We start from the raw sequence: 144,179 nt of genomic DNA on the forward strand, positions 1-144,179 counted from the left end.
CTATCATAAATACGTTAAAAATGTGAAATTCAGAATCCTACATCAGGTAACTAAACTCCTTATATAATGCACAAGGGAATTGGGTGCTTTGGAGTGGGATCCAAAACAGTAACCAGTACTTAAATATAACAACTGAAAAATGGCCCAGGTCAGGGGGTCAGCAATGTTTCCAAATGGTGGGTCCGAGACAGGCCAATACTAGGATCCAACTGCCTCCACTGCTTCTCCCTACGGCCTGACTGTGTCACAGTGACATAGAGGCAGAATGCCTCAGCTGCCCTCCCGATCACCTGGTTGGGGCACAATGCAGGCCAAACCCCCTGCCACCAAAGGCACAGCTTGATAAGCTAGTTTCAAAGGCTTGACAGGCTAGATCCAGCCCACAGGCCATAGGTTGCTGACCCCTGGCCTAGGTGACTCATCTATGCACATCTGGTTACTTGGGTACCACAAGTCACTTCCTTGAAAGCAGGCATTTTTCCAAACAAGTGACATATGCCTATCCCACGAGAACTTAAGCGAGTCAAATTAAATGCTCTAGGCCACAATTCTGCAACCACTTGTAGACAGCTGATATCACAGACTTTTCGTAGAAATGCATGAGCCCGGTTACAGATATAGGCACAGGATCAGGGCTTAACATCTTTAGAGTCTACAAAGATAAAGGGCATTAGGGAGAAGAGACACAATGTGTAGACAAGCCTGGCAGCGATGGGCCTTGCAATTTCCTCTACTGGGACAGTACATGGGTAAGATAGGTGGGACTTTGGAAGGGGTTAGCCTTTTGCTTTTCCTGTTGTTGCTTGCCTTTGCCTCCCACTTCCTATTTCTCTCCCCAGGGTGCTGCTCTGGAAAACTCCATGACCCTTGTGCCTCAGAAAAGAAACAAGCCTTCGTGTATGCCAAGCTGTATCATAAAACTTTAGAGTAAATCTATGTGACAGACTGTAGTGTACTTTTGCCCTTAGTTTTAGTAAGTTTGCCCTTAAGTTAACTCATACAAATTTTCCCAAAACACCTGCTTGGTGCTGATCATTTCAGCATTGCTCAGGGTGTTGCGATGCAGTGCATACACTGCAGTTCCCAAGGGCTTGACTTCACTGCACCTAAAGTCAGTAGCAAAGCTCCCCAATGATTTTAGTAATAATACAGGATCAATACCACATTCCTTATACTATTGGTAATGAACACACAAGGGCATATAACAAAATAGTCCCACCTATCTTACCCATGTATAGAGCATGCAGATGCATGTACAAACCAGCAACCTGAGCAGACAGCTGCTTCTTTTTGAAGTTACCTATGTCTTCACATGCTCAGTCAGTTCTGTGATCAAATATTAAATTATTATGTAAATAAATAGCGCCTACACAAGTTTGATTTCACTTTTACATTAGTAAACAGAAGAAGGGCTGGATTACTTTAAAAATGTCAAGGGAATCCATGAAATAATGTAATTGCAGGAAATGTTCAAAAATTGTCCATCTGGAACATACAAAATATTTTCAAATGCTAGGACTAAGAGCATGTGTCCTATCTGCATAATTTTATTTGCTCAAATAACTAGAAAGTTTACTTCATTTAGAGTCATAAATATGTTAACACCAGAACACATGACATATCTGCACCACTCTGATTTTCATTGTCTTGATAAACCAATATAAAGCGCACAGGCAAGACACTCTTCTGGGGACAGCTATTCACAGTAGACACTTACAATGCCTTGCCACTAGATGGCAAGAAAGCAGGTAATAATCTATTTGCCTATAGCAAACAGCTACCCAAGATAGTTCTGGGTATATGACATGTCGGTTATGTACATACATTAGGGGGAAGCTAGATCGGACCTAACTTAGATCACCCAGATGTGGACCTTGCACTCAGATCCCTAGTTAGGTAGATCTAAGTGCGACCTCTACAGAAGTTCAGGAAGGTTAGATTGATCTAAAAGTGGCTGACCTGACCTAAACTACCTACCTCGTAGGTAGTCTAACTTAAATAAGGTCCAACAAGTCCAATCTAACAACTTCTGTATAGTTCCCAGCACAGCTCTGAGGCTGGGAAAGGCCAGCCGCTGGCCCTAGCCTCAGAGCTGAACTTTTCCTAGCTCCAGTCCCAGCACTGGCAATATATTTAATATGCCTCCAAAATAGAAAGGGAAGTCCTACTTAACAAAAATGAACAGAACTTGTAGATTTTTTCCATGTAATCACACAACCTGAATCAAGTTCTGCAGCTTTGCAAAGCTGAGACATATACTCTATGTCTCAATGGGATAAATTAACAGGGACTGAATTCTGTGGTGTATAGTAAAACTGGTTACTTTAAACTACCTAGCTTGTATATAATGAAATCCCAGAAGGAAACCACAGCATTGACATTCCCTTAGAGCATCTGATGAAATGAGTTGTGGCTCACAAAAGCTTATGCATCTAATATGATTTAAGCTGGTCCAGGAGTGATTATCCTACAGCCTGCAGGTCAGATCCTGCCTGCAAAGTCATGTCATACAACCTGTGAGACCCTCTATGGGGTCATACCCTGAATTTGGCAGTCAGGGTATGGAGGCACAATAATAATTGCTCCAGCAGATCCTAGAGCTGGGGTAATTAGCACTGCCATCACTCCTCCACCACCAAATCTCTGGACCAGTGGGGAGCCTCATGGGCCAGATGACATGGTCCTGCATGATGGATTATGCAGGACCATGGACCAACTCTACACTGAATCAGGCACATGAACCAACTCACTGCTGGATCAAGCCCACAGACCAACCCTGAGTGTGGGATGTGGTCCACCAAACAGTCCTCTGCCACTCACTTGGCCTTGGCTGGATAGGTTGAGCACCAGAGTTAATCTAAGGTGCACTTCTGCCTTTCCTTCTATCTTAGGAGAGGACAGAGTCCACTTGTTTTTTTTCTCAACAGCACATTGTTCTTCTCAGAAGGAACTCAACACAAGTTATCTTGGTCATGTGGGAATATACTGGACCTTCCAACATGCAAATTTACATTAGTATCCTAGGGCTAGGTAGGAAAATAGAAACTAGCCCAAACTTTGAAAGTTGAAGCACGAGTTCTTTTAACTTTCCCTTACATTTCTTTGCATGCCCCTGCACGTCCCAGTAGAAATACTACATAAGAAAAATGCTGATTGATTAGGATTTCTGAACTTGAAGAAATCAAGAAGTATTAGAACCATCAAGAAATATTGTTTTTCTAATTCTCCAGCCTAATTCTAAAATGAGGATGCAAATAGCAATGTTAGTGCTAGTTTTAACTGATTTGTCTCAGATCCTTCTCCACACACTTCCAAGAGCTTGGAGGTATGTTGCAGGTGAAAATTAAGGAAAGATTGTCTTCTGTTAATTGTATGGAGAGGAACTGGGGAAGGATTGCCTCACAAATAGCTGGAGGGAACAAGAACAGGATTGGCTTGTCTCATTTAATATATTGGGGCAGAGGAACTGGCGAGGGATGCTGGATTATTTGTATTAGCATAGTGTCTAGGAACAGGGCTTCCATTTCTTTAGAGAAAGTTAGAATCCAAATTTTGAGTAAGAAACCCTTTGATTCCTTCCCCACATACTGTTTCACTTATTTATTGATTCATATATTAATATTGGTTCTTAACTTGATGCACATCAATTTTAAGTTCTTTTCTGTGGCATATCTATTTTATACTAATTCACCAGCCAGTAGTATTAAACAAACAAATAAAAATAAAGTACAAAAATCATAATCTACCATCATGTAAAATGATGAAAGCTACCTTGACAGCATTCTTGTTAATTATTTAATACGTAGAAATGATCATAGCTTGAGGATATCTCCTGTATTTACATTAGTTTGTGCAAAGAATTTGTTGCTCATGAGAGAGAGAGAGAAGCAGCAGTAAGATGTGTTAAAGTAAAAATAGAGGTATCTCTATTCTATTTTGTTCTTGCAAACAAAAGAAATGGTACTTGATCTATGGTGGCTCTGTAGGGGGGGGAAAGCAGCATACTGAGTGGAGCTTTAGTGTTGTATGGTCAATAAAAACAGCACAACTTGGTCTTCATGCATTAAATTGCTAATGTATCCTGTATGGCCAAATGTTTGGGGCCTAAGGGAGCTACTGGCCAGGAAATGACAATACCATTCATTTCTAGTTGTTAGTAGATGTACTTTGATGTGACTGTTAGATCTGAACTTTATAACAATTGAATAGCCTATGTTAAGCCCTCAAAGGGCTACTTATGCATCATGACTTTTTTAATAGTAATAGCCAAAAAATTTAAAATATATTCTGAGGAGCAGGAGGAAAAAAAGAAAAATCAAAGCTTTCATTTATACTGGAGATATATCATACATCCTCTGAACTTTAGCAGGGTTTAAAATCTGCAGGCCTTCTCAATGTAAGCATGACTTTGTTCCTTTATTTGCCTTTATAGATGTGATATAAAAGGATCCAACACATATATAAGCTGTGTTTGAAGCAGTGAAATTTAAGAGGTTCAAAGCCCTTAAAATTACCAAGATAGGATACTTCTCTGCTGTACACAGCCAGGAAGCAGTGCAGCAATGGTTACATCTGGTTACCAAAATAGATAGGAAACAGCAGACAAACATATTATGTTGCTGAACCTGAAGAAACCTGTACGGAAGCAGATGACAGATATTGTGGTTTCAGTGAGGGCTAATCTGAATTACTCTATAGTCACCTACTACCTGCAACTCATATGCTGCAAGTCTCTGTGGATCTAGGATAGCTGCAGTCTAACCAAGATCTAGTGTCACATGTTGCACAAAATCTATATTGCTATAATTTCTGAGGACTGCCCCCCCCTCCGAAGCTACTACTATACAGCTGCTTTGGGGTACATGACTCCAATAAAACCCCTCCTTCTGTGCTTTCCATCCATGTTTTCTTCCAAATTTCAAGAGACTTTGGAGAAAGTGTCTTGAAGGACTCTGGAATGGTCATTTAAATCTTTGGATTCTTTATGTAAGTGTAATTTTTGGAGGAAGTTAAGCATGGATTTTTTTCTAAGTATACCCCACCAGCAAGCATTCTCTCTCACTATGTATGTCAAGTGCTTGATTGTGCAGAGAAACGGAAATGAGACTACCAAGTGTGACAGACCATAGAAGTTACACACATCAGAAGAGTTGGAAGAGAGGGGGAAAAAATCAAAAGCAAGCTCTGGAAAAGTGTTCTGTCATCTTACCATTTTATGGGAGTGGTGAAACGCTTGACTGTCCTGGTCAAGAACGCAAGGAGAGGAAATATCCCAGCTGTCAAACATCTTCTCTTTGTGGGCAGAACTGGTAGAGGGGTATGGCTTTGACCAGGAAGCAAGCAAGTCCCTGAAAGATGAGGTATATGCATATATGAAAATACTTTTATTTTGTTTAGTCTGTACTTTTCTTGATGCCTGACATATGGACAGTTGAGTGCTTCCTACTAACTGCATATATGTGCCTCCCACGATCATTATCACGGAACAGGAAAATTGGAACTTAAAAAGGATTTTGTTAATAAGCCTTTTCAAAATGACACTTTTACAGTCCACCTCTCAAAGGAATACAGTGCCAACTTTGTTGTGAGGCAGATGGCGGTGAAAAAGGTGGATGCGACTCTGATCATTTAGCAGGCAAATTAATTTATGTGACACTAACCAGCCTCCAAATTGGGTTTATTGACTCATTACAGTTTCTCTAAAATGCCAAAGCTTTATGTTTTAAAGAAGCTGAAGGTTATTTTCACAGGTTAAAAAAAAAATAAAACAAAACCCCAGAATGATCCTAGAACTGCAGGATGTCTGCATTAAAACTAGTTGACAACTAAGTCTTAACTGATGATCAAAGCCACTTTTAAAAAAATGCAAATATTATTAGTTTATTAATATTACTACCCCAAGATGCATTCCATTCACACAGAAATGTTACATAGGGGAACCAGCAGGAAACACCACAATCTCTCGCACAAGAATTTGATTACTTAAGAATTTGCTCCATTTAAAACAAGCAAACAAACTGATAAATCATGAGAAGAATTCTGCTTCTAGATTCGGTTTACAGAAGACTGGAAATTCAGGCAAGAAACTGGGCAGATGGATAAAAGTTCACTGGTTACTTTTCAAAGTTTGCCAAATACTGTATCATATAAAAAGCTAAATGAATGCCTGCCTGTGCAGAACCATGCACCTTGAAACAAAGGACTGCTAGATAAAATTTGAATTTTATTTTCAGATTCCTATTTGGGAACAGCTTGACCAAATAAACCTCTTTCTATTGCTACTTTATCCTTCTCCGGTTGCTTTTGTCTTGTCTAAATTATAACATGTGAGCTCACTAGGACAGGAATTGACTTTGTGTTACTTGTTGGCATATTGCTCGCTACATTGGTGCCTCACTCCTGGTTAGAGGGCCTTAATTGTTGTTTTGAAAGCGATGGCACTAATATCAATCCTACTGCTTTCGGTTTATTTCTCACCGGTCTTCTTATTTGAATTAAAGTGTTTCTGTGTGGTGCTATAAATTGGAAAGCATTTCATATATTTCTCATGCAGAAACAAGAATCTGTACAATGACAGTAGTAAGAGCTATTATGCTGTAATACACGGGTACCTTAAACTTTGATCTGCATTTAGAGAAGTTTTTGTGACTTTTCATAAAAATAAGAATATACCCAGCAGTTGCTCCAACTGCTCCCTAATAGAAAGCCGTTTTACTGGTGCCAAGATGCATTTGTTATTTTTTAAGTCCATTTCTTTCATCTGCATTTACCACCAGATCATTTCTCTCAGCAGTAGAAAACCTGTATCCAATAGATTCCAAAGAGTAAAGAGTATTTTAAATTGTCTATTTTAATACAGACAGTAAATGTATTTTTTTTTAACCTCACAGCATGGAGACTTTAGCTTAAGAAAAATGTTAATCGCATCAATCCAAACATGCTAGCAGCTTTTCAAACCTCCAAAAGTTATCTTGGTGTTGGATTTTGATCCTTTCTCTATCCATGCTGTTCTAGAACCCTGCTGACTGGTCTTTATCATGTAGTCTTTGCACCAACAGGCCTCACATATGGTGCTAATAAAGATGATGGAAGATTCCTCACAGCTGGTGGGGTCTGGGGCTTACCGTTCATGAGCCTCAGCTGTAGTAATCAACAAGCTGCCCATAGTTGCTCTTGCCACTGGGAAAGAGACTGCACAAATTGGCTGCCTTATTTCCATTTTGCAGATGATCTGCTCCTCCCTAGTGAAAAATCAAACTTCGTCTTAAAAAGCCCAAGCTGCCAAACACCTGGACTTGCAGATTGGGGTGGGGAGGTGTCAAAACAAATGCTTTGTGAATGATCACTTTTGGTTTCTAACAAGAGGAAAAGAGTTGATGTTTGGGAAAAGAGGAACCTCTCTCACTACTGCTTGGGGATTTATGCCATTATATTCCATTCCTCCTCTGCATTACCCCCAACACATAGCTCATTTTCTCTTGAGCAAACTGCCCATGATTAGCTGAAGAGTTTGATTTGAATAATGCCTAGTTGATTCTTTGGGCTATATCCAAAAAATGGGCTTAGGTGCTACAATTCAGTCAAAGTCCAAAATTGCAGTACATAAACCCCTGCTTACCTGCTGCCTTGTCCTGGAGGCCCCTGAACTTGCTATGCTGTTTCTGCTTCTGCTTGTGTCCTGAATTACTTGGTTTCAGCAGCTTAGCACCTACCTCCTGCCTAAGCCCGATCAGGAACCAGAAACTATTTTTCTGCATAAATCCTATGAAAGGCCCAGTCCCAGAAGTGGGTGTGCTTATGATTGGGCATGTCTACATGTGCTTTTACACATGCCTAAACTTAATGTCCATTAGCCTAATGCACATTAATTCAATTTAGGTGTGTGTCTACATGTGCATACGCTAAGGCACATTAACCTGGGTGTATGGACTGACTTGGGACTAACTTTAGTCCCAAGTCAATGGGCATACACTGTGTTAATGTGCAGTAGTGTGTCTACATGTTCACTAATGCAACTTAGATATTCACACAAATTTGATTCCTGCTTTATGCTAGTATCAAATTTAGCCTAAAATCACCATTTTGTAGCACATTAAGGGCGTGCATGTGTAGACGTGTATTTAATGCATCTTAAATTGGGCTAATACAGATTAAATGTGCATGTGTAGACATGCCCACTATATCATACCGATGTTCAATACCAATAGATGCAAGGTACTCCACCGGAGGGGAAGAAACCCCACACCATGCTTATAGGCTCGGCAGTGCTATGCTTGCTAGCACCATGACTGAAAGAGACTTGGGGGTCATGGTTGACCACAAGATGAACATAAGCCACCAATGCAGTGTTGCAACTGGTAAAGCAAACCAAACTCTGGCTTGCATCCATAGATGCTTCTCAAGCATACCTCAGGATGTCATCCTCCTGCTGTATTCGGCCTTGGTGAGGCTGCATCCAATTCCAGGCTCCACAATTCAAGAAGAATGTCAAGAAGCTGGAGAAAGTCCAGAGGAGAGTTATGTGCATGATCAGAGGGCAAGAGAATAGGTCTCATGAATAAAGGCTGAGAGCCACTGGACTCTTCAGCCTGGAGAAGTGCAGGCTTAGGGGGGGACCTGATGGCTGCCTATAAGTACATAAGGGGTGCGCATCAGGATCTGGGGCAATGTCTGTTCACCAGAGCACCACAAGGGATAACAAGGACTAATGGTCCTGTTATTTCTCCAAGACTGTCTTAGACTGGACATAAGGAAAAATTTCTTCACTGTCCAAGCCCCCAAGGCCTGGAATAAACTCCTTCTGTAAGTAGTGGAGGCACTTACTCTGAACTCATTCAAGAAATGTTTGGATGCTCATCTTGCTAGGATCCTTTGATCCTAGCTAACTTCATGCTCCTGAGGCAGGGGGCTGGACTTGATGCTCTTCAAGGTCTCTTCCAGCCCTAATGTCTATGAATCTATGAATCATAAATAGTTCTGGGAGTAAGGAGCAGGGACCAGAAGTGAGGACTTCCTTTTGCCATATTAATGATATAGGTATGAGGCCTGAGTCAAGCTCCCTTTTCTACTCTTTCTGGCTCAATTAATACCAAAATTTTTTCTGGTCAGTTGCCCAGCTTTAACAAGAGATGCCTCCCTGACCCAGAACAGTCTGGCTAGGGATAGGAATTACATGTAAACTGTAAGTGATCAGAAACCAGTTCAAATCTGTAACACAGCAGAAGCTCAGTGTACTTAAACCACTTTCAAAATGGCCAAAAACAGTTTAAAATAAACCTGGATGGATGCAGCATCAGACTTAACTGTTTTATGTTGAATTGATTTATTGAACTTCTGTCCCAGATCCCCTCCTGATTTAAGTTAACTTACAGTCCTCAGCATCCCATGATGCTCTGAACCTCCCCTGCAAACTCCCCAAGGTGGGCAGCTAGTCTTGGCCCTGAGCTATCTGCTCCAGCTGAGCATGGCAGTGTGCTTTAGCACCCCCTGGCTTCTGGCCTGCGCCACTACAGGCATGTGGCTGCATTCCCAGAATCAAAAGTAAATGCCTGTTCACTTGCTTGTCTGTTCAATCTCTGCAGCTTAGATTAACCTGCAAAGACTGAATCAATTCAGCCTCAGGCTTTTTGATGTCTATACTTAGTCTCTGTGACCTGGTGGTTAGGCACTCTCCTGAAAAGTAGGAGATGTGGCATTAAATCCTCCTCAACCTGATCATAGCTAATATCAGGTAATATCATAGCTTGGTATCTGTGATACCAAAAGGTTGTCAACATTTATTCCAACTATCTAGTTGGTCCAATAAAAGATATCACCCACAAAAACTGTTTCCTCTCGCATTTTGAGTGTCCTATTGGCAAGAGCTACACTACAACCAAGTGATATCTTTCATAAGAGTGTACAGAGTCCAGGTCAGTTTTATAATTAGTTATTTCCAGTTTAAGTTCTGCTTTAATGGCATGCTGATATAAATTGCATTGTAAAGGCATTGCTAACATGAATATTTCTACTTTTGACAAACTTCTAGATTGAAAATGCTATCAATATTTTACATTTATTATAACCTCATCCTGTCTTTTACTTCTCAACAAGATATGCTTATCAGTTTCTATACAAGAGAAAGATAAAAGGCAGCTCTGCTCCAGAAAGGCACCTCCTTTTCCACCATCAACATTTCTGCTTGGTGTATTTATTCAGTCTCATATCTGATTGCTTCAGTCAAAAATATGTTTCCTCACTTTTCTCTGTTAATACTGCAAAGCCTATACAGCAATGGGGAAGTGAACCGGATGTCATATCAGCTAGACAACTAAATAAGGTCCTAGAATTGTACCTTGCTTTGCACTAGTGCATGGATCTGCCCTCATGGGAGACGGTGAGGATTAAGGCCTAAATTTCAAAAGCTAAGCTCTGCCTTCATTTACTTTAGTGCAGGCTCAAAGGCATTGTTCTTTCCCTGTTCAAAGAATTAAATTTCTGACAAGAAATAGCAGAGCTGTGAACATTTGAAAGCTAACTAAAGGCAAAGGTATCACATCTGGGCTATGGTTAAATGGAGTAAAGGAAAGCATGGGCTCAGTATCAGAGATCCTATACCAGTAAGCTCTATTAGATGGTAGACTAGTTTCCCAAGGGAATCTGTGAAAGCCCAATGATTAATCTAAAAAATGTTCTGGACAAAGTTTGCAAAAGTGTATTGTAGGGTTGAATTAGCATTGGCAGGGAGATGAAGATGAATGAATGGCATTTTTAACAAAATCAATACCTTTAGGCATATCATAGCCAGCACCACATAGAGAGCAGGGTATGCTGGTTTCATGGTTTCCCACATAGCATTAAATCCATGGGTATTATAAATGAGTTACTCCTGGTCTGCCAAACGTCAGAGTAGAATCACACATTGGGGTGGAGATTCTCTTTCAACAGTTCTTTTAGAAAAAAAAAGTAGTGGGAGTGGGGCAGAGTGTCTTTTTGATGCAATGAAATTAAGCACTAACAGCTGCAGTGAGCTCAGATTTTTCTGTCAGTGGAAAAGTGGGATACCAGGTACAACGGGGGAGAAAAAAACAAGTTTATTTCAGGAGAGCACAGAGTGCCACCCACTGCAAGCTGGGTCTAATTATCTAGAGCAGAGCTGTCTAGATATATGCACAAAACATTCCATGTTGTTTTTAAGAGTTCACAAAAACCCCCATACATATACAGTACTGTCTCTTTGCATGGTAGATTTCCTTTCTTTTCCCTACCTGCAGCCTGTGGTTGAAGACCCTGTAGCCCTGCATGGGGCCACTTGCGACTGGCACAGCATCAGCCAGTTCCATCTGCTGCTGGTGAAAATGAATGTCTTGCTCCTGTCCTTCCTGGACCATTCCTGCAGCCAGGATCACCAGCTACAAAGGTGTCCCAGATTTCCTCTCCCTCTTCCAAATAGTTCTAGCCCAAGGTGGAACTGCTAGGCAGCAGAAGCCTGACTCCAGGGGCAGGCAGGATCATGTGGTGGACTTAAGACTGGGGGCTCAAGGGAGCACTTGGTAGAGACATATGCAAAGGCAGTGGTCACAAACCAGTGGATCTCAATTCACGGGTAGATCTCGGAACCTCTTGGGGTCGATCTGAGGCTGGGGTGGGAGGCTGAGTGCCCATGTGCATGCAAACACATGCCCTAGCCCAGCAGGTCAGTCCATGGGGGAGGGTAGAGTCAGGGGCTAGATCAAGGCGGATGTGGTGAGGGATGGTGCCACAGAGGCAGGAGCAGGTGTAAGTTGAGTAGAGCCCCAGCCGGGTGGGACTTACCTGCTGGGGAGGTGCGCCCCCAAATCATTTTTTTCTCTCTCTGCCTTGATCCTCACCCCCTCCCGGCCCTACAGACTGCTGGGTGGTGGGAAGCATGGGGTGGCAGCATACAGTATATCTTGTTTGCTTTTAAATACCAAAGGTGATCTCCTCCTTAAAAACACTGTGCTAGACAACCTTAAGCCCACCCCATCATCCTTTTACAGTGCAGCCTGAACGCTACTGCCCGTGGGAGGGATACCCAGCGGGCTGTGATGCCCCAGCTGCAGGACTGATGCCCTTCCCCCACTGTTCCAGGGAAAGATGCACTCACCATAAGGAAGTTGTATCTGGACCAGCAAGAGAGGTTTGTTGCCAGCTCCGTTCTGCCATCTCCCTGTAGTATGTTTCCTGAAAGCTCATGGCCCAGTGACTTGCAGGGCTGGGGGAAGTGACAGTCCCCTCATGGAGAGATGCTAGGAGAGGTGAGGGGCCTCTTTACTTTTCACCCTTCTTGGATGACTGTACAAATGCCCCCCCTGACAGTCCTTCTGTGCTATTTCTCAACATGTTCCCTTTCCCACCATGCCTGCCTGAGTGATGGTGACCCTTTATCTCTAGACCTTGACTGTCTTTCTATGCCCCATAGACCTAAGGGTCTAGACTATTCTCATCTGTTGTTGCCTCGTCCTCCTCCCTAGCTAACTCCTCCTTTGGTTTGTCTGTATCCAGCCCATCAGGCAGAGCAATTCCATATTCTACAGCTGTTTTGTGCAGCACACAATGCACTAGTATATATATAAAAATCCTATTGACCTTTTCAGGGCTGTACTATAATATGTTACAAGAAGGATGCAGGTGTTGCCATTTCAAGCAGACAGTGTCCTTCTTTGCAGCTGGCCTTTTGAGCACAGTTGCATCCCATTTAAAAGCAAAGGAGGGAATAGCTTTGATTAGCTGTACGAAGACAAAAAGAAGCGGCTACAAGAGCAGGCCTGAGTTACCCAGTTGGAGTGTCTAGAGGCCTGGTTCCTGCTACAGACAATTCAAACAAACACTCCAGCAGCTCATGCAGGTTAGCTCCAGGGGCCAGGAGGCATGACAGGGTGAACTCCTTACTTAGAAGTCACCTAGGTATAAATTCGCTATGACGGGATTTTGAGAAAAGGATTAACTAGATCCATATGGAGGAGTTGTGGTGAGCTCAACATGGGTGCTGTGTACCAGCATCATGTTCATAGTATATTAGCAGTGCCTGTTCAAGAACTTGTTAGAGTCATGCCTAGATCTCTATATGTTGATGTGTAAGCCATCCATAGCACCCAGGGTTCAGGACACATTGGCAATTTGGAGTAAGTCGTGCAAGGGGTATCTCTTTGTGCTGGGGTCTGCAGGGAAGACAGTGAAGAATGTGCAGGACAAGGGCCTCCTAGGGTCCTAGACAGCTCCTTTAGTCATTGACTGCCTGATGCCTGAGGAATCAACCATTGTTTTATAAAGCATTGACTTCAGTGACTGCATTTGTTCTTCAAAGCAAAGTTCCCTGATCCATATTAGCCAAGGGAGTAAGGGACCTTGAATCCTTTCTTAGTTTTCTTACTCTGAAATTTTTATATGCCTAACAGTCAAGTAGGGATGTGAATGATTGTTTCTTACAAACACCAAGGCCAAGGTCATTCAACTCTTTAGAGCACATTCTGTCATTGAAGAACCTTAAGTTGCCCAAGGCCATGTATTGAAGGAGAGCGAGACAGTTTTTCACAAGTCTGTTGTATTGGTATTAATAGAAAACAGCCAGATGGTGCAGTCATCAATAATCTAAAAATATCCCTGGTGCATAGTCAAAAGCAAAGTAGCATGAAAATTAAAGGAAAAAAATTGCACTTGCAAATAATGTCCTAAAAACCTTTATGTAGGCTCATCCTGCATTCACTGAAAGGTCAATGCATGGATATGGTAAGAGCTTTATTCATAAGTGCAGCTTTTAAGTTAATAAGACTTAACTGCCTATAATATTATGTTCTTATGCAATCAGATGGGAATTGATAGGTGCCATAGCCTTAAAAATACACAAACCCAGAAGTATGAAGTCCATTGAATTTAGTGAGAGAATATTTTTGATGAATAGGTGACTTAAAGTACTGCATATAACAAACCTGATTCTCCACTGCTTTGTAGCTTGTGTAGTCACTTATACGCCTGTGCAGAGAGCTGGCAAGCTATCATTTTAGCTGGTGGATCCATACATGCACCTTTCACAGGTGCCAATGGCTGCCTAAGGTGTGATGAAGAGTTCAACCTGGTCCATTACAAGCTACATCTTAAATAGTGATAAAAAAGCAGTGGTATACTAAACAACTGACCTATTTGAGACGCCTGTGGAGCACTGAGCCGAGACTCACCAGAAAATACCAAGCACCTGGAAATAGTTCACTACTGCTAATTCATTATTTATTTTGCACTTACACTAACCTTTCAGTCTCAGCCCTTCAGTGTATAATTCTGTTGGCTTAAAAGGAAAGAGGAATGAATAAGCGATACTCTTTTATGTCACACCTAAGCAGTAGATATACAAATTCAGAGTGTACAAGGAATTATCAACAAATAATGAACAGGTAAGGTCAAACCATTAGAGATAAGTCTCTGGATGTTTTCAGACCTTCTGACAGGCAGTGTGTGAACTTGTCAGTAGCACAGTTGGTTTAGCTGTTAGTTTAAAACAATATCAAATGTGTGCAACCTTGAAATTCATAGAAAGCAACAGAAACTGAAAGAAAATCTGTAGCTATAAAGTACTTTGACCTTTCTGTTCCCCAGAGAAAATCTGAACTTCTTTTGTATGTTTCGTTCTAATTGCAAAAGCATATTTTCCAGCCAATAGTAACACATTTTTCAAAAAAGAAGATTCTCTGTTATCTGAGTTTCTTGTGGCACAAAACACAAAACAAGTTCTCTCATTTAGATACCATTCCAAGGAACCTGAAGATTGGATTTTCAAGGCACCAAACTTTCATCTTTTGTAAAAAACCAGAAGTCCATAAGCACTTTTATTTGGAAGAAACATGGCACATATGCCTGGGGCATATATGTTCTTACAAGTATGTTGCTTCTTTCTGCTGCCCTTGAGGTCTCTGGGATTTTCAGTCCAGAATTACAGCAACAGGACTCTGCAGGGTTGCTCATAACTTCCTCTTCCCACTTCCAGGTGCCTCTGAGATTTGTAGTATACAGCTGCAACCTGCCATAAATTTGAGGAGGGGAAGGGGTATTTAATCCCCCTCCCTGGCCCCAGACCCCTCCCCCCTGCAGACTGGGCTGCATTCCCAGCGGGGCTTGCCCCACCCCATCTTTTTGTCAGCCAACTGCTCCAAGTAGAGAGCAGAGGGGAGGAGCCATGCCTGTTCTCTGGAGCAGACAGCACAGCCCAGTCCAGCCCAGTGCTGCAAAATGCTGGGATGCTAGGGGACTGTGATTTAACTTGAACCATGAAGGGGTCTGGGATAGGTGTTTCATAAACTGGTTTGACCCAAATCAGTTAAGTCTGATACTACATTCGACCAGGTTTATCTTAAACCAGTTTCAGCCATTTTGCAACTGCTTTATGTGCACTGACCTTATGTTTTGTTACAGGTTTAAACCAATTTCTGATCACTTAAACCGGTGTATGTGTAACTTCTGTCCCTAGCCTGTTTGAGTGAGATTTTGTCAATAACACTGGTGTCAGTAGAGTTGTTTTGGATTTTTAGTATTGTGGAGGATATTAATATCTGGCCAAAATATATCCAGTATGATCACACCTTTTCCCCATGAGCTATGCCCTTCAGTTTTAATTCTCATTTGTGCCTTCAAAGAATTAATTAATTTTTTAATCATTTCAAACTATTCATTCATAGATTCATATATTCATAGATTGTAAGGCTAGAAGGGACCTGGATCATTGGGTCCAGCCCCCTGCACCAAACAGGAAAGATAACCGGGTCAGGTGACCCCAGCAAGGTGACTGTCTAGTCTCCTCTTAAAGATTTCCAGGGTAGGTGATCACACCACCTCTGGAGGGAGCTTATTCCACAGGCTGGACACTCTAACTGTTAAGAAGTTTTTTCTAATGTTGAGCCTGAATTGATCTTCAAGGAGTTTGTGGCCGTTACTCCTGGTTTTCCCTTCAGGGGCCATAGTGAACAGTTGCTCACTGAGCCCTTGATGTACTCCCCTAGCGTTGCGGTAAGTTGTTATCAAGGCCTCTCTCAGCCTTCTTTTATTCAGGCTGAAGAGTCCCAGATCCCCCAGTCTTTCCTTGTATGGCTTGCCTTTTAAGACTCTGATCATACAGGTGGCCCTTCTTTGGACTTTCTCAACCTTGTCCATGTCCCTGTTAAAGTGTGGTACCCAGAACTGGATGCAGTACTCCAGCTGCGGTGTCACCAGTGCTGAGTAGAGTGGAAGAATCACCTCCTTGGCTTTGCTGGAGATGCATCGATTAATGCATGCCAGAGTATTATTTGCCCTACTGGCTACAGCATCACACTGCCGGCTCATATTCATATTGTAGTCTATTATTACCCCCAAGTCCCTTTCATTTGTGGTGCTAGTCAGTTTGGTGCAACAAAATTGGTGTATTGGGGGTTGCTTATCCCGAGGTGGAGCACTTTACAGTTCATGACTTTGAACTTCATCAGGTTCTAATCCGCCCAACTTGTCAGCCTGTCTAGGACCATCTGTAACTGTAGCCTATCTTCAAGTGTGACCACACTTCCCCATAATTTGGTGTTGTCTGCAAACTTGAGCCAGTGAGCTCTTCACCCCCACATCCAAATTGTTAATAAAAATGTTAAAAAGTATTGGACCAAGCACCGACCCCTGCGGGACACCCAAACTATATAGGATCAGGTCCATAAACTTCCCTACTGAAAGTACAGAACCTTTTTTGGAATAAGGGGAAAAAGTGTTGTTTTAATTTTCTTTTTTCTGTTTAAAAAATCTTTCTAACATCTGTCTTCTGTAATAGACATAATATTCCAGTTATTGGAACATTCCATACTTTCAATAAAAGTAGCTTTCACAGTTATTAATCACCTGTGACTAGCATCGAATCACTAGAAAAACTGTTTAATGGCTCAGATAACTCTGCCTTCATTAATATGACCTAATAAACCATTTAGACTATCAGTTTGTGAAATAAGGACAGAAGTTGTTGGTTTTTATACTCTAGGGCTGCAAGAGAGAGACAAAACTGCTGACTTATTTTTAAAGAAAACTAACGTCCAATGAAGTCCAAAGTATTTTAAAGGATGTGAAGGCAGGAAACCAAATACCTTCACATTGCTTGGGCTGATGTCACTTCATCTTTTTTTTCCCTTCACTGTCTTTCTCTATGGTAGATGGTCAGACAGGCCAGATTGGTGGTAACACCTTTACTTATGCTGAATACTTTATACTATGAGATTATAAAATTAGATAATTGTATATTAGACACAACAGATTTTATAGTATTATAATATATATGACATAAAACACATGTTGTGTTATATTTTATTACATTATAAGTGGGACTACTTGTAAAGTAAGAGACTATTCAGTCTGAGTACAGGTATCACAGCCTAGCTCTACTAGAATATTGGTTCCAAAAGCACTATCTTTAAACATCTGATTTCCATTTTAAGAGTAAGGGTAAATTTTTCAAGAGTGCCAAAACTGACCAAGGCACTTGGCTACCTAATGCTCTTTGGCAAGTAGCAATCCTGATAGCTATACTTTTTAATGGTTTAAAGTGTTTTGTGGTTTAGCAGAGTGACATTTAACCCCCTGCAGTCTGCTGCCTTGAGGAAGTTCCAGCCGTGTGCTGCAAAGGTTCCCTGCAAGATAGTAAAGGTTTGGAGAAATGGGCTTTCAGAAGTCAGCTAGTAGAGCAGGGAGCTATTTAAATAAACCAGGAATGAATGTCAAGCAAAGGAGCAGGGAGAAAAAACGGGACTTAAGAAATTTACCCTCTGCCCCTCGCTTGATAGGACAGAGAAAATATCCTCCCTCTGCCATCATCTGTGAGCCTTCTAGCAGATGTATGAAGAGGCTGGTCAGCTACTTAGCATATACCCTAAAAGCCAAAGCTTTCTTTCACACACGCATTGAATAACCTCACTTGTGCTTCTTAATTCTGTGTCCCTAGCTGTGTGTATGTGGGGACTTCCTTCAACCAAATGGGTAGTTTGCATCTGGCCCTCCTGCAGAGTCTAAAAGGTATCAGGTCTGAGGCATGCTCAGGGCACTTCCTTGGGTACAGACTTCACTGGCAAGGTTGTTCCCCTGCCTAGATTAAAAGTCCCTACTTCGGGGTCTACAGAGCTTCAGTTTAAACCAGGTCTCTGAACAGCTTATTAACTATAGGGTGGCAGCAGGACACAGGCCTCTGACAGAAACTTAGGTGCTGAGGGTATTTGGACATTTAACAAGATTAGTCAGCACCTGCCTCATGGCTTGGAAAAATGTCAGTGGGTGCACCTGCATGTTCTATTAAGGCGATAAAATAAACTTTGGTGCAATTCAGGTGGGAGTCAGCTGCCCCAGGGTGCATCACTTCGTGTGCCCAGGACCACATCACTTTAACCCAAGGTGGAGCAGCCCTGACAGTACTATCTTATGATAGAGTTAATTTATTTACTACATCCTAATACCAGCACACTTGTAGATGGTGATGCTTTACTATGGAGCTAATTAGTCAACTCCACAGTAAAGTGAATGTATAGATGCACCTACTGTTGCCTATCTGGTGTCTGTTTAGGTACCCAAATCCCTTTCTATCTTAAGTGAAAACAGGACTTTAAGCTCCCAAATCAATTAAGTCCAGATATTCAAAGACCTTTACAAATGTAGCCCTGAAGTACTACTTGAAATTTTGGTCCCAAGATTTATTTTTGCCCTATTATAATTTTTAGAAGAATTGTTTGTGACTATAGAACCCATCTATATTTCTCATATTATTACAACTATCAGCAGATCAGATTTGCTTCTAACAACAAGGGAATGATAATTTCTGAGTTAGTTATTGACCTAGGAGCAGCTGTGTTGTTCTGAGCTGTCCTATGATATAACATTCCTTCTTTATCTTACAGTTTGCTTTTAAGTCCTGCCACCTATTGGCAAACCAGTGCAATCACCTTTATGCGATGGATTGTTTTTTCTGAATCCACCAAGAAGGAAATATATTTAAGAAATTATCTTTCCTTTCCCAATATTGCAAAATTTCAGAAAACCCCAACCACGGAGAAGCCCCAAAAACAGTTAAGTTATAAGACCATTTCCTAATTGCCATATAATTTTTTAGGGCTTACAAGCACACACCTGCCTTAGGCTACTATCAAAAACATAAGAAAAGATTAAAATATCATATTCTTTGCAGTTCATAAAAGTTCATTTCTTATTCAAGAGCTCCATGGACTTCAAAACATTATTCACAAGATGGTATATATATGTTTACTGCTACAAAATATAGTGAAAAATACATGTATGCCTACTTTGTATTTACTTCCAAAAACCCACAACAGCACATAATCAACTGATGTCTTAACAGCAAACAAATCAATCATGCCATTTTGATTCATAAATATTCTTCTATCCTACCAACATATTGAGAATTATTTATAAAACTCACATAGCTTCATGTCCCTTGGCATCATATTTCTTTCAAAAGCTTTACAACATGTTTTTTTTTTTAAATATACAATATCAACAATATATGTCCAACAACTTGTTTCCGTTACAGATGAGGAAATACTAAGTTATGCTATGTGGGCAGTTGGGAAGTAACCGGGACATTTCCAATCATTTCTGAACTTTCTAATATTGCACTTTAAAAATCTGTATAATACAAGTGAATATTTTTATGGAGGAATGTTAATCAGACTCATCTGAAACTCAGTGAAGTCTTTTTAATGAAATTTTGTTGTTAGCTGTATGGTCACTGTGTTAATTCTTTGTTAGTTATAACAGTAACAACATCTAATCTCCCTCCCCTCTCCCCTTTTGGTAGTCCCTGATATCTTCCAGAAATAGAAGACAATAACAACTAGGATTTTGTAGACCACACTCATATATGCGTGACCTTTCCTCTTAACTCAAAACTGGAGAGCTCTCTACTTTTGTCCCACTCCCCAACCTCCTGGCTAGAATAAAACAGCAGTGTTTTATTTGCGCTGACTGAGAATTCATGTGCAGAGGAAGCAATGATCATCTTGTAGCAGCTGCAACATGGGTTATATAAAAGAAAGTGTTGCTGTCAACATAACTTGCCCTGACAACTCTAGCAAGTTATGTTTTGATTATTCATACAGAGGGGGTCTGTGAGGATAAGACAAATATTTTAACAAAGGCTTGAAAAAATATCACCAACAAGTAACTTCCAATCTGTTAATGGTTCTTTAAATATTGGAAAAAATGGAACTACTTAATTCAGAAGCCTTGCTGTCTTCTGTTCATTATTTTGTGTACCCAAAAGAATTCACTAAAGAGCACTCAACACGATGACAGTATGACAAGGGCCAATTTGTGAATAACTTGTCAACAGCTTGAATGAAACTCTAGAAATCCATAACAGGTGCTCGATAGCTATAATCGAGTGACAGATGGATTAGATACATGAAACCACAACAAACTGACTGAATGGGAGAGGGAGAGAGAATGAGGGTGAGAGTGGGGGGAGGTTCATTAACTATGGAAGAGAGCAAAAAGACATGAATTATTAAAGAAGCAGCATGAGCCAATTTATGTGTAAGCTTCCTGCTCATCTTCAATATGACTGCAAAGAGGCTCTGCTATGCCAGCGACACATGTGCAGGAAACCACATGCACTGGCCCTGTTCTGCTATCCAAAGAGAGCGCTAGCTTCATAGGAGCCCAGGCAAAAGGCAAGGTGTGGGTCTCTCCTTCTTCCCACCTGCACATTTAATAAACTTAGCCTAGTAGGGCCTACCATGGCCTAGGTCCCGCAGGAATTGCCCTGGCTGCTTGTCTGTAAAACTGGCTCTGTTGATACATTAATGATAGAGATAGGCACCAAATCATAGCATAGGCTTTGATTACAAAAATCAAAGCTTTATTTTAGTACATTTTTAGGAGAGGATTGTGCATATGTCCAGCATAAACATGAGGGTACTCTTAGTGAAGTCAGTGGGGCAACCCAGAATTAGACATATGCATATGCTTAGAACTTTGCTGATTTCTGGTCATTTACTGGGGTTTTTAAAAGTTAGAAGACAAATTCTCATTTAGTGTTAATTGTGGCAGGATCGTTGAAGTCACTAGGTCTATATAACAGCCTCTAAAATACGAATGCAAGATAAACAAAGCACACAACATAACTAAACTGGTGAGGTGCTAACTCCACCAAAGCCAAGAGGACCTAGGTTTGGTGCTTTTGTAAATTCCACCAGGCACCTCATTGTATCTATAAGCACTTGCTGCTTAAGCACTTCTGTATGTTTGCCTGGTTCTTAGGTCCTTTGAAAGTTTTTCTCCAGATCTAGTAACATTAACCCTCTTTCTTTTTCCCTGCCAGCATTTTCCAGTTTTTTTTTCTTTTTTAGCTATCCTGTTATTCCATCAAAATAGATTACTTGTCTGCAGATTCCTTTTTAGAGAAGAAAACACAAAGCTAAACAGCTGTTAAATGTGTCATTTTATTTTACCTTTTAAAGTGATCTAACAGTGTTTCTTGCGTAAAATTGGCTATGCTTTACATCTTTCCAAAGAGTTGATTCTATCAAACTTTAAGTCCTGTTTAGGAAATGAATAAAAGATGTTGGCCAACTAATTATTTTGAGTGCAAGACCAGGACTTGTTATTGTTAAACTCAGTATTTGCATGATTTCTGTTCTTTTCACCACACACTGTACTTTTTCTCCCATAAAGCAAGGCACAACTTTCAGGTCTATATATCAGAGTTAGTTGTTAAATAATTATTGATTCCTGCTGGATCAGAAATTCACGATCACACAAGATAGCATCATTAAAAGAAACAGTGGGATTTTAACTCAGACACAGCTTTATTTCCTCATCTATTAGTATTACACAATAAGCCAATCAGCCTACTCCAATAAGTCTGTTTGAGACACCATAAAGAAGTCCTACATATATTTTAGTAGAAATAGTGATGCAAATACATAGAAGCCAAAGTAACTGTATGTACTTCTCATTTTCCTATGATACAAATGACCCAGGTCTTCATTGATACAAGATATGCAGACCAAAAGATGTGTTTGGTCTGTTTGTATCTCTCTCTTGATGCACTGTAAAGAATTTTCCTCACAGATGCTGCAGGATGAATCTTTAGAAACTGTTGCTGTGTTTATGACTTAATGCAGAAAACCCAGGAATGTCCACTACATGACAGAACCCAGAAGACAGTAGGCCCAATGCAAATGATGACAGCAAAGGATATCTGGCTATAGAGGGACTCACCTAGTTCTTATTCTTATAGTATTACAGTTCCTACTGAATAGCAATGGGACAGGTTGCCCTCAATGGCATGTAGCTAGCTCAATGGCATGTGGCATACCACGCAATGAAATTACCTTTTAGAAATGAACAAGATTTACACTCATTTTTTAGTTTTCTCTTCTAAGTTTATTTCATCTAAGTGATTCCATCTTTCTCTATCCCATATCATAAACTTGTTTGCCTACCTGCTGCCTCTGGAAGTCAAAAAACCTTGTGATAACAATATCATAGCTCAAAACCAATACCTTGTTTCAAATCTAGGGAGCCTGATCTTTTCATGCCTGGAATGACCATCAGCTCCTAACAACGAAGTAAAAAAGTTCATATGCAAAGAAAGAGTCAATTTTAGTTAGATGAAATACTTGAAGGACCAACACATGAGATTACAAAAGCAGCTAGGTTTTACATTGGCTTTCAGCTGGGATAGATACCTTATCGCTGGCTCTTCCACTGGAGTAACATGCGGACGAGTGATAGACAAATTATGATTTGCATAGAGTTTAATGAAGCTTGAGAGCCTGGCAAACTTAAACTTAGAAAGTTTTCTTGCTCGGTGGGTGAATTTCCTAAAATTTGCTCAGATGTGATTAACTGTTCTTTTATTTTGGCTGAGAAACTCATTTTATATATATTAGCCCTGGATCTGGCAGAGCTGCCCGGTTCCAGATAAAGTAAAAAACATATGCTGATTGCATGCTTTTGTGACTATGCCTCCTTTCTAAAGCACACTGTAATTATCACCATGTAGAGAATTTTTGCCTGTACACTCCACAGCTGCTTGTGGGTGAAACAGCAACTCTACGTGAGTACACAGATGTTCATCTATTTAACTACTTCTTTGCAATACAGGCCTGAGATCATCATTTGGATGTCAGTGATCTTCAGACATCTAATTCAATGCTGACTTCCTCATGTTTAGGAAAGCAATCACATTTTGGGCTGGCCTATTTTATTAAATAGAAACCATTAAACTGATCTGGTCCACCTGTGGCAAACAAGAGAGGCTGATAGTCATGTTAGTTTAAAGCTCTAAAGAGTTCATGTATTTTTAGACATTTATCTTCCCCTAATCTTTACTAGGAATGTCAGTAACAGAAGTGGTCTTCAGAAGAGTAGACATGTGAAGTGGATAGATCAATTTTATAGGAACAACATAAGTAACTTTATATACCACGTATGAGGACTATGTATGAGTGGTAGGTGAATTGAGGTGCTTGCATGTAATTGTACCTCCTTGAAAATATCTCAGAGTGCTTTCCAGACAGCAGCAAGGCCTACCGGCGTTGGTAAAGTGTGGAAATACCATCACCTCCATGTTATAGGGAAGAAACTGAGGCACAGAAAAGATAAAAGTTCAATTTCCAGTTGCCCTTCTACCAGTGTTCCTCCTACGTAGCTGGTGCAAACACCTGAAACTGTCTTTTTCAAATGGGTGAACACAAGCATGCATATGCAGATTTGTACCTCACAAGCAGCAGGCTATTTGACATGTAAATGCAAGTGTATACTTACTTTTGTATGTTTACCCATATGTTTTTAGCTCCTTGCTGGTCTCCATTTCCTCCTCCAGTAGGGCTAATCTCAACTAAAAGAGAGAAGTTAGAGCCAAGACAAGAAAATAAGGCTCTTGACGCCCAGTACAGCAAGTTAAGCACAAGATTACCATCTTTTTTCTGGCATTAGGGGATGATTTTTAAGGGAATGGTACATTTTGGAAGTTCTTAATTTATACTCTTTGATCTGCGATGTCTTAAATTATAGCAGTCCTGCAGAACTATCAAAATAGGTTCCAAGTCATTAATCCCAGAATAGCCCACAGGAACAACTCAAGGAATTTAGAGAAACAAATGCTTTTCCTTTTTCCCCCCTAAGTGACATTGTAATTGCCTGTGATGTTCACTGGAATGCTTTGCCATTTTGGCTGCTCGGACACAGCTGTCTCCTTTCGGGTCAACAGCTTGTCTTCCTAAAAGTGTCCCCAGGGGTTCTTACCTGCCATGTCTTTGTTGGTATGCATTATTGTTGGGAGGAAATTCACTAATCCAGCTACTCCTGGGTTTCTATTCGGTCACGGACTCAGATGTTCATATCAGGGCTCCACCTCCCGTATAGCCCGCCTTGTGCCAACCAGTGATGATGTTAGTCCTTGGTTGAGGCTAAAGCAAAGTCAACCTGCCATGGCGGGGGCTTTGGCCCTTATCTGATCTTAGTGCCAATTTGGACAATGTACCGTCCTTTTGTAGGCCTCGTGTTGGCCTAACTCGTTATGGCATTCACCCTGGGTTATCTTCCCACAGGGTACTCTATCTCCCCCCTCCAGCGGCTACTCACAGCTTCTATATCTTTCTTCTTTTTTTCTGTCTATAGGCTCACTGCTGTCCCAGTCTCTCTCAGTGTTGTCTATGGTCTTGAGAGAGGTATGTATTCTGGCTCCTCCAAGCCAGCCTTAGCAGGGCATCCCACTTCTCGGTGTTGCCACCGGTTCCCCTGCTGAGGTATTCATTCGTCTCATGCTTCCCTGGGCTCTCCAGACTTACTTTTGTTCCTCCCTGAATGTGGATCATTGGGGTTTTTATCCCCTGCTCCAAGGACCAGCTGACAAACCGGCATTGGCACGCAGCCACAAAACATGCCCACACCAGTTCTGGAGTGTGTGCCTGATCTCCAGTGGCAGATTGCTGTTGCCACTTTCCTCCTCCCTCCTGCAGTGGCTTGGCTTGTCTGCCATTGACGGCATTGCCGCCGCTGTGTCTTTGATCTTTGCAGCAGTCTGCGGCTGCCGCTTTTCTTTTCATCCTGGTGTCGGAGGTAACTTTTGTTTCATGGCGGCGTCTCTGCCAGACATTGTCTCTTAGCTGAACTGTATTTGGGGCTTGGATTTTACCTCTGTATTCAATTTATTTGAGTGCTTTTTAACTTGATACAGATATCAGGTAAAACATTTCCCATACAACTTGTGCCAGAGTTTATTGCTGCTCATTATTTGCACATGTAGACACACCCGTAGGGTCCATTTACGGGTCTGCTGCCAAGCACACTATGGAGCCCCCCCTGCTCCTGTGGGACACTCCATGCACCCCAGCATCGCAGTGTTCATGAGCTGCCTGCTACCTAGAAGTATGTGAAAAAACATTTAAAGCCTATGTCTGAATCACTGAATCTTTTCAAATCGATTTGGAGTGTTCCTATTTAATTCAGAGAGATTAAAGGGTCCTCTGATTTGATTCAGATTTGGAGATTTGGCCACTGAACTGGGCCAAATCTCTTCCCAATCGAATGAGGGACTGAAGCTTTCCACAGCCCTAATATACAACCCACACAGGTGATGTCTTCTGTGTAGGACAATTAAAAGGACTAGAAAAGCTGCTTATCCATGCTCCCAAAAGATTCCCTGCAATAGACTATCCTTGTATAAGATTATCAGGAATCATTAGGCAAAATATATGATTTGTTCTAAAAGATCTGAACAAGATATTGAGAATTTCTTAAAAGTGTTTTAAAGACCACTAAGGCCAAATAGTTTAAGGAGAATCAAACTGTATGAATGTATTAAAGCAGGGATTAAAGGTTAACTTGCCCCTATACAAAAATACATACATAAATATTACTTCCCATTTTGTAGTCTTGGAGCCGTAGGTGACACATGTCTCCTGAGGCTGCGGGGGGCACGGTGACCACCTGTAGGTGGTGGCAGCAGCGGTGGCATAGATGTCAGCAGTGTTGGTGATGGCACTGTGGTGGCGGTGAGTGGGGATTGCCTGCAGGTGGCAATGCAGGCATTGGCAGTGAGGGCGGGCTGTGTGGGGACTGTCCGCAGATGGCTGTGGCAGTGTTTGCAGCCAGGGGAGGTCCCCCCGCAGCCAGATGCCAAGCCTGAAAATGCCAGTGGCACTTCTCAGGGGTGAGGGGGCACCAGAGCTCTGCCTGCCACCCCCGTCCATTTTTGCAGGAAAAAAATCTTTATTTGTAATCTTTTGGGTGCACGCATCCTTCCTCAGGCATAGGAGCATGCAAAGATTGTAAACTTTCCCCTAGGTGGAAAAGAAAATTCATATTTCACAGGAGAATGGAAGGTGTTATAAGGTTTTCTGGTTGGAATAATTCATTGTGTGCAAATTAGGCTCAGATAAAAGTTTGAATAGTATATTTACTTCACTGTTGTCTGGTGTCAAGTAGGATGTTGAATTATATTTCCTTCTGGTTATCATTTTTCTTATTTCTCAGGAGGATGATGTGATGGATGCTCTCCTGGGCAGGAAATTATCTTGTTTTGAGGCACTTTGAGCTCTGTGAACATGGAGATTGCACTGGAACAATAGGCAGGAGCCAGGGTGTCAGCTTTCAGGTTGTTCCAAGGTGGTGAATTTGCTTCCTTCATGTAAAATTATGAAGTTTTCATTTTAAAAAACAGCTAAAATTCAATATTTCATGTTTCAGAGACACAGGTTGTAGTCGTATTGGTCTATAGGCAAAAGAAATCAGAATTCATGGCAGAGGTGATATCTTTAATTAAACCAATTATATTTGCAAAAAAAAATCTTCATTTGCAATCTTTTGGGCACATACACCCTTCATCAGGTATAGAGGAGAATGCAGAGGTTGTAAAATTTCTTCTAGGTGGTAATGAAAAATCATATTTCACAGGAGAGCTGGAGGTGTTATAAGGTCTCTTGGTTGGACTCCACACTTACTGATAGCTTTGAAAGCCAATCAAATTGCATTGCTTGCATGCAGACAAAATCTCAATAACAAAAGCTGAGTAAGGGTTCTAGTGATTGGCACAACGAGAAAATAAAAAAAAAGTATTGAAATGCTAGAAGCTATGTAGGCTTGCCTCCAATTAATGCTGTACATTCTGTAAAAGGTTGGCATACTCTAACCACTCTCCCCTTTTGAAAATCATCATCTTTAAGAAGCCATTTTCCAGCAATACTTCTTTAACATACATCCTCTCATTTATCCCATGTATATTTCAGTTTGCCATCCGATAATTGGAATGGTGAGTGGTAGCAGCCAGTACCATCTGGCTTGTTAATAAGTACAGGATAAAAACGTCTAATGCTTTGATCTACATAAATATAAGAATTACCTCCCCAAATAAGCAATTTCTTAAAACCCCCAACTTACTAGAACGCAAGAAAATAGCAGGGATGTATATTATTCATGAAAAGTATTGGGAAGAAGGGGGAAAAAAAGAGAAAAGAGAGGAATAGAAGCAGATTTTCTTCTCTGAAGTTCAGTGAAAAAAAAACATATGGGAAAAATAATGCAAAATTAAATTTATAATGCAGTCTTCACACCATAGCACATCAGGCCACTGTACAAATGATGTAATTAAAACTGCTGCTTCCATGTGCCAAAAACTAAGCTGAGTAAGTACTGTACAATTAAAGTTTTGATTTAAAACCAGTGACAGATTTATCATAATGAACCTCAGAATTGAGATAATATGTCTTGGGGGCATCACAGCTAAACTATATAAAGCCACATGTCCTGAAATGTTTGGTAAGAATTGGAAGACTGACATTAGCAGATTTTAGGGCACAGAAAAGCTTACCAGTTCATTTACATATGAATAGCCAAGACCATGCAAAATCTCACATGTAAACAGGGCAGTTTTGTAATCAATACTTTAATTAAAAGGAAGCCAGTGTAAAGCTGTCTGCATTGGGGAAATAAACTCTGATCCTTTAGTCTGGATGAGAAGCCATGCTGTCGTATTTGGAACCTGCTGGAACTTGTACAGCTCCTTATCAGAAATGCCTGCATACACATCATTACAATGTACTATAATCTGGTGGCATCATGGACTACGACTCCTAAATCAGCATCAGGCTGAAACAATGATGGCTACAGTCACGCAGTGCTCTAAAGACAGCAAAAGAAGATTTAACTGTGTTGTGGGAAGACGGAAGTGTGACAGTAGTTTTTCCAGTTTTTCATTCATTCATAGAAATAATAGTTAGGATTAAAAGAACCAAACAATCTGGAAGGGATATTTGTCTTAATGCTTCCAGGCATAAACAAACTGCCAGCTGATGGAGATTTATGAAGTAAGTTTCCTGGTATACAGGTTTATGTTATATATGCCTGTTGCATGGTTTTTGCACCTTCCTTCAAAATGAAGTAGCCATTCCTGGGGCTGGGATATAAAACTTGTTACAACACTGGAGTGATGCAGTGGGGCAGCTGCCTTTTCCCCATAGTTAGAATCATCACCGAGGATGTGATGAAACTGTCATAGAGTTCCAGTCTCATTTCTCTGTAAGGGACCTTCAGAGGTCACCTAGTCCAACCTCCTGCCTGAGGTAGGATCATCGCTATCCAAACTTTCCCATACAATCCATAATTTAAACATTACATAAAACTACCATCAAACCTGATGCAACATAGACCTAACACCCTAACCTGCCATAAGTAAAACAGGGGAACTATGGTAGCCAATGTCCTGCTTCTATAAAATATTGTCATGAGGTCCTGGGTAGAGGGCCATTCTCCACTGTAAAGGAAGTCCCCAACAGACGACTTATGGACAATGGGTTTAAACACTCCCATGGTGGGACAGACAACTGACAACATGTCTGCTATGCCCAGAAGTGCAGCAAGCTCTTTCAGTGCCAGGGCAGAAGGGGCATAGGGGGAGGGGATGCAGGACTATACCAGGGCAGATGAGTAGGGGGTGCACACAGGTGCACATGCACTCCCTGAGCGTGGCGGTGCACCCCCTGTAAAGTGCTGGCAATGCCTGCGGGCAGTTGCCACTCACCACCCTGCTGCTAACACTGCTGGTGGCATCTGTGGGTGGTCCACAATCGCCGCCGGCTGCCACTGCCACTGCTGGTGGTGCCTGTGGGTGGTTGCTGACCCCTGGTTGGCGCTCGCCACCCACCCCGCCTGTCGCTGACAGAGCCAGCAGCATTTGCGGGAGCTCTGTGCTTACCGCTGCCGGGCTCCCGCTGCTGCTGCCACCAATTTGGTGGCTGGATCTCTAAATCCAAATTGAATCAGGGGACCCTTTAATCTCTCCAAATCGAATCAGAACCCTCCAAATCGATCTACAGAGATTCAGAAAGATTCAGCGATTCAAACATAGAGACAGCTTTAAATGTTTTTTCTTCATATTTCTAGGTAGCAGGGCTCATGAATGCTGCAATGCTGGGGTGGATGGAGTGTCCCACAGGAATGTGGGCACTCCCCAGTACACTCGGCAGTAGACCCAGAAGTGGACCAGAAGCACTTCCAGTTCGCTTCCGGGTCCTCTGGGGAGCACATGGGGATCCCCCCATCCCCGCCCAGCTCGATGACTAGTGCCTCTTGGGTCTCCCTGCAGCTCATCACTGAGCCAGGAAGGCACAGGGGGCAAGGGCAGCATGCTCCCTAGCAGACCTGGAAGGGGACTGGAAGTACTTCTGGTCCACTTCCGAGTTTGCTGCTGAGCATGTGGAGACCTCCCCAGACTCATGTGGGATGCTCCATGCGCCCCAGCATTGCAGCGATTATGCAAGGTATATAGAAAAAACTTTTAAAGCTGTGTCTATGTCTGAATCCATGATTCTCTGAATCAGCATCTAATCGTCAAATTTGGATTTGGCCGAATTGAATCAGGGACGGTGATCCAAATCAACAAATCAAATCACTGCCCCTAATTCAGGCTGAATCCGAATCTGAATCAAATAGGGCCTGCTTTGCACACCCCTACTAACTTCTGCATAACAGCATTTTACGAAGGAGATCATTTTCATTATTCCAGTTTTAGAGATGTGGAAACTGAGGCATAAAAAGATGAAGAGGATTTGGTGACTGGCCATCTAAGTGATCTTGAACAAAGTACTAAATGACTGTACAGTAACTGGAGTTACTACACAGTAGCATCCATGAATGGCTTTTTGGTGATGCTGACTGCAGAGTAGCTCATTACTACTGTGCAGAAGCTCAGTACTACTGTACAGTAGCCTCACATCATAGTCCATGCTGCGTGATGCTACTGCGCAGTTGTAATGAGTTACTGCAGAGTCAGCATCTCTTGTAGATGTGACTACTGTGAATAGAACCATGTTTCCTGAACTGAAGTCCACTGGTGTATCCAATAGGCACCACTGCCTACCTATCAGAGACTGTGAACAGGACTGTTCACAACACTGAACTCTTTCCTTAGTAGTCTGATATTTAGTGCTGATATAGGTGAACCCCTAGCATGTAAATTCTTTGAAGCACGCACTGTGTTTTCCTCTAAGGAATTTTTGGCATACTTAAGGTAGGAAAGAGAAAGCCAGAATGTAACCCATTATCTGACCACAACACTTGCCTCCTCTTTGGAAGTTTTTCAGCCGAGCTGCTCCTCCTCTCTCTACTTCTAGGCTGTCATAGAAAAAGGATCTAAATCCGCTCATGATCCTATTAAATAATACATTTGAAGCTCTTTTGAGATCAGGCTTTCTGTTGTCTTTAAGTCCAAATTGTGCACTGTAAGAAGCTCCTTGCTTCAGGAACAAGCAGGAGAGCACTGTATACTGCAGTACGTGAGACTACAGTTAAAGGAGACCAGGGCTTTATCATTAGTGACAAATGTAGAATTGCTCCTGTAGCAGAGAGAACTTCTCCTTTAACTGAATTGATCAAATCATCAATTAATAAATCATCTGGGGCTAATTCTTTGCATTGCTGTTCCTTTTTTGTTCATTACCAGTAAAAAGGTAGCTGAAGTTTAGTGAGGACATGGCTTTACATTTGGAACACTAAATTAGATTTTTTTTCTTCCACAGCATCTAGCTTAACAAGGCCCAGTCCTTACTGGGGCTCTCAATTAAATTTTGATATACATAAAAATAATAAAAATCACTGCACTGCACTCCCCCATGGTTCCAGGGTAGTGGAAGGATATTACAAAGCTAAACAAGAAACAAACAAACCAACCAAAAACCCAGTAACCTTAAGCATGCTGACAGGGGAATGAGTCATCCTACTTGTTCAAAAAGTTGAGCTCTTATGGATGGCATGGTTCACTCCAAAGTTTTTCTCTTGGTATGGAAGCAGTACTAGCTTGGCCATTTTCAGTTTTTCATGCTTTGTATAGGTGCTTGCACATGCTAAGAACACAGATGATGACAAAAGTATGAATAGCAACAATCATAACAACAACAACTACAATAGGTAAATTTTCCAAAAAGTAAATAGTGATTTTGGGTGTCTTTTGAAAGACATTTCACGTTACAGAAGCACATGACCCCCTCTCCCCTAAAATCAGATGTATTACAGTTCACTGGCTGATTTTGAAAATTTGGTTTACTAGTATTTATAAGGCAATCTAATAGTACAGAAATAGTTTTAATACATGAAACATTGGACAGTGTCTCCATTACCATTAACTAACACTGAATGCATTTGAACAAGAAATTTGTACCACTAAGTCAGACAAGATTTCAGGCTAATCCTTAATGAAATCATGTGTAAGCTTGGCTGACTGAGTCACCAGTGCAAAAGACAGATAAAAGCCCGCAGACCAAACCTAGATATTGAAAGGTAATGAAACTAGGTCACTGGCCTACATAAAATAAAGATACATGCAACTGCATCACCCAAGCCCTATTCCATGTCAGATGAACAAAGACAACTGTCTGGTTCAAATGTCCCTGACAAAGTATGAGTAATGCTGCTACATGAATTATTGGGCAAACTTCAGCATAGCAGAAGTCCTGAAGCAATCAGAACGTACACCACTGAATAATATTTTAAGGAATAAAGACTTCTACTGCTTCAAGCTTACCAGTTCATATCATTAGAGGCAAAATGACTGACTGGAAGAAGCACATCTAGAAAAAGTGTGCATAATATATTAAGGAGATGAAGGTCAAGAGTATTACTGGAAATATTCATGTTTTAATTAGACAGATGGGCTAACATAGCATAGAAGAAAAGGTGATTTATTCATGGTTAATTGCCAAATATAAGTATAATTGCGGTAGCAAATAGAATCAGATTGCTACACAATAGACTTGATAACCTTAGTCACAGCCATTTAAGAGGCCAATTTGCTTTCATGCATTAATGAAACAAAAGACTTAAGCTGTTCTTGTTCCCTTTTCTTCTCTCTCATTTGGAACTGAGATTCAGGAAAGCACTTAAGCTCAGGAACAAGCAAGACTATACTGTATTTTGGAGCATATGAGATTCAAAATAAAGAAAACCAGTTACCCCTAACTTTGAGCCACAGCTCCATTTAGCAACACCAAGTTTAAACCCCATGGATAATAACTGAGATAATGGGACTTAAGTATTTTGTTATGTCAGGATCTGTGAAAGAGTAAGTTGCTTATCTATATCTATATATTGATATTCTGTTTCATTTTGCCTCAGAATGATTTAGTATGTGTTTTAACAGTAGCAGAAGGTTATTTTGGACACCAGTCTTTTTGTGTTAGATCAAAAATGACTTAGTTTAAACTAAGTTTTCACTTATTAAACATTTCAATCATATCACACAGGATTAAATAAGATTAATTTTTTTTATCAAAAGAAAATGAAAAAAGTCATGTTAGAATCATAGAGAAGTAGGGCTGGAAGGGGCCATGAGAAGTCATCTAGTTCATCCCCCTACCTGAGTCAGGATTATTCCTGTCCAAGCCATCCTATACAAATCCATTGTGTAACCTCTTACAAGAATTACAGTCAACCCTGCAACAACATATTTATTAGCTTCAGCAAACCACAACCCCCTGGGACCAGTTGTGTGTTTTCTCACGTGGGGACAGTATTAGAAGTGTCCTAGGATACTTCATATAAGTTTTATATAAATCTTTATGTACAGCATATAAAAGACTACTGGCATAGTTTGTCTATAGTGGGTCAAAAGGGAAGCTGCAGGTTCTCTACAGCTCTGAAAGTCAAGTCTCTTTAACTCTGTAATCTAAATGTAGATTTTAGTGACTAACTGGTCCCCCGCTACTTGTTTTGCATTAAGACTCGTCACTAATGGAACAGTCATCTACCTCCTGTTTCTGCGCTTCCTGCTTGGCCTGTGTCATGCAGGAAGCTGGAATGGATCATCATAACAATCCCTTCTGACCATAGGATTTATGAATTCAAAAAAATAAGAATCCTTTTTAAAGTGGCCTTGACAAATAGCTTTATTAATTAAGCACCAGATTGTGCTTGGCTAAAACCAGAGGGACAGAGAAGTCTGAACTCTCACTTAGCAAGAGTTTTCTCTGACAAGTTTGCTCTTATCACAAAACTAACTAGGGCTTTACCTCCCGAACGTGAAGGATGCAACCAGAACTGGACGTTGGGAGACTTGGAGACACAATCAAAGGAGAAGCTTAAGATTTCAAACTGTGAAGTTAGAAGATTCCTAGGCTGTAAATAAACGATGTTAGTACATATTAAAAGAGGTATGTCTTCTCTAAACTGAACATGCAAAATATGCTAGTACGAGTTAATTAGCACACTCTAAGAACAGACCTTTAATTCTTGTTTACACAAGCCCTGAGTAAACTAATGGGAATATAAGATGGGGTCATTTATATCTTCTTTCAGACCCGACTATATAAGTTTCTATAGTTTAATGCTCAGGTTTCAAGTTTCACTTACAAAAATCTGCCTTTCGTTTGCTTAGGCCATTCAGAAGGGTAATTTAGATCTATAGTAAGGCCCCTTCACATCTCCAGGGTGAATGAAATAGATCAAGGCCTCCGACTTGTTTCGATTCATATCAGTTGCATGCGTATCTTAGGCTGCTACACATTACATTTACATTTGAATTCTGTCCACTGTCCTGAATGAATGGAAACCTAGGCTAGAGTTATTTTTACACCAAAGGTGTGGGGAAATGGTGATGTAGGATGAAAGCAAATAACAGGAGGAGACAGACTTGAACCAAATCTCTCAATCTGAACATTACTGGATTTGGAGAAGGGCTGGATCATTTTTTTTCAAAAGGCCCCTCCATTCAGTATCCAAACCCTAGCTCTAAGTGCCAGCAGACCTTCATATACCCAACACTCATAACTGGAGTCAAAAGTTGCAATGTATACTGTACTCGTAATTCTGGACATGATTTCTTTTAAATTCATTTTAACTGTAGGATGATGCCCATCTATATAAATAATGTTCAGGCACCTTATCTAGTTTTAACCTCCTAGTTTAACATCCTAGTTGGACATTTCTTTTAGTGAAAAGCCAGCCTGATAATGTTGGAGGTGACAAGAATTGACCATCATTACATCTATTAACATACTGTCTACTAACAAAACTGAACTAAATTGCCCTTTGTTGTCAAATTCAGCTGATAGTGGAAAACAAGATCAATTTGACACTGGAAATATTTTCTTTCTAAAACCAGCAGATTCTTTATTTGTGCAGTGTCTAAACACTGCAAATCTCAGCAGAAAATTGCACTGAAACAGTGGGCGGTTCCATTCTGTTGGAAACTTTACAATGGCTTTTATGTTTAAATATCATTTAGCAGCTGTTAAAGGTCAGCACAAATCCTCTTCTTTGCTAGTATAGATAGTGTCTAAACCTGCCAAGAAAAGAACGCATTAAATTATGTAGTAATTATTTTCTTGATTTTTCCCCTTAGAAATGAACAGGAACTCTTAAGCGTATCCAATTTTTTTTCTGATTTCAAACTGACAAAGTAACACACTAATTAAATTATTTGTACTAGAAATTTACTTACAGGGATGACACATTTTGTACACAAAGCAAGCAAAACATCTGACACATTGTACAGTGCCAGGTGCAGTTAAGAATGTGTAATGCAGATTTGTCATCAGAAGGCTCAAAAAAAAAAAAAAAGAAAAGAAAAAAAAAGGAGCCCACCAAAGAAACTTGCAGCCATGTTTCATTATCAATTTTATTTCCTACCATACACCAAATGTACAGCACAGAACACAATTTTGTTGTTTTGATGTAAGAAATATTAATTGTATGAAGAAACAGTATACAAACTACTTCAAATTAAAAAATGCATACATCATTGCCTTTTACAAAAGGTCTAATTTACAGTATATCTCATTGATGCAATTTAACACAAAAAAAAGAAAAAAGAAAAAAATCAGTGCACATTACAAAACACATCAAGTACAAAGGAGGCAAATAAATACAAACATACTCCACAAAACATCCTGAGCAAACAATCCAAACACAGATAAATTAACCTGAAGCCATAGTAAATCATAGTAATAAATAGATAGATAGTAAGAGAATTTTTTTTACTTAAATTAAATAAAATATATAACAAATTTGTTAAAATATTTAGTAAATTAAATTTCAGTCTTTGTAATGAGTGAATTCATTTTGTATGCATTTAACAAGTATAGCAAATGTTTGCCTTTTTTTTTAGCGAGTACAATAACTTTAATAGCAAATTTTTGTTTGGTGTCCTCCTATTTATATTAGACAGCACGTATGGTAGCTTTTGAAAAATCAATTAAAAAATAAACACAGCTCCTAAGAACATACATCTTCTCCTGTCTAAACTAGGATTAGAGGGTCAAGCCAACCCTCCAATAAAAAGCAAGCCCCACCTAATGTAGAACAGTGACCACAGTGCATGAGAGTTGAATCACCTTTGAATAGTACTTTTTGTGCAGAAACAGTAATAATATAATTGTATATGTCAAGCTTGTGAATGCCATCATATTCAATCTAAATATAAATGAGGCTAATAAAAATAAACACTTTCATTGTAGCACAGAAAAATTAAACACACGCTAGATCCATGTATACATTTACACTGAGGCACATATGCACATGAGCTGTGTGTGCATACCAAAAAGGCAGTTTAGCTGGTTGTTTATACCTTTTGTTAAAAAAAATAAATATAAAAAAAATTTGAAACAATGCTTAATTACTTACAATCCCTGAAATAGACATTGCCTCTGTTATAGCAACTACTAAACTCTGATTGATTCAGAAATTCAAAACCCAGGCTAACTGAATTACAGAGGCACATACAGGTACCTTTGTACATGCGTGTGTCTGTGTGTGTCATTATGTACTGTAGCACTTGGTATCCTACTGAAAGACTGGTAACAAATTCAATATCAAAGTAGTCTTAGTGTTTAAAGAGGGGAAAACCAATCAGTGTGTTGCTAGAATGGTTGCTTTTCTCTTAGCACCCATAGTTACACTGGAGTATTACTTTCTTCCAGGTTGTGGCCTTCTCAGCTTTCCTCAATTCAACTATATGCCATTTCAAGGGAGATTTGTTGGATAACTTAGTATGTACAAAATCTTCAGCTTGGGATGTGCTTGAATTTTTCAAATACAAATTCACATTGATATAGGTCCCTTGTCTAATGTAACAACATACCGTACTAAAAAATACCAGTCATACCGAATCAGCTTTCTTGTTTAGGGATACGTCCTTTGTCTCTCGGAACTAACTTGAAAAGAACCTGCGTTGTTAAAAGAATTTGGAAATTCTTTTAAAACACTTGAAATAATTATCTGAGTAGGCTAAAACACACAGCCAAGTCAAATGCTTTGCTGATTGCTATATTTCATTATTGCTAACAAATCCTTTGACACACTTGCTTTCCAGCATACTGTGCTTTAAGAGCCCAGGTTCCCCACTAGTGGGCACCATTTATCTTTTCATTCCTTGCTGCTTCACTTCTCATGTTACTGCAAACCCCTTTTTGATACAAAGCCATTATAAAAAAGCAGGATGTGATGAAAATAAAACTAGAACCACAGTTCAGTCATTTGTTACTTTCATAGTTTTTTTTTCTTCCTGTACAAACCCAGCAAGATATTTAATTTACAGAATAACTTTCAATCTATTTAAAATCCCATTGGAAAATAAATTAATAAACACATTTGTAAAAATATGGCAGGCCGCAAAAATGCTGTTAAAAGATAAAAAAAACACAACTCTTTGATTAGAAATAAATAAAAAATATAAAAAATAGTTGCACACACTTTTTACATTCACTTTACAAAAACTGAGTGCAAAAGAAGAAAAACAAAAGAATTGTACTGAAATAAATACAATATACTAACAGAGTGCATTGCTGTTAATACAAATAGTCTGTTGTGTTTTCCTTCCTTTTTTATGTCAGCTGGGAAAAAAATAGTGCAATGTTGCAATTGTAAATGCAGCACGGCAACCTACACCCCTTAGCAGTACATGAACTCCTAACAGATCCATCTGGAGTTTACTGCTGTTAAGTAATTTCTGTTGCCCGGCAGCTTTCACATCCTACACATGGATGCCCTTCACTGCCTGTTTGATACTTTCCAGCAGAGCTTTGCATTCCGGGGAATAGTCCCGTTCCAGATTGCTGTACATGTCTGTGAGTGTATTTACATATGCTTCGAAGTTCTGCTCACTGATTGGCCCCTAAATGAAGACAAAACATATTATACTAATTGCAGGAGCCAAAATTAAGGTAAAAAAAAAGAACGACTATGCAAAAGGAGGTTGCTAAGTGGTAATATGGCAAACCTGTCTGCAAGCAAGAAGGGAAATCTGAGGTGATAGGCACAGCAGACATTCAACCTACTGATGAGATTGTTGGAGGTGAAGGCATTTTAACGTGTTGAGAACCACATACTCTTCCACAAAAGAGACGTTTTGCCTTTAGTATGCCCTGTTTTTTAATTCTGGTCAAATTCTGCTTGCAAACATCAAGGAGGTGTTCTCACTGAGGTCATCAATAAGTGAACAGGATTTGCATCTTCATGGAACAATGCTGTTGTTGGCTCGAGAATAAAGCACAGCACTTGTACATTGGATAAAAGAATCTAGGTCTTTTAGGGGCAAATGGAAAATAAGAATCCTATGCAAATTTCTATACAATTGGTAAGGCTAATTTCTACATGGGTGGACATAAGGCTATGAAGACACAGAGGGTAAGTCAACACTACACAAAGCAGTGTCTGAGCTAGCAATCTAGTACACGTATCCCAAAGTAGCATAGCCACATCAGCATGGATTTGTGAGTGGGTTAATTTTTTCTGTTTCTTAGCAAATTAAATTAGCCTGGGTGGAACACCATCTATGTAGAGGTAGTTCTGGTATCATTACATGTCCTGCTTTATACCATGCAAACATACCCAGGAACAGGAAGTAAAAGAATACACATACATATGTAGGGACCTACTTAATTCATGGCCAGACAAAGGGATTTTCATGGCTTGGTTGCAGCACAAAGAGCTAATTTTGTAGGCATTTCCTGGTGGCTGTACCCTTCACTGCTGATTGGCGGAGAGGACCCTGAGAGGGAGGAGGGATGAGTGGGTGGCCACCATCTTGGCTGCTGGCTGTCCTTTGTGCCGCCATGCCAGCCAGCACCTTCCTGTCCTGGACAGGCTACATAGCAGCGAGGACCACTCATTCCCACTGCAGAGCCAGGATTTTATTTTTATTAAGTTTTTTTAAGTTGCTTTCATGGACAATTGAGAATTTTGTGGTTTCCGCAAAATCGCAAATCAAGTAGGTCCCTGTTATGGAGCTCTTAAGACCCTAATTCAGCAAGGTAATACAAGCCTGTCCCTAACTTCAAACAAGTTCATACTTCCACTGACATGCTTTATGTTGGGTAGCGGCTGTAGCACCTTCTTGATGTAAGTTGCCAGAGTTCAAATTTTTGTTAACTTCAGAGAAGAGATTTTTTCCATTCTTAGACAAGGTAAAGAGCAGAAACTGATCTCCTAGCCTGTTTGTAACTGCATGATTGCACTCTGAAGTGTAGGACCTGATGAGCAGGGATTCCTGGTTTTGTCCATTTAAAAATAGCAAATTCCCTGATAAACCCCCCAAATCCATGTTTTTACAAGATTAAAATGAAAGGCCATATGTGTGTGTGTGTGTATGTATGTATGTATGTATCAGTTGAACACAATATTTTATTGATATATTTACAATTTTAAAGCAATTTGGAAGTCTACCAGTGCCTCAATTTCTGTAACAAAATACTTTCTAGATACCTATACATTTTTGGCATTTCGTTTTGGGTTTTTTATCTTGGAAAATCAGAGTTCTCCCTGCCCCCTTAGCTCAGCAGCACGTAGATCCAGCTGTGGTTGTCCTCCCCCACCCACTGCTTTGTGGTGCTGCGCAACCCTGATATGCTGGTGCGCTGCCCATGCCATTGCCCCTTATTTCCAACTCACAGCCCCCTGGCCTTGCTGGTGCCCCTCACTCCTAACCCTCAACCCCCAGCCCTAACAGTGCCCCTCACTCCCAACCCAGCCCCCTCATCACCTTGTGTAGAGGCACTCCTGCAGCACCAGACAACCTCACAGAATCACAGAAAATTAGGGTTGGAAGGGACCTCAGGAGGTCATCTAGTCCTTTTCAAAGTAGGACCATTCCCAACTAGATCATCCCAGCCAAAGCATTGTCTAGCCAGGACTTAAAAACCTCCAAGGATGGAGAGTCCACCACTTCTCTGGGTAACCTGTTCCAGTGTTTTATTACCCTCCAAGTGAGAAAATTCTTCCCAATATCTAACCTAAGCTTCCCTGGCTGAAACTTGAGACCACTGCTCCTTGTTCTGTCACCACTGAGCAGTCTAGCTCCGTCCTCTTTCAAACCAACCTTTAGGTAGTTAAAGGCTGCTATTAAACCCCCTTTCAGCATATCTACTCTCCTCCGCCCCCAGATTGGCATCATCTGCAAACTTGCTGAGGGTCTGTGTCATCTTCCAGGTTGTTGATGAAGACAGTGAACAAAACTTGCCCCAGGGCTGACCCCTTCAGGCACTCCACTTGATACCAGTTGCCAACTGGACATTGAGCTATTGATTATTACCCTCTGAGCCTGATGCTCCAGCCACCTTACAGTCCATTCATCTAACCTGTACTTCCTTAACTTGCCAGAGAGGATGTTATGGGAGACCGTATTAAAAGCCTAGATAAAATCCACTGGTCTCTCTGCATCCACACAACAGTCATCTTCTCCTAGAAGGTAATTAGGTTAGTCAGGCATGACTTGCCCTTGGTGAATCCATGTTGACTGTTCCTAATCACCTTCTCTTCCAAGTGCTTAGAAATGGAGTCCTTGAGGATCTGCTCCATGATTTTTCCAGGGACTGAGGTGAGGCTGATTGGTCTGTAGTTCCCTGGATCCTCTTTTTTCCCTTTCTTAAATACAGGCACTATGTTTGCCTCTTTTGCAATCATCCAGGACCTCTCCTGATAGCCATGAGTTTTCAAAGATGATGGCCAGTGGCTCAGCCAACTCCCTTAGCACCTTTGGGTGCATCCCATCTGGCCCCGTGGACTTGTATATATCCAGCTTTTCTAAACAGTCCCACTGTTGACTGCTCACTGCCTCCCCAGACTGTGCTGCCTGGTGCAGTTGTCTGGGAACTGACCTTGCCTGTGAAGACAGGCAAAAAAGACACTGAGTACTTCAGCCTTTTCTGCATCCTCTGTCACTAGGTTGCCTCTCCTGTTCAGTAAGGGACCCACACTTCCCTGATCCTCTTCTTGCTACTGACATACTTGTAGCAACCCTTGTTACCCTTCACATCTGTTGTTAGCTGCAACTCCAACTGCACTTTGGCCTTTCTGACTTCATCCCTGCCTGCCCAAGCAGTGCTCTTATACTCCTCCCTAGTTATTCATCCAAGTTTCCACTTCTTATAAGCTTCCTTTTTATGATTGAGTTTACTGAAGAGTTTCTGCTAAGCCAAGTTGGTTTTCTGCCATATTTGTTAATCTTCCTGCACATCAGTATCATTTGTTCCTGCACTCTCAGTAAGTCTTCTTTAAAGTACAGCCAGCAATTCTGGACTCCTCTCCCCCTCAGTCTGGCATCCCAGGGATCCTGCCCACGAGTTCCCTGAGTCAAAGTCTGCTTTTCTGACATCCAGGGTCCTTACTCTGCTGCTCTCTATTCTGCCCTTCCTCAAGATCCTGCGCTCAATCATCCCGTGGTCACTGCTGCCAAAGTTGCTATCCACTACTATATTCCCCAGCAAGTCTTCCCTGTTTGTGAACACCAGGTCAAGAAGAGCATGGCCGTTAGTTGGCCGCTCCAGCACTTACACCAGGAAGTTGATCCCAACACTCTCCAAAAACTTCCTGGATTGCCTGCATACTGCTTTATTGCCCTCCCTGCAGATATCAGGGTGATTGAAGTCTCCCATGAGAACCTGGTACCTGGTGCTGAAAGGAGAGGATAGGAAAACCTGGTTAAGTCACTTTTCTCTTTCCTCGATTCTTGGACAGGGGTCAGCCAGTCCTGAAATAGCTTAAGGCAATATCAGGGCTGTTAAAAGCTATATAAACCATAACACCCTGTAGGGTCTACTTCACAAAGCAGGAATTCATAAGCAATATACACTACACTGTGACTCTAGACTGTCCAGGAACACTATGCCTTGAGTTGGAAGCATATGCATTCTGCCTTGTATCAGGAAAAAACCTGGCTGACTAAACAGGGAAGTTTGTTCATTGACCATTGGAACAAGACAGTCAGACTGACTGTACACAGCACGTGGAACAGTCAGCTGAGTTGGATCCTTCTTCATAAGCCAGACATGCAAGATTTTACATCCCCAGTTCTGAACATCAGAGGCATGCAGTATTGCTTGATTTTAGCTATCCCTTATTGTTCATGTAGGGATACAGGGAAGAGGAAGGAATATAAAGTATGGCCACTGCATTAATATGATCCCTCAATTGCCTACTGCTTTGGCATGGTTCAGGTATTAATGAAAATGCACAAGTTGTATTGAGGGAAAGTAGGTCAATTTTTGATGCTTTTATGTTGCCCCATGTTACAGTGCCTTGAAGTGAAAGGGCCTCCAGGGGAGAACACTTTGCCACATCTATATTTAGCTTTACCCTTAAGGATAGAGGACTACACCTTCTCCTTGGGAATAGTAAAAATCCAAACACTGCCTTTGAATGGAATTCCACAGGACAAATTAAGCTCTGGAGTAAGAGAATGCATCTTCTTTGTGACCTCCTCCCACTAGCCTGAATCCTGCTCTTTCCACCATTCAGATTCAGTGCTGATAATATTCCAAATCCTACGCGCTTATGGTATCTTACTGTTCACTTGCACAGAGCGCAAGGAAGTGAAGTGCAGGGAAACTGATTAAAACCCTGGAGGGCTGCCCTCTGCCTGATGGCAAGGCACGCAGAGTCAGCCCTGGCCAAAAATACAGACAAAATCTTAAAGAGGCCACAAAGTTTCTGGCTACGGACTCACCATTTGTGGAAGCTGAATGTCGGCAAGGCTGGAAATGAGGGCTTGGCTTAGGCCAGCTAACTCCTTCAACAGGCTCTCATTATTCTGCTCTATAAGTTTGTTCTCTTCTTCTATTGTTTTCAAATTGCTCTCCATAGATGTGATCTAAAATCACACACACAAAAACCTTGACATAATTATAAGTGAAGTCTGAACACAAAACAAAAGGTTCCTTTAGGAAGGGACCATATAATGCTGTAAAAGATCTGAACCTCAGGTGCCTTCCTAAAACACATGGCTAATGTTGCCACAAGATACCAATGGTACAAGGTAAGTCATAGGGTTTTTGGTTTTAACTGTGTTGGTCTAAGGACATAAGCAGGCAAGATTCTTTGGGTAGATGCAATATCTTTTATTAAATATTAGATTACACTCAGTTGGTCTAACAAAAGATATCACATCTACCCAAAGAACCCTGCCTGCCCAGATAAGTCACATTCATTTGAACCAGTGGACTCTGCTGTTGTTTTAAAAGAAAAATGAAGCTCTCATCTGTGGTCCTGCTGAGTGAGGAGGGCATTGTGTGGGGAAGATGAGTTTGGAAATGGATTAAAGACCCCAGGCCTCAATCTGCTGGGGAGGGGGAAGGGTTGAGAATGGGGAATGTGGCCTCAGGGCTGGGGGAAAGAAGGCTAATGTTTACATTGAGCTCCTGTTGTTACAGCATCCCTGCTGGTTCACTATAATAGCAGCAACACTGGTATTAGCTCTTGTGCTACTTTCTTGCCCTCCTTCCCAATGGAAGTTAGAACTCTGAATTGATTAGAGTTAGAAATAGGGCAGGGGAGGGAAACAACATGACAAAATACACTGGGTAGGAAACAGAAGCTGTGTGTACAGCAAACACAACCATGCAGACAAGCAATGGGCAAGAAAATGGAAACACTTATTTTTAAGGACCAACTGAAAAGCATCTCTGTTAGAAAAATGGTATCTTTTTCTGGAGAGAAAAGCAATGAGAATGATGAGGACTGTCATGTAGTTATTTATGCAAGTTCATATGTCAAAAGCTGTGCTGAGAAACTGAAGTCAAAGATATCTGGGCCTGATTCTCTATCACCTGCTTTCTTGTACGTTAATTTACATGTGTAAGGCATGGATGTAAGATAGTACCCCCAGCATGAGAGGAGAATTTTGAATTGCTAACAATTCAACAGCTGCAAAAGGCTGCAGAACAGAACAATGAAGAATTAGGCCCACTGACTGTATGCACCGCTCAGAAGAGGACTGCATTGACTCTGTGCACTGTATTGATTTCTGCCTGCTCTGCAATCTTTCTGGCGGCAGCCAGATTAGCTCTTTTGGGTATGCTATCATTTTTACGGCTAGGTAAAAAAATTGCTGACACATGACATAAGCTCCTATACTACTACAATCTAATATAGAGTTACTGCAGGAAAGAAAACAGGAAACATACACTAGTGTAAGTATTGTATGTCTCCAGTTATCTCAGGGTAATGGTTTGCTCAATGCAAAGAGGCCATGACATGCTTCCTTGTCTCCTCATGGCAAGGTACTATAACACCACCCAATGTAGCAGCTACCTTGTGATAACTGGTAATCTGTCCACTGTACACTCAATGTAGTTTACATTGCAATGCAAAGTTGATGTAAATTATGTTAGTAGTAATATGTCATGTGTCCAGGCTTGGATGAAGCAACATTAAAGGTCATTGTTCAATCCTCACTGTTGGCCAGGGGAACTTAAGAGGGTTGGGGAAAAACATCCAAGTGATTTGCTGATTCAGTAATTTTCTAATTCAGGCTCTCACAGACCCTTAATTAGATATTATAGTTACCTTGAAGAAACCCTGGGATAAGACATGCCAGCTAATCTGCGTGCTTATACAGGTCTGGAGAATCAGTACCTGTTAGAACAGACCTGAGTTGAAATGGGAACCATGTCTGAGGGGACAGAGAGGCTGGCTACAGACCTGGATGCAGATGGCTATTGCTACTAACCCCACAGATTTCCTGCATAATGCCAGTTCACTCAGCTGTATCATAGGTAATATAACTTTCATTAATAATGAATACCACACAAGCATAAATTAAGTTACTATAAAAATAGCACCCAATCTATCATTGTACACAGTTGAATGCCTACCGTAAATTTAGAAGGGAGAGATAAATTGAGTTTGTCCTGGTTTAGTTTGGAGTCATTCTTATTTTTGGGGTCTGTTACTTTTTTAAGAATTTCTCCGTAAAATCTTAATCTTAATTTTTTGAAACAAGTCTCTAATTTCACTTAATTTACTGGGTGAATGAGAAGCGCAGGCCTGGTTCCACTGTATGTATACATACTCAGCTCACCTTTAAATATGGAGCTGCAATCAGCATCTCAAGGATAAATTTACTCACACACATACTGAAACAATGCAAAAGATGATAAGAAGTCTACCTTTCCAATATCTCCTAACAGATTTAATACACTCAACAGATTAGCAAAATGCACCTGTTGTCCGATAAGTATTATATAGTTTACAAAATAGAAAGTATTTAAATAACTGGTTGTAGTGAACAGAACTAGGAAGAAACTGTTAAAATAACAACAGAAACAGCACTAAAAATTAAGATTCCCTTGCCATAGTAGTTAAGGTTCTTAATAAGAAATTGAAGTCTCATGGCCTAATGGCTTTATTACCGTATTATAAAGCTTCTCTTTATGGGTTCTTAAAACACTTGCAGATTATTGTGTGAAGGAGCATAATCAGAAATGTAATCAAGAAAATGAAGTGCACATTTTATATGGTCAATGTGATTTCCTTGTTTGCTAAGATTAGTTCCTGTTATTCATGCTGCAGATCTTTTATATCAGTACTAGTGTACTCGTCATTTCTTTAAAGTGGAAGGACTTGATAAAAAATGGTATAGATGATAAAGCATTGATCATAAAGGGTAGGTACGGGTATTGTATTTAGATTGACATAACTAGGATTAGGCCCATCTAAATACCCATCTATGGGCCGGTACATGTTTGGAACGCAGCCCTAGGGCTGGGAGAGCTCACCCACTTGCCCCAACCCCAGGGCTGTGCTCTTCCTACTCCTCCAACTTTGACTGGGTTATTTTTAACCCCCTGAGTCCCACAAACCCTGACAGACAACCTCCCCACCCCACAGACCTGCTAGCCCCACCAGCCCCATCAACACCCCCAATATCCCTCTTGCCCCTTTCCCTCCCCGCACCCTGAGTTACTTACTCTCATTTCTCTGTGCATCTCCCAGGACTGCTGAATGGCTGTATATACTGCTCTTGAACAATGTTTATGCAGCTTAAAGTAAGCCACATGAACGCAGACCAGGAATGCCAAGTACAAAAAACGCCCCAAAATGTACATGCATGTACAGCCATATACATAACTATAACACATACATACATTAAAACTGATCATACTGTTTGCTTGGTTGTTATACCTGGGTCTGAAGTTTCATCATGTCGGCTTCAATTTTAAGATTGGATTCATTCAGTTCTTTTATTTCCTCATCCAGGTGTCTGATTTCCTCATCACTCTCTACACCTGCAAAGAGTTGAATGGATCAAATCATGCTTAAAATGTACATATATGAAAACATGGACAAGTAATAACCCATGGATACCTGTGTACTGAACTACACAAGAGAAAAGAAATAAGCTTTTAGATTAAAACAGTGATCTTGAAATTCTTTTCACCAATGTTTTACTGTCAAAGCTGCCACCTACATGTAAAAATACACAAACAGGAAGCTGATCGAGAAACAAACGGTATTTTGAGTTTTGGAATTACTGTATTTCTCAATGGAAAGGAGAATTTTTTATTCAGTTAATCAAGCAACTATAGCTAACAGAGCAGGGAAAGGATTAGGGGTTGTCAGAAGTATTTTATTGAAAAAGGAAAATATAAAACACAACATTAAAAATATGTGCTTTATATTAAATTCTTAGTGAAGGTTTTTTTAAATTAAAAAAAGAAAAATAGCAGTTCACCCCATTTACCCCCATTGTCTTTAATAAGTTATGACACCAGCTGGTAATCTACCAAACCCCTGGGTCACAGTCTTGGTTTAGTGTGATAAACAGTGACATAGACCAGAAAACTATTGTAAAGGGGAAATTGTTGAGAAGACAAATAAGGCATCACAGAGAAAAAATAGGAGTGAAAAGCGCTCTCTATGCCCTCCAATCAAGTGACAGACAACCCCCGATATCGTCAATAAGAGCATTACCCTTAGAGGTACTGAGCGTCTACTGTTTCCAGTGATAATTCTTTTTCCTGCCATTTCTGCTTACAGGTAATTATTATTGTAACACCTAGAGGTATGTTCATTGCTTTGTTGCAGACATGCTATAATGGGGGTGGGGATCTTAGTTCGAAAGAGCTCACAGTCTAAACAGATAACAGGGATGGAGGATCTGGCAGGCAGAACTGCCCAAATATGCCTGTGGTTAAGTGATAGGCTAGTGCAGAAGAATTAGGGAAAAAAATCCAAGTGTCCTGAGTGTTAGTCACGCCCTACTCCCTAAATCATGCTACCAAAGGCAGCAGAAACATGTCTCTAAGTTTATCTGATAGATGGTCATTTACTTTTAAAGGGTGTGTGTTGAGGGGGATTGCCAAAATACCTACAGAGACGGAGCAATGTTAGATTACAATGGGCATATCTACGTGTACTATTAATACGACTGAATAAACTCCAATGCAGTTCACACAAGAGTTTATTGATTCTCAGTGCCACATTTACATGTGCACCTGGGACTGCAGTATGTTGAGCCAGGGTGGAGCAGCTCTGGCTAGCATGGGGCCTAGGGGGTCAGTCTGCCAGCCTGAGGCTGCTCTAATTCAGCTCAATGTGCTGTGGAGCAGCTGGCTGGGGCATGAGGGTGCTCCAGTGCAGGGCTAGCCAGTAGGCAGTCCCTGCACTGAAGCACTCTTATGCCCCAGCCAGCCATGTCAGCATCTACATGTGCACTGCTGCACACTAAATAATGCTGTCATAGGTTAGTACTTGTGTTGACAAGTAATAACCTATGGAGGCCTTTATTAGTTCGCTGCAGCCTAATACACATCTGGCACTCAGACTTCACTGCAGAACTAATTAGTAGGGGTGTGTGAAATGGGCCATATTCAATTCATTGATTTGGATCACTGTCCCTGATTCGATTTGGCCAGATCCGAATCTGAAGATTCAATGCTGATTCAGAGAATCAGTGATTGATTCAACCATAGACAGAGATTTAAATGTTTTTTCTACATACCTTGTGGTACCAGGCATGGCTCATGAATGCTATAAGGCCAGGGCAGATTGAGTATCCCATAGGAGCGCAGGGCCCCCACCCCCCCACATGCTGAGCAGCGAACCCGGAAGTGGACTGGAAGTACTTCTGGTCCACTTCTGGGTCCACCGCTGAGTGCATGATGGGGGAGGGAGTCCCCCATACCCCTGCTGGCTCAGCAATTGGCCATGGGGGGACCCTGGGTGCTGCCCTATACCCAGGAGGCACCAGTCACCAAGCCGGTGGTGGCGGGCAGTGTGCTCTCTGGTGGACCCAGAAGTGGACTGGAAGTGCTCTGGTCCACTTCCGGGTCTGCTATTGAGTGTGCTGGGGAGCCCACCACGCTTCTGTGGGATGCTCCATCCGCCCCAGCATCTTGGTGTTCACAAGGCGTCTGGTACCAAGGTATGTAGAAAAAACATTTAAAGCTGTATCTATAACCGAATCACCAAATCTTTCCAAATCAATTTGGAGGATTCCAATTCAGTTCAGAGATTAAAGGGTATCCTAATTTGATCCAGATTCGGAGATTTGGCTACTGAATCAGGCCGAATCTCTGCTGAATTGAATCAGGGACCGAAGCTTTGCACAGTCCTACTAATTAAGCAGTAAACTTCTTGTGTAAATGCACCCAGTTAGTGTGAATGAGACCACTAAATTCTGCTTTCAGTGTGCATCCCCTCCCCTTCTTTTTTTACTTCTGTTTAACTGAGACAGGTCCTCACAGTCTATAAATAATAGATTAAAAACAAAAGCCTTGTAAAACTTGAATCAGAATGTAACCATTAGACCTGGTTGTTGTATTTGCTGCGAGGAAATGGGGTATATTTTATGTTTTAAAGGAAAAAGCTAAAGAGCAGTTGAGTTCCAGTTTTAACCATTCTGAAGCTCCTTTACACTGAGAGTGGCGTAAAGGGGCTAAATGTAAATGAGAATCAGGGCTCTCAGAACTATATAGATGTAATCATCCCTTGCATATCTCCTTACCACCACTTGCTTTAAGCTTGATAGTCATTAGTTCTTCAGAGATTTTGCCCTTTTTTATGGCTTGTGCATTCAGAGGACACCCTGACAAGCTGAAAAAGATATGGAAAAAACATTATCACCCATTTGATAATGGCAGCAATCCTTTTAGGGCAATATTATAGTGCTGTTGGTCAGACCTTTGTTCCTAAGGTTATGTGAGCCTATCCATTATAACCTAGCTTCAAGAGTAAAACAACTCACTAAGAGCTATTTTAACAGTATTTTCTGCCATGAAAATTGGCACAGAAGACTCAACCTAAATAACCAACTATTCTTAAACACATTTTAAACTAATCAGAGTAGCAGTGGGAGCTATTCTTAACTTGTGAATGTAATAGTCACAGAAATCTTGAGGTCATCAATCTTTAAGCAAAACTCCCTACTGTTTTCACTGAGGGTTTGAGCTTCAAAACAAAGGGCATGGAAAAGTCCCTACAAATAGTGAGCTTATCAACCTTTAAAGAAAAAAAAAGAAGTGCTTATGTGCAGATTTTCATTGTGCATAACTATGGTGTCATTTTGATGATGCATAATAATGATCAATATGATGATAACTCTGGATTTATGCCATGGATTGTAATAGCTTTCTTGAAAGGGTATATTATATAGTCAGTTTACTTTTTAACCACTATTCATATTAAATTACATTTTGCTATTTCAAAGCTTACAATTTCATCAACTGGTAATTATCTGAGGCAATTTTTATGGCAGACAGACTAAAGGGCTAAGATTGACTACACTGCCTTAGGACTATCTTTAGAAATAAAAAATAGAGAAATACCCTTATGTTGCAGAAATTACTGAGGGGTTCAGATAAGTAGTCAGGTGAGGAGTGAAGGAAAATGATGCATACTGGGGAAACTACTCAAATTCATGGTTTGGCCTTATGAAAAATAAAGGCTCAAACTGAGGGATGTTTTCAAAACAACGTTTTTCATTAAGGGCCAGAGCTCATGAACTTTTTCACATGAAATAACGGAGGGTGGGGATTTACAGTGCATCAGATATGCAGTGGTCACTCTCCATGTGCACACTCAGGGTGGAGAGGAGGCAATTTTAGTTCTGAAGAATTTTCACAGTACATAAAAGCTAGTGCAAAGCTGCTTAGCTCTCTTCTGTTGTTTAATTAAAAGCTGTAGGTAAAAATTACAGCTTCAAAGACTGAGAGTACAGCCATTTTTTCTTTGTCTTGAACTAATGACTGGTATGAAGGATAACCTCAGACCACAGATCACCAAACACCTGGGATATTTTTAGGCTTTGCCTGCCATGGAAAGATGCATCATGTTACAAATCATATGTAGCTAGCACATTTTAACTAATGTAATGTTAAACATGGCTTTATCCTTAACAGGAATGAATGTCATCCACAGGATTAACCCTAAGTAGCTAACACATTTTAAAGATTATTTGTTTCTGCCTATGCCAGGTGCTAAATTGGGTTTGTCATCATGCTAATTATATGGCCAAATTACCCTTTATGACTATTTTCCAGTCACATAAATGGCATTTTTGGTACTTATGCACAGTTTGCATAAGTGCCCATATGGCGTCTAAGCATGTTCAATAGGCAATGCACTGGCCAAGCAATGATTTACATGCATATTTGGGTGTAAGTCTTGAAAAAATGAGGAGGAGTGGTTCTCCCATGTTTTAGCACCATAAAGCTGAGTGGTTATGAAATTCCTTCAGGAAGCTGGAGACCCAGATTTTAGGCCCCCTCACTGAGAATGGATTTAGAGCTATGCCTCTCTGACTTCCAGCATCATGTTCTAACAACCAGCCCATAGGTTAGGTGTTATATAGCTCCCTTTCCAGCCCTCCTTTTGAAGATGAACCACTGAACCACGACTTTAATATCCACTGTATAAAATGGATGGAGAAGTGAGGAAGTCACAGCCCAAGTGGGAGCAAGGGTTAAGTACAGAACCTACGGCTTTGTTCCTTCTAGACCAACATTCATCTTAGTGAGTCACGCAGTCTGTAGCTTGTTCTTGTCCTTCTGACTCTTACACTCCTATCTTGGCTCCCCCATGGGGCAACTTCAAAAGGAGGGCTGAAGATGTGACTAGGTAATGCCTAACCGTGGTCTGGTGGGAAAAGCACTGTGTTGGGAAGTCAAAAAGATACATGTTCATACCCCTTCTATTTGAGAGCATAGACCTAGGTCTCCCATCTCCTAGGCAAGTGCCCTAACACTCCTAGATGAGGGCTAAAACATGGAAGGTCCCTCCTCCAACATCCAATATTTTGGGATTTAATTTCAGGTATGTTCATATGAAACATATAGCTGCCCATGTAGTGTGTAGCCTACTATGTACACTCAGTAGCCACTTGGACACTTATACATCCACCATACACAGATGACAGAATCACATACTATATAAAAGTCCCAAACATGACACTTACATGACTAAAAACTTTACCATTTGGGAACATAAAGAGTAATAGTACTTCGGCCATAATATGATAATATACATATTTTCTAACATGACCTATTTTTCCTAGTACAGAGATATAAATAAAGGAGAAATCTGATCTAGTAAAGCTCGGGAAGATCCACTACTTCTATCAGCTTCTTTTCGATTCTTCCATGGTTTACTGTATCTAAACACCTCACACTTTTTTAACTTGGACAAAGAATGTCTTGTCTAACTTTACATCAGCTACGTAGTTGGTCCAATAAAGAATACTGCCCTAAGAAATCCTTGCCTCTTGCAATGGATTTAATTTCACAGCATCGACAGGAGGGAGATAAGTACTACTCTCATTTTACAGGTAGGGAACTGATGGTTACAAAGAAATTGAGTGACTTACCCAAGGTCATATAAGAAAATTGTGGCAGAGTAAGGAATTAGGGACTTGAAAACAGGCCTCCCAAGTCCTAGACTAATATCCTAAAAATTGGACTATCTTTCCTCTCAGGGTTAGTGAAATTGCTAATTTTTCTGCCATCTTTATAATTTCTCCAGGGCTGGATCTACAATGCTCGGACCTTGGGTAGGGATGGCTGGAATTAATCTTCTGGTTACATTTCAATTGCATTTTGAATCATCTGTTAAAGATATGCACAAAAAACCCCTGGTAATTTCACATGTGTCTAGTTAGGAAACTTATCAGTTGATAAATTGTATCAAAACCTTTGCACCAGGTTCCCAGGAAATCTACAAAGTCTTGTGAAACTCATAGAACAGGAGCAATGTTAAAAAGGGTTCAAAACTTATTCAGACTCTGGTTATTCTGTTTTCTACTACCACAATTGCGATGTGAACATTTTTATAGGACTTGAACATGATTTACTTAGTGTGCAACTCTACTTCCCCCCACCCTTTTTTGCCAAAAGAACATTGAATTATTAAAAAAGAGAGAGAGAAAAAAACCAGAAAATTGTACCTTCTGTGGGTGACAAAAACATTATTAACGTGTCCCAGCCCATTGCAGCCTGGCAAAGGACAGTGTGGCAACTCTTGTTTGTTCAGTTTCCAAGACAGTGAGGACCCATTGAGTGGACTCTCCTTCTGTCTCTTGGCAGCCAAAGGACAACCAGAAGCTGTGCGATGAGATGTGTATTTACCTGATATATGACCTTGGCCATCACAGCCAATTACTGGACACCTACAAACAAAAAAAAGACTGTGCATCATCCACTAAGAAAGAAGTCTAACTGGCTACACTGTTTATGCTATTGTTTTAAAGCTTGACCCTGAGAGATACTGTGCACCTGAATCTTCCACTGAGGTCAATGATTGGTATGTGCATTTATCAAAACTCAAGATTATGTATTTGTACTAAAAGCTAAAGTGCAGGCATTGTCTAGACCTAAGCTAAAAAGAAAGTACCATTATTCTTACTGGAGTAAAAAAGGGAGGGAATCACATTTTGACAAATTTGTAAAGAGGCAACATTAGTTTTTCTCTATTTACATCTTTGATAAAAAAAACAGAAGGTGGTTTTCTGCAGGCAGAAAGCTGTTATAGCTGTTATTTTCATATGCAAATCCTTGCCAGGGTGATACCTCATAATTTTGCAAAGCTCTAACAACATTAGCTAGAATGTGCATGGGCCTTTTTCACATGCCTCTGTCACCAGACTTTTAAAATCAGCATTGACACATATTAATAGCTGAACTTAGCTTCTGTTGTAGATGAACTGGTCAGATGTGTGTCAGAACACATCCAATGTATGGACATTGCTTGGAATTTTTTCTTTAGTTTAAAAGAGGATACCTTCAAGCCAGGAATAAAGTTTGTGTGGAATAACTGATTTTCACCTTGGGAGGAATTTCACTCTAGATGAAGAGAGCTGTCACAAGACCTATGTACCACTCAAGTCCCAATAGGAAACATATTGATACTCATGAGCCTTATGCCAGCTCTCTAAATTAACTCTTGGGTCTTCAGGTGTGAAACATGATTTTAGCGATTGTCTGCAAGAATTTGTTATTTGGACCCAGGATTACATTTAATTTCTGATTATGATGAATGCACCAGATAAAGGTAAACAGACAGAGATTTGCCACTTTTAAAAACTGTGAATTTTCATACATTTTGCCACATTTCCAATAAATTTTGGGTCTTACTATTTTACAAAACGCGGGAGAAAACAAACCTGTCCTGTGACCAAGACCAAGGTAAATGTTCCCTCACTTTCACTAGCACTACAAATACTTCTTTTATCTGAAGTCAGATAATATGAAGCCAGACCTTCATATGTATAAATTTAATTAGCAAAATTCTTAGGATTGACCCAAACACAGCTGCCTCCACCAAACTGTAATCCCTTGTGACTGATAAGACTCGGCACTTACTTAAGTTCTGGGTCTTCTTTTTCTTCCTTGGTAGGAGTCACTTTTACACCACCTTTCCTGGCCCGAGGGCAACCAGACAAGCTGAAAGAATTATACAGAGTAAAGTCCCTTTTTTTTCAACTGACACTCACCATGACTTACTCTCAGCTGGACTCTGAAAAAACTGAACAATTCTTACCTTCTGTGTGAAGCATAATTTCCAGTGACGTGACCAGAGCCATCACAACCAGGTGTTGGGCACCTGTAATATAATATAATAAAATATAATATAATATAATAGACAGCAAGTATATTGTACCAGACGAATTTGTAATGCATAAGAAGGAATAGCAATAGAGATGGGTTTTCTTGTTCTTTGAACAAACAAAACTATCTCTTGCTGCATCTAATAGGTAAGTTGCTTTCCTGTGTTCCTGTTCCAATTGAATTTTGTTAGTCTGGAACCTGAAATGTACTGCATAGTGCAGCATTGTGGTTTTATACAGATTATGTTAAAGTTTTCTTTGCAAAATACATCTTTGGCATTAAAAGAGAAACATTTAAATAAAAATCAACACACAGCTTTATCAATTTGTCTATGAAGAGCTGTCATTGGAGTATATGGGACCTGATATTTACTTACAGAAACTGGTATATTTTAAGTGTTATCTCTGTGTTACAGAAATGGAAATTGAGACAGAGCAGTTGTGCTTCTTAAGGCCATAGAATCAATGTGATAGCTAGATTTTGGAAACAATATCTCTTTCTAATTAATCCTTTAAAACTGGGGTGCAAATGTATAGCCTGCAGGCCAAATTCAGCCCATGGAACCGTGTTGTTTGATCCCCACAGCTCCTAGAGGGACCAGGAACTCAGAAGGGTGAGAAGAGGTGGGGCCTGTTGCTGAAATCCAAGGGCTGGAGCCCCACTGGGGCATGCTGGTGTTAGGGGCAAGCAGCATCTCCAGTAATGCCCCGCACCACCACTTGCCCCTTTGCCACTTGCCCCACCATTGCTGCTGTATCTAGATTTGGCCTCCAAGAAGGGTTGAGTTTGACACCCTTGCTATAGAATAACATAACTTGATTTAAAAAAGGAGTGTTTATTTGAAATGTAGTTGGGAGAAACACTCCCCCAGTCAGTGTTTACAGGGTGATACCCTTCAGGAAAGATTTTATCCATCACCTTTTCCTTTTTCGTAATTGTTACTGAGCAGGTTTTGATTTCTGCTATTTTGCTAAGTGCTTTATGCAACATATTTCTGGCTGTGAGTTGCTCATGAACTTTGACTTTCACAGCTCACTTGTTATTCATAGTGAGTGGTTTGTCACTTACGTCATGTGTTGTTGCTTTCCTTTTCTTAATGCACAACTGAAACTTCAGAAGCTTTAGTGGGAAAACAGCCATATTGGAATGCTAATGACAATGCCGATATGTGACTATGGGGGAGGCTACATGAAAAACAGCCTTTAAAAATATTTGCGTGAACACCCATTCAGGTGTGTGCTTCTGGCAAGCAAACAAAAGCAGGGACTAAGACAGCAGAATCAGCAATTGCTTTAGAATTTGACAAAATTTTCATACTCTTTGCACAGCTCTGTTCAAAACAAACTGAGTCATTGTGTCACTGTGCCAACACCACAGCAAAACCTCTGTTCTGGGAACTGCTCTGAACATGTCCTAACATGACCGGCCCTTTCTTGCCACCTTTGCTTCATACCCAGAGTGTGGGTTTTCCTTTACTACCATCACACACCATATTGTTTACAACATGGGACAGCATGACTGGATGCATCATCATTTTATTTTGGGAAAGTAGTAATGCTTGTGACTAACCCCTGAACTGAAAAAAATGGACTTCTCTGGATTTGGCTACCCATACTTTTTAACACCATTAATGCAGTGTAAACATTATATGTGGAATTTACTGTTCTTTATCTGAAATGGCAATCCCTCTAAAGAGGGATAGAATGGACAGTCATGTAACTCTTCACAATAATTTTCCAAGCTATATATTGCAGGACCCCATTTACTGGGTGCAGAGAGAAAATAGGGTTGGGAAACAGCCATCAAAAAGTCTCAACCATTCTGTTAGTACAAAACCACTAACTAGGTGATTGGCTGCTTATCCTTCTTTTGACTCCAGATTATACATATACAGCTGCCTAATGCACAGTGACTGGCAAAATCCTTTTTGCAAGTGACATGTTATGGTAAGAAATATGCAACATCAAATTATATGATGTGATGCTTGTCTCACTAACGTTAAGCTGAGCATATCTGGTAGTGAAAGATGAAGGCTAAAGATCTGGAAATTTGGTTTGGTTTTCAAATGTCTTTATACTTATCCTAGCCTCTTTGATCTAGAAATCAAATGGGGTATTTTGTCAAATCAGACTTCTTGCAAGATTTTGGTACATTCTGTCTGCAGCTGGCTCAGGAATATCATCAATACAGTTTCTCATACTGTCTCAGGTCCTGGATAATACATGGAAATGAAGAGGTGCAAACGATGCAAAATGACAACAACAACAACAAGAAGTGATTCCTATGTTAGCTAAAGGTTTTGGACTCTACCCACTTAAATGTTTGTACAAGGCTCTTCATTTATACCAAACAATTTACCCATCCCAAATAAATGACTGCATTCATTTGGGAAACCTGCTGATAGGAGATAAATAACATGTTTTCTATTGTCTTTTTTTTGTGTTATTAATACTTACTTAAGCTCCTGAGAGTTGGCAGCCATGAGGGATTTTAATGTCTTATCAGCTAATGGGCATCCGGAAACACTAAGGAAAACAGATGTGAACTATATTTTATTCAATATGCTAAAACAGAAAATGACTTTTCGGAGGGTGGGGGAGATTAGTATTTATTAACGAATAAAAAGATTTCAAAACAATTACAATTAGCAAATGAGAATCAACACATATAAGACAGTAGTTCCTCAGACAGCAGCAAAGGACCTGCTCAGAAGCAGATTCTGCCTGGTCCCTATGGCTATACACACAGCAGGCACCACTTCAAAGGGCATGTGCAGACAGCTCGAGGATCGAGTCCCTCTTGCGTAGACACTTGGTGGTGCCAGGATCTGTGATGGGATAGTGATCAAAGTTGGGAGAGAGGGGGGCTAGCAGATCCACAAGGTGGGGGAAGGGAAGGTGTTGTCAGGATAGTGGGGGAGCTTATGGGCTTGGGAGTGGGGGTCCACAGGGGAGGTGGAGGTTACCCATTCAGGGATGGGGGTGGGGAGAGGCAGAGGGCTAATAATAGCCCAGTCAGGGTTAGGTGTGGATAGGAAAAGTGCAGCCCTGGGGCTGTGCTCTGAATGTGTATGCACATTCAATAGTTCCAGCTAACTCATGCCTGATTTGCATACCTCCTTGGGTGAACTAAATTAGATTGCACCAACCATTTTTTGTCCTATCTAAACTTCCTGAACATCTGCACAGTTCAACACTTAGGTTGACTTAATCTTAGTTAGGTTGATCCAAGTGTAATGTCTGCATGTACCCAAAGAGATACCTAGTGTTTTGTGCTGCCAGCACAGAGGCCAAGCAGGATTACAGCCTATATGCTTGGTTGGGGAGGCAAGGGTCAAAGCCATTGGCCCTGTCCATGGAGTGAATATAAGGTGCAGAAAGGAAAACTGCACAGCAAAAAGTGGCCTAGCAAATTTATGACTTTCAAAGTCTTGAATGCTGATGTTTGTGGAAACATGATTTTAAATCTGCATATTCCAGTGTTCACATTAGCAGTCCACATCAATGCTCAACTACCTAAGGAAATACTGAAAATACTACGTGGTCTACGTGACCCATTGCTTGTATCCCATGGAACTCAAATAATAAATGCTGGTAGCGAGCTATTTGCAATCTGTAGAGTTAAAAATAAATGCAAATTCACCAGAAGTAGAAAAAGCCTGACTTTGGCATACAAATATTTTGTCCTGAATGTTATTTGCTCAGTTATATTTAAAACAAGTGAGAAAATGACTGTATACAAAGTAGCTCTGTTTCCGATTTGAATTTCTTGTCATTTCTTACCTACGGTGTGATGCATAGTTTCCTGTAACATGGCCACTTCCATCACATCCTGGAGTTGGGCAGCTGTGTATAGAAAATGCAGCTGATGGTGAGAGCTTATCTAATATATGTACATAGCTCATATTTCCCTGATAAGCCATAACTATCTACACATTAACTACACTGGTATGGCCTAAGTTAATATTAATATCATCCTACAGCTTTCTAACTCTTAGCATATATGGTTAGTAGATTGTATACTCATGTGAAGTTTCATTATGAACCTGAACAAAATCATTTAGCTATACTTAGGCATGAACTGAAACCACCATGCTTTGTATAGATTTTGCTGTTACTTTAGCTTGTAGTTTAACTACTGACACATCTCTTTTGATGGTAACTTACAGATTTTAAGATCACAAAGAAAAATTGGTTACCTCCTATATAAAAGTGACGGAACTTTTCCCAGCAATTTCTGTAGCTGTCCCATCACTTCTGACTGAACACAAACAGCTTTTAGAAAGACAGCCAACCTTTAGCTCAGTGATTGAACTAGGTGCTACTGCTGTTCCAGAAGAGGAACAACTGCAGTCAGCCTAAACTTGGTGTGAGCTGGTACAACTCCCATGGAAATTTTTGGGCTAAATTTAGGATAATGGTTGCAATGGTAACATTTGTTTAATACACAGCTGGGGTGGCAAAGGCCAAAAATCTCAGAAGTTCTACCCAAATTGCACTCCAGCTAGTGTTTCACATATGGCAAGAAGGAGACCTCCGATTCTCACTATGCTTTTTTCTCTCTGAGCAAATGGAGAACAACAGCTTTACTCAAATCTGCGACCCCCACAAGGCTTGCATGGACACATCAGAATCATTTACTCAGCACATTGCAATGTAGTTGCCTTAATACATTCAGGGCAAAGAAAAATAATTTTGCAAATATGACTAATGTATTAGGGTTTGCACACAGAACAGTTCATTGCAGCTGAGCTACCGTGGCTCAATGTTTTCTTTTCAGGTGCCTATGTCATATTAAGAATTTCCTCATGATGGAGCCACTTGAACTGAATTGCTCAGTATATATTTTGAGCTCTGCATGTATACAGCAAATATTGTCTATCTCTAGTGTAACCTATGGATTCCTCAGGGAATAAATTAAAAATATTTCTTGTTTTATTATTTGGACAGGTACATTTTAGATATGCATGGCCACCCTGTGTTCCCAACATGCACCGCATATATTTAAAGGTTGAGTGTAAATGGTTTTGTAAGTGTTTGGGTAAATATATAGAGGAAAGAAGACACTCAGTTATTAACAGAAGTGGAAAAATATTTTTGTGGGCATATGGAAATTAGCCAATATCTCAAAATCACAATTAGCACAAAAGAAAAAGATGTCAGAATTTTCAATAGGAAACTTGCTGCAATTTTTTTGGTTGGTTTTAAAAGAGGCAAAATAAACACAAGCCTCCAGCAATTTAGGTCATGAACTATGATTGCAGATACAATATGGTGAGCAGCCAATATGCAGATTGAGATGCATGAGGTGAAAGGATCACTCTTCACAGAAGTTTGCCTCAGGGAAATGTAATTTCTAGAAGCAGAGCGGGAGTCTAACTGACTCATTGCCACGGAGGCTGCAAAACAACCAGCAGGACAAGGGTGGATGTCATGGAATTCAATTGTGGATGGAGCCTGCAGTGATGTGCGGTGGGCTATCCTCAGTAAGTGATGCAGAGTGCATTTGTCTTTGGTAGCCATTGGGGATGGAGAATGGAGAGAAAAGCAGAAATAAAATGCGTTTGCCAAGTCCCAGGTGAATATTTACATCAGAGACAGAGTACTCAATGGATGTCAGAATGGTTTAGCTCTTAATAATGTCTTGATGTGAATCCAAAGATTTTTCAGGAGCCTGGCCAAGATTTTAAAAAGCAAGTAATGATTAGAGCTGGTTGGAATAGTTTAATTAAATGAAATTACAGCAAAATATGCTGTTTCATTGAAGCTGAAACATTTCGTGGAGACATGTGAGTTTCTACAAAACTTTCATGGGGAAGGTTTTTGGGGCTACGACAGAACAAGAGGGATCTTACAGGAGAGCACATGAGCTATTAGTTAGGGAAATGCCTGATTTTGCACTGATCTGGGCTAAGTTCACTGCTCAGAATCAGGCAGAGCAGAGACTTGCACTAATCTGGGCTAAGATTTTGCACTGATCTGAGATATGACAAAGCTCAGAATCAGGCAGAGCAGGGACTTGGGCCACAACTGACATGCATGCATATATACATATGCGCACAGATACACATGTACACGTATGTATGTGCTATCTCATTTCACATAAAGTTTGCAGCGTGGAATGAAAACAACTTTTGAAGCCAAGGAAAAAGATTGCAGATCAGACAATTTAACCAACCTGTCATTTGAATCGACTCAGCTTTAATTCCTCTTGAACAAAACAAACTAAGTTCTTAGCTAACTTTCTTACCAGCATGCAGAGGAACAGTGCTGTGCTTCCTGCTACCCAAGTTGCAAGTCTGTATAAAGTGGGTTGGGCTTTTGTTTGTCTACAAAGATAGCAGCCAAGTGACTTTGCTATGTTGACATACTTCACAACAGCATTGCTTTAGCACCTAACGGAAGAGTTTACTCTGTGTTGTGATCCCTAAACTGCCAAATCTACTTGTTAAAAAGAAATGAAACATGGTAAAGTTGTACATGCAGTGAACAGTCTGTTTAGACTGTAAACACCTTGAGCAAGGACTTGGCCATCTTCTTTACTGAGTACAGCACTAGGCTTGCTCAACAGCAAGCTTGCAACAGTTCTCTGAGGTCTGATAGGATGTGCTGCTGTGACTGAAGGAAAATTATGCTAGGGCACAATGCCCAGGTTCACTTGAGAGACCACTCTAGCTCACAAGCTGTCTTGCAAAAATGAAGGCAGCTCTGGGCCTGACTTTCCTTTCCCATCAGTTTTACATTGGTGTGGCTTCTCTGACTCCAGAAAATCTTTGTCTCTTACATAATTCCTGGACCATCACAGCTACAACATCCCTCCAACACTAGGGGGGAATTACTACTATTTTACACTAATGTAAATGAGAACAGAGTCATATATCTGGTCTTGGGAGATGGAAAGAGTGGAGAATAGATTGCTATGTTAGGTACAAAGCAGGTATAATCATTTTCTATTTTCAGGAATAACATTAAAGTAACATTAAACTCTCTGCCCATGTATCAAGCCAATTCTGTTATTCAGCATCTGAATAAGTAGAATGTGCTGAGGAACAACACTGCTCACAGTTTTTGTTTTGTTTTTTTTTAAAAACAAAAAACAAAGTACATCATACAACTTTGCTCACCCAGCCTTAGCTTCTGTTAGCTATTGTACAGCAACAAGATTTCTTTTCAGAATGGTACCTTTGCTCCAAAGCAGGTCGGAGTTGTTATATTCTGCATATTTTCCCAAAACAGAATTTGATTTTTTTTTTATTTGCCCCTTGGTTTAAATAAACAGGGAGCTATTTTCCTTCCTTGTCCCAGCTTTCGAACTCTGGGACAATCTGGTGCCATTTGCACACATTGTCATATATGGACATGCACACTGTTTCTCCATTAATGTCTAAGGGAGCCCATCCACACTGTGACATGGATATGAGTAGTGACCTTTTCTATTCTTATCATCCTGGGCTAACCATCTTTTCTTGAGTTTGTATATAGATCTCCACAGAAAGACAGAATTTAGTCCATAATCAGTTGTATGTCTTAATTTTTTTAAGATATGGGGTTTTTTTACCTTTTAAATCTTAGAGCTAGAACCTGAAGCTCTGCATATAATCCATGCAGTGGATCTCCATGGAGGACTGAGTGGAATAGCAGTTTTTTACCAGTTCAGGTAGAGAAGCATTGGCACAGCCACTGTGTAGCCTTCAGTATACTGCATGATCTGTAGCAGATGCTATGACCTTTCAAAACTTTCATGCATGTATGGTGATGTTAAAGAGCAAATATCTATGAACATGAGTCCTCCCAGCCAGGCCTGGAAACCTTTTCTGACCCATTTTGGCTTTAAAACTCACTTCTGATTAACACTGGAGAGCCAAGGTGGGGCAGCCACACCTGCTCTGGAAGCCTGTTCCAAAGCATGAGAGCTTTACTTCATTTAGAGTCATTAGTATCTACAAGGAAGGGGAAAGGAAAACATGACAATCTTTGAGACTCACGTGATGAGTTCCTTCTTGAGATCTCTTGAATGGAGCTTAGGTTTTGGACTTGGTATGGAGACATCTCCTGGATACTTCTTTTCCTCTGGGTTTTCTAGTGAGTTCACTGGATCTTTCTGAAATATTAGATGAGAACGTCACAAAAGACTTGTCTCTTCTTTACTTTTCTTATATTCAGACAATACTAGCTTGATTTTGTGTGGCTTATATTTGGAAAATAATTGTGCAAACAAAAAAAAGGCAACAAAAAAGAAATTATTCAACCTTTTGACTCGCATAACCCTTAGTTTTGCAAGGGGGAATTTCCCTTGTTTTTCTGTATAAGTAAATCTGATCTACTGTATGTAGTACAAATAAATCATTATACTTTTGTCCAGGGGATGTAAATGTAAAGCTTTTGAAATGTATGCAATGGAATAACATTTTGACCCATCTAAGTAACTGATTCTTGTTTATAAGAAAGTCACAAGCGAAGCAAGTTCAGTCAAATAAGTAGCTGTTAAGAGAATATGCTTTGTGGCACCAGAGATTGCTGCCTGTGACTGGGAGAAACAACTTTCTGCTCCAGACTTGATACTGTAGATGCTTTTAAGACTGCACAATTTATGAGCTCTCCAGGGCACTGGGGTAGGGAGTTCTGTAGAGCTGAGAGAAGCAGAGAGTGGAGAGCGGGGAGAATGTGGACTGAAAATGGAGCTTCTGTCTGGTTGAACTTCTAGGCTCTGCGGGGGTGTTTCTTCTGATAAAGCTTCCATATGGTCCCCAATTCTGGCAGCTCATCTTTGCCTTTCTGGAAGCTGGCTCCTGGAGGATCTGACTTCCTTCTGCTTTCTGGTGCTGGCTACCCATTACCAGTTATATAGTTTTAACACATGGTATTTATGCATATAGAAATCTAGTCATATTCCTGATAAATAAATTACTACTGGTATTTAGTGTAGTTACCTCATTTGGGAATAATCTCATATGATGCTATAACAAATATTGAAAATAAATTATTTTTCTTAATTTTTTCAAAATACCTTTTTCTGGTGACTATTAAGGAATACCTTAAAATGCTATCATAAGGAAAATCAAATCATATTTGAGGCATCAGGGCTTTTTCTTCAAAATGAAAAATATTTAGATCAACAACCCTAAAAACACAGAAAAGATTGTAAACAGTTATCTATTAATTTTACATTTTATTAAAATGTAAGTATAAAATCCTAAATATATGAAATCTGGATTTCAGAATCCCCAACATTTGAAATGTTAGAAATTGAATGGAGGGTTGTTCAAAATCCTAAATACTTGAACTTTGGACATACTTAAGTACAATCTATACCAGGGGCTGCTGTTTTAACTACATCCGCAGGGCTATAACAAGGAACTTCAGGACTTGTAAAACAGCAAAGCCCCCATTACAAAGACACTAGAAATTGGTGCCTATCTGTACCTTCTAGCGTGGGTCAGAATTCCCAAATAATTTGCAAAACAAGCTTAAGGTACCCATTTGCTTGAGGCAGGCTGATGAGAGCTGGCTTTTGTATGTGTTATGGTGCGCTTTAATTTCTGACTCACGCAGAGTCCACAGTACCTATTAATGCTCCCAACCAAGGGTTATGTTCTTTATTTCAAGTAGACGATACCAATTGATGTTTTTTTGGTGCAGGACCAGGATTCATATTCACGGTTGATTCACACTGTAACTGTCTGATATGTACAGAATATAAAAGGTTGGCTAGAAGTTATATAATTTTTCAACTAGTATAATTCCTATGCCCAGCAGGAAAGATGTCATTTCTTTGATTAGCAATGGAAAAAGCTGCCGTAGAGAAACCTTTAACAAAGCAAAGAGGGCAGGGTTAAAGATAATGTATGCATATTTATTGTTTTCAGACTAACTGATGTTTGAGGTTTTTGAACTCCAACATTGTAATTTGCTGACTTTCAAACAACTGTTTTTTTTAAATCTCAGCAGTGAATTTCCTAATGCACAATTTCATATGCACATCTATGCAATGTGTATATATGCCATACACATGCACTCATACAACCTTGACTTCAGTGTAGCTAGATTTTTTAGTTTGAGATTCCTGACAAAAGAAAAAGACGTTTCAAGGGAAGCACATAGTATAAAGAAGGTATTGATTATGATTAGTATGGTAATAAGGAATCTACTTCCTGTTAATAATTTTTAGTATAGTTCTGAAGAAGGTCAGAGACAGACAAACATTTAAATAGGTAATTATTTCTAGGTTCAACATGAAATCCTGGAGATTGAAAAAAAATAAAATATGGCAGTGGTACTTCTGTTACACAGTAGACAGGAAGCAATATTTAAAGGAGTCAGGTAGGAGGACACTAAAGCTCCTTGTATATCAGAGGAGGTAAGAGGAAGTAAATGGTGGTATGGATTTGGCTAGATTGTACAGATCATGCAGATCTGCTGTCTATGAATACATCTATGAGTTGGCCACAGGACCAGAATGGCTGATCCCACCCATACTTGCACTAGTGTGAAGCTCAAGATTCATTCCTTGGATTCAAAAACAGAGGGTCTGAGAACAGGCAGCCTTGTTACTTGGGCGGTGCTCTTCTCTATATAATTTAATCTTTCTTGAGTAATATGCAACCTTTACAGAATGCATCAAGGAAAATCCACACCCTTTTTTCTTTGTAGTTAAGTTCAGACTTACTGGGTGGATATTTAGCTAATCAAATGCAAACACATGTAGCTTTCCTTTCTTGTTTGACTCGAGTTAGGATTAAGTGTTTTTACAATTCTAAGGAATACCAGATTTAAAAAAAATCAGAACCAGTCCAATAGATCCTACCAGTCCTATTTTCTACAAAGAATGTGTGCGTGTGTATGTGTGTGTATTCACATGTGCACGCCACAGAAAGAAAGCGAGCAATGAAATTCCATTAATGTACAGATGGAAGTTTATATTGATTTCAGCAAAGACCAGAACATAATGGTAACATGAATAACAGATAATAGCATCTGGCACTTTTAACATTTTTAAGCCCTGAAATCTTTGGAGAACTGACAGTTGAACTAACTGACAGCTCTAGTTATTTCTCAGTGCTTTCCTTTTGGAGAGATTTTGAGCTTTTTCCAAATTCAAGATTTTTTTTTAGGGGGCATCTGGACAGGCTATTTCACTGAAAGAGAGAGAGACAATATTTTCTGGAAATTACCACCAAAATTAAGCAACTGTTGTGCATATGAACCAGATAACAATGAATTAGAAATAGATATAATCATTCATTTTCTTTGCATGGGGACAACTGCCAGTCTTTGATTTTCAAAGCAAAGCCTTTGGCCTAGAGACCACTGGACATGTCAATGTTCTCTGGGATCAGAGCAGCTCAGAGCAGAAGTCTTGGGCCAGGTGCCTGATTGGGAACAAACTGCATAAAATGAAGTTCTGGAGTTTAGGTAAAAAGATGGTTTAATGTTCACTCTTTATGGCCTATTAGCATCACTGATACTGCTGATGCTGTGTATACAGCCAGGGCATGCATCAGAATGTGCCCAAATTGCAGCAGGAGAAAAGTGCAGTATAGAGATATTCATAGATTTCATAGACATTACGGTTGGAAGGGACCTTGGAGGATCATCGAGTCCAGCTCCCTGCCCCAGGTCAAAGGATCCTAACAAGATAGGCATCCAAATGTTTCTTAAAAGAGTCCAGAGCAAGTGCTTGCACCATCTTTGGAGAGAGTTTATTCCAGGCCTTGGGAGCTCAGACAGTAAAGAAGTTTTTCCTTATGTCCAGCTTAAAATGGTCTTGGAGGAGTTTGTGACTGTTTGACCTTGGCATCCCTTGGGGTGCTCTGGTGAACAGGCCCTGATCCTAATGCACACCCCTTATGTACTTATAGGCAGCCACCAGGTCACCCCGAGCCTGCACTTTTCCAGGCTGAAGAGTCCCACGTTTCTCAGCCTCTCATCATAAGGCCTGTTTTCTTGCCCTCTGATCAGGCATGTGGCTCTCCTCTGGACTCTCTCAAGCTTCTCCACATCCTTTTTAATTGTTGAGCCTAGAATTGAATGCAGTACTCCAGCTGCGGCCTCACCAAGGCTAAGTACAGTGGGAGGATGACATCCTGGGATTTGCTTGAGAAGCATCTATGGATGCAAGCCAGAGTTTTTTTTGCTTTACTAGCTGCGGCATTGCATTGGTGGCTCATGTTCATCTTGTGGTCAATCATGACCCCCAAGTCTCTTTCAGCCATGATGCTAGTGAGTTTAGCACTGACAAGAGTATAAGTGTGATGTGAGGTTTTTTCCCCCCTGAGGTGGAGTACCTTGCATTCTTTCATATTGAATGTCATCAGGTTTTTATCTGCCCACTTTCTAAGCCTGTCAAGGTTAGCCTGGATCACAAGCCTGTCCTCAGGTGTGGACACTTTACCTCAAAGTTTGGTGCCATGGGTGAACCTGGCCAGTCTGCTTCTGACACTAATGTCCATATTGTTAATAAAGATGTTAAGAGTACAGGTCCAAGGATGGAGCCATGGGGGACACCACTGGTTATGGAGCGCCAGGATGATTCACTTCCATTGATCACCACTCTCTGAGTCCGACCTTGGATCCAATTACCCAGCCATCAGACTATGATGTAGCTGAGCTGACAGTTGGCCAATTTTTCCATAAGGAGATCATGGGACACCAGATCAAAGGCCAAAAATATTCTAGCTGTGATGTTTTTCACCTAGCCACACTCCCTTTCCCATGCTATATTACCTTTGATGAGGAAAGTGGCACAAGAGCCTCTTAATCAAATCTGTGAGATCAGTCAATCCCCTGGCAGCAAAGCAAGTTTCTCAATTGCTCTGGGGGCAATATGCCACAAAATGGCTACATTACAAGAAAGAATCTGGCCCCCTAGTTTAATATATTCTTCAGCCAGACCTATAAAATAGAAGTATCCAGTTATTCTGTACCCCTAGGGTACAGATAAACATCAACACAATGGAGTCACATTATTTGGCTACCCTGGATACTACCGGTCTTGTACAACTATGTGCCACCTAACAGCCAGTCTTGTAGACCTTTTCAGCTAGAGACAGACATTACACATAAACCGGTTTAAGTGATCAGAAGCTGGGTTCAACCTGTAACAGAACAGATGTTCAGTGCACATAAACCAGTTTGAAAATGGCCAAAACTGGTTTGAGATAAACCTGGTTGAATGCAGTGTCAGACTTAATTGATTTGGCTCAAATTGGTTTATGCAATATCTATTGCAGACGCCTTGCTGGTTTAACATAAACCAGACTCCCTGAGCATCCCAGCATGCTCTCTGGGTGAGGCAGGGCTCTCTGCTCCACAAAGCTGGCCCCTCCCCTCTCCTCCCTGGCTAGAGCTCCCACAGAGACTGCAGACACAGCAGAGTTTACCTGGCTTTCCTCTGCCGCCCCCCACTCAGCTTGCTGCTGGATCCCCCTCCCCCCCTCCTATCTCCCACAGCACAGACTCCAGTTGCACAGACCCTAGGCATGTAGTATGCTAGCTAATGCCAAGAGGTGTCTGTGTGTGCATGTCTCCAATTTCACTGGGACAGGCAGACAGACCGGTGACTGCTTAGGGCTTTTTGGAGCTAATCAACAGGTCAGCTGGTAAGCTGTTTAAGAAGAGTTTAAACTAATGGAGAGAGGCTATTGTTTTGTTGATGGGGTGATAAGCACTGTTATCAGGCTCCTGCTGGCTTCCTTGCTTGCCAGTTTGCTGCAGACAGTATAAAGAAGCAGGGAGAAGGAGACTGAAAATCTCTGTATCACCAACAGATGCATGCACTGCAGTTCTCCCTCCTCCTTGCCTAGCTGAGGGTTGGGAACACTCCCACCCCTTGAGCAGCCAATGGGGAAAAGCCTGGGATGGTAAAGGCAGAACTCCCTAATCAGAGCATCCTGCTAGGGCCTGGCCACACCCGCTCCCAGCTCAGTATTGGGCGAGGGAAGGGAAGGCTGTTCTAGGGCCCCCTGGCTTCTAGCCTGAGTCACTGCAAGTATGTGCCTGAATTTCCTCAGTCCAGAGAGAATGACTGTCCAGTTACAAACTGGTTCAGCCTTGCCAGGTTAGAGTAACCTGCAAAGATTGAATCAATTCAGGCTCAGGGTTTTGAATGTCTGTCCCCAGTCTTCATGGCAGCTGCCTGTAATCATATAGTGAGCTTTTCTTTCAATTGAGTAATAACATTTCTCTCAGGGTTTTATGAAATTTTCCCTGTGAATCTCCATCCTTAGCTCTACTGAATGTGTTCTCTATAGCAAAATGACTAATTTGGACAGTTAATGGAAGAAGATAATTTTGTAATAACTATTAGTACCATATTTCTGTATTGTACAAAGACAAATGGGGTGGCAACATGTCAGACTCCAACCTGTTAGCTAACCTTCCCAGAACTATGGGGAAATTTGGGTTTAGACTGGAACTCTGCACCTTAGGCCTATCTCTGTTAATTAACAAGATTTCATGCAGTTAGTATTAAAAGGGCTGTCTGTGCATATTCTTCATCATAATAACAATCCAAATAAACCTCCTATGTGCCCTATTCTGGCAACAAGGATCAAGAGAAAATTGTGGCCAAAAAAAGATGGGAAAAAGAAACAAAAGGAGAGCATGCTGCCAGTATTCAATACAGACAGACATGAAAAGGGCAAAATAGAAACACAACAAAAAAAATCAAGGAAATTATCAGGTTGCAAATTGTAATCTAGTCTATTAGCCTTGATAGCTAGAGATACTTAATGTAAATATTTGCCTCATTTCTATTTGAGCGTGTTTGTGCCCACAGCTGCATTTGTGAAACAGAGTCATGCTTTTATATTCTCTGGCTAGATACAGACGTTACATTTAATACGCATTAAGTGCACAGAAAGTGCTTTACAGCTGCAACAGAAAGAGACATTCGTAGAACATAAAGTGCTTAAAAGTGGACGATCCTGCTCTAAGTTAACCCCTGGATGGATGTGTACTAACCTAAAGTGCTTTCTGTTAGAGCACATTATCGAATGCCTATGCCAGATCCCATCAAGGGTTAACCTGGAGTGCAATCGCCACCATCCCAGGTGGCTGTTGCACAGGGTTGTGCTCTAGCATCAGGTAGAACTCGTTTGCTCTTCTGGAGCCTGGGCCAGCCCCACCACCCTGGCTGTCATTGACCCAAGACAGTGACAGCCTCTGATCTCACCCCTATGCACACCCTGGTGGGGGTGGGGAGGAAGAGGGGAGTGAGGGAAGAGGGGGTTTTGGTCCCTGCAGCCACCCCTGCCCTGCAGCGTACCACAGCCTGGCAGGGGAAGGGGGGGCAGGGTGGTTACAGGGGAAAGAGTTTGGGGTCTCTCTTCCAGCAGCATGCTACTGCTTGGTTGTGGTTTGGGCTGTGGAGGAAGGGCTCTGTGTCCCCACAGCAGCCCCAGCTGGGAAGCTGCAGGGATACAGACCTCAGAGCCCTTCCTTTGCAGCAGCCCTGGCTGGGCCACCCAGTACTGCAGCTGCTGGCTGAAGCTGTTAAGAGGATATAGGGGAGAGAAGGGAGTCTCTCTTGCATGGACCCAGCTCATCCCCTCCCCCACCAGACCCCAGTCATGGGGCCCTTGCAGCAGGGGAGAGATTCTACTCCCTCCCCACTGCCTCCCCAGCTGCTACTGATAGTTGTCAGCTGGTGGAGTGGAGGGGGTTGGGGTTGTGGGGAGGGGGTGCTTTGACAGCCTCCTGGGAGGTGTGAAGGAGCAGCTCCACCAGCCAGTGCAGAAAGGCTGTGAGCCCCCCCCCACCAACAAACAGCAAATGTCTGCTTGGTTGGCTCCTGCTGTAACTTATAGTACTTTGAGTAAAGCATGGTAAGTTGGAGTTCTTCTGCCAGGGGCTTTTTGAATGTTTGTACTCAGTCTCTGTGACAGGGCAAATAGATAAATCACCCTACCATATACATGTCTCTTCTATTGGCTTTGCAAGGCAATCAGGAGGAGTAAATTGAGTGTGATTTATTTATAATGTTGATATAGCCTTTGGACTATTTAAGCCAAACTGATACTCATTAATTCCAGTAATAATTGGTGAGTTTGCATATACAGTAATAGCCGTGTTATCTGGCACCTTACAAACTAGCATGCCCTACTAACCAGCATGCCAGTCAACGTGGCAAAAGTGAAACCGGAGTGCCCACTGTGGCACTTCTGGTTTTGCCAAGCCCCCATGGTCCAGGGCAAAGCAGCCTGTGCTGCTGAGCCCCCACAGCCTGGGACATAGCAGCCTTTCCCCAGTGTGCGTGGGGGCCCCCTCCCTGTCCCCTGGCACACTGATGTGGCGGGAGGCACAACGGCGCACCAGACATGGTGGGAGGGCAGTGGCCTGTTTGGACCTCTCAGATAACTGGCATATTTGGTTATCCGGAACCCCCCATTCCCCTTGGGTGCTGGATAACAAGGCTTTTCCTGTATGCAACTGCAATCTGACTGCTTTCTGAATTATTGGTGCTTGCAATACTCTAAGTAGGATGGCATGAGCAATACACACCTGAAATATGTTGCAGATAAGGGTGTATTTTTTCCAGTAAAAGAATATTGCAGACTAAGCTGACAAAGTAAAATGATTGTTTAGAAGAATTATATTGCATTACAAAATGCAAAGCTTTGGATATTTTTAAGAATACACTTGCATTAGCCAATAATTCTTCGGTTATGGGACAGCATGGACTTCAGGATTTCAGATCATAAGGAACAAAGCCAAAAAGTAGGCTCAGATTTTGGATGCCATTAGTAACTGGTTTAAGATGTTTGCATGTGCCCATGAGTCCAGCCGAAGTTACCAATTGCTGCAAATATTGAGCAACCTCTACAGGTCATAGAGCCAAGATTTTCAAGAGTGACTGGTAATTGTATGTATCTTTGCTGAAATACAATTAAAACTGGCTTGATCTGCATGCAGTGTTGAGTAACCACCTTCTGAAAATCTGTTGTCTTTAAGATGCATCACATTGGGTGCTGACAGATGTGCAGGTCCCTGCTTTAACTCATGGCGCTGTACATAAAGCGCTATGAGTAGAGAGACTTTCCCCTGCAAGCCAACAGAAATTCTCCTGTTCATTTGAGGTTGGGGGAGGATTGAGCTCCGTTGCGGAGCCAGATGAGTGGAGGACCCTGCCTGCAGCCTCTCTCCCCTAGCCCTGTCCTCTCCCCCACCCCCAGCTCCAGTGCTGTCTGCAGGAAGGGAGGGGGAAAAAGGGAAGGGGAGTGAGCTACTGGCTGGGATTTGCTGGGGTGGGGGGGGCTCATGAAGCAGGGGGTCTCCAATCCATCCCCTGCCCTTCCAGCTCAGACCAAACAAACCCCAGCCCACAGCTCACTCTCCTGCCCTTCTTCCCCCTCCCTTCCTAAAGATAGCACCAGGGGTGGGGTTGGGCTGCATTAGCCCAGCTGGATCTCAGCACAAATTAATTGTAGGGAAGAGAAGTTCCCTAAGGTGCTCCAAAGTGGAGCATCTTCATCTGATCCCTCATGTGGTAAGGGTTAATTTGTCACATGATTGGCCACTTTTAAAGCACTTTGCATCTGTGCACATGTGTCATGGCATGGCTGTAGAGTGCTTTCAGGGGGCCAATTATGCAACAAATGTCACTTCTGTCAGTGCCCATTGCGTCCTCCACAACAGTATTCACTTTGAAATATCTCAACCATTGTGTTTTAGGCCCAGCACTCAGGAAGGAGGCATCCAATATTAAAGGCAATTTGGGGATTAAAGGACCTTAGTGCTGATTCTTCAACTTCTGTAACTGACAAGATGAAAAGATACCTCTTTCTCTTCCTCTTTCCTGCCATAGGTCTTGCTATAGTTGATTGGTGTATCCCAGCCTTCCTGTTCACAGAGAGCCTGGTAGAAGGCTGCATTTACCAGAATGCTGCTTGTTTTGAAGGGAGAAGAGGAAGGAGTGGGAAGCGCTGTGTTGGAAGAAGTTAGAGTCATAGTCTTCTCCTGGTTTCGGTTCTTTTTCATGCTTAAATCCAGAGTGCCATTTTCGTCCACTTCGATCTCGGCTCCCTGATATGGAACAGGAAACAGAAACATGTTTAGGCAATGCACAGTTTGCTGCTGCAAAATAGCCATGTGGTGCTTTTAAGGGATAAATTTAAATGCATGCTTTTATTTAAATGCATCGGAATCTAAAACCAGCTTTCCGAATTACATCGGTTAATGTTTAATTCTTAGGCAGACTTAAGTGTAACCTCAATAGTATTCTCTATGGTTCTGAGCTTAAATCTAGTAAGTAGAATTTAAGTATGATGCTTCTAAACTATAAACTATACAGACCAAATTGGAGTTTATTTAAATTTTTAAAAAAAGTTTTAAATCTTCTCGATCTTGTTACCCTTACAGAGAACTCTGACCCCAATTCACAGCTAAAAGCATTAATGTACCGCTTAGGTCATCTGCAGAATTATTATTACATTGCTCCCCTTCCCTCCAGGATCTGGAAATATACAACATCTGTGTCATGGGGGGAAAGCGGCTGAGGGAAGAAAGATGCTAAACCAGATGCAGTAAGAAAATTTTTCATTGGGGCTTCATACATCAATGGAAATAACATATTGTCTTAATCAGAGGTTGGCTTGGAAAACACCTTTGAAAAGATTTATTACAAAATTAGGGCCAGATTATGCCATTAAGGCACAGATCCACATTGAAAGCAGCATGATGGGAGCCATGGGGAGAGGTCCTGGAGGCATTGTAAGCAATTCCTTATGGAGATCCCTAACATGGTTTGTATAAGCATCTGCTGCCTCATCCCATAGGGAGGTATACTATCAAGTCACTTCTGCAAAGAATGAGCTCTGCCGCCTGGTGTATGTGGGAGCTGTGGAAAACCTGTTCCTTGACCACTGTTTTTGGTTAAAAAGAACCCCTATGCAGGAAAGTACAGGGGCTGCCACTGTATCTTTCAATTGCTCAGTTCTTCCTCCACAGTATGATCATAAAAACAGGATATAAGGTACAGTTCTCTGTAGAGCTATCATCTTCCAGTATAGGAAGTTACAAAATAGCTCCTCCTCCTGCTTCCCCACAACCCCACAGCATTTTGCTTGTCTAAACCCTCTCTTAGGAAATTAGAAACTGTTTGCCCTTCATTTTTTGGGAATTCTCGACTTCCTCTGATGAACCTTAGTTCTTCTGCAGGTGGAACCAAGGCATAACTCTCACAACAGGGAACAAAGTTGTACATGTGTGGATGGGGCAAATTAGGGGACTCATCTCTGCCTAATACACAGTTACTAGAGTCAAATGGAGCCAAACCATGGAAGAGGATTGTGCCTACAGGATGCAAGTGTCATGTGGGGCCTCTGGAAGACCAGAGACCTTTGTGGTCTAGCTGCAAAAATTATTCACCCATAAAAGGCCAACACTTGGCTTGGTATTGTAGGGCTATGTGTAGGGATGTACCGAAATCATGATTTTGCACTTTTTGTGGAGAATGTAAAATCAGGCATTTCCCATGAAAATCAGAGAAATCTATGCAAAAGGAGCCCCCCCTCAAAGCAGGGGAAAATGGGGCTCTGTGTCAAAATAAAAGGTTTTTCTTTCCCCCCCACACCTGGGCAGCAGCCAAGATGGCTATTGCCTCTACCCCTCGATGGGGTGAAAGGGCTGCCCTCATGCAGCCTGTCAGCCCTGCAGCCTGGGCAGACAACCCCAGCCCCGCTTTTTTTTTTCTCTGCAGCCACAGCCCCAGCTGGGCCCATCCATGGTAAGTGGATGTTGTGGAGGATGGGACTGGGGGGAAGCAGGGATGGGCGAAAGGGGCAGTGGGGTGGCAGCAGCCCATCCCTGCACCCGTGTGGGGCTGGGGAGGGGTTGGGAGAAACAAGGCTGGACCAGGAGGAGCACAGCCGAGTCTGGCCATGGGGCAATGGGATGGTGGCAACCCATCCCCAAGCCTACACGGCCAAGGAGGGGCTGGGGGCGGGGGGAGTATTTTTCTCTGTGCGGGCCAGGGCTGGGTGGAGAATGGGATCAGAGCGGGCCAGGGGGCAGTGGCATGGTGGCAGCTCATGTGTCTACTGGCTGCCCCAGCTAATTAGAGGTGTGGTGGGGGTGGCCACAATCTGCTTGTGAAACTGGAGCCTGGGGTCATGGCGAGCCTGTAAAGTTGGGCCCCAGGCTCCACGATCCCTAGTAATGTGATAATTATCAGAGTAACAGTGGTTTTTCAGGCAGTCAGTGTGTCAAAATTTTAAATGATATGTTCCCATTTTTACTGGCTTTATTATTATTTGTACCACGGTAGTGCCCAGAGACACCAGTCAGGAACTGGATCATAGTCATCCTGTGTCACTATGGAGGCAGTCACTCAGAGAGCTTACAATTTGATATAATAGAAAATGGATTTTGCTTCAGTGTTGATAGCACCTATATTGAATTGAATAAGTTTATGAAAGGGATGGTATGGCAGGACAGGGAGTTTTGGCATACCAAATGCAGCTCCTAGGGTATGGTATATGGGTAGGGTATGGTATATAAAGGTCTATTCTGTGGAAAACATCTGGTAACCCTATAGCTCACGATTTTGCTTGTCACCAGTTGTGGCCAGGAAGGATTTTATTTCCCCTTCATGAATACTACTGGCTTCTGGCTTTGTTGTTGCTGTTGCCTTCTTCTGAGAGATTAGGTCATTATCCACAGGTAAGGCTCAAAGTTTTTAGCTGATGTCTGCTGTGGGTGAGGATTTCAAGTGGCAATTCTGGGGATTCTTTGGTTAACGACAGCGTGTGACAAAGGAGACTGGACTCTGTGGCCTTCCCTTTCCAGTCCAAGTCCTTAATATGACTGCACTCAGTATGATTGCACTCAAATGAGGTACAAGCTTAATCAATGAAACTGTTCACTATACTTTCAGTGGTAGTTTATTCAATGATAAAAATAAAATCACAACTTCTATTAACTTTATGGTGAATTCTATATTGGGATCTGTTTCAACTCTGGGTCCTGGCAGCATTAACATAATTTTATTAAAGTAGGCCAAAGATTGTTTTGAATCCCAGCTGTCATAAGCACTGAGAGACCATCCAACAATTTAGAGTTAGCATCCTTCTTCAGGTATTTAGTCTTTATTCCTACACAGGAAAGCAGCTTCTTCAAGCTGTACTGTTGGCAGGCTGCAACGGCAGGTGGTAGTCAGTGATTTGGGCATACGTTTTCAGAAGTAACTATTGATTTTGGATGGCTCAATATTTTGGATCCCTGAATTGAGGGACCTTAAGTATGTGTGATTTTCAGAAAATGCTGAGGACCCAACCCTCTGGAAATTAGGTCTCTTCAGCAGTGTTTCAAGCAGGGTAGCCAACCCTGAAGCATAGCACTGCTGGAAATGTAGAGTGAAATCATTATTCATCACTCCATTTACTAGGCACAGGCCTAAGAAAGACCCTAGCTTAGTTCCAAGGACTACCAGACCAGCTGCTTGCACACAATTTAGAAATTCAAAGGCACCTCTTTTATTTGTTTCTCTTGTATGACAAAGTTCACAATTTCAATCACTCAGCTTAAAAAGAGAGATGCTTTATAATATTTATGGGAAGTAAATACACTTCTAATATGTTCATACTAAGACGCTTTGGTTCTATCTTTCTGCCCCTTTTTAGTAAATAGTTTAATCTCCTGTGATAGTTTTAAGCCCTGAATTTGACAGGACAGCTTATCCTGGATAATAACTTAGTAACCACAACATCTTATGCCATCTGTATAATATCAAATACATTTTTATACCAGCATTAATAAACCTTAGTTACAAAAATCCAAGATATTAACTATATCGGTGCCAAGTGCACTCTCCAGGATCTGACAATATAGCTGTACTATGATTGCCTCAGTGTTTTTTGGCTTCACAGTTGATATGTAACTGTAGCAATGAAACAGAGCTACAGTAATCAAGTTTAATGACCAATGTAAAGTAAAATGCTAAATATTGTAGTTGCTGACATTTTTCATAATAAAAAAACTTGGGTTAAGTCTGCGCAACCAACATTCACATAAAATTCCAGACCTCTGTGACAGATGGCTTAGGAAAGGAAGCCATGTGACTGGGCTGCAGTAGTTTTATAGTGCAAAACCCATAAATAGTGCAGATTCTCTGTCACTGACAAAATATTAACTACTCTGAAGGCATCAACAACAACAAAAATTGAGCAAAAAAAAGTAAAAACAAGCAAAATCCCCTCCCAAATCAACTTGGAGATGGAAGACTGTCAGAAACATATATCATCTTTGAGAATGGAACTGTACCAAAGAAGCCCCATCGATGGACAGATTATGTACTAATGTGGGTATCAAGTGATTCTACTGTGTTTTCCCAAAATTCACATAGAAGTTGGGTTTGGTAACGCACACCTAATATTGACAAGGAAAGGCATGGGTTGTGCATTTGTGAAGTAGTGTACAGATGGGGTTTAAGTGAGCTCACAGATGCACACAACAATCAAATATAGTCATGGAAAAATATCCCCCTTTGTCCATTGTAGGATCACACGTTTACAGCATGGCTTTTTTTATTCAGAACAGTATAAAATAGCTATCACTTTGCTGCATCCTAGGCAAACTCCAAATGGCAGGGCAAAAAAAGGGTGGTCAGAGAGACTGTTCCAATATTCTTGCCTATTCTCCTACTGCCTTCCTCTCCAAATCTCTTTCCTTTATTTTCCTGATATTTATTTTCACATTAATTTTAAACAGGAACTAAGAAGATTAAAATGTCCAAAGGTTTTGTTAGAATTCAGCTATGAAATGAACACAAAAAAATATACTTAGTTCACACTGGCAAAAGCCGTGTTTACTTTTAGTGAAGGCCCAGTCTTATTCCTATTCAAATTAACAAACAGCTAAAGCAGGCCTCTGCCTCTTTGTATACTAACACATGCTTTAAATATGTCTACCAAAATGATTTAGCATACAGGGCTCTCCTAACAACTGAAGTATATACATTACATCATTTCTGGCCACATAGGGCTCAAATGCCTGATTCTTTCCTAATTTACACCAGTTTTGAGTTGACACAACTTTGTGGGGCCTAATGCTAATTTCATTTACATTTGTCTGAGTTGGGAGAAAATTAATTGAAGACAACAGAGCAAAATCAGTGCAAGCGAGAGGAGAAACATGTTAATTGAATTCAAGTTACTTCTGATTTACTCTGATGCTAGTGACAGTATAATCACCCCCATAGGTCTTTAAAGCATCTGGAAACAGGAGTTTAGAATGAAAAATGAGAGAAAAATGGCTACAACATAATTCTTGTTCTTCAGGTTCTGTGTAGTGAAACAGATAGAGCAAAACTACTCTAATACGGATAAGACAATTTGTACACAAAAAAACATAGATCTCTAGCTCCTGCACAGGACAATATACTTAACTGAGGTTTCTGGTTATAAGAAATCCTGTATTTTATAAAATATATTCCAAAAATTTTCTTAGCATACTATGAAGTACTTAAACAGTTAAAACTGAACTGTCTATCACAGAAATGGACACAGCGTGCCACATTTTTATGATGCGTTATCACAATCCCTTTTATTGTGTTTGTTGGCTTACTTGGTAACTCAGTACATTTAATACTCTGCAGCATCCCCTGAGTAATAAGTACAAGAAAAGCCTTTGTTCTATAGCTGGATCACTGAGGGTAAATCATTATGCCTAAATGAATCTGACTTCAGAACTAAGGCCTTAAGGGGGATGCTACTATAATAGTTAAGTTTGATTGGCAGCCGTCATGACACATGGTACTAACATTTGGAAAAAGAAAAATCATGGTTTTTCCCCCTACATTGTGATAATCCCACTTGAGAAAAGTTTGGTCTGGATCTAAAGAGCATTACTAATTCTAGATATACTTTTCATTTTACCAAAGAAAATAATCCTTAGGAACAGCACTATCTATAAAATCAAAATTAATTTTTGAGTACATGCTGAACAACTATTTCTGTCAACATAATTTTTAACATGGCTCCATTCAAAAGCTTATGCTCAGTTTTTTTTGGTTTTTGGTGAGGGAGCAGGGGTTGTTTCATTTTTTTGAAATAATGTCTTTAAGCACATGGGCCCTATTCTGCAAATACTTACACACTATGAGCTTCCTTGGTGAGTTCCCCTACGAAAGAAAACTGAAAGGTTGAAGAGAAAAATGTTTTTAAAAGAATGTCTTTAAAAAGACGACTGTCCAGAAGTATTTACAAGATAAGGGTGTTGTACTCGGTTTGACACTTTTGAGACACAAATAAAGACAGATTTTCAAAACTGTTTAGGTATGGTGAGTGCCTACATTCCTTAAATACCTTTTTGAATCTGGTCTAGAGAAGCTTGTCAACCAAAAATGTAAAAATAGGGACATGCTGATGATTTCAACATGCATAGAAGTGTAACAGAGCAATAACTGAAGATACTCTGTTTCTTTCTTTCAGAAGTCATTGTAGTCACTGGTCTTCTTCTGGAAGATTTTTTTTGTGCATTACTAATTGAAGATGTTTGGGGTAGGGCCTTGTTTGGTGACCAGCCTGAATTTCAACTTCAGTGTACTCGGAACTGATGCAGTCATCATCATCGTTATCATCATCAACATCCAAGAAGAGAGAGATGACATAATTTGTGTTTTCAGGTTTTGTTCAAAAACAGAATTTGAACTTCAAACATTTCAAGCAAGTGTCATTTTTTGTTTTCTTTTAAGGCACATTGCGCATATGCCATTTTGTCTAAACAGGTGGGAAAAACACCAAAACATTAAACAGAATGCTTGGCAAGCCACAGCTCTGAGGATAAAGATAGACTGTACTGCTTGCTTCTACCTCTGCAAGTAGTGATGGAGATGACGGCTGTGAAAAAAAAAATCTCTGATGGGTTCTGGTACATGCACTTATTCTATGCTAGGCACAATGGGCTGATCCACCTTCTCCAGGAGTCCATCCACTGGTTTCAGGAGGAGGTGGTTTGGGCCCTGTAGACAGACAATTAGGCTGAGAGGCTGTGATTCAGTGCTTGACACTCTTGGTTGAGTTGAGAACGGTGTCTGAATCAATTAGCCAATTACTACATTTCAGGGGCCCAGTTAAACAGAATTCCTGGCATCTGAAAAGATCTACAAGCTCACTTCCACCTTAGAGCACGTAGCAGTAACTCTACTTATTTAAAAAAAAAAATGTTGTAAAGGTTTCAATAGCAGCCACGACATTTTGTATGCAATTGGTTGCAAATTAACTGAGGGAGCTTGGGATCCAATTTAATCTGGACTAAATGTAATCCAAGTCCATTACAAGACATTTTTTTATAGTTATATATGGTAGATCAACACTGGGCATCCACTGTCACTGCCATTTTTTCTGGCCAACAGCTGTGCTAAATATATAACGTGATTTTCTTCCCACCTTATTCTGCTCAGCCTGGCTTCCTTCCTTTCAGCCTGAAACTTAGAAACCTGGGAAGATTATTTTGGATAGTTGCAAATATACCAAACTCATGGAAGAAAAAAATCTTGCTTTATCTTTGCCAATAAATGTACCTTTTTCACTTCTATATTATGTATTTTTAGAGGGAAAAGAATATCCATTTTCAAAGCCATGGGTCAAATGCTTACTAAGAAACAAACAACATTTTTTAAATAAAGATGCAAAATTTGCAGATGAAATATTTCACAGAGTCACATCAGAAAATACTTTTGTAAAAGAAGTATTTTACAGATTTGACAGTTTCAGCTGTGCTTCCGGAGGAAACCCTGCTGCTGCCTCTACCAACCTATGTATGCAGCTGAAGCAGTACAAGTCCGTCTATTCCTCATTCCACCTCTTCCTTCTGCTGTGCAATGGTGGGGGGACAGCTGAAGCCCACATAGGGGGTCAACACCCTTGCAAGTTACAGAGCTTTGATCTGCTGTGGTGACATCTGCACTGCTTAATTTTCCTTTGACAAAGGGATGAGATGTGAGGGAAAGGCTGAGAGACCTACTACTACATAGCTCCAAGTTAGGCCACTCCATGTAAGTATTTATCGGCATGATGCCTGTTCATGTTATTGAGAATAGAAGAAAAGAAGTTATTAACAGTATAGTCAAATTAATCTGCTTCTGTTTGTCTACAACTGCAGCATACAGTCAATAAAATATTCAGGACCTTTTTGATCATTTAAATATATATATATATATATATATGATGTTCATGTGATTTAATGTTCACTTAGCAAATATCAGGCACAAAAATTCAAATAAAGCAACAAACAAATCTATTCTTGCTTTGCTGCATTTTAAAAAAGAATACTTCTCTAGGATAGCCTCCAAGTGATTCTGTTTACTACAGATTCCTGTAAGACCCCATTTGTTTAAAGTAATAACTAGCCAAAGCCAAATAAAAAAAGATTTTGTGTGATTTTGGCCATGGAGCCTGTTTGGGGCTTACTGGCCTCTGCTCTAGCCAGAAGCTAATTCTGTTTCTTCTGTCAGATGTTCTGTAGCACTGGGTTGTCACTGTGCCTCCTGAAAGTTTGGCAAAAGTAGATGCAGGCAGATGACAAGGTATGCAGGTGATATTCTTTTAGGCTGTATTCCTGACTGTGAGAAAGGAATAAGCTATGAGCCCCAAGTGTGTCTGAGTATCGTTACTATTATGTTCATCTCCACTCAAACCTTCCATGATTTGGCAAATGTGAAGCAGGTACAGAGTAGAAATCTTTGGGTTATGCCTAGTCCCTTTATTGCTCTTCTCTGGCAAGAAAGGTCTGTTGCTGAGGTCAGCCAAAGGCTGCAGCAGCAATTTATTGAACCACTGGCATCAATCTCCCTCTTAATGATAAAAGAAGCCTCTATTCAAGTCTGATGTAAGAAACTCTATATGGCTGATGTCAGGAATGGAACTGTCAACTAGGAAAGAACACACTAAAAACCTCTGCACTCTGATAACATCCTTCTCTGTGCTGAGTGATGCATAGGCGAACATGGTTCAGCATTGGAATGTCTGGTTAGTAGTCTCCCAATATCAGTTTGAAGAACCTGGCCATCACAAATGGAAATCAGACTCAGCAAAGTAGGAGAACCCACTTTGCAGAAGCGCAAGGCTTGGAATACCTAATGAGGTGTTACACAGCTGCTGAAAGATGGGATTTCCTACAAAGAATGACAATTAGCCTCTGTGACTGTGGCGCATAGGAAGTCCATTGAACTTTGTAGTTCAACAGCTGTGGAAACTATTTCAAGCTAGACTGAGACTCATGCTTCCAGAGTATAGCAGGGGAAGTATTAGAATATTATTGAAAGTCAGACAAACCAATCAATCTATCCATCCCCTGGCACACCAATGTGTTACTCCTTTTAATGTTTTGTAGAGTTTGTACAAATTCTACTGAAATTAGAGCATGGTCCAGACATCTCTGGGCGCTATTGCAATACAAGTAATAAAAAACATAACAGTACTTCTACTACTACTGCCACTACCAATGGGTCACATTAATGTGTCTTCCTATTTGCATGCATGAGTTATGTAGTACTATGTAATATTGTAGATAATAAGACTACTAACTCATAACTACAACAAAAAGCAAGGAATATTGTATTAAAACATGATTCAAATGATACCTACATAAGGAACTACTCTTAGTAAGCAGTTTTCCATCTTAAGAGATTTACTCAAATTGTCTACCAAACAAAACAGGCTTCGTTCTCCTCTTGCTTACACAGTGCAACTAATTCCACTGAAATCAGTGGATCCTACTCCACTTTAAATCAGATCAGACTTAGACCCAACAAATACAGTCTACCATTATTAAAAACCTTACCTCTGTTAATCAAATGATTTTTTATTAATATTTTGAGTGGTTGTGTGCAACAGGCTTCAAAGTAACCACCCGCTCCCCCCATATTTTAATAGGTCTAGGTCCATTACCCACCAAATACTGCTACTGGGTTTCAATTTTCCTCCCCCACTTGTCCTTCGCTTTATATGAGACCAGTTAACAAGACAGTCACAAGGTAATTCTTGAAATTCCACCCCCCAAACACCCAAACCAGTCAGTACAGTACTAATTTTTCTCTGCCTCTTTTCAAAAGAGCATGCAAATAGAGGCCTCCTTTTTTGGGATTTAATGCAGCCACTAACATGAAAGACAGTTTATTCACACAGTTCGGTAGCTTGCATACCCTCCAGGTTCTTGGACTACCCTACCTTGGCAGACAGACTCTGTGGTTTGTTGGAGAGGATCTCTGCTGCTTCCCTGCAGCGGGTGGAAAGGTTCAGGATAGCAGCAGCTGCTGCTATGTGGGTGTCTTCACTACATTGACCGTAGCTATAAGAGTTGGCATGGCAAGGGCTCTGTGTGTGGGCGCTAGCACTAGGCAGTCGATTAGAAAATTTCACTGGATTTGAAAAATACTTTGCTGTTGAAGAGAGATTTGATTAGCAATTGCATGTATGTGATTTTTCCTCATAGCTAGATTTGTTTTTCAGATCATAATTTTGCATATTAAAACATGTAAAGAGTAACTTAAAAACAGTCTACTGGTACTGAGGAGTGCTGTAAACGTAGTTTCAGGAATTGATTTTTTTGATTTTTAGAAGAAAAATGCCTTTATTTACAGTTTTCCAATAAAAATATCCAAGGAATAAACCCTGAGCCATTTGCTGAGGTTTCACTTCTTATTCAGCCAATGGCAATGCTGCTTGAGTAAGAACCTAATAAAAATGAGAAGACATTGAGATTTGACCCCATGACCACTGTGGGGCAGAAATGCTTGCAATCTTCATGAATGACCTTCATAAGGGATTCTTTCGAGCACTATTGTATAAAAATAAAGATTGATTTGTACAGTCAACACTTGTGTAGAAACAACATTTACACCAAAACCTGCCAACCTTACCGAATGGGTAGTCTTAGTATACCCAACTATTACCTAAGTAAGGTGTGCAAGGCCTGGCTCTTGGGAAAGCCAGGGCTGTTCAGTAAAAATATGATACCTTGGGAACATTTACTATTATATTTCATGAAAAATCCCAACATTTAGGTGTGAGAATCTTTTATTGGACCAACTGCATAGCTGGGATATGCTTAGATAAGCTTTTGAATGCTGGGCATTCTTCTTCAGAGTGACCTGAAGAAGAATGCATTTCATTTAAAAACTTGTCTGGTCTATCTTGACAATGCAGTTGGTTCAATAAAACATATCACCCACAAAAATCTTTGCCTCTTGCGTATGTCCTGATCCATATAGCTGTAATATTATTAGACCACTATAACACTAATATTCAGTTTTAGACTTAAAATGTAAAAAAACCCACCAAAAACATATAGAGTTAGGATGATATTAACTTACCTTGTTGTGTTTAATACAGTTGAGACTTCCTGGAATATTACATACATAATAGACATGATGATGTCAGTCAAGAATGAAGAACTACCTTAAAGGTGAACAGAAAAGCTTTTACCTGTCAAACATGGTTCTGTGTTTCTTCTCCATCACTATGATCTACTCTAAAGTAGAGTAGAGAGGAGCCTTCTTTGCCCTGTGTTAGGAGTTTGAGATGTCATCAACTGTGGCAGTGGAAACACAGAACCATGAACTCAGAACTTGATAAATAATAATGATTTCGTTCATCTGTAGAGCTCTCAAAATGATTTATGAAGGCAGGTTAGAAAGGAAACAATTTTCAACCCTATTGCAAACAAATTAATAAATACTTAGAGCTCAAGCAAGAAGTAGAACAACTGAATACAATCAAAACTGCTTATATATATATATATAAAAAGAACACGCTGGAAATATTACAGCACAGAAACTTGTGTCAGAGAAGGGTCTGGGGCCTCAAAAGTAGGGCTTTCTTTGCATCTAGGATTTTGAGTTGGTTCATTCTAAGTGTTAGGGTGCTACATAAAACTCAGGACAATATCCAAACTTCTCCATTATCAGGAATGATTTGATCAAGCTGGTAAAGTCAGATCTAAATGTAATGCCATCCAGAGAAAACCAGAATTTGTTCTTTACACTGACTGAATCTAAATATTAAACCTATCTCAATAAACCCGAGACTGGGAGTCTGATTCTGCTCTTCCTTTCATCTGTGCAAATTAGGAAGCATTCCAGGGAAGTCACTTGCCCTACTGAAAAATTGGAGTTTGAGCCAAATCAGGTGACCAAGTCTGTGCTTCTTAGCAGCTAGTTTAGCTGAATTTACTCACAGAACCTATTCAAACAAGAGTTTCACTAAAGGGACTTATTGCATTATCCACTTAAAATGCTGACAAGAAATCGACTATCAAGTGACTATGTGCCTTACATAGATTGGTCAAATTTATGTATGCAACCCCCACAATATTATTGATTAATTTGTTGATTCTTATTAACTAAGGCTACTGAACAAACCTCTATACCATCGCTTTTTTATTGCTGACCCTTTCCATCTTGATATTTAGCTTACTCATCAACTCTCATGTTTTCATCTTTTCAGTGTAACAGCAGAATATAATGTGAACAATGACATATTAGGAACTTTAATTATAATTTAAATGTTATATTGAAAATGTAGTAGGTATTTAGTTACAGATATAGGCAAGCATTTCAATTGTAAGTGTTTAAAATGAACATTTGAAATAGAAATGCATATGTGCAAATAAAGAACTAAAAGAGCACTTCCGGTCTGACAAACAATATCAGGAATTACATGCATCTGTTTGTATTCACACGTGTCTATTACATAGGCCGAACTAGGCTTCTGTAAATACGGTCCTAATACACAGTCATATATACAACGTGTTCATAATCTGAAAGCCTAAGTACAGTGCTCTTGTAAATTGCAGCTTTTCTGTTCACCTTAACTGTAACCATCCTTTCTTACATGGGGTTGGGTGGGATGTGTAACACTAGGCAGTATTTTTTTTCCTCTTTAGTTTTTTAGTTAAATTGTAATGACAATAAACACATTCAAAATAAAGAAACACTTTTAGTGACATTGCTTTGGAGCTACCTTCCCTTAAGCCCTACAACAACATGAATGAAACAATCTTCACATATATCCATTACTTGCCCAGTAGTAGAATCTTTTGGGGAAATTTTGCCTATAATGAAATAATTATGGACACAGCAGTGTTAATAGCAGCAGCTCACCAGTTAGGTACAGAGAGCCTGTACTGAAAAGGATCTTTAACTATTATAATGATAGTATGAGATTGTGATACCTTACTCACACTGGGCACGTCTATGCTAGATGTTTACTGCAGAGCTGCCTAATTAGCTCTACAGTAAAATGTCACTATCTACATGTGCAGTGCTGTTAGGATGGAGTAAACTAACTCTGCCACAGGGTAGTACTTCCAAATACAAGTACTATTCTATGACGGAATTATTTACTCTGCTGCAACACACGTGTAGGTGCTGATGGGGCTGGTTGGGGCACATGGGTGCCTCAGTGCAGAGGTTGTCCACTGGCTAGCCCTGCACTGACACACGCTTGCACCCCAGCCAGCCCCTCTGCAGCATGTTGAGTGGGTTGGAGCTGTCCCAGTTTGGCAGGCTGACCCCTGGAGCCCCTTGCCAGCTGGAGATGCTCCGTCCCAGCTCAACATGCTGTGGTTTTGGGTGGATGTGCTAACAGCATGCCCAAGAAGCAATAAACTCTGGTGCAAACTGCCCCAGAGTTTATTCAATCGCCTTAATAGCACATTAGCAGTTTACTCCTTCAGTAGTCCCTGTTGGGACAGATCTGTGCTAGTTCAAATTGGTGCAACTTTCCTGATCTCTGTGATGTTAAGAATCTGACTTACTGGACATATCTGCTCTTCAAATGCAATGTAATGCAAGGAAGCCCCAGACAGCTTTGGTACTAGAAGCAGTATAGTCACATTAATTCTCACAAGGTTACTATTCAGCAGGGAGCTCTGTGCCTAAACTAGCTCCTTTAAAGAGCTCAGATATTTCACCACTGAACTGCACTGTGCACAGTAGACAAACCCACTGATTTCAGTGTGATTACTCATGGTGAAATGGTATCTGATGAAGGTATCACAATCTGTTTCAATGAGAGGGTGACAAGTGAAGCCTTCCCTTTCTCACCGCTGCTTTTAAAACCAAAATAAATAAATAGATTTTAAAAATCATGTTGGCTCATTTTCAGCACAGACTGTTGTACTTTTTTGTATCCTTGAAGGTTAAAAAAAAATGAAACAATGGAATAATAACAAATGGTATTTTTGTCTGTTGTTCAAGAATCAATGGAATTACATGCTCACATTCAAGGAACTGTGGTGCTTTTCGTCCTTGCACTGCTGGTGCTATTGTGCGTTTGCCAAAGACTTGTGCATCAAAGCTGGCATAATCAAATGGTACTTTCCCAAACTTCTCTTGTTCTTTTGTCACAGTGGCTCTGGAAGAGGTGACTGGCTGTGCAGTTCTGTAATTATATGGAGATACCTCAAGCTGCTTTGTTAAGTTTGCACTGCAGAGAGAGTGAGGGGGGGGAAATGACAAAAACAGAAAGGGTGAACAATAAGAATATCTTTTTCACTACCTTGTTGGGATACAGCAGGGATAGCACTCCAAAAAAGGGATACCAGGAAGCATCAGAAAACCTATTTTGAGGGATATACAAAACAATTATAACAAGCAACTTTTAGGTGGGCAGTGCTTTATTAGGTAATACTACAAATGATTACCAATTGAAGGACTTAAGGTTGAAACCCTTCAAAAAAAAAGTATTCTCGAGTAATGCAGCAAACTATCTTAAATATTTACAAATCTACTTAAAGGTCACTAACTGAGGACGTCATTTCCTTCCTTTAAAAAATGGGTAGGATTGTGTTTGGTCCTTTGGTCATGAGTCATCAGGGACTTGGAGTTCTGTGGATCACTATTCTTATCACACTAGCAACAATCCATCTGAACAAATGTAACACAAATTTGACATCATATGGTCCAAAAATAATTGCTTCTGCTATTTGGGAGAAAGGAATTATTTACAACGTGTTGCTCCATTTAGCTATTCTTCAATAACTACTTGTCTTCTGTAATTTCCTAAAGACTTTGTATACATAGAGTTAAGGCACGTGCATTTGGCAGACACATGGATTCAATATTCTGTAATGGTTCAGAAGTAGCCATTATAGCTGATCATGTCAATAATCCACAAATTAAAGCGTCCCCAAATAGGCTTGAATATAATAGGCCGTGATGGTGCTAGTGCCAATGATGTGCAAATTATGCAGGTCTACAGGGTCACTACAACTCTCAGAAAAATACCATTTCAATAAGCAGTTTTACTTAAGATTTCTTTTATACTTTTCCTGGTTTTGTTGTATAAAAAAATTAAACTGATTAAACAGAGAAACTTGAAGTAAAAGGACTCAAGGGCTCTGTCATAAATCCATAATAGCAGAAAACATTTAAGCATATACCCCTTAAATGTCCTGCAACACTACTCAGTTAGTTTTATTGGGGCTGCCAGGAAAATCCTTTGCAGAGAATCACAACGTAGAATCCTAGTTTAGGTAATATGTTACCTATTAGGTAATAGGATGAGACGAGATCAGGAGACAAGATTTTTAAACAATTGTCACTGGCCAAAACATTACATTAGAGGGACAAGTATTAAAAAGTGACCCCAGTTGAATCAAAATAGGGAAGTTGGTTAATAATAGAGCCACTGGTAACCTACTGTATGTTAAAGTAATATCTAGATTTTGCTACTCATCTTTTAAGAACACTTCAGGAGTATTTACATGTCAGCCAAACACAAGAACCTGCAGAGTATCCTTTGGTAATCCCAAGACATAATCAAGCTAACTACAAACCATCTTCACTTAACAGTCTTCAAGAACTAGTCTATCACAGTAGTCAGAAGTTGTAATGAATGGAAAACCCCAGAATAAATAGTACAGAAATACTTGTATTGTTACATGAATTATGGTATAAACTCATGCAAAACTCTTACCTGTGAGTCTGATCATGGCACTGTGTAGTTTTAGGAGAATCATGTTGATTTTTGTCCTGGGACATTGCTAACTTTTCAGCTGCAGCAATTGGACAACCTGAAAGACTAATTAAAAAGAAGTGTTCAAATAATATAAGCATACGTTTCATCCCTAAATGACCCCAAAGAACTGCAGGAATTTCACCCACCACTGTTGCATCCCCCTCCTAGGTGAAATATGGCAACTTTAAGAATGCACAGGAAGAATACGCAAAACATATTAAGGGAAAAGTGAAGAACACTAAAGGGTGAAATTCATTTGGATGCAGGAGTGTTTCACACCACTTAAATCATGGGGAAGGCTATGATTGCAGTTTGTGTTCTTAGGACCTCTTTCTTGGATCTAACCAATTTTTTACAGAGAACATATGGATAGAAATACTACAAGGATCCAGTTATCCTATGACCACCATACAGATGAGAAATGACCACTGATGTTCAGTAAGAAATTGGGGTTTATCCCATTGTACAGTGATGGAGCAGATGTCAAATCAGTTACTCAGGTAAATTATTTGGAAGTTGAATTGGAGTAAACATTTTATGTTGTTTATATTAGAGGATTAGCACCAAGTAAGCCTCTGGTTCATTTTTAACTAAGTAAGTCTATTTTATTATCAATGCTACATGAATTATGGTATAAACTCTACTGCAGAAATAGGGTAATAGAACTGGGGACAAATTTAGAAAGATGTCTGGAAATAGCTGTGAAATATAGATGTATCCTGTCATCAGATTATATTTTCACCTCAGTCCTGATTTCCAACATAAATGCATTTCAGCTTCTAAATTATATATTAACAGGACTACTTATGATATAGTTGATGTAAAATGTAAGTGCTGAAAATGGGGCTTCAAACAAGAAAATGAACCAAAGCCTTTATTTTGTTGGCCCCTTATTAGCTGTTTATCTACCTATTCCTTTTGTCACAATATAAAGGATATCTCTGAGGTAGAAATATTTGTTTAATTCTTTGTACTATGTATGCCTAACATAATGGGATCTGATCCATAATTAGGGCCACTATGTGCAACTGTATAACAACAAAAACAACAAAATTGCAGCTCAGAGCTGGAGATAAAACAGGAATACATTTTCACAAAAAAAAGTTTAATTTTTTTTTTCTATCTCAAAATAAAACAAAATACAAAACCGTTTTTTTTGTGGGACACCATTTCTAGAAAACTTCAGGTTCAGAAGGACTCAAATGGAATTCTTTGGCTTGCCAATAAGTACAACTGGCCAAGACCGTTATTGAGGTTATAGAGTCAGTTTACTAGAGACAGGGTGCGTCTACTTGTGCACGTGACTGCATAGTAACCACTGGTACTGCACAGTCCTTGTACTGCATGGGTAGTGTCTGACCCTACAGTGTAGTAGCCATGAGCTATTGGGCACTAGCTCATTGCTACTATGCAGTATCTGCAGTATCATGGTTTGTGCCTGCCAGCAGTATGTTGCCGTAGTGATGAGCTCATCGCTACGGTGATGTAGCTTCTCACGAAGATGTCTGCGCAGAGTGCTTACCCTCTCCATCTCACCCGCAACCTAGCTATGGCCACACTGCTGATACCCTAGTCAGCTTTTGTTAATATTCTACTCTCTCCCTGCAGGCAAAGGGTAGGGAAGGGTGGCACCTTAGAGACAAACTGGCTCAGAGAAACATGAATATTTTTAGGCAGAAACCTACCTTTGTCAGATGCTGTAAATCATAGCATGTGTCAAAGCAAGGTATTGTCTATGAAAGCTCATGCCTCTCTGAGCCAGTTAGTCTCTATGGGTGCCAATACACATGCAGCGAGGCTGCTCCAATGCGCTGTAATTAATGTGTCGGAGCAGACTCAATTAATCAAGTCTGCTGGAGCATGATAATTACTGCACTCCAGTAGACTCCAGCATCACGTGTATAAGGGTCCCTGTGCTGAACATGGGTGGCAGCTTTAATGAGCTTTAATTAATGAGCTTTAGTTAAAGTGCCCCTGCCGCACTTTTCAGCACAGAGACACTGATACTCATGATGTTTCAGGTGTTTTAAATAGAGTGGCTCTTGGAGCCACTCTAATTAAAGACCCTCTCCCCCCAACTCCTGGAGCACATGTATAAATGCCCTGTGGTATTACCCTACTTCACCTTCTGCCTGACTTCAGACTAACATGACTCACCACCTCTGTAGGCAGAAGCCAGGTACAGACATTACACTTTTACCAGTATAAGTGATTGGAAACCAGTCTATACCTGTAACAAAACAGAAGTCTAAAAATGGTGGAACCTGGTCTCAGATTAGCGCCCCCCTTCCCTCTCCCCAAAAAAGTGAACATATGTTCTGTTCAGTACTGATCTAAACTATGCCACTTAAAGAAAACCACCTAACTTTGATCAATTCCACTTTGGGCTTTTTGAATATTGGTACCTAGCCAGAATGTATAATTGACAAGAGAGTTCCACCTGGGAAGTGTGGGAGCCACAATTTAGCCATATTCCCATTACAAGTTTGTTTTTTTCCCCCAAAGGGAAGTTTTCACATGGAAAAGAAGAGGCAAAAAGGGTATTATCCATCAGAAAATTATGCCAGTATTTATGTGTACAGCCCTACGTATGTGTGCAGTACAATGGAATGCTAATTTTTGTTGGGATGTCTCATAATAACAATAATGGGTATTTGTCTGTTAATGTTTCATTTGAAGATAATGCTTCATTTGTGCTTTGTTGTATAACTAGAGTTTGAAATCTCACCTGCAAAACAGGATGAATATAATTTGCTATACTTAGCAAATGAGATATTTTTGAAACACTACTAAGATTAAAATATAACACATTTAATTAGAGTAATTATTTAATTATAAATAATGTGGGCTTCCCTTGTGGCCACGATGAGTTTGTAGTGTATTATATTGTTCATAATGTAGCATTCTAAATGTACATGGCAATTTAATCTCTGCTAGATATTAATTTTGAATTGATTATATCTCATCAGAACTACCTTCTGTGCGTGTTGCGATTGCTGTTGACGTGTCCTCTTCCCGTGCATCCTGGGGTTGGGCACTTTAAAACATTTTCATGCATGGCAAGAACTAAATACAAAGAAAGAATAAGTGCTAACAATGTACATAACAGTAACATGTAAATCAAAGTTTATTCCTAGGGACATGAAATATTCTCAGTTGCGATATGCAATAGGTTGTCTCCTAATTTTGAGGCCTCTCACCCAAATTACATTTACAGATTCAGAAACGATGGCAGAGATTGACTCATGCTGCTGTCACGTTCTATTATAGAATAAACTCTGCATGGTTTGTATCAGTAGGTAGGAAAGCTTTCAAGCACTCCAGGTCGTTTTACTTGTCATGCTAGAATAGAAAGACATATGGCTATCCTGGATATATCTCTTTAGGATTCAACTCCACTCACTGCATACCTTACGCTTCTCTGCTCTGCACTGAAGTCTAAATACACTTTGTACCAATGGGTTGAGCCCCAAGCTGCAGTTTGCAGATGGTAATCATTTACATCAGGGAAAGCCTGACAACTGCACCAATGGCGAACAGAACCTGTTGTCTGTACATTTCTCCTGTCCCTGGTCAACGTACCTGTGGTGCATCATTTTTATCAGGCCTGTTGAGCATATATTATATCATATAAAATATTATGATGCCATTTTATCCATTGTATAACATATACAAAACAACCTAATGCTATAGTAAAGCAGAAAGTAGCTTTGTATGTTGCCAGTTTCGTGTAATTCTTTTGGGTATACTCTGCCTTAGAAAGACTGATTTTCGACTGTTCAGTCAATTAGATCCTCCAGCCAAGAACCAGCTAAGGATTTTGCACCCAACAGGACAGTGGACAGCTGACTGGAAAGATGATAATAAACACAGATTTGTTTTTTAAAAAGTAAATGTTGCGGAGGCCTTCCAATTGCAGCAGCCTTCTCAGCTCAACTGGTGTTTCCAGAAATGCAGCTTAGTACCAGACCACCCCACTGACCCCCAAATAAAGGAAGAGAACTACCATTAGGAGCAGGACCTTGGTAAAACACAAGTATCCTTTTAATTTGCTGTTAGCAAGCTGCCACAAAACCCAATCAGACTGTCTCGATCATTCAAACTGATAGTTTCATATTCTAGTTTGGCTTATTATGTATCATTGTATCAAATCACAAGAGAACATACATAGCACAAACTAATGCAATCAAACTGGCACAAAAATAAATAAATGGGGAATTCAGGCTGGTCTGGCCACACATAGGTTAGCAAAATACACAAGCATACAGGAGAGGCATGCAGTGAAGCAAGTGCTGGATTCCCTCTCCTAGGGCTGATTGAGCTAAGCCTCTTTATCTGGGCCAGGGAAGAGAAGAAAGACAAGCGAGTGTGTATGCCTGGGTCTCTAATTACAAGAACTGGGAAAACAACAACCTTAGTTGGGGTGAAACTGTAGCCTTCCAATAGGGGCAGAGAGGCTCATTTCCCATTAGTAGCATTGTACCCCTGTAGAAGATCAGGGAGAAGAAACAGCAAGGGATTTAACAAGCTGTAACACATGCAGCCCAGGTCTCCTGTCCAGTTTTTAGCAATGACCTTACTCCTCCCCGTTTCCTGGGGAGTTGAGTGCCACTAGTGGTGTTAATCTTAACCAGGCTTGAGCTCCATTAAAATGCAAGGACTGGTTCACAACTAGGTTCCATACAGGGCACAGGAGGGACAGAGAAGGTTTACTGATCCCTCTCCCAGTCTCATGCACTTGCACAGAGCTAGCTACAATAGAGGCCTGAATGTGTGCACTGCTTGTCCGGTATGAACTCACTTGACTTTGGCACCTGAGGCCTGATTCAGCTGCTATTCTGTACTGAAGGGTGATACTCACTTTCTAGTGGCACTCTAACTTTATGCGGACAGCCTGAGAGACTGCGGTGATGGGGGTACAGCCCAGTCACATGCCCTGTGCCATCACATCCTGGGATGGGACATTTGGTTTCTCTCTTTTCAGGCCTGGGTGAATCTGTAGAGAAATCACATAAGGAATTTGTTTGGTTGTGGTTTTCTCCCTGCACTCAGCTGAGTGGTCTTAGGAGTGTGATAACAAACAGCTCATTCATACTTCAGGCAAAATTGTCCCCCATAACCTTTAAGCAGAGAAACTGCACGATCTAAACATCCCTTGATTTTATGCTTACTTTTTTAAACAATGGCTCCCACCACCCCCAAGATGCCAGGGTGTATTAAACTGTGTGACTTTAGGATTGCAATGCCATTTATTTTATTCACAGCCTCAAGCAGGACACAAGCCACAATCCATTAAGCCAGAAATCTGGCAGCATCAACCAACGGAAAGATCTATAAAGACAGAAATATCTAAACAGCCACAATCTTTTCCACTGTTAATGTCAGGCTCCAGGAAGCTGGGATCACCAAATAAAAGCTGAGGGACAAAACAAACAAACAAACAAAAAAGCATTACAATCAGGAGCTGCTCCTTAAATATCGCAGATCTCTAGGCTGTTGGTCCTTTGTTAGGAAACTGAATACATGCCACTTCACATCTGAGAGGCTAGGCAAGCAGCTCCCTCTGGTACACATGGCAGCACTGCTCTGCAGATCAGTCCACAATGAGAGTGAAAACATGGAACAACTGATACCCTTTCACAGGCCACTGTCTCAGCCCTGCAACTGTCACCCTACATTTGAAGCAAAGGCTGGGATCTGTGGTACATGTCCAATTTCCTTTGACATTCCAGGTTATAACAGTCCGCAGGAAGCACTAGTAAGTAAATGTACTGGATTTCAAAGAATCTAAAAGCCTGGATGAGAAAGAAAAGGATCTGATCCAAAAATTTGCTTGCGAGATATGCACAGAATGTAGAAACAAACTGCTGTGGCTGGTTTCAGATCAATTTGCTGTTGGCTGCCAACCACGCTGGGAGCTGAGTGAATGAGAGAGAGAGAGAGAGTGCATGTGTGCGGTGGTTGTGGGAGGTAGGGGGGACAGCTGTAGCAGGCACAGAGAAAAGCCCTCTTGTAGCTGCTAAGTAGAACATGCTTAAGGATGGGAACATCGGAGACAAGAGGGGGTTAAATTTTCTGGCAAGCCTTTATGTAAGAAAAATATGGAGGAAAGAAAACAGAATGAACAGCAACAGGAGACCACAGAGCCTATTAGAGTCACAACAAATGGAAAGTAAGAACTCACTGTAGGAAACTGTTTACAAGAGAAGCAAATAAAGAATGAAGAATGGCCCTAAAACATAGACCTCTCTCTCTCTTTTTTTTTAAATCCACAGATCTGATACACAGGGGCATGTTGTGTAAAAAACTGAATGGAAAAAACTGTGATTGGGACCAGTAACAAGTTTTCTTAACTGGCAAGGGAGCCAAAATAGAAAATTAAAAGCTGATGACTGGTCAGATTCTTGACACGTTCAGTCTGAGGTGTAATGGGGGCTGTTGATTTTGAGTGTGAAAGAATTCCAAGCATGGTAGTGTAACAAAAAACTGTCAGAAAACGTATGGAGCAGCCTGCAGGCTGGAGAAGCACAGCAAGTCTAGCTAAGGATTCTTTCCCCAGGAAGACTGCTATTACTGTGAGCCAAACTGTAAAGCAACCATTCAATTGGGGTATATTAGGATTAGGGAAGGCCAGCTTCTGTCACCACTGCATAGTATCCCACTCTGTGAATAGTCCCATGGACTCATATAAAAAGACTGTATTCAAGATCAGTAAAGAAAGCGGTTTTGAACTTGAACTAATTATGATTGTCTGAGCAAATGAAGGCAGGTGTAGCTTTGGGAGGGAGTGCCTGACAATATGCATGTATAACACTATAATATTTTAATGAAAATGCTATAGGAGACTTTCATAAGCAAAAGCAAGTTCGTGCATATTTTGGTTAAGCAGATTATACAACAGCGATCCAGTGGCGGGAGGGTGGGGGGATTAGGGGGAGGGAGACCGACACAACTTGCTAGATTCTAAATGACTTTAGGCAAAAATAACATTTTGTTCCAGCATCCGTACTGTCTCCAAGAGAGAATTTCAGAGGGCACTCTAAAGACATTCTGCAAATACCAAAATAATCATATAGTTTATCAGAGACAAAATTTGCAGCACCTTAGGGTGACCACTGTATTATTCTGGAGGCAAAAAAGAAAATTCGGGGGAAAGATGAAATTTGTCATCACTTGCTACAGTGACAAAGGGATCATAACTTGCCATCTTTTGATGTTCTGCAAAAACTTTCAATAAATAGTTTTCAAGTCACTCGTCATTTTACACAGAGATGTGTCTACTCATTCAAGTGTCACCTGGTATTTAACTTGGTTATATTGAAGGCAGGAGCATGAAGGTAAATAATTCATTGCTAGCTAAATTCCAGACCTTTACTACAGTTACAAAACCTAGTTTAAAACAGTTTACCAGCTACATAAGAAGTACTTAATATACAGAGCCAAAAACGACTTCCTTACGTTTGTTAAATATTTGTCTCCCAGCAATGTCAATAACTTTGGTTTGTCTCCTTTCCCCTGCTAGATGCTCCAATAGAAATCTATCCAGTTCTTTGTAAGTGCTGTGGAATACATGGCCTTGCTCTGCCTGCAGAGCTATTGCTTGTTCCAGCAAACTCAAATTCCCTTTTGTTTTGTCCAAGTCAACTGACACGTCCGTTGTTTCTGAGAGGCACTCGTTATCGTCTTCTTCACTTTCAGGGAATGGATGTTGAATTCTCTTGTCGAAAGGATCTATGTGAGATTCCTGTGACTCCCTTTGCTCTGTTTCAGAGTCACAAGCTGCATCAGTGGGGCCAAATTCTGCTTCTTCTTTTTTAATTTCCGGGACGTCCAGAATGTCTTGTTGATTACACTCTACAATATATTTTTGCGTTACATGGGGCTTTATGTTAGTTTCTTCTGAGAAGTTTGAGGAACTGTCCCACTCATTGTCCATAATTTCAGAGCTACTTTCATTCTCCTCAGCTGAACCGTATTTTGGGTCAGAAACAACAATTTGTTCCTTTCCTTCTGTAGAATTAATCATGTAGCATTCATCCACATCATCATTTTCTGTTTTTAAGGACTGGATACCACTGTCATCCAGGTTTTCAGTCACAGTTGAAACTGGTGCATCTTTTGCTAATTTCCCCATGCTCAATAAAGATTTGGTCATGATGTCTTGGTAGCTTGTATAGTTGTCTTTCTTTTGACTGGAATTTTCTTCACCACCTAAATGAGGGGTTTCATCAGTTGATTTTGTAGTACTTTCTTCTATATGGAGGAAAAAGCAAGAGAAAAGGTAATAAGAATAGTCGCTTTCTATAAAGAAACTTTAGTATCAATTGAACTGTATTTGCTCAGTGGGAAAAGACATATTTAGCAATCTGTTTGTTTACTCAAGGATACTTTGAAATCCTTAATAAATAACACCCACTTTTACCAAGGCAGTGCCTGAAATTACTGCTAACAGAACCAAGAAAATGTTTTCCAAGATTAGATCTACTGTGTGCTGTGACGCCGAAGCTGTATGAAAAACCAATGTTTTGCCATTTTTCCCTGTTGATTTTCTTTTTAAATTCCTTTAATTTGTTTCCACTCTCTTCTATGTTCAATGTGCACAAAAGAAAAAAAAATCTTAAAATGGATTCCTAATTACTCTTTATGTCACTTCAGATTCCATGAAAGACCTTGACTGAAAAGACTTTGTAGTTTACAAAGGGCAAGCTCTTGGTCACCATTGCAATTGCCACACTAAATGATACATTAGGTCATGCCTGAGAAAAACAAATGATTGTTATAAAAAGACTTGTAAAGGGACTGCTAAAGATACTAGTGAAGTGCATCATCTCTTACTAAATATTTTTCTTCATAAGAAAAGCAGCAGCCCACAGGTATTAGAAGCAGCATGCAAGAAAGGGTGTCAGTGCTGGAAGACAATATGCCTTTTGTATCTCATTTAATTTTTTTAATAAACATTTTCTCTGACAAGGACACTCAAAAATACATCTCCATCATCTTCCTTTCTGGTAATTATCTCTCTAAAATCAACACTGGTTTGCCAGGATCAAGTAAATATTGCCATAGTAACTAAAAGCATTTTTGGATGAAGGGAAGAATTTAGTCACAACACTAGCCCCTTCAATAATGCTGATTATAGGGTACATTCTTTTGTTGGGATCTATTCAACATAAACTGAAAAATTTAACATTTTACTTCCTAGAAAGGGGGATGCATAAACAAGCATATACTATTTGATAAGATGAGTCTGTCCACTCCTGAATCAGAACAACTCCGAGTTTAAATCATAAATTAAGCATAGTCTAAAATGCAAATGAAGTTTCTCTCAATAACACAGCGAGCTATTAAGAGAAAGTGTAAAGGGTTATGATAATTTTAAAGTATTATGAACTACAGAAAACAAATAAAAAGCATTTTCAGTGAATATGTCCAATTCATTGAACTATTCTCTCAATCCACTTAACTACCCACATGTGTACAATAATGATTTATAGACATTATACCTAATTATGCATATTTGGGCTGTGTTAGAGTGCCTAACAAAAGCTCTAGAAAGCAACAATTACCTCTGTTGCTTAGCTACATAGTTTAAAATATTCCTATTAAGTGCAGATTATTGTGGAGGGGGAAAGGGGGACAAAAATGCACATGGGCACCACAATGCATTTCACTTTACTGCTGCCAAACTGTTAGCATTTTGGGTCATTTCCAGTTTACATAATTGTTTGGTTCAACTGTTTGTTATATGTTAAAAGAAAATATTTATTAATTCTTATTCTTCAGAAAATTGGACTCATATGAGGAGAGGTAGCCTTGTGCACTATGGGCATATAACAGGGTTTTTTTAAAGATTGTTTGCAAACCTTTGTGCAACTTTTTAGCAGTTCATCTATAACTATATATATTGAAGAACTTAAGAGAAAAAATTCTGCTGTGTTTTCAAAACATGGCAGCTAGGAATGACGATGCCAGTTCCTTAAGGTTCTGTAATGAACTTCTGACAACTACCAGTAAGTGTCTGTGCATCTGAGTTGTTTCTTTCTCCTCTTCTTTTCTCTTTTCTTCTGTGAAAACCTATCACCAGAAAACAAAAGCTCCACTATTTTTTTTAAAAGCAAATATACTTACTAATACTAACATGCCATTTCTTAATTTCATGGAGTAAAAAACTGTAATACCTACAGTATTAATACCATGCATTCAAAAATAAAAAAGATTGTAAGATTGGTTTAAAACTTGTATAATTTTTATTGTAGATTCCTCCGCCCTCCCCGCACACACTTTTTTCCCTTACAGTCTTTATAGCTCATATGTTTCTGGTTCAGTCTTTATAGCTCATACAAGAGGGATTTTCTCTGCCATTATGAAAGCTAGAAACTTATTTAAAAAATACCTGAAACAGATTAGCTCATAATTGCATCACTCCATGAGCTCGGGGTTTAGGAAAAATACCAAATTTTGTAAGCTGATGATAAAATCATGGATGTTGGTAGCACTGCAATAAAGCTGATTGTGACTGATAAAGGCACTATTTACTGATCAGCTGTGTTTTCCATTTGAAATATATGAAAGAAATTTTTAACAGAAAATGCAGAGTGCCATCAAAGGCTGCTACTCTCAGTGTGACAAGTGGGCCACATTCACAGGAGCAGGGGCATACATTTGCAGCAGCACAAATAGTAGTGACACAAATTTGTGCCACTACTTTGTGCCACAGTGCACGCCCCTGCCAGTGCGGTTTGTAGTGGGACACATTGTCTTGCTGCTCCATGTGCTGCAGCGGGGCCTGGCTGGGGCACAGGGTGGCTTAGCATGGGGCTAGCCAGTGGGCCACCTCCACCTTCTGCTCCAGCCAGCTGGGGAGAAGAATGTGAAAATGTGGAAATGAGGGCTGCCTGCTCCCCTGTCTTTGCATGCTGCAGAGCCCCCACACGCCAGCCAGCCACTCCCTGGCTGGCTGGGGTTCAGTGTGCTTTGAGATGGGGGAGCAGGCAGCCTTAGGCTGGTGCCACAAACTGCACATGCCTACATGTCTGGATCAGGCCATAGATAGACAGTAACTCCACTGGTTCCTTTATCTCCTAATGAAGTCAGGTTAAAAGGAAATCTCCAGTTAATAGAGGGTGGAGGAGGTGCATCAGTACTCAGTGAATTTATTCTAGATTTACTATAGTGAATCTGTGAAACACTTATCCAAGCTGCAAGTAGTAGTATGGATAAGTCCAGAAAAAGTTAGGCATTTGTAAAATTCAGGCATCTGCAAAAAAATGTACTAAATGTTTCACAAGACAGTTTTTGCTTAAGATTTATGATATGACAGGAGAGAAACATTTCTCTGCTGTTGAAAACCATTCTTATTCCAATGGTGAATTTGGCTTAGTACTGTACTTAAATAGGACAACTGTTGCACAGCTAGCTACTTGTTAATTTAAGGGCTGATTTCAGAAGGAAACACTCTGTTCAACCCTCCCCTGGAATATGTCAGATGTACTCACAGAACTGCAGCTCCATAACCCAAAGAAACACCCTGTTAGAAAACTTTCAGAAGATGATAAGGAGGCAATCTTGGCACCATGCATGTCAGTGGCCAACATCTCATTGGCTTTGAGAAAGGCCAGGATTTCACTCTTTGTTTCAAGTACAATATTACTGGTTTCCTATCTTGAAGTTAGAGTTGAATTTAATTCTGGATATATGTGCTATGCTGCATAACATGTATATATACTAAAAATAATGATTGTTTTAAAGAGGGTCATTCTCACTGAGATGATACAAGTATAATGCCATATCCAAATCACCCATATTTGAGGAATTTTTCAGAAAGTACATTTCTATTTGGGAATTTGAGGATATTATCAATTTAAATTTCCATGACAAGCAATTCTAGGAGTTGAGCAGAATTATTGTTTCCTTGTTTTTCATACTACAGGATGTCTACATTCATAGGATCTGCTCATTTTGTGCATATAGTGGCCTTCATGACCTATTTACAAATGTTTCTTTTATAACAAATTCAGCATGGATCCCATAAAAAATTGGAGAACTCTCTCTCAACTCTGTGATTGCTAATATGCACAGGACCCCTTAAACAAAAAATCACTGCCAATTTCCTTTAGAGGCTTTCCATTTATTTCAAATTATGGATATATCTTGCATTTCCCCCATAATACCTCCACTTCCATATTTTGCCACATCTATGTTGTAGAACTTTCTATAAATTGTTGAACATGGTTGGTTTAGTTGAGTTAGAATAACAAGTATATAAGACATTGAGTTTGCTAATTGGGTTAAATAGAACACATCTAATAGTCACATGCACTAAGCTGCTTGGCTAAATGTTACAGTCAATAGTTTGCAAAACTGGTTAATTTCATTTTCTTCCCAAAACTGTGCATATTATAGTAAAGTCCAACTGTATTTTTGGGTAAACTTTTGGGGGTTGCTTTTTCATATTTTACTGCATTCATTGATAAATCTCATGAAGAAGCAGACATCTGTCCTTATTCAACATAGGGAGACCTACAAAGTATCTACCAGACCAAAGAAGGAGAAATTTGCAAATTCCTTCAAATTATTATATTTATATTTAGATTGTAATGCACCATCCTTAAACTACTCCCAGAGCAAGTTATTTTACATTGCTTTTTTGGAAATGTTCTGCTTGACAGCCCCCCTCAGTTTCTTTGAGGGCATAGAGTTCACAATGTGCAGTCTTTCTTCATCACTACCTGTAGGAGAACTTGTTTCAAGGACATTAATATCCTCCTGCAACTCTGTTCTGTCCTCAGTTTCTTCTTTGCATTCTACATTTGGACTGTAGTGACGAGGTTTCATTAAAAGGGACTTTCGCTTGTTGACTGGAACTCCTGAAATCTGTTCTTCAGCTTTTCTCTTCTTAGCCATGGAGCATTTGTAGGCACTGCATTGATTTAAAAAGTGGCAATAATGAAAACAAAGACATTGTTAAACAAACACTTCAAGAGAGAAAACCAAGACTGGTAAAATGATATTGCAGCCAGCTGTGTTTAGTGAAAATTTATGTTTAGTTGTTTGAACTAGGGGACTGGGCACAGACAAAACCATTGTGCCATTTTACTGCCAGCAAAGTCTTGAAGAAGGAAGGAAAGTAGAGAGAAAAACAAAGCAACACAAAACAAAAACACTCCCACCAAACTTTTTCCATGATTCGAAACAGCTTTAATCCAGAACCGGCATGTATTCTGAAGTAAACTACACATTCCCAGGAAGGAATGCCAAAAGATTTATATTGGCTTGGTAATCATGAGGAACAGCTCATCGCACTGCTTGCACTGCAACATACTATTACTTATATGGGTAAGGGTACTTCCTCGCTTCTCTGGCATTACTGCTTATGGGGTTCTGGTTTCCTTGGTTTTTTTGTCAGGTGGATGAAAATCCAATTTAAGATCAATACATGTTTCAGAGCAAAGACGCACAATTTAAAAGACAAATTCTGTCTTTGATGTGATCTTTGGGATGAATTAAAAACATCAATGTTTGATTTTTTTTTGGTCATTATAAGTTTGGCAGCATTTGGTCTGAGTGATGATTGTCTTAGATTTGTTTATGGGAGAAGCAATTCTGCCATATGTGATATGCCAAATTCCCTTCTCTCTTACACCGATACAGTCATCAATGGCAATGGGATTGCATCCGCATCACGGAGAGTATAATGTGTCCATTTGCTGTTTTATCTATGCCCGTATATCCGTATCTACTTGAGTGTTTTTTGTGGCTGCCTTGTGCCCCATGATAACTGAGCAATCCTGAACAGGCTTCCTAGTAATTTCTATAGACAAGAACCTGAGTATGGTCATGCTGATTACTGCAATATTACATCAAGGAGAACAAAAAACAAAAATCGACCAAACGGCTTCTTAAACAAGTATGGCCAGGAAATACAGTATTTACTATATTTGGTTTATATAAACATTACAAATTAATAAGTGAACACACGCACATATATGTGTGTGTGTATATATATATGTATGTGTGTGTGTGTGAGTGTCTGTGTAAAGTCACATTTCAAAATGTTTGAAATATGCTGTACCTTTCACAACAGATTTCACAGAACTCTAATTAAACAGGGTGCGAGAGGTCATCCCCATGCTTAAGGCCTGTTAAACCATCCCAGACAAGTGTTAGTCTACCTGTAATTTAAAACTTCCAGTGACAAAGCCCAGTGACAAAGCCCCTATAATCTACTTAGATAATCTGCTCCAGTGCTTAAATAGCCTCAGAGTTAGAAAGTTGTTTCTAATACCTGATTTAAATCTCACTTTTGGCAATGTAATGACATTAATATCTTGCAGTGGATATTGCATATTTAGTAACCTGTGGCAAGCATCTGGACTGAAAGGTTAACAATAGATCTTAAACATCTTTCCACTGTGGCAAGACCTGAGCACCCATTCAACCATCTATCCATTCATCTATTTTCCAGCTGTGCCTAGGCATTTAATAAAGCTGTCTCCGTCTCCACACAATAGCACCTGAACAGAATGTATTTTGGTGACATATCATAGCGAAATGAACATATGATGCTTTACTAAAAGCAGTGAACACATGGACTTTTTCTCACTTTATTCACAATGACTTTCTCAATTTTTATGCAGGAAATTTTGACTGCACTCCCTGCTGGCTCTAAAACAGTTCAGCAATATGAATGATAGTATTCATATTATATCTGTCACAGATGAAAAACTACATTTAAGGATCTATGTAATCCACTCATTGGTTTCTCAACCCCAGATTAGCAAATCTACATGATGCCTTTGGGTGCTGGATTTTGCATTTGGCTCACTGATTTAGCTGAAAGATTTGCAAAAATCCATGTATCCAGATAGTTCCCATTGGTTACACATATTACAAGGCTCATGAGCATAAATTAATCCTTCTAAGGTATCGTATGTGCACTAAATTGGCTCAAGTTCTGATTGCTCTGGATGGCAGCATATGACTAACTTAAGCTTGTGGATTTAAAAAAGAAAAAAATATATTGGCTAACCACCTTTCTGACAATCCACCAATACAAACCTGAAGGACATGAAAATGTGAAGTTCTTGTTTCAGAGAAGTTGAGCTACCACCTGTGTGAATTTTAAAATACAGTTGAGGTTCTAGATCTCCTGAATGCTAAACTTGCTGTGAGTACCAATTAAGCTGGACATTAAACACTTACAGTATTTACTGGCTCTTTTGGAACATCTACTTTTGCAAATCAAGAATATCACAAATCTCACAACAACAATAAATACTTTCATTCAGCAAGTGTCCCCATTGGAAATGATACCTTGTATAACACAGAGCCACCAGAGGTGTGTGCAGTGTGGATAGACGCGCATAATTTATTCTTAAAAATATTGCATTATCTTGTTTATCAGTATGTCTGAAATAAGAATGGTTACATTTTCTTAAGTGAGCTGCAAGCATGAAAAGTATTTGAAAAAAATTTAATGTCCTGATAAATTAGATCTATCCTTTACTTTTGTCAATTTTTTTTACTCATTTGTCAAATTTACCTCTAGCAAATAATATAAGCATTTCAGACTAGCCACTCTCCTCATGTTCATGCAATTCTATTGAGATAACGATGGCTCTTGCCTATAACTAAATCACAGACTTTTAGGCTAGAAGAATCTATTACATCCATTACGTCAGCTAGTCTGACCTTCTGTCTAACATGGGCAATGTAACACCACCCATTTGTTTCTGTCTTGAGTCTAATAACTTGTTTGACTGAAGGGTATTTCCCAGGAAATCTTAATAAAAAGTGAGATAAGAAAGGAAGACAAGATGATCATGCTATTAATATGCTTTTCTGAATTTATTTAAACCAAACTGTGATGATCTCTCTCCTCACTAGTTAGTTATTACAAGCTCAGCTATGTGCTGTCAGCATGAATGACATTAAATACATTTGTATTTCACCACATCCTAAAGGGCTGCCAAATTCAAACTTTAGTAGACAACAGACAGGAACCACAAGCAGGGGTGAGTGCCAGGGACAGGTTCCCCGGCCACCTGTCACCTGCACTTTCACTCTGGGAACAGACAGCAAGAGAATCCCACTTGACTATAACTACTATGACCTGGCATAAGGGGAGATGCAGGTTTGCTTTATTTTCCTCACATGAATTCTCACTCCCCTGTGTATGTAGGAGCAGAACAGAAAAGCTTTTTGAAGCAAATGTGTAATTTCAAGTTCTGTTTACGTCACATTTGGGGACCAAATTCTGCTCTTGGTTAAAAAACAATAAATCCAGAATGAACCCATTGATACCAGCCCCAAATGCATACAGATACACTGTACGTACATATCTATGCTTAGACAGCTTTTATTTCATGAAGCCATATAATGAATTAGCTGATCTGCATCAGAGTCTTTTGTCTAATTAGCACTGCCTATTTGTTCTGGTCTCAACTGTAGTTCCCTTTCACTTTAAAATAAGTGTTATCAGATTCAAATTTCCTTATGCTCATTTGTGACACTTCCTTGTGCATGTAAAAAATTGCAATGACTGCCTTTTTTCTAGGAAGCTCAGTTTGCATTTCTCAGGCCAGGAAGGTAGACAGCATTTAACTTGGAAAAAAAACAATCTTGCTTTTTGCTGCTGGAATCCGAGTTTCTGCTGAAATCAACCAGAATTCCAGAACCAGGTCAATAGCTCACCATGTACCAATTTTCCCCTTCCACTTCAACGTTAGGTAGTAGTGCCTTAAAGGAAAAACAAAAACAAAACGAGAAAAACAAAAGTAACTTTGCAAGCTATAGTTGTTTCATATCCTTGCCCTGAATAAAGCAATGTGTGTTCATATCAACAGTCAGCAACTACAATGAACTGAACATTTTAAAATACTTTTTTATAGTTGTTGCCTTTCAAAGTTTTTAAAACGTGTGATATGATACACATACACAGTGCATTTTTATCTAAATTGCATGATATCTGGCTCTTGGATACTTATATCTGTCTATCTATATATATAAAGTGTGGTTTAGATATTAATATTCATGAATTGCCCATTTCAGCTTTGTCTTAAAAAGTTTCCATTTCTCCCTTTCACACATGCATACACATCCACGTTTGCAGAGATATGTCAAGCTGTAGTTTGTCAAACAGTAAACCTATAATTTAGCTTCTCTATTACTCATCTCATAAATTCAACATCTAATAGTTTTGTTGCTATTTATCAATGGTCTGCTTGTTGTCATGGAACACTGATTCAGCTGTCAAGGTTATTTGGTAATCTGAGGCTCATAAACCAGGAGAAGATTTTTTGTTATGAGCCCAAAGCCAATACATGCTTTTTCCTAATTTAACTGTACTTAAATTTTATGAATAATAAATCATTTTAGTACTACCTATAATGAACAGATTTGTTTTTTGCCAGTGACTCAGCTACAAAAAGCAATCTTGCTTCAGTTATCATAATACAAGCCAAAAGGTTAAAACATAAGATGCGGCACAGTGTTGAAAGACAGCCCCTGGTAAAGTTTCTCTATATTTGGGTACTATTTTCAAATTTTTCTATGGGATTAGGGCCTTACCCCTTTCTTTCTCCCAAGATGGCATGTGGGAACCATCTGGGTGAATGTTGGGGCTCGGATGAGTGACGCAGCACTCCATCTAAGGCCCCTAGATCTACTGGTTGGCTTTGAGGAGGGTAGGAGGCTCCAGTGACTTTAAAAAGCTTGAGTTACTTTTTGCTGCTCAGTACCTATTCTTGCTGCTGCAAAGTTACTTTTTGCTGTCCTTCCCTATAGGTGGTGTTATTGCTAGGGTAGGATATCTAACCGTAGTCTGAGTCTACAACCACACTCTGAGTCAGTGGGTCAGGCAGGAATTCTCTTTGCTCTTGGCAAGATTAGCAATCTTGCTGATGTTGTTCTTTCTCTCTTTCTGTGACAGGAAAACGTTATAGGAATGATGTCCTGCAGTAAGTCTGAACACAGAACTCAGCTGGGACACGTGGAACCTATGAGCCTGTGGAACAAGAGGAGGTTGAACCTCTTTGCAGACTGCATTTCTTTCTGTCTGAACCTTCATTATCCTTCAGAGGGGTGGATGTTGGGAATCAGCACAGGATCCTATCATGAACTGATTTGCACAAGTTTGCCTAATGGAGACTGTAACAGAGAGCCCAGGCCCTTGGTTACTTTAAGAAAAAGGCAGCCCACCCAGGTTGCACTGCAGGGCACATCAGTTGCCAGCTGCCAGTGCAACAAGGGAAACGAGACACTTAGCAGCATTTGCAACCAGTCAGCTGACTGGATGTAGGCAGGTTCCTGGGAGTATGTAAGCTCAAGGCTGAGGCTGGCAGAGGAGGCTATCCCTAGCAGCTGCTGGAGAAAGAGCTCCTGCCTAGGAGGGACACTCAGGGATGCCTGACTGTATGTTTTGCTGCCTACAGCAGTAGTGAGGCCCAGGGAGCTCACAAGATACCCTGGCAGGGAGACAGCTATACTAGGGGTAAAGGTTTGCCCTTTTAAAGGGGCAGAGGACTGTTTCCATTGTCATTATTATGTTATAGCCCATTATTATATTATAGCCCAGGGGCTTATATTTATGTTGTTAGTCACACTGGTGGTTTGGGCTGGGACTGTAAGGGGTGGTTTTGGAGGTCTCATTACTGCCTCTGAGATGCATGTGATTGCCTAGAGCTCTTGCCAGGGGCACTAAAGACTGAGTTATTATTGAGCCCAGGAGGGGCAGTAGAAGGCTACAGAGCAGATGGGGACCAGGGGCTCGGAGCCCAAGAAGGGCATGGCCATCACAGACCAGGGGCCTGGTGGGCAGAGGACAGGACCCTGAGAGTGGGAGTGATAGATTGAAGCTAGTGCCTCAAAGCCAGGTCTGGCATAGAGGGCCTAGGCAAACTGGCCTAACAAGACTGAATGAGGCAGAGGCTGGGGAAGCCAAGACCCCACAGAGGGAATGATGTTATTTAACACCTGTGAGGCTTGGGGTGTGCTGTAGGGGAGGAAAAGGATCCACACAAATTGCCCCTAAGGCTATAGGTGCCCCACAGGGGCTTAGTCAAGCTGGTAGTGATCTATTGGGACAGAGGACTGGAACGAGACCCCAGGAGGGAAAACTATGATTGAGGCTCACTCTGAGGCCTGTTGGTAGCCTCCCTTAAACACTCTTTAACAGTAAGATCAAAGCATGGAGGGTGAGTGAACGAGAAGGGAGAGAGTATACAATTTGAGCCAGACCAGAGTCACAGTTTCACTGAGAGGCGTCATGGTCCCCCAGCGGTTGCAAACTGTTATAGAAACTAACCTTATTTGCTAATTTTTCTGGTGGGAGGCCGTTTACTCCCATCCCACATCAAGCTAGTGCCAGGCAGTTTAAGGAGTGGGTCAGCCTTACCAGTATCTAACAGTATTATCAATAAAGTTGCAGCCTCCTGCTTTAACTACTGATCAGTAGTTATGCTGTAGACAACTGACCTACCACTGTACATTGTACTTATGCAGAAGCTCTGGGATACACAGTGCCCACTGAACACTACTTTCTTCTATAAAGAGATAGTGTCGCTTCAGTTGTACACACCCTCTCACCTTACTAGTGAACCACAGTATTAAAAAGCTGTTAGTCTCTACAACCTATTCTGTATATTTTTTGGTTTAACTGGGCCTTTCAAATTTGTTTTTTAATGGTGCAAAAATACTGAAAAAAGCAGAACCACCAAACAGTTCTTCTTCCCTGCTGCCATCCCCTTCTATGGCTGTTGGTTACCTAGGAAACAGACCCAGATGGACTGTGATTGGCTGTGTTAGCAAAGAGATTGCCAGGGCTATGAGCAAAGTTTTGGGTTGTAGGTATGTGAGTAATAGAGAACCGTGCACTGGTTTGAAAAATGACTTAAAGCATGTTCAAAGATGGTGATGGTTGGGAGCAGCCGGTAACATCGTGCACAAAGGGAGAAAATGCTCAGGGTTTGCCTGATGGGACCAATCACATGATAACTGAGGAGATGTTGGCTCCAGGTTAGAGGCTGATTGGCCACATCAACTAAGCGGGTTGAAGGTAAATGCAAGCAGTGTGAGAGAGGCCAATATTGAAAGAGCAGGTACCTTAACCAATGCTACAGAAAAGCAAAATTAATATTATTTATTGTAACGCTGGAGCGAAAACCAACAGTTGGAGGGTAAGAATAAATATAACCCATCTGTTTAAACTGTGCTAAGACTATTGGCACTACTATGTGCCTATTCCTCTAAGTAATCCCCATGATTCATACAGATTCAACGAGCATATGTAAACTTTTAGCTCTGTTTAGAGTGTTAGAGTAGCCTGCTTGGGCTGCTGTCAACAGTGGAAGAGACAGAAAGGATATATTCATGTGCTGTTTCTTCATGGATAAATGTTGGAGAGTCCACAGAAGAAGTGAAAATTCACAGCAGGATACTCAGAATCCCTGAACTCAATCCTGTTGCCTCATCCCAAAATACAAATCCCATCTCCATCTTATCCTAGCATACCTGGTTACACAAAGGGCTTGCAACAAAGGACACACTAACACAACTGTCTTCTGCACCTGCTGTTCTAGGACACTGTTCCCCTGGCCAGATACAGAGCTTCTAAGGGCTGCTTTAGGTCATTTCAGGTCTTTTACCTAGCTAAAAGGGTCAATATGAGCATGAGTTTCGCTCACTGTAGTTTAACATCACTGTCACAGGGGTCATCCTGATGAAATCAAGGACAAACCTTCCATTAACTACGCTGGGTGCATCTACATGAGACTTTAACTGCACTGTTGCCTAATTAACTGTGCAGTAAATATCTCAGCATCTACACATGCTCCGAAGTTTATTTGTTCACATAATCACATGTGTAGAGATGCCCACTGAGAGCAAGCTTGAGGCTGAGCTAGTTTACATTGTTATTTTTTGTAAGGAAATGAATACACTAATGAGCTAGCTAGGTTGGCAAGTGAAACTGGTTCTCTGTGTGGACATATTCTTTAAAAATGGAGTATTTTTTAACATTTACTTTAAAACAATAAGAATAAAATACTCAAATACTAAATACTATTGTGCATATGAGAAGCTTTCTCTAACTAGAGCAACACCATGTGGAAATAAAATGTGCCCAGTGAAAAATGCATTATTTTGCTAGCAACTACAATTTAGTCTAAGGTCTTCTGGCAAGCAGAAGATTGAAACTTAAAAGACAAACATTATCTTTAATGATGTTAAAACTTAGCAAGATGATGACCTTGGATACCTTAGTTCGTTCTCCTGCATTATATTGTCTCTATATTTATATACTACAAAAAATACTGATAATAAAGGCCACATCACACATTATACTTAGGACACGTTAAATGCACTTAAATGCAAGTGTTCATGTGTACAAACAGTACAACATGTGCTAAGTGAGATCATCTCATGGGAGAAGTGTGTCTAGAGCATAGTAAGTAATATATGTTCAGCTACTCTTCACTGTTCCACAGAGATAATACAAGTTCAAGTGCATTGTGGGGACTGATTGTTGTTCCTAGCCCAGGCACTGCACTGGAACCAGGTCAAGACTGCCAGTGGCAGAGATCTGGCTTGCCCCATGGATCCAGTGACAGTTGCAGATGCAGCAGCAGAAATGGCACCCTCTCCCAGTTTGGCTCCTTGTGCCTGCTTCTGCCTGCTGCCAGCAGCAGAGACTTGGCTTGCCAGTTTGGAGTACCAGGGTCAGATGCTTCCAGGATGGGCAGTTCTGGGCCTATGGTGAGGAGGGCATAGACTTTAGGCATGGGAGTTGCATGTCCTCAGAGGTGGACATGTGAATTGTGGTGCCCAGTGCTGGGGTTAGTATTGTGGAGTGGAGGGAGGTGCAGCCAGCTCCAGTTCTGTCCAGAGCGGGATGAGATTATTGCAAGTATTACAATGCAGCTTATCAGACACATTCTAACTTTTAATGCAGCATGAATGCTTACTACATTTCACATAAAACACATACTAGTGTCTTGTGTGAAAAGGTACTTAGGCACAGAAGACTTGTGCCTTTACATACAAGTATTACAACAGCTAACATGAATCCAATACTTGATATATAAGATGAAATAGTGGAAAATAGTAGTGATTTGTGATCAGATAACAGTAGACAGGACAAAGCTTGCCCTGATGGCTAAGCTGTGGTCAGCGTCATTTTATTTAACTTGATTTTTTCAAAACTGTGTTCAAACCATCATAAACTTTTGTTTGGTAGGCAAGGATGTAATAACTCAGACACACAGCTAGTTATTACTACATTAAAAGGGGAGAGTGGAGACCAGGATTACTGCATGTCAGCTGCTCCATAGTAACTGTTTCCGGGCATTTATATTCATGCTCAGGGGAGGGTGCTTTAATTAGAGCGGCTCCAAGAGCCTCTTTAATAAAGTGCCCAGAGCATCACATGTATGTGTCACCATGCTGAAAAATGGTGGTGGGGGCGCTTTAATTAAACCTTGTTCAACTGCCCCCACCACCATTTTCATTGTAGGGATGCTGATACATGTGATGCTGGAATCCGCTGGAACGCAATTAATCAAGTCTGCTCCAACGTGCTGTAATTACAGTGTGTTGGAGCAGCCTTGCTGCATGTGCATAGGTGCCTCATGTATCTGGTCCCCACCCCACAGTAAATAGAAAGTAAAGTGTGGCAACTCAGCCCTGTTTCATTCGTGGCATAAGATGCTCCAGCTTAGCTTTCACTTACTGTGGGCTGAGATCCGACACATGACATGATTAACAAAGACCAGCTAACATGCAGTTCCCTCTTGAGCTCTGCATTCAACTCAATGTAATTTGCTCATCTCTTCATACTTTAGAAACAATCTGCAAACATTTAGACTAGTGGTTCTCAGCCTTTTTAGACTGGAGACACCCCTCACAAAATTCCAGCTTTTAGTTTTCACTTCTTTTTTTTTTTTTAATACAGAAATGCAACAGAGATATTTTTTTCTGTTGTAAAGAATGTACCATGTTTACTTGACTATAAGACGTTTCCTCCACAATCATCATGGGAAAAAAGCCCCACATCATATATTTGCATACCCACAAACCCCCTCTCCACTCCATTAAATACATTGGCTATTATAAAATTGCTGATAGAAGCAGCATGTGCTCAGTCATGGAAACCAACTAGTTGATTGAATGTAGCCCTTACTGGGCATACCCATAAAACACATAGTCCATATTGGGCAAACACACTGATGGAACCTTATTATAATTTTTTTTTTACAAATTTTTTTAAACATATCCTTATCACCCTATATCTACAAAGCTACACATATGAAGCATCCTTATTTTACCAAAATTTTATATCACAAAAACAACATATCCAAAAACATACAACTACATATATGAAACCATTACACAACATACATCAACTTCCCACAAAAGCACCCTGTACAAAACTATCTTTCTTCATACAGAACCCCAAGAAAAACTGCTACCTCAGTAACCACCTGAAACTCTCTGCCCATCCCATCAGTGCTCTCTGTTTGTTTAGTGAAACAAATGTGCTCAGTCCTTTTTCTTCCACATCTCTGCTTCTTCCTCTCCGATCTCTTCCTTGTCCCAACTTATGTAGCATTTTAGTTCATGCAGCCCCAGCTACTGGCCTCCTCTTTCACCAAAAGCCAAGCCTTTAAAACCAGAGGTTTCTTACTTTTCATAAACTAGTTTTAAAACATGCTAATAAAGTCTTTGATAACATATCCTCCAGTCCCTTTGGAATGAGTCTATACAGTACCATCTCTTGTACTAACAACAGGTTCATTTTGGTGACACTCAGAAAACAGTGGATCCTTTCCCATACTGCCTTTGCATATGCACACTCCCAAAACACAGGTCCCACCATTTCTTCTTCCCTGTAACTCTTTTGGGTAGCTAGGTGAGTTCCTCAAGCCCCATCTGTGTTGCACCTCTCTCTAGGTCAGCACTTTCGCTTTTTGTTGTTTACCCATCACTGCTTGCCACACCTTCCTCACTTGTTCTTCTGTGAAGTTTCCCACCAATGCCATCCCATGTTTCTCCCTTACTGCTTCCATCAGTATCTTATGATCTTTCAGTACCTCCAGCTCTTCCTTCCCTATTTTATGCCTCTGTGTGAAACCTTCCATCCTGATATAACGAATCAGTGGTTACCATGCCCACAGAGAGAGGTCTGATATACTCTCCATTTCCTCAGAATTGACTTAATCACTGCCACTTTTCTAGTACAGGACAGCATCCTTCCAAATCATAAAGAAAGTAATTGCCATACCTTTGCCATAACCTTTTCCCATGCTGTATCACTTTTCCTCTTGGTGTCCACTGGGATGCCTAGCACTGTAATTTCACTCTCTCTGTCAATTGAAGGCCTAGTCTTTCCAATCCTACCAGTTTCCCACTCCCATTATGGTGCTTTTCAATCCATTTAATTTAGCCCCCATCACTTCTCCATATTCTGACATATGCTTTAGTATCCTTTGCATTGAAAGCCTGTCTCTAACTACTACATTTATGTCATTCATGTATAGTATGCATTTTACCTCACCCCCTCCCCATATCTCCACTTATGACCTTGTCTTTTCTTATTCTTTGTGCTAGCGGTCCCATGCCACACACAAACTGTAGTGGCAACACGGGATACCCTTGCTTCACTCCCATATAGATTCTAAAAGTCCCACTTAGATACCCATTAATTTGAACTTGATTCTCCACATCAATACAATACAATAGCCTTATCCAACATATAAATTCCTTGAGAACCCAATTTTTCCTAGCACCTTGAATGTATAATCATTATCCACTCTGTCATATGCTTTTCCTAAATCGAGGTTTGCTATAACAATATCTGTTCTCCTCTTTTGGACGTGGAACAGTGTATCTCTGATCACCGTGATTGCTTTGGAGAGCCTTCTATCTGGTACTGTGCAGACTTGGTCTTCATGTATTATCCCTGGAGGTTTTTCTTCATCCTCAAAGCCAGCATCTTGGCATTAACTTATAGATCATATTAAGAAGTGTAATCGGTCCCCAGGAGTTCAGGAGTTCCTTCTTCCCTTTCATAGTTTCATAGTTTGTAGGGTCAGAGGGGACCTGAGCAGATCATCAAGTCTGACTCCCTGCCGGGGCAGGAAAAAGTACTGGGGTCAAACGATCCCAGCAAGGTGTTCATCTAACCTTGTCTTAAAGACCCCCAAGGTAGGAGCCAGTACCACTTCTCTTGGAAGTTGGTTCCAGATCCTAGCCGCCCTGATCGTGAAGTAGAGCCTTCTGATGTATAATCTGAAATTACCCTCTGCCAGCTTGTGACCGTTATTTCTAGTCACTCCTGGTAGTGCTCAGGGAAACAGGGACTCTCCCAATGCCTGCTGGTCCCCTCTGACTAGTTTGTAACAGGCCACTAGATCCCCCCTCAGCCTTTTCTTGTGGAGGCTGAACAGGTTCAGGTCCCATAGCTTCTCCTTGTAGGGCCTGCCCTGCTGCCCCCGATCATGTGAGTAGCCCTCCTCTGGACCATCTCCGTGTTGTCGACATCCCGCTTGAAGTGCGGCACCCAGAACTGGATGCAGTACACCAGCTGTGGCCTGACCAGTGTCACATAGAGGGGGAGGATCACCTCCTTGGACCTGCTTGAGATGCATCTGTGGATGCATGACAAGGTGTGGTTGGCCTTCCTGACGGCATCCCCACACTGCCTGCCCATATTCATCTGGGCATCAATGATGACTTCAAGATCCCTTTTTGCCTCTGTACTGATGAGAAGGGAGTTCTCCAGCCTGTAGATATGGTGCTGGTGCTTCCTCCCTAGGTGCATCACCTTGCACTTGTCAGTGTTGAAATGCATCCTGTTCTCATCCGCCCACCCCTGTAACCTGTCTAGGTCTGATTGCAGCCTATTCCTCCCTTCTAGCATGCCCACATCCCCCCACATCTTAGTGTCATCAGCAAATTTGAACAGGGTGCTTTTTATCCCCTCGTCCAAATCACTGATGAAGATGTTGAACAGTGCAGGCCCGAGGACTGAGCCCCGCAGAACCCCACTGCCCACATCCCTCCAGGTTAAAAATGTCCCATCCACCACCACTCTCTGGGTGCGGCCCTCCAGCCAGTTAGCAACCCATTTGACTGTGTAGGTGTTGACACCACAGTCCCCTAGTTTTTTAATGAGAACGGGTGAGAGCCAATGTTGAAGGCCTTCTGAAAGTCCAGAAAGACTATGTCCACTGCTACCCCTGCACCTAAGGATTTTGTGACCTGGTCCTACAAGGCCACCAGGTTGGTCTGACAGGACCTGCCACTAATGGACCCTGTGTTGGTTGCCCCTAAACATAAGCTCTCCTGCTGGCCCCTTGTGGACATGTGCCAGAATAATTCTCTCAAAAAGCTTACCCAGGATCAAGGTAAGACTAACTGGCCTATAGTTTCCTGAATCCTCCTTCTTCCCTTTTTTGAAAATGGCCCTCTTCCAGTCCTCTGACACCACACCAGAGCACCGCGAGTGCTCGTAAAGCCATGCTGGGGTCTCGCAATGACCTCAGCTAATTCCCTCAGCACCTTGGGGTGGAGATTGTCCAGACCAGCTGATTTAAATATGTCCAATCCCTCCAGAAGTTCCCTGACTAGATCCTCACTAACCCTTGGCCTAGGTGCACCTCCCCTGGGGTCTGAGGGGGTTCCGGTGGGGGGGGTGATCCAGTCCTTGCTCAGGAAAATGGAGGCAAAGAAGTTGTTAAATAGGTTAGCTTTGTCCTCTGGTGTGATGACCAGATTTCCTAGCTTGTCTTGCAGGGGCCCCACATTACCTGGTACCTTCTTTCCCCCCCATGTATTTAAAAAACAACTTCTTGTTGTCTTTGATCTGAGTAGCTTGTCCCAGTTCCAGCTCTGCCTTGGTCTTCATGACCGCCCCCCTGCAGCCCCGAGCAACTGCTGTATAGTCCTCGCTGGCGATGGCTCCTCCCTTCCATTGGGTCTATGCCTCCCTTTTAGCTAGGAGACATTCCCAGATGCTTTTGGTGAGCCATGGGGGCTTTTGCACCCTCCTGTCCCCTTTGATCCATGTTGGGATTACCTCCCTTTGGACTTGGAGGATTGTCTCCTTAAGGAGTGACCACTCTTCTTGGACACCTGACTCCTCTCCCCTCCAGGACCTCAGTGCCTCCCCAACTATTCCCCTTAGCTCATTGAAGTCTGCCCTTCTGAAATCTAGGGCTGTTGCCTTGCTGCAGGCCTTTGCCATCTTGCACTGGATGTTGAATCCAGCAGGCGATGATCACTGTCACCCAGGTGGTTGAGCACCCGCAGCCCCCTCGCCAGGTCATCACCAATGGCCAGTACCAGGTCCAACAGGGCATCTTCCCTGGTGCACCTCCTGGGCTGTGCACCTCCTGGGTTAGATGGAGGTCCTGTATTTCGGCTAGGAACCTATGTGAGCTGTCAGACCTGGCTGACTGCTCTTCCCAGCAGATGTCTGGAAAGTTCAGGTCACCCATGATGACCACATCTTTTGACCTAACTACCTCCATAAGCTGACTTCAGAATTCCCGGTCTAGCTCTTCCCCTTTGTTGGGTGGTCTGTAGTAAACCCCCACCATTAAGTCCCTTTCCCCTTGACTGCTTTGTATTCTAATTCAGAGCACTTCAGTGCGCCTCTCCTCTGACCCTGTGCTACCCGATGAGGATGTGTAGTCCTCCTTAATGTAGAATGCCACACCTCCACCTTTCTTCCCTGTCCTGTCCCTCCTGTACAGCCTATAGCCCTGGATAATCACTGCCCAGTTATGTGCTGGGTCCCACCATGTTTCTGTGAGCTCAACTTTCTTGAAGAGTAAGATCACATTGCTTCGTGTAAAATCTTTCCCTGTTCTCCCCTGTTTCCTTGAAAGCTTCCACTATATTCCTCCCTACCCATGCCCAAAACTTCTTGTAAAATTCCAGAAGTAGTCCATTTGGCCCTGGTGAAGTCTCTCTTTTAAAGGTTTTTAAGCACTGCATCACTTCCTTTAAGCTCATCTTTTCTTCGATCTTCTTTGCTTCCTCCTCCTCTACTTTCTCTTCAATTTTTTATAGCAAATCCTTCATCTTCTTCCTGTCTATTTCCTTCTTGATATAGTTCTTCATAAACTCTTCTTGTTGCCTCCAACACTTCCTGTTTTTCCACCGGGGGACCACCTTCTTCCTGCACCAATTTTCAATCTCCTTTCACCATCTTCACTCTAGTAAAAACGTATTGAGACCACTCTGTTTTCTCCCACCCAGGATACTCATGCTAAAAACATTTTCTTTCCCATCTTTCTTTTAAACCAGCTTTCCATCTCTTGCCTTATTTGTTTTAGTTCTTCTCATACTTGTCTTCAGTCTGTGGCTTCCTTCCAGCAGCTCCTGCATCTTTCTTTGTAGCTCTCTCAGCAATTTTGGTCTTTTCCCTGTGGTTCTTTGGCTTTCCTTCCTGAAGAATTCTCTCATCTTCTTCTTCACCATCATCCACCATTCTGTGGTACTCTTATGTTTTTTCTTCAGTGTTCTCTATCTCTCAGATTGTCTCATCTATACTTGATACAGCTCTTCATCTTGTAACAGTTGCACATGTAACTTCCATATTCCCCTTCCCCTTATGGGGCTCTTACCAAGATTCAGTTCCACCTTCAGCATCTGGTGATCACTAAATGCTACACATACTATTTCTTTCTTCCTTTTTACTATTTCTTTTGATACTAACACAAAGTCAGTTCTTGATTGTTTCTTTCCACAGGGGTCAGTTCTGGTGAAAACTTTCTCCCTTGCCCACACATCTCTTAGTGCCTCTTTAATTATATTTGTTAACAATTTGGATGAGCTGTTTAAGGTTCCATCTCCCCCTTCCCCTGTTCTATCACCCATATATATTATGCATTTTTGAATTTATCTTCTGAATGATGCGTGCACATCTGAAAGTGCTAACACTGTGCTGCATCCCCATCAGTCTTGAAAGGATCTCAAGGCACCCCAGGGTATCGTGGCACCGTGGTTGAGAATCACTGAGTTAGATCCTTAATTCTTGATTCAGCTCAGGTGATACAAAGTGACAAGATTTTAGCTCTTAAGTGATCAGCAAAGAATTCTGGTGAAGCTTATCTCTTTGCTACTATAAGTCTGGTAGAACCAGCTCTTCCTACTCTCCACCAGAAGCAGGGATGGGAATATGATAGCGCTCTGCTCTAATGTTATTCCAATGGCTAAAGTTCCTTTAGAAACCCATCTACTAGTGACATAAATGGGAATAGCTCATCACTTGCTGTAACTTATGCTAGAACTAGAAAACAGGAAACCCCAATTTTTTTTCTTTTTGCCCTCTACTGAGTGGAGATCAGACACAGGGATGGACTGAACCCACAGTTATTTTTCACGGACATGCCAGACCTTCTATCAAGAGTCTTAAGTGCATGAATGAAAATTTAAATCAATAAATCATGTCAAGGAAAAGCAGTCCTCTAAAATCACTCCAAAACAGATGAATTCACATATTCCTGTGTAAACTTGGCCAGATGACATTTCATACTTGGGTCATCACTAGCTGGGAAACCAGAGGAATTACTCCTGCTTTACACTGATACAACTGAGATTGCACACCATCCCAGATTCATTTAAAGGAATAGGTACTGCATTTACTTGAATCCAAGATGAGGTCCCCTTTTTCCCCTCCCCCTCCTCAACACATGGAGAATCTGCCCTGGACCGAGGTGGGTGCATGGGAGGAGACCTATGGTGGGGATGGAGAAAGCACAGGCGACTCATGGTGGGGTGAGGATGGTGCACAAGGAGACTATGCAGCCTGCCCACACCCTCCATGACTTGCTGCTTATCTTGGGCTCCAGGCCCATCCTGAATAAACCTAGAGCTATTGCATTTGTTTCTGCCTAGCATTGCTAGACTGGGGCTAGGGCAAAGCCAGAGGGAAACGGCAGGGAGGGCAAAGGATGGGTAGGGCAGATGCTTGGGGAGGTGGCAAGTAGCAAGATTTCAACCACAGGCATGGGGGGTAAAGAGTCAGAGGGGAGCAGGGCACAGAGCTGTGGGCAGGTGCTGAGAGGGGCAAGTGGCAGGAACCAGAAAGTCACAGGGGGGTGGGAGGCATGGGTTGAGAGGGGTAGTCACAGACATGGCGGGGCAAGGAGCAGGGGGCAGGCAACAAGAGAAAAGTGGCAGGAGGGCAGTCACAGGGAATGGGTGGAAGTGGAGGGGGAAATGGGAGGGTTTTGGCCCATCATCCCCCACCTTTTCTTTCCCTGCCACTGCTGGGGGGGCACGAGGGACACATTTAAGATGTCCCTGAATTTAAGGTGGTGTTCTTAAATTCAGAGTTGTCTTGGAGTCTGGTGACTACAGTACTTTTTTCCTCAACATTTTAACAATAGAGATGTAAATCACTTACTCTCCCACTCTCTTTCAAAAATACCTTGGTGCTAAATGTGTTATGAATGTCTAAGGAAATTGTTAACTTCAGGAGAGATAATTAGATAGACTTGGTACCACTATTGGGTACAGACATTAAGCTCAATTCAGTTATATGTGGGTCAGTATTATTCCCCAAAGGAAATTCTAACCCATACTAAATAATGAAATAAACAGTGATCCCATAAACTTGATGTTTCCCAAATGGGAGTGAGTGGAGAAGTAATGTTAAAAAGCTCTGCTGATTAAACAAAAAACAAATAAGTTATTGAATGTGACTATGGAGATGGTGGAAAACAAAATCTGGGGATACAGCAAGGAAGAGCTGTATCAGAAAAAAGACTCGTAGGGTGTGTCCCCAGGAGTGGGAAAGTGTGTTTCCCTGGGGACAATTAGCAGTGGCCCAAATATGCCATCCATAAAACCACTCTTTTTTTTCAATCACCATTTTACTCTGCATCTCATTAGTAGCATTCCTGGAAACCAAACTAAATCTAGAAGACTTTAATAGGAGTTGCATCCAGTTATACTGAGGTTAAACAAGATCTTTTCAGAGCTCCAAATTAGAAATTTCACACACACATACACACACACGCTAATCTACATTGTTGGATTACTTGTGGCAGAGCTATATAAACAGTTTATCACATGATGCAAAGGGACTAAGGCTTGACATGCCATTGTTTAACCCTCAGTGAAAGAGAAGCAAGCAAACACTTGTTAGATTCCATTTACCATAATGTACAATAAAACCATCCCTCTTTTTGCCCACCCCCCGAGGAGTAAAGTAGTTACATGTTCATAACTTTACTGAGCTAGTCACATAACTGTTGAATGAGACAAGCTTTCTCTGGGTCTTTAGCACTAGTTCCCTTCCAGTCCTCACTTTAAAAGTAATTTCACTTCCCCACCCAGAGTCATTTGATGTTACCTTTAAATACCCATTTGACAGCCTTTGAATTGGCAATCCTGGTAATTTTCTTTTCCTACTTCTTGACTGACTATACAACAGTAGTTGCAGTGGGCCAAATCACGGAGATGCTGTGGTTCTGCAGTTCCCCTTGACTTTACTAGTAATTGCACATACTTAGGATTAGTGATGACTTGGTCCAAAAATAATTCTAAACAATTATGCTTCTCATTTTCTACCACTTCATATAGCTACTTCTCACTTAATATCATAGTTACGTTCTTGAAAAATGTGACTTTAAGGAGAGGAAGTGCAACTCTATGGGTAACTGGACATCAGTCAGGGCCAAAAGGGATCCATACTTATTGAAAGGTTTACCATTGTACAAGGCCAATGTTCATACACCAAGGAGTCAGAGTTGTGAGAGGTTTGATCTAGGGTTGTTGGAGGGAAGTGTAAGTTCACAGACTGAACCAAGATGAAAGGAGCACACATAAAGGCATGGATGAGAAGAAGATAAAAGGGAAAAACAGATTTATGGACATTAATATAGAACAAAATAAGCTCAACAACATGAGGGTTATTAAAGTGCTTATATACACAAATGAAAGGTTTAACAAAGAAGAAAATAAGAAAGCTGGAGAGATATATCTAATGCTAGAGAGAAAAATATGATATCATAACAAAAATCTAGCTGGAACATGATATTAAAGGATATAGATTATTGAAAAAGCCAGGCAGGGAGAGCAAAGGAGGCTGTGTAGCCTTGTTGCTGAAAAAGGATTTATTAGCCCCTTTAAGAGGAGACTGGGGAGAAATGGGTAATGGTGTTGAGTCATTATGCATTGAGGTTGGAGATATTTCAGATAGTAAAGTAATGTTATAGGCCACCTGACCAAAAGGAACAACTGGACTGTGAAATGATTGAGCAAATAAAAAGAATCATGTAAAAAGACTAGAGTGACAGTAAGTCAGCAATAACAGAGGAAAAGGCATGCAGTTATAATGAAATCTACACATGCCTCAAGCTCATCATGAAGCTTGAGGCAAAAGGCCAAATACCTTCAGACCCCAAAATCCACACACATTTTCGATAGACCATGGGCCCAAAAGTACATCATCATGCTTATAAAAATGGCTTTCTAATTTTTCTTTAAATACCATGTCTTTGAGCTGATATCTACTTAAGCTGATATCCTTCCTCCAGGTCAAAAACAAACAAGCAAACAAAAAATCCCAACAGCAACAACGAAGTTAGGAAAGGAAAAACAGTATAGTTTTTTTCTCCTCTTTTTTTCTAACTCCTTTTATTTCGATACTTTAAAAGCAAAGTATAAACATTATTATTATTTTAGGATAGTATCATGAACATGTAAGGGCCAAAGGCAAGAAAGTTCTTTACTGAAAACAGTCACTTGAACTGAAGTAACATTGACCAAGGATATACTTTGTAGTCCTTATACATATATAAGAAGAGCAGTGCATGTTTAAAGTCTGCAGATTTGTTCCTTGGCATATGAACAATTTAATTCAGCAAATGCCACTTTGGAGAACATTTATTTTTTGCTGACTAGATCCAAGACACTAGGGGCACCTATACATGTGCTGGACGTTTGATCCGATGTGTGCTAATTAGCATGCATTGAAGCAGGATTGATTAATTACTAATTAGTATACTCCATCAGCCTCTGTGTCACATGTATTCACTGTCCCCATGCTTCAAAATGGCAGTGGGGATGCTTTAAATAAAGCTTGTTGAACGAGCTTTAGTTAAAGCACCCCCACTACCATTTTGAAGTGCGGGACCCTGAATACACTGGGTTAGAGCACAAGGCAGTTGAGGGGAAAGAGACTTAACGGTGGGAGTCTACTACAGACCTCCCAACCAGGGAGAAGAGCTTGACCAAGAATTCTTGGGTCAGCTTACAGAGGTAGTGAAGGCTAAGGATGTGGTAGTCATGGGTTACCTTGGCTTCCCGGACATCTGCTGGGAAGAACAGTCAGCCAGGTCTGAACACTCACGTAGGTTCTTGGACAGAGTGCAGGACCTCCATCTAACCCAGGAGGTGCACAGCCCCACCGGGGAGACACCTTGTTGGACCTAGTGCTGGCCACAGGTGATGACCTGGTGAGGGGGCTGCGGGTGCTCAACCACCTGGGCGACAGTGATCATCGCCTGCTGGAATTCACCATCCAGCGCAAGGTGGTAAAGGCATGCAGTAAGGCAGCAGCCATAGATTTTAGGAGGGCAAACTTCAACGAGCTAAGGAGGATAGTTGGAGAAGAGCTGAGGTCCCGGAGGGGAGGGGAGCCAGGTGTCCGAGGAGAGTGGTCGCTCCTTAAGGAGACGATCCTCCAAACCCAAAGGAAGGTAATCCCAACGAGGTTCAAAGGGAGCAGGAGAGCACACAAGCCTCCATGGCTCACCAAAAGCATCCGAGAATGTCTCCTTGCTAAAAAGGAGGCTTACACCCAATGGAAAGAAGGGGTCATCACCAGGGAGGACTATTCTGTAATTGCTCGGGGATGTAGGGGGGTAGTTAGGAAGGCCAAGGCAGAGATGGAACTGGGACTAGCTTCCCAGATTAAGGACAATAAGAAGTCCTTTTTTAAATACATAGGGGGTAAAAAGAAGGTCCCGGGTAATGTGGGGCCCTTGCAGGACGCGTTGGGAAACTTGGTCGTCACACCAGATGGCAAAGCTAACATGTTTAACGATTTCTTTGCTTCCATCTTCCTAAGTAGGGACCAGAACAGCCACCTCCCTGCTGGGCCCTCCTTGGGCCCCAGGGGAGGCACACCTGGGCCACGGGTTAGCAAGGATTTAGTTAGGGAGCTTCTGGAGGGGTTGGATGTATTTAAGTCAGCCAGCCCGGATGATCTCCACCCTAGAGTTCTAAAGGAACTGGCCGAGGTCATTGCAAGTCCCCTGGCATGGCTTTACAAGCACTTGTGGTGCTCTGGTGAGGTACCGGAGGACTGGAAGAGGGCCAACATGGTTCCCATCTTCAAAAAAGGCAGGAAGGAGGACCCGGGAAACTATAGGCCAGTTAGTCTTACCTCGATCCTAGGCAAGCTGTTTGAGAATATTATGCTGGCACACATCCAGGAGGGGCCAGCAGGAGACTGCATGCTTAGGTGCAACCAACATGGGTTCATTAGTGGCAGGTCCTGTCAGACCAACCTGGTGGCCTTTTACGATCAGATCACCAGATCATTAGATGCAGGGGTAGCAGTGGATATAATCTTCCTGGACTTCTGGAAGGCTTTTGACACTGTCTCTCACCCCATTCTCATTAAGAAACTGGGGGGCTGTGGTGTAGACATCCACACAGTCAAATGGGTCGCCAACTGGCTGGAGGGACACACCCAGAGGGTGGTAGTGGATGGGTCCTTCTCAATCTGGAAGAATGTGGGTTCCGCAGGGCTCAGTCCTCGGGCCCACACTGTTCAACATCTTCATCAGTGATTTGGACGAGGGGGTAAAAAGTACCATCTTCAAATTTGCTGATGACACTAAGATGTGGGGGGACATGGGCACACTGGAAGGATGCAACAGGGTACAATCAGACCTAGACAGGTTACAAGGGTTGGCGGATTTGACCCCAGTATTCTTTCCTGCCATGGCAAGGGGTCAGACTAGATGATCTGCTCAGGTCCCTTCCGACCCTAGAAACTATGAAACTATGAAATTCTGAGATGCTCATCCCTTTTTCATTCAGTCATATGGAGATAAACCATTTGATATTTGATAATAAGCATCTCTCTGGTTCAGAATACATAAGTTAATTCTAGGATGTTCTCCAGACCTGCATCCTTGCTCTGTAGTATGTGAGAGTGTGGCCTGCTGAATGAAGTAAATCATGGGTTTTCAACCTTTTTTGGGTCAGTGTACCCCTGCTGGCTGGTCGAGAAGGCAGGAGTCCCCTAGTGACCAAATGATGAGTGTGGGAGCTGGAGCATCCCCCAGTGGCCAATCGGCGACTGGGGGAGTTCCCCCATAGCTGATCAGCAAGTGTGCCAGTGGCATGGTGGCGGCAGAAGTGCTGGCAGCAGTGCCCACTGCCAACTACCCCCTGAGGCCATCCCAAGTACCCCCCAGTTGAAAACCCCTGGAGTAAATAATTAGAAAAAAACACTCTGGAAAAAATTGGATAAGGAGCTGGTTAAGGGCTGATTGATAATTTTGTGGAAAAACAAACCCCCTTGGTCAGAGCACTGCAAGGACAGGGGGAATTTAAAGTAATCTATTTGTCAAAAGTCCAAACCTTCTCCAGCTTTGCTACTGTCTAATAATCTTGTCACAGACATGCTAGTAGTAGGGCTAACTACAGCTTAAAGTTTCAAGCATTAAACTTAGACGGTTGAAGGTGTCCCTACCAATATAGCCTCCATATTTTTCACAGTCCACTCTGATGAACTCTTGCTTCCATGAACCCAGTCCACACATCAACGAGGGAGAGCAATTTAACCAGCTATTGGCCTCTACTTCATGATAAAAGAGGCATAAATCATTGGTTGGCATAATACTCTCTGCATGGCTTGCTTTCATTCAGGAAGGATCTGCCATAAAAAAAAGTAGCCATTCTGGGTTATAAGATTCTGACCCATTCTGTTCAGCTAGGAGAAGGCTGAGGCTCTGTAAGCTTATAGAGGCATTGAGGCTTATAGGCTAAGTACAGATGGTCAAAAAGCCTGAGGCTGAATAGATTCAATCTTTACAGATTAGTCCAAGTTGCACAGATTGAACCAATAAGCAAGTGAACAGATATTCACTTTTGAGTCTGGAAATGCAGCCACATGCCTGCAGTGGTCCAAGCCAGACACCGGGGGGGGGGGGGTGCTAGAGCACACCCCTCTGCTCAGCTGGAGCAGACAGCTTGGTCCAAGGCTAGCCTGCCTAACCTGTGAGGGAGGTTTGTGGAGGAGGTGCAAAGCATCCTAGGATGCTGGGGGACTGTGTGTTAACTTGAATGTGTAGGGGACCTGGGACAAAAGTTCAATAAACTGATTTAATCTAAATCAGTTCAGTCTGATACTACATCCATTCAGGTTTATCTTAAACCAGTTTTGGCCATTTTGAAAGTGGTTTATGTGCACTGAGAGCATGTATACACGGGGTCTGGGATTGGGGGAGGCGCTTTAATTAGAGTGGCTCTGAAAGACGCTCTAATTAAAGTGACTGAAGTGTCTTGTGATTCAGCATCCCCACACTTAAAAATGGCAGCGAGGATGCTTTAACTAAAGCTTATCATACAAGATTTAGTTAAAGCACCCCTGCCGGCATTGTTAAGTATGAGGATGCTGATACACAAGATGCTGGAGTCTGCTGGAGTGTGGTTATTACCATACTGTAGCAGACTTGATTAATCGAGTCTGCTCCCACGAACTGTAATTGCAGCAAGTTGGAGAAGCCTCGCTGCTCACGTATAGGTGCCCTGAGCTTCTGTTTTGCTACAGATTTGAACCGGTTTCCGAACATTTATACTGGTTTATGTGTAATTTCTTTTTCTAGCCATAAGAGTATCTGAGGCTCTATAAGCTAGTTTAAGGGGTAGTATCAAAACATTTATTGTATGTGCTGACAGCACTGAGTTGTAAAGGAAATGTCTATGACTCCTTGGGGATACACAGTCTTAGAGGAGATGGTACTAAAAGATGGAGAAATAAAGAGTGTAAAAATTTTTAGGAAGAGTGGATGGGCAATTCAAAGTGCAAAAAGGCAGGTACTTATGTGGGGCACTGACTAAGAATATGACTGCAACAATTAGGGCTAAAATGGACAGAATTTCATATTCTGACATGAAAACTAATAGTTATAGAAAAGTAGAAATTGAGAATCATCAACCTTTAAGAGATTAAAATTAAATAGGAATTTGAAGGTAAAGAACCCAAACCCAAATTCAATGATATATGATACCAGTACTAGGAAGAGAAGTTAAGACTATATTTACTGGCTAAAAATAAATGTGGTAGACATAAAAAAAACAATATCAAGGAGAAAGGAGACTCATAATATGTATCTGTTTACTGAACATATTGACTATTGAAAGAAAAAGCTAATACTTCTCCTCCATAGAAAATATTAAATCAAAATAGAAATAAAGATGGACATGAAATATCAAATGAAAAAATTAAATAGAAACTCTTTAAATACTTTAACACAGGCACAGAAAAGAGAGAGTAAAAACAGAAAAGGATAAGAAAGGGCAGTTAGGAATACTTGGGCCTGAATTTGTTTTTGCATTCTATAAGAATTAATCAAATTATTCATTGCAAACACAATTATGTGCAAATAGAGCCACATATCTGTTAAAAATAGTATCAGAGGCAGATCCTGATTTTTGCTAATTTGTTATTTGTGGCTACTCATTAGATTACTAAATCAAACAAGTTCAACCTAAGGTTTGTTTGCAAAATGTTCAATTGGTTATTTGTTTATTTGTGGTCTGTGTTTGGCCACCAAAATCCTAGGGTATTATTGCTATTCCCTGCATGAATGAGGAACTTTTAAAATGGGTGAATAACAAATAAGAAATAGCTATTGTTCATGTACATGCACAAATACACTGCTTTGTATACAATTGCAAGTATTTGGCTGAAGAACTGTTCTTTAGTTTTGTGTGACAACCAAACACCAATTACTTGAACATTTGAAAACAGAGAGGTAAGGGAGCAGCACACCTGAATAAAGCAGCAATTTAGAATTTAAACATCTCTTTTGTAGTGTGCTTTTGTGATACTACAAAACCAAATACAAGATGCCATGCAAGAGACTAGATCTATTTTGCTAGCAATTGAGAGAATGAAGGGCAATTAAATAAACAAAAAGCTTTCAGTCTAACAATGCAGATTGAGGAGTGTTGAGAATGGACAGAATTATAAAAAGTTGCCAAAACTGTAGACCAGGTCTTTTTATTGATAATTAAGGAGGGACTAGAAGATGGAGAAAGAAACTAGGGAGGGTTTCAGACACTACAGACCCATAAATTTGATTACAGTTATGTTTTACATTTATAACTTGTTTTATTAGGGGTGGGAAGAATGGCTGACATACAGGAAGTAATAATAAGGATAGGTGAACTCCAGAATTAATATTTTATTAGTCCTGTGAATAGCATACGTTTATATTTGCCTCATTCTAAACTTCGCTTGCTACTGATGATTGTGCTTTAATAAAAATTAAACCGGGTTAATTTTAATGGAAAATTTAGTGGAAAAAAGTCTTTGTTGTTTCTAAGAAGAAAGCAGATTCAGCAAGTTATCCTTAATTCTTTTATAAACACAAAACTGGCAGAACAGGATCAAACAACCAACAAAATTATGTCTTTCAGGATACTGCATCTGCTGGCAGTGAAAAGGATGACTATTTACAATAATAGACAAGGGGTAATATGAAAAGACCAGCTCTATGCCCTTTCCAACTTCTGCCATGATCATGTTTGTGAGGAGGATGAAAATAAATCTTTTTTGGTTTGAGATTTCTGGCTAGAGACTAAGTAGTAGTAGATTACCACTAGTCATTTCCTTGACTTTAGATCAACAGAAACACCAAACAGTGGGTAGGGTGGTTATATTTTTTTGTGAATGCAAGATCAGTTGTTAATAAACCCAGCATCATACAAGATTTACTTTCAGATGAAATGCCTGGATTTAATGGTATTGCCAAGAGTTGGTTGCACAGCAAGAAGCCGTTACTTTTGCATATCTTGTTCCCAGCTGGTAATTCAGTACATCATGATTATACAGAACATACAGGACAAGAACTGGGCATGTTTTCCACATCCACCCCTAATCTGCAGGAAGGGCTTTCTGTCAAGGACAAGCTCATCAGAGTACCCACAAGAAATGCTTCTCTTGAAAGAAAAACCAATGCATAACAACTCAGAATCTTGACAAACACAGACAGGCTTTTTGTTAAGTGGTTTCCATACCTTCAACTTTTGTAAACAAGGGTACACACACTTTGGGAGCTGTAACTGGGTGCATAAATACTCTATACAACTGCCATGTATCATCCCCGCCAAGAAAAAAATAGAGCTTTTCCACAGTTTCAGAAACTGTTGAATCTAATAGTGTCTGGAATTCCCCGTTGGAAATAGAGATCAATTGGAGGCTTGAAGCATCAACAGATGAAGAAGCATATTGAAGTTAGCTTGCACCTACAAGAAGTTTAGGTAGTCACCTCCAAACAAGCTCTTTTACAAGATTTTATGTTTCATGGATGGCTTTCTGAAGATGAAACTGCTAAGCAGAAATTTGGAACTTTATGATAAAGAATTAAATTTTAATCCATTTGAATCCAGACACATGAGTACTGCTGAAAGAGAGCATTACATTCCTCTAATCATCCATCACTGCCTCTGCAAACTGAACAGAATCATTGTCAAAAAGGGAATCCATACTGTCTTCCTTAACTAAGTCTAAGTCATTTCTGAAATCTCTGTAGTAAACACATGCCAAGACACCTTTGACCCTTGTGATTAATCAAAGACAGTGATGGATTTGCCAAACCTGTCGGAAACAGAAACCACAGCTAATTTATAGCATACAACTGTTTCGTCTGCATAAATTAAACTTAACTTTGTGGAAACGATTTGTCCAACTTCTGTTAGCCTTCTTTAGAGAAAATCACCAAGAAAGAAGTGGCTTGCAACACCTTAACTCTTCTTTATGTTACCTCATTGCATACCTACTCTGTTCCAAGTTCAGCCTTAGTCTCATTTATTCACTTTTTCCTTTAATCATCTCCATGTATACTTCATGTATATCCCTTATACAAGAAATACCCTTCCTAGGTTGGTACATAAAGCCTTTCTTCTCATACAAATCCTTCCTAAAGGATCTGCTGGGTCACAAAGTTTATAACTGTATATCATTTGTTTTTTTCTGGATCCTACACTACATACCCATCTGTTCCATCATGTCATGCACTGGTTTGCTTTGAGTAGCATGTCTTCTTGTTCCTACAAGCCTGTACTTTCTTTTCATCATTCCTAACCCTACTTGATTATTTTGTAACACCTTTTTTCCATGAATATATAAAATCAAATTGCAAATTTAGCAGGGATGGCTTCACACTCTTTTATCCATACTACAAGTCTACTGGACACTGTAAAGTAAATAATAACTGTCACAACTGTTAAAGCCTAATATGGCTTCAGACTTCAGTTTGGTCTGAACAATGATTGGTCTGTCCATCAATAAGATATTGATGAACAGTGTCTGAAGGGCTCTAGAAATTTGTGCCTCAGGCCATGTTGAACTCCTTCAGCTTCATTGACTACAGTGTTGTTGTGCTGACTTTAAATCTTTCCCATCATATAAATAGTAGTTAGTCTCTTGAGAGGGAGACAATCTAGAATGTTATAGATTTCTATCCCATTTTTTCTCTCTTCCCACTAGGGTGATGATATCAACTCTCTCTCTTGTTCCTTCAAGGAGAACAGTTCCATCATTTTGCTGGTTTAGAAATGGAAATAGCATTCTACATAAAAAAAGACCCACATAAAAATAACTGGCTGATTGAGAAACGTCTTAGGAGCTGGCAGGAGGTATGGCCAGCTGTACCTTGGAGTACTTCTACTCCTCAAACATCAAGCTGGTCTGAAACTTTAGTATTCTACTGGAGTCTTCACTACTCATGGATGGTCAGACACTTATAGCAATCAGAACCTTTTGCTCATTCCCTCTCTATTCAGATACATACCTAGCCAAAGTGATCCAAGCTTTTTTCATCTTAAACTTGGATCACTCCAATTTGTTCTTCCTTAGTTTGATCCAGATGTCATTCCATAAACTACAGATGGTTCAGCATACAGTATCCCATCTGTTAAGTGGAGCTGACTAATGAGAATATATCATATCAATATTCTTTACTCTCCTTTGGCTTTCAGTTCAATCCTGAATACAGTTCAAGGTCCTGGTCTTTTCAATTTCTAACTGAGCTGGGATAAAATTATCTCAAGCACAGTTTCTTCTCTTTTTTTGTTTTACTGCAGCAGCCAGATTCAGCAGAGATGATAGAGATGAGACCCCACTTTGAATACTGTGTCATCCTTAGTACAATGTTGTCAGGGCTCGACCTTCTTTTGTGATATAGTACACTGTTTTTTTAATTTCATACCTACCAACACCTAGAACAGATCAAGGATATCCCTTAGGCTTTAGGCCACAACCTTTTTAAGACTGGCTGATGATGAATTTGTACATGCTCAGTGATTTATTCCCATTGAAAACTCAAGCCTAGAGTGACAAAGGCAGGTAGGGATGCAATTCCCATTAAAATCACTTGGAATAAGTGATTCTGTAGCGGTCCTTAATCACTCTATTATGAGTGAATCATTGCTACACTAAAATTGTGAGGTCAGATCCAAATCATCTGTGTAGGCCTTGCAGGCTTCAATGCCTAAAATCTGGATGCTGTCCTACAAAAGGATAATCTGAATTGACAGCTTTTCGTACCTGGGAACTCTAAACTGTAAAAGGCTCATGCATTTGCCACAGATGATTTAGAGTTCTGCCTAAGTTTTGAGCAGAGTGATGCCTACAATTAAACTATAGTAAATGGAAAGTTCAGGGGTACATCTTACTCCTGCGTTTTCTCTGAGTTTAGGACTCTGAATCAAGGTTGTAAGGGAGCCACTGAACGCCCAAAAAGAACTAATTACAGAAGTGCTGAGTTGGCTAAAAAGCACAGCATTTCATGTTCATCTGTGATGGTGCTAGTGATGTCCAGCTTTTGTTTGTTAGCTTAGTGGTTAAAAGATGCCTAGAAAATGGGAGACCTCTTCAGCTTGAGACAATTTGAACCCACATCTCTCACGACTGAGGAGGGTGTTCTAATCTTCAAATTACAGAATACTGGGTGGAAGTACTTGCCGTCTGCTGAAGCTGGCTCACTGGGCAGACAAGTCATGAAGTCAGAAGAAAAGCATGCAAGAAAAACCACAGCTTTTCAGCCTACTGAAGCCTTTTGGCTTATGGTCCCTGCTATATCAGCTAAGTCAAGACTTCACTGTACAGGTTTATGATACACATTTTCAAGTAGTAGAAAAGGGCGTGTGTAAATTGAAGCAGTGGGTTTTTAAAAACACGGCTTCAATTTAGGACCCTTTAATCCCCGTGTCATGCAGACACCCACTTATCTGCCTCTCTGGTGGCAGGGAGGGGAGGGCAAGCTGTTGGTGGGTGGAGTGGTCCCTGGGCTATGGAGGGGGCTGGTGCTTCCCTCCGAGGTAGTGTCACCCTCCCCCCAGGCAGCACCCACCCGCAGGCACCCAGCTTGGGTGATCCCAAGGGGCACTGCAGCCGTGGAGGGAAGCACCAGGTCCCCGTGCAGCTCAGGCACACAGGGAGGCTCCAGGGAAAAAACAAACAAAAAAAAGATCACCGCTTTTTTTTTCCTTGAGTGGAGCCTGCTTTCCCGGGCTGCTGCCAGGCTGCCTGCACGGGTTTCCTGCAGAGCTGAGCTTCACGGAGCCCGGTGCTTCACTCCTCAGAGGAGTTTTAGTTTGCTGCGCCCCAAGTTATTTAAGGTGCCGAATTTGCTACAGTGGCTAGAATTACTGTGCAATACACTGCCGACGCATGCAAACACCAACACCATTAAAGCAGTGCAAAAGTATTTAACCTGCTTTAAAGTGTCATGCACACATGCCCCTCATTTTGTCTCCACACGGATTTGCTAGGTCTAATTTATTCATACAACTTCACTAATTACAACCCTTTGTTTGGCTGTTTTGTTTCTGTAGTTTTGTAAAACATGCAACATTAAAAAAACTACAACAAAAGCTGTAGAACCAATCAATATTATGAAATTAATAGTAATACAAATTGAGCGTATAAGCTTATGTAGTAGTGCCTTTCACACAGAAGTATCCCAAGGCACTCTGCAATAAAAAATTCAATAAGAAGTGCAAAAGTGCTTGGATAGGATAAGGCAGGGAAACAGGAAAATTAATTAAGCATGGATTTAAAACAGTCAGTCAACACTGCATTTTGAACCTTGGTCCAAACTGAGAAAGGGTCCAAATATCTATTTATGAATGCCCAAAAATAAAATAATATTTTCAAGTTGTTTTTCTTGTAGAAGCTCTGGAATGGCTGTTTCATAGTAAAATAGATGAGTGTGACAGGAAAACAGTTTATGCACCACTTTCCCCTCCCTGCTCCAAATATGGGCTTCCCCTTCTCTGTAAGGCACACAGAAATGTTCTGTTTCCTGATTTGTACACACATAAAACAATCTGACTAGTTAGACACCAACTACCTTATTTAAATGTACTGGTGTGGGTTTTTGTTGTCTCCAAATTGAAAGTTCAAAGTACAACACTGAATTAAGGCCTCACTGCATATTTAGTCTCACATCTCAAACAAGTGTATGTTTTTTCACATAGGCATCCCACAGCTCTGACAGAAAGAGTAATCTGTAACATGGCAGTTGCTAAGATAGCATGTGTTTCACAGAGAACAGAAAAATTGCTTGGGAAAACCTATATAAATTGGTAATGCATAAATTACAGCTTCCCTGGTGTTGCAGAAACTTGCACATCCTCTATTTTTCAAACATTTTTCTCTTAGAAACACATGGACCATCCTCATTTTTGGATGACTGCCTCTTCGGATTAATGAATCCTTCTGGTGCATAAATTAGGGATGCACAGAGGAAAAAGGAGAAGCACTACATCTCAGGAAACATGAAGCAATACAGAAAAATGAAGTTCTGGATCGAGCTGAATGAGTAATTCACAATGAATAATTTATCTGATAAATTAGCCTCTATTTCGGTTCACAAGATATCTGAAAGCAGCGTACAAATTCCTCAAATTTTTCATAATTCAAATTTAATCTAAAACTTTTTTTATTATTATTATCATTCTTCTCAAGCAACCTGCTGCATGAATTTCATATTTGGTATTCAAAACTAGAGTTATACTGTGATCGACCAGGGAAATCACACAGCATTATTTTTGATCTCTAGATTAGCCCCCGAGTGCACGTATTGGAGTCTCTTGTTATGCGCATCACCAAAATTCAGTAGCCTACATGGTTGTTGAAGGTGTATAACCTTAGTCATGCCCAATACATAACAAAAAATATTCCACTGAATATTATAAAATAATTTTTGCAGAATGTGTATTGCATGTATAGTTCAGTGCTCTTTTTGTCATCATTGCTGCAAATGATAGGACAAACTAGCACTCGACAATAGGCTTCATGATGGAACCTTTGTAGTCACATCAGACTTACTACTTGTTATAACCTGCATGCAAATAAATGTCTGTTACCAAAATTGATTATTTTTTTCTTCTGGAGGAGTTCTGTTTCAAGAATTTGCCACTTGTTCAATAGCTTTCCCTAAAACAGGGATTTTTTTTTTGACCAACTAATGGAAAATATGGTATACATGTCTGAAACTGACATATTTTTAGAAAAGAGGTAACAAAAGTATATTCTGGTATGTTCAGGTTTTAGGGTTAAAGTATAAATCAGATATTAATAATTTAAGAAATTACTGTCTAATCTGCCTTAGCAAAATTTACAGTTTTAACCATCTTATTCGAGTGATTTAAGTATGGAAAAGATCATTCTTACTTTCTACTGTTTCAACAAAACGTTTGATGGAAATAAATAAATTATACATTTTTAAGCTGATAATTTATAGATACCTATTATTTCATAAAAGCCATTTGACAAAAACCAATGAAGGTAATATTTCTTAAAATGGTACCTATAGTGCTTATTACACCAAAGAAGAGAATGCAGAGGACTAACTGGAAGCTGGATAGGCTCAGTGCATTAATTCCCACTAAAGTTAATGGATCAATATACAAAGCAGCTCATGCCCAGTTTCCATATATTATTATACAACTGTGTTAAAATTGTGTTGAGGAAAAGGTTTATTCATAACTACTTTCTTTGTTTCACCTAAAAAGGGAAATCTCATCAGTACTTTTTGCAAGTGAAATGATAAATCACTGAACAAATACATCATTCATTGACTTTCCTATTTATAGAAATGTACTTAACATCAATCTGAATATGAAGCAAGAAAAAGTAAACTACATGACTTCTTACCTGAGCTCCTGAGCAATACAGTCCACTTGTACTGTTAATAAAAACAGAGGAAAAGAATGAATTAATTTACATTTCCACTCCTGTGCCTTTTGCAATCATGCACCTGCCTATCTGTGATGACAGGGGAGCGGCTATCAAAACACAGGTGACTATTTCATGCTAACCACAGGATCGTAACTATTACTAGCAAATGTTAACCAAATGTGCAATTCCCAATGTTATTTTAGATAAACTAAACCAAAGGAAGATGACAATCTGCAGAGAAAAAGAGCTAAGGCACACTTTAAAAAAAAACAAACCTGAGAGTGTGATGAGAAATCTTTGTTTTCCCTGAGTCTTAATTTGATTTGGGAATGAAGAAAGCTGGTGTTTACAAATACCTGCCCACACAAGGATACACAGCATATTGACAGAGCCAACAGGTGGTTTTAAAGATTACTCACGTTGCACAAGAAACATCAGTTGTTCCACTTCTGGGAAAAAGCTCTTGTTTTACTAAGCCAGTAGACTCATGAGGGAAAGATTCCTTCCTTCCTTCCTTCCTTGAGAGATCTATATCTCTATATAGACATAGATCTATCTATCTATCTATCTACAGAGAAAGAATACATGTATTCAGCCACTGTGTATGGGAGCACACATACCCACATATATATGTGCATATACAAGTGATAGTTCTCATTTTAAAAGTTTATATTTATTAGGGCTGTGCAAAGCTTCAGTCTCTGATTTGATTCGGCGGAGATTCAGCCCGATTCTGTGGCCAAATCTGTGAAAATGAATCAAATCAGGAGACCCTTTAATTTCTCTGAATCGAATCAGAACCTTCTGAATCAAGTCAGAGAGATTTAGAAAATTCAGTGATTTGGGTATAGACACAGCTTTAAATGTTTTTTCTATATACCTCAAGATACCAAGCAGCTTGTGAATGATGTGACGGTGGGGCGGACGGAGTGTCCCACAGAAGCATGCGGGCTCCCCAGCGTACTCAGCAGTAGACCTGGAAGTGAATCAGAAGTATTTCTGGTCCACTTCCGGTTCTGCTGGGGAGCACGTAGGGGCTCCACCACGCCGCCCTGGCTCACTGACTTGTGACTCCTGGGTCTGGGGGGGGGGCCTGCACACTCAGCAGTGAGCTTGGAAGTACTTCTGGTCCACTCCCAGGGTTGCCACCAAGCACGTTGCCACCAAGCACATGCCCCGCCCCGTGATCCTGTGGAACGCTCCATCTGGCCCAGCATCACAGGGTTCACGAGCCAAGCCTGGTACCCTGAGGTACTGGTACCTTGAGGTATGTAAAAAAAAACATTTAAAGCTGTGAAGCTGTGTCTATGGCCGAATCCCTGATTCTGCAAATCAGCATCAAATCTTCAGATTCGGATCTGGCCGAATTGAATTGGGACAGTGATCTGAATTAACTAATCGAATCGTCGTACCTGATTTGGGCCGAATCTGAATCCAAATTGAGTATGGCCCATTTTGCACACCCGTAATATATATATACTTCCACATACATATATTAGATATATCTCTCTGAATTGATTCGGAGGGTTCTGATTCAATTCAGAGAAATTAAAAGGTCTCCTGATTTGATTCATTTTCACAGATTCAGCCACTGAATCGGGCTGAATCTCCGCTGAATCAAATCAGGGACTGAAGCTTTGCACATATATAAAAACTTTTAAAATGAGAAGTATTACCTATATGCAATTTGTATATACACATATACTATATAATTATATTTAATGATTTCTAATCAGCATTAATGAAACCCAGACTTTTTTAAATGTTTAAAAAGTGGTATTTCCCATTTAAAACATTAGCTTAAATGGATAATGTGCTCTTGTCAAGATGTGTCTGAATAACTTAATTATTCTGCAGCTATACTTTTGTTTAAGAGTTCATGAGAATTTCTCTTTTAGTTTCAATAACAATTATTTTGAAACATGTTGTACTAACAGCTCCAACATCTTTTTAGGAGGGGTATTTTTAACAGTGGTCCTCTTTGTGAACAGATGATGGCATTGCTCTTTACATTGCTCTATCAGTGTGACACATCCTGACTTGATATTGTGGTCCCAGGCTGAAATTCTGATTTTGTTGAATTAAGTGGAAAAATTATCATTGAATCTTCCCTTCCCTGGTCAACTTCTAAGCAGAGATTGTCAATGCATAGTTGTCTGGTGATGTGCCATTAGCAAATTAAAAGAAACCACTAACCTTAATTCCAATTGTGGCCTCAGCCACAATTTGAACACAGAAGTACAGTTTACCCCTTTTCCAGCTACAGTCCCAAGCCTTGATGATAAATCAAAATACGATTTGCATGTTTTTAGGAATGCTGACCCCATACAAGTCCCATAAGAAACAGATGCACTCAGTACCTTTGAGTTTCAGGCCACACAGTTTATAAGTAAAACTTCTTACAAGAAGGGCAAAACTTTTACAACGTTTACATATGTCCATTTCCCGTTTACTATCACAGGCCACAAAAAGTGGTACAAATTTATAATATGAAGTTTTTTTCTGGATGGGCTATATTGCTAGTCAAATGCATTTTCCAGATGTTTAGATCATCAAAAGCTTGTTTATATTTCAGTATTGCATTCCCATCTGTTCCTTAACAAAAAAGGAAAAGAGCCAGGAATATCAACTTCATCATAACGTTGCAGAACCACAAATAAATATCTAAATTAATAAAACCAACCCCCAGGCCTCAACCATAAGTGTTTAGAGGGGAATAACACACCCAGTAATCGCAGATTAAAACTAACTGTACTCCTGTGCTGGTCACCTGGTTAATTTATACTCAATTAATGGCAAAGAATGTACAAAACATCTTTCATCTGGTTGCCAAAGTTCTCAATATTACTTTGAAGACCTCATTCAACTTAAGGCAATTTTATTTCCTTCATAAGAGTTTTAGTTTCCATAATGAAAAGCACCTTCTTATAAAATAATAAGTACTCCTCATATATATGAATACTTTTGTAAAAGTCTGTTAGAATATATCATGCCTTAGAAAAATATTTCTACTTTTTAAAAAAAACAATCTAATAATATTTTGTGTCTTTTTGCTAGCAGCCTGTGTCCCAGCTTGATGAAAAAAGTAGCCCTAAGGAAGCCATATACACTCTGACTGCACATTAGGGACCATGCACAGGAACTATCATATTTCATGGTGTGATGGGCACAGGGTTGTGGTTCTTGCTAACTCACCCTTGGTTCCTTTTGAGCGTGTGCGCAGTTTTTTATTTTCACCATCTGCATCCATCTGTAACATTAACACAAAGTCTTCAGTTCATTCCTTGAGTTATAGAGGGAACAGAAAATCTCAACATGTTTTAAAAGTTTTAAATGTCCAGAGATCAATGGAAAGCAGAATCATGCCTAATCAATCTTGTCACAGAAAGAAAAGTGACCTATAGGTATCTGATAAATATACCACGGGAAATATCTGTAATGGAAAAGCCTGTGTTTAACAAGCAACTGCTAAGAGTTGCTTCTTTAAGATTTGATACCAATGCCCATAGGTGTTTATGAAGACCTAAGGTCAGATACTGTAAAATACTGTGATTGATGCACTACACCACAGCACAACAGAATCTAAAGTAAGTCTTAGCTGTAGGACAGGACCTAGAAACCATGAGCACCTATAAATGCCTAACACTATCATTGCAAATGAATATTTTCTGAATATATTCAACAGAACATGTCTTGGTGACAAATTCCGTCCTAGAAATGTGAGAAATAATTCCTAAATTTTCCAAGGGTGTACTTGGTTGCCGTGTTGGTCTGAGACAAAAAGACATAAAAAAAAAGAGTTCTAGTTTTTTGCATAAGCTTTCCAAGGCAGTAAACATACTAGTTGTTAACATGAAGCAGCCATCAAAATGTTTTTAAGGCTTTCTAAAATATCAGTCTATATTTTTACTCAATCTACAGTAATATCATCTTATATTAATAAAAAGAGATGTTCACCCAAAAGAATTAATTTACAACAGGCACAAGCATGAAATCCTTTGCTAATTAAATCAATTACATCTTGGGTACCAGATGGGCCAGGAAGGCAGTGTACAGATTTGGATGAGGGTTAAGTGAGGGCTTGGGGTTCATATCTGAGAATGAATCAGGGCTAACATTCCAGTTTTGACTCCTCAGCACTAAGACCATTTGAGCTGCTGTTGTCAGAATTCAGACTAAAATATCAGAAACCTTACAAAATCAGTTGTTCTGATATTTTTGGCTATGTCCAAAACAGAATCAGAAATATGCACCTTCTTCTCTTGGATCCACCCCAGAACCATAATTGTAGGGACAAGTTTTCAATTCAGGTGGGTTTTTTTGTGCTTGTTTGTTGTGTGGGTTTTTTTGGGTTTTTGTTTTGTTTTGTTTTTTTACAAACCCAAGAAATTCAAAGGGATTAAGATTTGATGTTCTGGTATGGAGAGTCATTATGACATACAGCAGCTTGCACAATGGGTAATTCTGCCATGACAAAATATCTTTTCAAAGGTATCACTGGCTTTTTAAGAAATAGCTTATCTATCAACAGGAAGTTCAATGTAGAGGACTATGCAAAAGTCCTAAATTCTTAAATAGCCTCTATTAGTAATTCTCTGTGTGTTCTTGAACGGGCTAGGGTATCTTTTGTGTTTCTTTCCTTATCTTTAATATGGGGATAAAACTCACCCATTTGCCATTCATTTATCTCTTCAGCACAAATGTGGGCCCCAGCACCTGTTCCTAGTAACTAAGCCAGTTAGTAATGAGATGCATGGGACGATATGTCTCCTCAGGTTACAACATGGAAGTAATGCCACCCTGCAGAGATCACTTCAGCCCCAAGGCTGAAACAGTGTGCCTGCGGGTGCTTGTGCACTTCCCATAAATGGAAGACAAAAATCCGTGCAGCATTGGATTCCCTGGCTTTCTTCCCTGCTGCCCTCCAGATCATTGGTGCATGATGGATCTGTGTGGGGTTTGAAGGCAAGGGGAGCCCACACAATAGCAAGAAGGACCCTGGAAGACATTTAGGAGGCAAAAGCTGCTTTCTGCCTCTTGCTGTTTGCAGATTGCTTTCAAAATGTTTTCATTTTAACTTCACCAATCCATTGTCAAGGTCTTGCTCGGGAGACTCAAGCACACCATAGGACAGTATTTATCTAACTCAGAAAAAGAAAGAGCTGAGTCAACCCTTTTTGAGATGAAACAATACTTCTCTAACTCTTTACCTGTTTAAAAGTCATTGCTACAAGTTATTCCTTAGGACACACACTAGATGACAAAATATACATTACAGCAGAGAAATAAGTTAAAAGCTTAGGCAGATCTTTGGAAATAGTCTCTAATGTGAACAACTGTGCTGTTTGGACCTGAAAGTGTGAATCATGAAGTCTGAAATGAAAATATAGCTTGATCAATCTGCATTGGTAAACCAGACAAGGTTACATTTTACATGCTTAAAATTTACAACTGATCATTATGTGCAGGAGGGAATAAAAATAAAAATAAGTTGTTTGCTTTTATTCAGCAGGGCTGAAGGCTCTTCTTTACTTGTTACTATCCTTAAAACCTGAGAACGAGTTGTTGCAGTGTGACTGCAATGGTAATGGGAAACATGGCTCTGTTCTCTGATGCTGAGTTGTGATTGAAGGCACTGACCTGCCATAGACTTATAATAGGGGAGCAGGTGTGGCAATGATGGACTTTAATTTCCTTTAATAAACCTTTTATGTGCCACACTTTTACTGCCATTCTACGCTCTCCAAGGTCCTGCACATAATAGGTTCATTACTTTTGATTACTATAGTCTATTGAGACAAACAACTCCAGAACACACTATATATTATGTTCAGTTAAACCAATATAGACTATTTATCCACTGTGCATTATTTCACCTGCAACTCTACAGACAAAATTAACAACAGCTCCTGTAAGCTAAAACTATTAAAACCACTGGTACTCCTTTGTCATCATTTCATAATAAATACCACACCAATCACTATGCTGCTCTTTTAATTATGAAACAAAAAGTGTCCACTGCTTTTACTGAACAGCAGTTACTTTGGTCTAAATAGCATGTTTCATTGTGATGAATATTTAAGAAATGTACAATATGTAAAAACCAACAATAAAATCAGTATAGGTGATTTTTTTCTATTGATTTTCTTTCTTTACAATCAGTTGAATTTATGACAGACATTTAAACAGCTTAAACATTAAAATGTCTAGGCCTTCTTAGGATGGTGCACAGTGTATTGTAAAATCATCAACTTGTGAATGTCTCTGCTGCATATAAAGTGGATCAACTCACACCATGTCCCACGTGTTGAAATACAAATAACACAAAAGGCAACTATGGATAAAACTGTGAAAATCAAATATTTGGCAGCAACCAGCTCTTGTCTAGCTGACAATTTCCATGAATTGCCCACATGAAGATGCTTATTTTTTGATTCTGACATCACTTGAAATGTACACAAAGGTATATCTAGGAAGTGCCTCAGTTTTTTATTTTTATGAATTATTTAGTACTTCAAGTGGAAAATCTCAGTCAAGACTACTCCAGATTTTTTAATCAAGAATGACAAAAAACCAAAATTATATTCTGAAGGATAAACTGTGTTTAATAACTTTAAAGGTAACTTTTCCTTTGAAGGCATTTTGCTATATCTCTTGCTATTACTACATATGCTAAAGGCCTGATCCTGTAAAGTGCTGAAAGCAATGAAGACTGGGGATAATCAGATCCTCTCAGAGGATATTCATGCCTACTGAAGCCAACTATTCTTTAAGGTTAATACAATTGTTTTTGTAAACAAATGATATGACTCTAGTATGTACCAACTACAAAGTTCTTGTTTGTTCTATTACTAGAAAGCTAATTAGCTGCATTGGTCTAAAGTCAGGGAGAAGGCAAGATAGATTTGCACCTGATAGGCTTACTAAATCAGAGATGGATAAGCTTTCATAAACAGCAGCTTGCTTAATCTTCTTTGCATCTGATGAAGTAAGCTGCTACTTATGAAAGTGTATGCATCTCTTATAAAATTTTACGCATTTAGTAATCTAGCAGGTGCATATCTACCATGCTTTCTGTTGTATTCTATCCATCCAAGTTAGGGTGTTCATTGAAACATTGGCATACTATTTAATTACATCTCAAGAAAGTTGAATCTGAATGTGTGGCCTCATATTTCAGAGTCAAACACCGTAAGTTAGTGGATTCAATAATAATACCTATTATGGCCCAGTAGAGAGTTCCATCAGCCTCACCCTCATTTTTTTAGAATGTGAATGCTTTTCTTTAAATAACTTTGGACAGAAACAACTTAACAACTAGATTGTTTTCTCATAATTAGAGACAGATTCTACTAATTTGAATAATGGTTCTTGAACTGGATTTGCAAATTTGAAAAAAACTTCTCTTGTATCCCTTTCAGCATCCCATTGGTTGAGACATACAGTACAACAGGCTTATAATCATGCTCACATAAAACTGACTAGGGTTACTTACAAGTACTGTAAGCATCCTGTTTTTTTTGAGATTGGAGTAAATTACTATATGAATGCTAAAATGAACAATTGCCCATATAGCCTGGAATCAATGACTTTATGAATGTAATAGCAGCTGTGGCTGTTACTGTTCAAATTGTTTCAGCATTCCTGATTATGGTGACTAAATCCTACACCTTACTTAGGCCAAGTTACTTGAGAACTGCTCCTGGAAATACTCATAAGAGTGGAGAGGACCAGGATTTGCCTCCATTTGCGGGGGCATCTGAGCAGGCTTATAACTTGGTACAAACAAACAGCTAACAGCTAAAATGTGGCAGAGGGACTTAAAGAGATCTTAGCTAGGCAGTAATTGTTTTTTTCTTTCTTTCTTTTTTTAACTTTAATTTTAATTTAATAGTTTGAGAAATAGAAAGTCACTCTGGCATATTAGCAGGGAAATAAGAGCACAGTGGGAAAGCTGGCACCAAGGAAGGTAAAAGGTGAAATTTATATCTGGAAAGAGCAAGGCATGTGGCCTATGCATCTCTTGCAACCCTATTTTCACTTGTACAAAGTGAAAGGAGTGATTTGCACTGAGAGGCCTTTAGACTCTGGGAGTGGCTGTCTGTAACCTTTCACCTAACTAACCGGAACAGGTAGAGATGGCTCGTTTTAGCTGGGGCAAAGGGATATAAAAATAGAACCTTCCTTCGCAGAGGTCTTACACAGCTGGAAACACCGCTGGATTGCAAAGTGAAAACTGCCAAGCCATTTACCTAAACGGCCATTGTGACCTATCTAAGCATTAATTATCTGCATATCCATTTTTAGTATATACTTCACTACACATTCCCATTCTTATCTAACGCCACATACAGACAGAGCTAAAAGATATATTATGACTTATCCAAGATGTTTTCCAAATATGAGTTCACACAATAGACCACTAGGGCCCATTGCAGCAATCATTTTCATTTTAAAAAGTCCCCGTGAACACTTTTAAGAGAGTGTCTTGCTCCATTTTTTAAATTTACAATGATGACAAGAGCCAATTCCATTTTTGTCATGAGATTTTAATATGGGATTTTTGATTTTAGGCAATCATGTGGCTTTATCATGTATGCATTTACCAGGGGGCACAATACTTAGTGCTGGGAGTAGCCCCATAAAAGTTAAAACAGAGACAGACACTGTGAAGTGTTGTGACCAGCCACATGTGCCTGCAGTATTGTGCTCCATTGTGCTCCAACAATAGGTGTGAAACCTACTCATCTTCCTGCAAAAATAACAAACTGTGACAGCTCTGCCTTGTCAGTGTTTTTAACAGCAGTTGTAGGTTTCTTCTGAAAAAAAAATCCCATGCCTTCAAAGCCAAATATATGAAAAAGAAATGAGTGCAGAAAGCAAAACTGAAACAACAGTAACAACTATTAAAGCAAACAAAGCAAAGCAAACAGCAAGAAAACTTTCAAGGGCAAATAAATTAGGAAGAGGTCTAAGTAGCAGTCCCTGAACAATATATGTCCTTCTTTTTTTCCCCCCATGTATGCACCAATTTCGGTGTAGTTTGGGGTGGTTTTTCTTTCTACAATGTTAAATATTAAAAAGTATGAGAGGGAAAGATGTACTACATGCATATTACTTTCTTTTTTAGAAATCACAGAGATTATCTACTGTAAAGTACTATTACATACTTTAGAGTATTTCTATAATAATTGTAAGGGACACTCCCATACTTCATCCATGTTAATTTCAGCTGAAAAAAATATTAAAATGGGTGTTATTTCTGAAGACATGCCTGGCTCCATGAAGTTTGATTACTTTCTTTCTAGCTCCAAATCCTTGATTTTGAGACTGCCCCTGTTTCTTTTGCTTATGACACTGTCCTTGAATCCTTCTCAGAATGGCATGGAAGTGATTGCTTTAAAATGTTTTCCTCCCTCAAAAATTAAAGTAAGAAAGTACAATCTAAAGCTGAAGGCACATTATTTGGAGTCTACATAATATGTAATCCATCTGGGATGCAGTAGCCTATGTGAAAGGCCAAACACTATGTAAGTTTTTTGTGAAGTAGGATGTTTTTCATATGGGACTTAATACTTGAAAATGCACTGCAGCGAAATAAACCTTAGATTGGAGACAAGCTTGAATAGCTTTGTAATGAGGATGATTTATTTTGATTCTCACTTCTGATTTTTGAGTTGTCACTGCTGTTGTATACTTCATCCATGCAACTTTGCACAACTGGCAGTGCTGAATATAAACCAAAGCCATATGTTTATGTCCTTTTGCCAAACGACTACAGCAAATAGTTCTATTATTCCCTTAGGTAAGCAATGTGTGCCAAGTATTTCTATTAGTCTGCTTTACCAAGGCATCAGAGGGCAGAGTCACAGCTTTATGAAATTAAGGGGCAACTGCTAGCTTTATATAGTTAGAACAAATGTATAAAATGTACCCTGCACAAAGATAGCACCAAACAAGCTGAGGCAAGTCCAGATGTAATGCCTTTTTACATGTAGTAGTTTTTGACATAAGAAATATCATTATTTCCTAGATTATACTGGTAGGAACACTATGAAGTTTTAATACTTCGATTGTTTTTGACATTATAAGAAAAGTAAATAAAACTCCTATAGGAACCTGCAAACTTTTAAAATATTATAAAGTAACCCTTTCTCCATGGAAATACATTTTTAACAATGAAAATCAACATGTATCAACCAAAATAAGCCATCTCTTATAAAAGGAATTAATATGGTACGTTTTAAACAATATTTCCAAAAGGGAATGGTTTGTGTAGATCTGAAACTATTTCTGCATCTTGCCAACTTGGTGATAACAGAGCTGGGTTCTGAAACTAAATAAAGGCAGACATTGAAGTTATTTAAAATGTTCATACATTTGGCTTTGCTAAACACCTTTATACTTGATCCTGTTACACTCTAAATACTAGCCAATGCAGTTGGGAAAACAAAGCAAACCAAAACCCATATCTGCAGAAGAAAAAAGAGTGCTACTAATGAATTTGCATATTTTCCCTTAGTACAGAAACATCTTTTTTCTTCATATTATTTTTTATGAATAAATTCTCCCACCTTTGCCTGCTTCCTGGTGCTATTATGTGCAGATTCCAAATGACAAAATCCGTCACTCTGTCCAAGATGTCTTGTCTGATTTAACAGATAATCCTGAAATTCATTCTCTGAAAAAAAAAGTATGTAGATATAGTGAATAAAAAGCAGAAGAAGTGGAATGGATTTACAGTATCTGGGCAAAATGTCCATGTGCAACACTTTTGTGTGAGTTTTGGAAGGTTACAGTGTAAATGCATGCAGATGTTTAAGGGTGCTGCTAACAGGAGAAAAAATGCAATTTTTAAAATGTAAATTGGTTCCAGTGCTAAGGCATTCACCTGCAAATGTAAGAATACAACATGCTCTTAGAAAAAAAGTTTTCATGAAAAATCAAGTTGATTGTACTTTAAAATACAAATCTAACT

At 40.4% G+C, this 144,179-nt stretch overlaps 1 protein-coding gene across 3 annotated transcripts; it reads right to left on the reverse strand.

Annotated features, from left to right (window-relative positions):
* Positions 1-37,331: 37,331 nt before the first annotated feature.
* On the reverse strand, positions 37,332-100,678 carry ST18 (ST18 C2H2C-type zinc finger transcription factor). Of its 3 annotated transcripts, XM_090037321.1 has the most exons (18): positions 100,488-100,678; positions 95,218-96,012; positions 92,621-92,755; positions 90,735-90,825; positions 87,718-87,822; positions 86,021-86,226; positions 81,967-82,178; positions 71,579-71,824; positions 61,789-61,904; positions 57,587-57,649; positions 56,261-56,329; positions 53,737-53,799; positions 53,559-53,639; positions 52,145-52,366; positions 48,713-48,801; positions 45,889-45,992; positions 42,434-42,577; positions 37,332-37,606 (listed from the first exon to the last, which is right to left on the reverse strand). In XM_090037321.1, the coding sequence occupies exons 1-18, from the start codon at positions 100,660-100,662 to the stop codon at positions 37,466-37,468; spliced, it is 3,057 nt and encodes a 1,018-aa protein (XP_089893447.1). In that variant the 5' UTR covers positions 100,663-100,678; the 3' UTR covers positions 37,332-37,465. The 3 variants fall into 3 exon arrangements, with proteins under 3 accessions (XP_089893447.1, XP_089893446.1, XP_089893445.1); XM_090037320.1 differs by lacking the exon at positions 92,621-92,755 and having other exon boundaries at positions 100,488-100,674; XM_090037319.1 differs by lacking the exons at positions 42,434-42,577; positions 92,621-92,755 and having other exon boundaries at positions 100,488-100,662.
* Positions 100,679-144,179: the final 43,501 nt, after the last annotated feature.

The sequence above is a fragment of the Crocodylus siamensis genome, chromosome 3, assembly GCF_052110815.1.
Source record: "Crocodylus siamensis isolate JL-2025a chromosome 3, ASM5211081v1, whole genome shotgun sequence".
In the NCBI taxonomy this organism is placed as follows: domain Eukaryota; kingdom Metazoa; phylum Chordata; order Crocodylia; family Crocodylidae; genus Crocodylus; species Crocodylus siamensis.

Excerpts from the sequence above, each read along its gene's own strand:
- ST18 (XM_090037321.1), bottom strand. The coding sequence starts at position 100,662 with ATGGCTAAGAAGAGAAAAGCTGAAGAACAGATTTCAGGAGTTCCAGTC. Across the intron at positions 96,013-100,487 it reads TGAAACAAGTTCTCCTACAG|AAGAAAGTACTACAAAATCA; the intron begins GTAGTGATGAAG and ends TCCTCCATATAG. Across the intron at positions 90,826-92,620 it reads AGTTAGAGTGCCACTAGAAA|TTCTTGCCATGCATGAAAAT; the intron begins GTGAGTATCACC and ends CTTTGTATTTAG.